This window comes from Heloderma suspectum, chromosome 6, assembly GCF_057233095.1.
Source record: "Heloderma suspectum isolate Gila_16-S chromosome 6, 16-S_ref, whole genome shotgun sequence".
Lineage (NCBI taxonomy): Eukaryota > Metazoa > Chordata > Lepidosauria > Squamata > Helodermatidae > Heloderma > Heloderma suspectum.
The window spans coordinates 90,905,532-91,049,710 of record NC_139463.1 but is presented as its reverse complement, the minus strand read 5'-3'; the positions used below and the strand labels follow the sequence as shown (position 1 = coordinate 91,049,710).

At 44.7% G+C, this 144,179-nt stretch overlaps 3 protein-coding genes across 3 annotated transcripts; 1 reads left to right on the top strand and 2 right to left on the bottom strand.

Annotated features, from left to right (window-relative positions):
* Nucleotides 1–29,694: 29,694 nt before the first annotated feature.
* Nucleotides 29,695–37,289, bottom strand: LOC146341802 (vomeronasal type-2 receptor 26-like). Its single transcript, XM_084807693.1, has 4 exons — nucleotides 37,005–37,289; nucleotides 32,717–32,944; nucleotides 31,757–31,883; nucleotides 29,695–30,596 (listed from the first exon to the last, which is right to left on the bottom strand). Exons 1-4 carry the CDS (start codon nucleotides 37,287–37,289, stop codon nucleotides 29,695–29,697), a joined length of 1,542 nt encoding a protein of 513 aa, XP_084663819.1.
* Nucleotides 37,290–39,384: 2,095 nt separating this feature from the next.
* Nucleotides 39,385–116,922, bottom strand: LOC146341801 (vomeronasal type-2 receptor 26-like). Its single transcript, XM_084807692.1, has 13 exons — nucleotides 116,840–116,922; nucleotides 116,171–116,462; nucleotides 110,625–110,769; nucleotides 109,094–109,351; nucleotides 108,666–108,842; nucleotides 108,043–108,106; nucleotides 88,923–89,211; nucleotides 88,107–88,266; nucleotides 86,322–86,394; nucleotides 83,940–84,123; nucleotides 80,497–80,623; nucleotides 75,083–75,966; nucleotides 39,385–39,555 (listed from the first exon to the last, which is right to left on the bottom strand). Exons 1-13 carry the CDS (start codon nucleotides 116,920–116,922, stop codon nucleotides 39,385–39,387), a joined length of 2,907 nt encoding a protein of 968 aa, XP_084663818.1.
* Nucleotides 116,923–142,016: 25,094 nt separating this feature from the next.
* Nucleotides 142,017–142,916, top strand: LOC146341800 (vomeronasal type-2 receptor 26-like). The gene has a single exon (XM_084807691.1). It carries the CDS (start codon nucleotides 142,017–142,019, stop codon nucleotides 142,914–142,916), a length of 900 nt encoding a protein of 299 aa, XP_084663817.1.
* Nucleotides 142,917–144,179: the final 1,263 nt, after the last annotated feature.

The window sequence follows — 144,179 nt, the reverse complement described above, 5'->3', positions numbered from 1 at the left end:
ACGTCTTCAGTCTTTGACTGGCTTATGGCACAATCCTATGCATGTTTAGACAGGGAAAAAAATGTCCTACAAATATCAGCATTCCCCAGCCAGCATTCTTAGGATTGTGCCCTTATTTGATCAAGGTCTATGTGTATAGGAAGGGGCCAATTCGGTATTGGTTAATAAGGTTGAAGATTAATGGTGTATGGATTTCATTATTTCAGTTATTTCAGTTTAACTATTCCAAGAAGGGTGTCCATGCTAGTCTGTTAAACACAAAGGAATAAAAATGGAAAGAGTCTGTTGCACCATAAAGACTGACACAGATAGTATGGTAGTAGCTTTTAGCTACACCATCATGGCTTTGTAATGCTAAGAGGGAATTTACTTTTAAAACACCAAATATTTTCAAGATACCCATTCCTTCATTCAGTAATTAAAAGCTTTTGCTAACTAAGTTGCAAGATGTTCACATTCCCTTCCTATCTGAAAAAATGACAGCTGCAATGCAGTTTGAACAATGTATTCCTTAATCAGTTGGGATCTCTAGGGTAGTATCCAACTGCCTGCTGGCCCTGGTCCACACATGGCCCCAACCGCTTCTGGATGTGATGTAGCACTTCCTGGGACAACCCCAGAAACTAGCAGTAATGCATGTTTCTGGATGGGGCAGGCCCCAATTGGATACTGTCCACAGGGGCAACATTATGGCAGGGAAATTGTTTAAGCAGAAAACTGAACAGGATGTGACAATGGTGAATTGAGGATCTTCATAAGAAAATCACATTGAGTACATCCTAGAAGTATTCCTGAAAGAAAACAGCATGTGTTTCATTGAGCATTCCCATTTCTGTTTCAATGTGGGAAAAGGTACTTGTTGTTGCTGTTGTTATTCAGCGCTGTCATCCCTATGTTTAAATTTCATTATTCATTTTTTGGAGGTAACATATATTAGGAATCAATACTGTATATCCCAGAACAGGTAAAAGAAGGATCCCCTGCACTTACATTTATTACACAGTTGCATTTTTTAAAAAATCCTCAGTATAAAGGATCATAGACCAGTAGTTCCTTCAGAAGCAGAAGTAAATGGAATGAAATTATGTAAGCATGATCTCATTTACACTCCAGCTGGAAATCACCAGTTCTGGGCAGATGTATCGGAGATATCAAGGGAACGTTTTGTGCAAAGGCGGGCATGATAAAGGAAAAAGAAGGCAGGGACATAACAGAAGCAGAGGAGATTAAGAAGAGGTAGACAGAATACACAGAAGAACTATACAGGAAAGATCTGAATGTCCCTGATAGCCATGATAGTGCCGTCACTGAACTTGAGCTGGACATCCTAGAGAGTGAAGTCAAGTGGGCCTTAGGAAGCATAACAACAAAGCTAGCAGAGATGACAGTATTCCAGCTGAGCTATTTAAAATCCTAAAAGATGATGCTGTTAAACTGCTGCACTCAATATGCCAACAAATTTGGAACACTCAACAGTGGCCACAAGACTAGAAAAGGTCAGTTTACATTCCAGTCCCAAAGAAGGGCAATGCCAAAGAGTGTTCAAGCTACTGTACAATTGTGCTCATTTCACGTGCCAGCAAGGTGATGCTCAAAATCCTACAAGCTAGGTTTCAGCAGTATGTGAACCGAGAACTACTGGAAGTACAAGCTGGGTTTCGAAGAGGCAGAGGAAATAGAGATCAAATTGCCAACATTTGCTGGATCATGGAGAAAGCAAGAGAATTCCAGAAAAACGTCTATTTCTGCTTCATTGACTCTGCTAAACCTTGATTGTGTGGATCACAACAAACTGTGGCAAATACTTAAAGAGATGGGAGTACCAGACCACCTTACCTGTCTCCTGAGAAACCTGTACGAGGGTCAAGAAGCAACAGGAAGAACCAGACATGGAACAACTGCTTGGTTCCAAATTGGGAAAGGAGTATGACAAGGCTGCAAATTGTCACCCTGCTTATTTAACTTATATGCAGAGTACATCATGAGAAACACCAGGTTGGATGAATCACAGGTCAGAATTAAGATTGCTGGGAGAATTATCAACAACCTCAGATATGCAGACGATACCACCCTAATGGCAGAAAGTGAAGAGGATCTAAAAAGCCTCTTGTTGAGGGTGTAAGTGGAGAGTGCAAAAGCTGGTTTGAAACTCAACATTAAAAAAAACGAAGCTCATGGCATCTGGCCCCATCACTTCCTGGCATATAGAAGGGGAAGAAATGGAAGCAGTGACAGATTTTATTTTCTTGGGCTCCAAGATCACCGCAGATGGTGACTGTAGCCATGAAACTGAAAGACGCTTGTTCCTTGGGAGGAAAGCTATGGCAAACCTAGACAGCATAGTAAGAAGCAGAGACATCACCTTTGCGACAAAGGTCCGTATAATCAAAGCTATGGTTTTCCCAGTGGTAATGTATGGCTGTGAGAACTGGACTATAAGGAAGGCTGAGCGCCGAAGAATTGATGCTTTTGAACTGTGGTGCTGGAAAAGACTCTTACGAGTCCCCTGGACTGCAAGGAGGTCAAATCATTCAATCCTAAAGGAAATCAACCCTGAGTGCTCATTGGAAGGACAGATACTGAAGCTGAAGCTCAAATATTTTGACCACCTAATGCGAAGAGAAAACTCCCTGGAAAAGACCCCGATGCTGGGAAAGACTGAAGGCAAAAGGAGAAGGGGATGGCAGAGGATGAGATGGCTAGATAGCATCACCGATGCAATGAATATGAAACTGAGCACACTCCGGGAGAGAGCGGAGGACAGGAAGGCCTGGCGTGCTATGGTCCATGGGGTCATGAAGAGTCGGACATGACTTAACGACTGAACAACAACAACATGGAAAGAAAAGTCTCTAGCAAAGGAGATCACTCAAGCAAAGGAAATAGCTCCAGCAAAGGAGATTGTTACCTTGTCATTAGTGCTGGAGCTTGAGCACCTCAATGACACCATGAGCTAAACCATGAAGGGATACCCAAGATGGGAAGGTCATGGCAGAGAGGTCAGACTAAATATGATCCCTGGGGAAGGTAACGGCAACCCACCCCATTATTCTTGCTATGAAAACTAAATGGATCAGTACAACCAGAGATATGTTGGTATACCATCGGAAGATGGGACTCCCAGGTTGGAAGATGGTCAAAATGCTACTGGGGAGGGACAGAGGATAAGTTCAACTAGCCGCAGATGTGATGATTCAGCTAGCTCAAAGCCAAAAGGATGGCTAGCGGCCGACGGTGCTGATGGTGAATGACGAATCTGATGTTCTAAAGATCAACACACCATAGGAACCTGGAATGTAAGATCTATGAGCCAGGGCAAATTGGATGTGGTTATTGAGGAGATGTGAAGATTAAATATAGACATTGTGGGTGTCAGTGAAGTGAAATGGACTGGAATGGGCCACTTCACATCAGATGACCACCAGATCTACTATTGTGGACAAGAGGACCACAGAAGACATGGAGTAGCCTTCATAATTAATAATCAACTGGCTAAAGCAGTGCTTGGATACAATCCAAAAAATGATAGAATGATCTCAATTCGAATTCAGGATAAGCCATTTAACATCACAGTGATCCAAATATACGCCCCAACCACAGATGCTGAAGAAGCAGAAGTAGATCAGTTCTATGAGGATCTGCAGCATCTACTGGATAATAGTCCAAAAAGAGATGTTATTGCCATTACAGGAGACTGGAATGCTAAGGTGGGTAGTCAAACGACACCCGGAATTACAGGCAAGCATGGTCTGGGAGAACAAAATGAAGTGGGACATAGGCTGATAGAATTTTGTCAAGACAACTCACTGTGCATAACAAACTCTCTTCCAACAACCTAAGAGACGACTTTATACATGGACTTCACCAGATGGTTGACATCGAAATCAGATTGACTACATCCTTTGTAGCCAAAGGTGGCGGACATCTATACAGTCAGTAAAAACAAGACCTGGAGCTGACTGTAGTTCAGATCACAAACTTCTTATTGTATTATTTAGAATCAGACTAAAGAGAATAGGGAAGACCCACAGAGCAGTTAGATATGAGCTCACTAATATTCCTCATGAATATGCAGTGAAAGTGGAGAATAGATTTAAGAGACTAGATTTAGTAGATAGGGTCCCAGAAGAACTATGGACAGAAGTTTGCAACATTGTTCAGGAGGCGGCAACAAAAAACGTCCCAAAGAAAAAGAAAACCAAGAAGGCAAGATGGCTTTCTGCTGAGACACTGGAAGTAGCTCAAGAAAGAAGGAAAGCAAAAGGCAACCGTGAAAGGGGGAGAGATGCCCAATTAAATGCAAAATTCCAGAGGTTAGCCAGAAGAGATAAGGAATTATTTTTAAACAAGCAATGCACAGAAGTGGAAGAAGATAATAGAATAGGAAGGACAAGAGACCTCTTCCAGAAAATTAGAAACATTGGAGGTACATTCCAGGCAAAAATGGGTATGATCAAAAACAAAGATGGCAAGGACCTCACAGAAGCAGAAGAGATCAAGAAAAGGTGGCAAGAATATACAGAAGATCTGTATAGGAAGGGTAATAATATCAGGGATAGATCTGGCAGTGTGGTCAGTGAGCTAGAGCCAGACATCCTGAAGAGTGAGGTTGAATGGGCCTTAAGAAGCATTGCTAATAACAAGGCAGCAGGAGATGACAGTATCCCAGCTGAACTGTTTAAAATCTTGCAAGATGATGCTGTCAAGGTGATGCATGCCATATACCAGCAAATTTGGAAAACACAAGAATGGCCACCTGTTTGGAAAAAATCAACTTATATCCCCATACCAAAAGAGAGAAACACTAAAGAATGTTCAAACTATCGAACAGTGGCACTTCTTTCACATGCCAGTAAGGTAATGCTCAAGATCTTGAAAGGTAGACTCCAGCAATTCATGGAACGAGAATTGCCAGATATACAAGCTGGGTTTAGAAAAGGCAAAGGAACTAGAGACCAAATTGCCAATATCCGCTGGATAATGAAGAAAGCCAGGGAGTTTCAGAAAAACATCTATTTCTGTTTTATTGACTATTCTAAAGCCTTTGACTCTGTGGGTCATAACAAATTGTGGCAAGTTCTTGGTGGTCTGGGGATACCAAGTCATCTTGTCTGCCTCCTGAGGAATCTGTATAATTACCAAGTAGCAGCGGTAAGAACAGACCACGGAACAACGGACTGGTTTAAGGTTGGGAAAGGAGTACAGCAGGGTTGTATACTCTCACCCTACCTATTCAACCTGTACGCAGAACACATCATGCAATGTGCTGGGCTTGATGAAGCCAAGGCTGGAGTTAAAATCGCTGGAAGAAACATTAACTATCTCCGATATGCAGATGATACCACTTTGATGGCTGAAAGTGAGGAGGAGCTGAGGAACGTTATGACAAAGGTGAAAGAAGAAAGTGCAAAAGCTGGGTTGCAGTTAAACCTCAAAAAAAACCAAGATTATGGCAGCCAGCTTGGTTGATAACTGGCAAATAGAGTGAGAAAACATGGAGGCAGTGACCGACTTTGTATTTCTAGGAACAAAGATTACTGCAGACGCTGACTGCAGCCAGGAAATCAGAAGACATTTACTTCTTGGGAGGAGAGCAGTGACAAATCTTGATAAAATAGTTAAGAGCAGAGACATCACACTGACAACAAAGGTCTGCATAGTTATAGCAATGGTATTCCCCGTAGTAACCTATGGCTGCGAGAGCTGGACCATAAGGAAGGCTGAGCGAAGGAAGATAGATGCTTTTGAACTGTGGTGTTGCAGGAAAATTCTGAGAGTGCCTTGGACTGCAAGAAGATCAAACCAGTCCATACTTTAGGAAAGGAAGCCAGACTGCTCACTTGAGGGAATGATATTAAAGGCAAAACTGAAGTACTTTGGTCACATCATGAGAAGACAGGATACCCTGGAGAAGATGCTGATGCTAGGGAAAGTGGAAGGCCAAAGGAAGAGGGGCCAACCAAGGGCAAGATGGATGGATGATATTCTGGAGGTGACAGACTTGACCTTAGGGGAGCTGGGGGTGGCGACGGCCAACAGGAAGCTCTGGAGTGGGCTAGTCCATGAAGTTACAAAGACTCTGAAGTGACTAAACAAACAACAACAATGGAAAGAAAAGACATAGATAATTTCTTACAGTGGTTCTCCAGTCATTGAATGATGGGGGTCCTCATAAAAGCTGTCTGGTTCTCTAGGCATAAATGCAAGAGAAGTTATGGCTCCAATGATGAGGTCACCTGGTTGGAAGTATCTGTGAAGAATAGGGAGAGGATCACCAACAGTGCATTTTAATAGTTGAGGTTTGCATGCAATGGGAGGCAGCATCAGCAGTACAAGCATTAATACCACCATTCTGAACGTAAATTCATAGTTAAAGCTGTTTGCCTGCTTCCAAGAACGAGTGTTTCCAGTCATTGTGGGGCTTCCTTTAGGAAGTGCTAAATCTCCCTTGCATAACCAATGGGTTCCACTTGCTTAACAAAATTGGCAGGACCCACCGCTTGTGAAAGGGAATTGCTGGGGCAGAAGGAAATTGGTGGGGGTGTAAGCACCCTGTTGGATTCTGCCCAAAGTATCAGAGATCACTCTGGTAGAGGCTTCCCTGTCCCTTGTCTCTGGCTTCAGTTTTGAACGGTACAGGGCATGTTTGTACTATTCATCAGTTCTCAGTCCTTAGCTTTGCTAGTGGGAAATGGGTCTCAACTCTCCAGATGGGTTTTAATAAGCAGAATTAATTGCAGCCATTTTGATAATTACAGAGGGGAAGAAATCTTAATGTTCAAAGTCTGATTTCTCTGCGGCATTGTGAAAAAATATATTTCTCATCACTACTAGTCTTTTCCAACCTATTAACAGAATGGCAAGAGAGATGCCAATGACCCACAGTGTATGAGCTAAATGAGGAAATGCATCCAATGAAAATAGGGACATACGAAAGTCCCTTACCTGACCCCGAAAGTTGATTCGTGGTGGGGGGGAGGCGCTCCATCCCTCCCCCCAAAATTCTGGTGGGGGGAGGCGCCCCGTCCCTCCCCCAAAAAAATTCTGGCCTGGGGGAGGTACCCCATCCCTCCCGCCACGAATCCTGTCCTGCCGGGACGCAAATGGCGGCGGCCATAGCCGCAGCCGTTTGCGTCCCTGCAGTCAGCCGTGAAAGGCTACAGAAATGTTTACATAGCCTATCTGCTCGTGTACCATCCACCCCGCTGCACGACTGACTCCTTGGCCGAGGTGCTTGAGGTGGTCTCTGATGTGCATGTACAGTCTCCTAACTTATTGGTGTTGGGGGACTTCAACGTACATTCAGAGGCCATCCTCACAGGAGCACCTCAGGACTTCATGGAGACCATGGCCTCCTGGGAGCTGCACCATATTCTAACTGGGCCCACCCATGTAGCCGGTCATGCACTAGACCTTGTGTTTGCTTCTGGAGAAGCGGGGAGTGATCTGGAAGTCGCGGGTATATCCACCACCCCCTTGTCATGGTCAGATCACTATTTGGTGACGTTGGACTTCTTGGTTCCACAACCCCTCCACAGGGGTGGAGGACCCATTAAAATGGTCTGCCCCAGTTGTCTTATGGATCCAAATGGATTCCTGAACGCGCTTGGGGATTCTCTGGGGCATGCAAACGGCCACTCGGTCGAGACCCTGGTGGGTGGCTGGAATGCCGCAATCACTGGGGCATTAGATCAGGTGGCTCCGAAATGCCCTCTCCCCCTGAACAGGGCTCGGACTGCTCCATGTTCAATCCGTGGTTACGAGCTCTGAAACAGGAGGTGAGACGGCTAGAGCGCCAGTGGCGGAAGACTCGCTCCAAAGACGATCAGACATGGGCTAGAGCTATATCTTCAGCCTATCACGTGGTGGTGAAGGCAGCAAAAAAGGAATATTATGCTGCCTCCATCGCGTCTGCAGAGTGCTGTCCCAGGAGGCTGTTCCAAGTGGTCCGGAGCCTGGTCGGTCCTGTGGCTCCGGAACCACTGGAGCATTCTAAGGCCTCCTGTGAGGCCTTGGCAAGGCACTTTGTAGGTAAAATTGATCAGATTAGGTGTGTTACTCTGCACACTGTGGATACAGTTAGTGAGCAAGAGGCGGCCTGTGGCAAACCAGTTTTGTGGGATCGGTTCCAGCTTCTTCCTCCTGATGAAGTGGACAAGGTGCTTTCATCTGTACGGCTGACCACCTGCTTACTTGATCCTTGCCCATTTTGGCTCATTATGGGCTGCAGAGAGAGACTGGGTGAGGGGATCAAGGCGGTGGTGAACGCCTCCCTTGAGGAGGGAGTGATGCCATCAGCCCTCAAGGAGGCAGTGATAAGACCGCTCTTAAAGAAGCCCTCCTTGGATCCTCAAGTTCTGAACAACTTTCGCCCAGTCTCAAATCTGCCATTTTTGGGCAAGGTGATTGAGCAGGTGGTGGCGGTGCAGTTGAAGGCACACTTGGAAGAAACTGATTATCTAGACCCATTTCAGTCGGGCTTCAGGCTTGGGCATGGGACAGAAACGGCCTTGGTCGCCTTGGTAGATGATATGAGGAGGGCTCTGGATAGGGGTGAATGCTCCTTCCTTGTTCTCCTTGACCTCTCAGGGGCTTTTGATACCGTTGACCATGGTATCCTCCTGGCCGCCTGGAGGGGTTGGGCATTGGGGACACCGTATTGCGGTGGTTCCGGTCCTTCCTCTCCGGCAGGTACCAGAGGGTAGCACTGGGAGAGGAGGTTTCGGACCCATGGCCACTTACTTGTGGGGTGCCACAGGGTTCCATCCTCTCCCCGATGCTATTTAACAACTATGTGAAGCCGCTGGGGGCTATCATCAGGAGGTTTGGGGTGCAGTGTCATCAATATGCGGATGACACGCAGCTCTACCTCTCATTCAAATCTTCACCAAGGTTGGCCGTAGAATCCCTGTCCAAATGTCTGGAGATGGTGAGTGGCTGGATGGGGAGGAATAAGCTGAAGCTGAACCCTGACAAGACCGAGGTACTTTTGGTGGGAGACAAGAGGAGGCTGGGGGATGTTGACCTGGTGTTGAATGGGGTATGGCTACCCTTGAATGATCAGGTCCGCAGCCTGGGGGTCATTTTGGACTCCCAGCTGTCCATGGAGGCTCAGGTGTCATCTGTGAGCCGGACAGCGCTGTATCAACTCCATCTGATACGGCGGCTGCGCCCCTTCCTTCCCGACCATCTGCTCCCAGTGGTAGTACATGCCCTGGTCTCCTCTCGTTTAGACTACTGTAATGCGCGCTACGTGGGGTTACCCTTGAAGACGGTTCGGAAACTGCAGCTGGTACAGAACGCGGCGGCTCGCCTGATTAAAGGCAGCCGCCGGCGAGATCACATCACTCCAGTGCTGAAGGAGTTGCACTGGTTACCAGTTGTTTTCCGGGCCAAATCCAAGGTGTTGGTTTTGACCTTTAAAACCCTATATGGTTCCGGCCCAGCCTATCTTAAGGAGTGCCTCCAGCAGCACCAGACAGGCCGCTTAACAAGATCAGCCTCAGATGGCCTTCTGTCTGTCCCATCAGCCAGGACAGCTAGACTGGTGGGGGCGAAGGAAAGGGCCTTTTCTGTGGTGGCCCCCACTCTGTGGAACTCCCTCCCTAGGGAACTCCATCATGCCCCCTCTTTAATGAGCTTCCATCATGCATTAAAAATGTGGTTGTTCAGGCAGGCATTTGGGGTGGGTTAGGGTATTTTAGGAAATGTTTTTATTGTAGAATTTTATTGTTTTAAACTGTTTTATTGTGTGTTGTACATCGCCCAGAGTGGCTGGGTGACCAGCCAGATGGACAATTAATAAATTTAATAATAAATAAATATAAATAAATCAGGGCTGAGTGAAAACAAAAACAAAACCGTGGATATGCAAATGGCGGCGCCCATGGGCACCGCCATTTGAGTTCCTTATTTTGGCACGTGTAGTCTACGTAAACATTTACGTAGACTATGGAGAAAATAAGGGGAACGCTATTTGCGGTCCCCTTATTTTTGCTGTAGTCTACGTAAATGTTTACGTAGACTACACGTGCCAAAATAAGGAATGCAAATGGCGGCGCCTATGGGCGCCGCCATTTGCGTATGCGCGGTTGTTGTTTTTTTCCACTTAGCCGTGATAGGATACGTAAACGTTTACATAGACTATCACGGTGTTTTTTAAAAAATCTAGCCGTGATAGGCTACGTAAATCTTTACGTAGCCTATCACGTTTTTTTTTTTTTTTAACTTGGAAATGGTGGCAGTGGCGGCAGCCAGTCGGAAGACTGACCGCCGCCGCTGCACCGCTGCCGCACCGCCGCCGCCACCACTGCCGCCTCTGCCAGGGACATTCGCACAAGGTAAGTCCCATCCCGGGGGGCGTTGTGGGGGCAGACCGTTTCTCCACCAATTTCGGGGGCCGAATGCGCTGGCATTCGGCCTCCCCGAGATTCGTGGAGAAATTCTCTGATATCCCTAAATGAAAAGGAAAGTTTCAGTAGGTGAAGGGAAAGGAGAACAGGGAAATGTTGTTCTACAGGCAGATACAATTTGCAGAGATATGTACACTTTGCTTGTTTGTCTGTTTAGTTATTCATTTATTAATAATTATTTAACTGATATCCCGCCTTTCTGCCTAAAAATGGTGCTCAAGGCAGCTAACAATGAAATACAGATTACAAACAGAATTTTAAGAAAACAATTTAAAAATGAAGATAAATAACACACAATAAGACAAATAAACAGCACCCAACCAGTTAAAACTCCTTTCAGCGATAGACCACCTTACGTGCAAAATACCTGCCTGAATATGAATATATATATATACACACACACACACACACACACACACCCTTCATGGATCACTGCCTTGTTGTGGTGAAGGGGCTTGCGTAACTCAGTGAAGCCATAAGCTATGCCGTGCAGGGTCACCCAAGACGGACAGGTCATGGTGGAGAGTTCTGACAAAATGTGGTCCACTGGAGAAGGAAATGGCAACCCACTCCAGTATTCTTGCCAAGAAAACCCTATGGAACGTATCACAAGGCTAAAAGATATGATGCCGGAAGATGAGCCCCTCAGGTCGGAAGGTGTCCAATATACTACTGGGGAAGAGCAGAGGGAATTTCCAAGTAGTGCCAGAAAAAGTGAAGCGGCTGGGCCAAAGCTGAAAGGACACTTAGCTGTGGATGTGTCTGGTGGTGAAAAAAAAGTCCGATGCTGTCAAGAACAATATTGTTTAGGAACCTGGAATGTAAGATCCATGAATCAAGGGAAGCTGGAGGTGGTCAAACATGAGATGGCAAGATTGAACATCGACATCTTGGGAATCAGCTAATTGAAATGGACAGGCATGGGTGGGATGTACGAAAGTCACTTACCTTTTCGAAGGGTGACATTCGCGGTGGGGGGGAGGTGCTCCATCCCTCCCCCCGAAATTCTGGCCATGGGGAAGCGCTCCGTCACTCCACCCCAAATCCTGGCCAGCCAGCTCCACTCCACAGGGATTCTGCAGAGCTGCCGACCGGCTCCGCCAGCGGCCAGACATCCAGACGCTGGCTAGCAGGGACGCAAATGGCGGCGGCCGTAGCTGCCACCATTTGCATCCCTGCAGTCAGCCGTGATAGGCTATGTAAATGTTTGCGTAGCCTATCATGGCTGATTTTAAAAGAACAACAACGCGCGTATGCAAATGGCGGCGTCCATGGGCACCGCCATTTGCATTCCTTATTTTGGCACGTCCTAGTCTACGTAAACATTTACGTAGACTAAGATGGCAAAAATAAGGGGAACGCAAATAAAATGCTACGCTATTTGCGTTCCCCTTATTTTCTCCGTCTTAGTCTACGTAAATGTTTATTTAGACTAAGACGTGCCAAAATAAGGAACGCAAATGGCGGCGCCCATGGGCCATTTGTGTACGCGCGTTTTTTTTTTTTTTAATCTAGCCATGATAGGCTACGTAAATCTTTACATAGCCTATCACATTTTGTTTTTGTTTGTTTTTTTAACTGGAAATGGCAGTGGCGGCAGCCGGTTGGAAGACCGGCCACCGCAGCTGCCGCCGCCGAACCACCACCGAACCACCACCGGAGCCACCGCCAGAGCCGCCGCCGCCACCAAGAAGATCCGCCCAAGGTAAGTCCCGTCCCTGGGGGCGGGGCGGAGGGGCAGACCGTTCCGCCACTGATTTCGGGGGGCGAATGCGCTGGCATTCGACCTCCCCAAGATCTGTGGTGGAATTCTCTGACATCCCTAGGCATGGGTGAATTTAATTCAGGAGACCATTATATATACTACTATGGGAAAGAATCCCTTAGAATCCAAGGCAAACCATTCAGTCCATAGCCACCGCCATTTGCGTACGCCATTTTTTTAATTATTATTGGCTTGCCGTGATAGGCTACGTAAAGACTTACGTAGCCTATCACGGAAAAGACCAGAATGCAAATGGCGGCCATGTCATCCGGTCGAAAGACCAGCCATCACCAAAGCCAGCACTGGAGCCACCGCCATCCGGAACATCCGCCCCAGGTAAGTCTCATCCCAGGGGGACTCCACAGGTGGGGGGGGGTGCGGCAGGCTGTTCCGCCATGTATTTCGCGGGTCTGAATGTGAGTGCATTCAGCTTCACTGAAATCCATGGCGGAATTTTCCACCATCCCTAGGTGGAGCTCTTTTCAACAGTCACTGACAGCCTCCATCTTCTCTGTATAGAATACCAGAGATATGGTGTAGTTCCAGATTATTCTGGGTGGGGAAATGGCTGCCAACACACACACTCTGTGACTGCCCCTAGACACTGGCTTTCCTATGCCCCCCCCAAAAAAAATTATCACAGATTTTTGCCATCACCTGAAAAATTGCCAGTATTAATCCTCCCACCCCATTTGCCACTTTGAAATGGGACAGTGAACTGTGTATTCAGGGGGAGGGAAGGGGGAGCAGAATTTTTGTTCAACTCTAATATATTCCTCAGTTATGAAATGTAAATTTCCTACCCAGAATTGGATTACAATGGAGTGGGTAAGTCAGTCTCTTTTGTGGTCTGAATATTGGCAAATCAGTTCTTATGTCACAAGAGCACAGGCCTGTATACAGATACTGTAAGGCAGTATAGCAGAGGCTAGAAAATCCATGCTTGATTCCAGAGCCAGATGAAGACAAGATGGTTCTCCTCCCACTCCATGTACAGAAGCCAACAACCACACTGACAGTTGCATTTTAATTTCAATGATCCCAACATGACAATGTCCACCACATTTGAGGTTCATAGCTGATGTAGGCAGTGTCAGAGAAGCCTGGGTGACATACTCATTCTTGTCCTTCAACACCTTGCTGTAATTCCCCACATAATAGTAGGGCTGGCTTTGCTGGATTCTGATGTCTCCATCTGGCCCCACCATGTGCAATAGAAGCTGTGTAGCATCTGGCACATTAGTACCCTGTATGCTGCATGGAACCGGGACTTCATTGGCCTAATTTGTCAATTACAGTCAGGGCCAGAAATATTGGAACAAGGATAACTGTTTTGGTAGTTGGCCTCTGTACACCACCACATTGAAGTTGAAAGGAAACACACCCAGATGGGAGTGAAGTCAGGACTTTCAACTGTAATTCAAGGGGTTTGACAAAAGTGGGGCACTAACCATTCAGGAATGGCAGCCAGTGGCATACACATGCCCTCATTGTTGGTGGCTCATAAGTAATGGAATGAATGGCTGACAAGCAGCTGCATGGCCAGGTATGGCCTGTTTCCTGGGTACCCCATGACCAATCAAGCAGATAAAAGGCCCGGAGGTGGTTCTGAGAGTTACATTTGCATTTGGTAGCTGTTCATTGGAACTCCCAACATGAGGTCCAAAGAGGTGTCCATGTGAGTGAAGGAGGCCATCATTAGGCTGAGGAAACAACATAAACCAATCAGAGAGATAGCAAAAACAGTGGGAGTGGCCAAGACAACAGTTTGGAACATCCTGAAAAAGAAGGAATTAACTGGCAAACTCTGCAACAGCAAAAGGCCTGGAAGACCATGGAAGGCAACTAAAGTGTCTTCCTGGTGGTTTTCAGTACCAGCAACCATGGTATCCTTCTGAGACATCTCTCTAGGATGGGACTTGAGGGCACTGTCCTATGGTGCTTCAGTCACTTTTGGAGGGGTGATTTCAGAAGGTGGTTACTGGGGGATTCCTGTTTGATACCATGGCCATTGGTCTGCGGTGTCCTTCAGAGTTCCATCTTATCCTCCATGCTATTTAACACCCCCCTGGTCCAGGTTCTCTGGGTGCCTTCCAAGCCCCTACCACCGCTTGCATGACCCCAGACCCATGCCTGCCCCCCCCCCCACTTGCCGAGCAGCCCGTACTCACCCTGGACTCATCTGGTGATCACTGTGGCTGCCATTTTGCCAAAAACAACAACAACAAAACGGCAGGCATAGATATGTGCACATTTTCTCTTACACCAAATGTCACTGTGAATGGCCAGTATACACAAGGTTACAGCTGTAAATGGTCCATTTACACCTGTAACCTTGCATATATCGGCCATTCACAGCACCATTTTGTGGAAGAGCAAATGTGTGCATATCTGCACCCGCCGTTTTTGTGTGTTTTTTGCAAGATTGCAGCCACAGAGATTGCCAGACAGGCCTGGGGTAGTGCAGGTAGCTCGAGGGGGGGGGGGGTCATCCACCAGACTCCTGGATCCAATTGGGCACCTGCACCACCCCTAGATGAAACTACTGGGACAGGTTGTCCAGCATTTGAGGGTTTGATGCCAACAGTATGCTAATGATACCAATTCTATCTCGTCTTTAGTTTCTATCTAAATCCAAGGAAGCTGTTCTAGTTCTAAATGGATATCTGATGTCAGTAACAGACTGGATGAGGGTGAACAAACTGAAGCTTAATCCAGACAAGAAAGAGGTGCCACTTGAAAGGCAGATCAAGGAATAGGGACTCAATCCCTGGCTGGATGGGTGACCAGCCAGATCGGTGATTAATAAATAAAATAAATAAATAAATACCCTCCACCAAAGATGCACCGTTCAGGTGAATTCATGGATTTAAACTGAACCTAGATGCCTAAGTTTTACTGTGGCAAGGAGTGTGTTCACACAGCAGAGGATAAAGCCCCAAGAGCACCATTCCTAGAGATGTCTGATCTGGCCGTGGTCACACACGTGCTTTATTTACATCTTGTTAGGACTACTGTAATATGCTCTATGTGAGATTGTCTTTAACTGTTCAGCTGGTCCAGAATGCTGCAACCACATTGCTGACCAGGTGAGGGTAGCAAAGAGACACTTCTTTTCCACCAGCTTTGCATCTTCTCAGTGACGTCCAGTGGAGATTTTCCGAGTGGTTCTTAGGGTTGGCGGAGAATTTCTCCCCGAAGCTTCGGGGGGCCGAGCGCCAACGTGTTTGCCCCCCTGAACAAGTTTCGGGGAGAAATCCTCCGAACCCCCCCACCCCCCGCACCCCCCCCGGGACGGGACTTACCTTCGCCGAATGTCCCTCCCGGCGGCGGGTCTGGCCGGCGGTTCGGCGGGTGTTCGAGCGGGGCGGGAGCGGCAGACGGTCTTTCGACCGGCTGCCACCGCTGCCATTGCAATAAAAGAAAAAAGAAAAAAAACGCCCCCTGATAGGCTACGTGACGATTCACGTAGTCTATCACGGCTAGATTTGCAAAGTCAGCCGTGATAGGCTACATCAATCATCACGTAGCCTATCATGGGTGACTTTAAAAAAAAAAAAGTGTGTACGGATAATGGCGGCCCCCATAGGGAGCCGCCATTCCTGTTCCTTATTTGGATGCTGTAGTCTACGTAAAGATTTACGTAGACTACGGCGAAAATAAGGGCAACGCTATTTGCGTTGCCCTTATTTTCACCGTAGTCTACGTAAACATTTACGTAGACTACAGCGACTAAATAAGGAACGCGAATGGCGGCTCCCTATGGGGGCCGCCATTAGCGTACGCACTTTTTTTTTTTTTTAAAGTCACCCGTGATCTAGCTGTGATAGGCTACGTGAATCGTCACGTAGCCTATCAGGGGGCGTTTTTTTTTTTTTTTAACTTTCGCGTTCGCGCCCGGGCGAGGCGGGAAGCCTCCCCCCTGGCCTGAATTTCAGCCAGGCCGAGGCGGGAAGCCCCCCCCCAGCCTGAACTTCGCGGGGGGACCAGCGAAGCGCCTCCCCCCCACCGCGAACGTCCTTCAAGGACAGGTAAGGGACTTTCGTCCACCCCTAGTGGTTCTCAGCCTGTTACATTCTGTGCCAGGGAGAAAGACGGGGGAACCGTCGGTGGCATGCTGTTATAAGTTTGCAAGGCATATTGAAGATAAAGTCGCTCAGATTCGTCATGAATTGGATACTACGATTAATGCAGTTCCATTGGTAGAGGCATTCAGAGCACCGTCTGGTCCAGTTTTATTGGATGAGTTTCAGTTACTGAGGCCTAGGGGTGAACGAAAGTCACTTACCTTTTCTCGCAGCTTTTTCGCGGTGGGGGGGAGCGCTTCGCTGCTCCCCCCGCGAAGTTCAGGCCAGGGGGGGGAGGCTTCTCGCCTCGCCCGGCCGAAATTCAGGCCGGGGGGGGAGGCTTCCCGCCTCGCCCGGCCGAAATTCAGGCCGGGGAGGAGGCTTCCCGCCTCGCCCGGCCGCGAACACGAAAGTAAAAAAAAAAAGTCCCCTGATAGGCTACGTGACGATTCACGTAGCCTATCACGGCTAGATCTGGAAAGTCAGCCGTGATAGGCTACGTGAATCGTCACGTAGCCTATCACGGGTGACTTTGAAAAAAAAAAAGCGCGTACGCGAATGGCGGCCCCCAAAGGGAGCCGCCATTCGTGTTCCTTATTTAGTTGCTGTAGTCTACGTCAATGTTTACGTAGACTACGGCGAAAATAAGGGCAACGCAAATAGCGTTGCCCTTATTTTCGCCGTAGTCTATGTAAACATTGACGTAGACTACAGCGACCAAATAAGGAACGCGAATGGCGGCTCCCTATGGGGGCCGCCATTATCCGTACACACTTTTTTTTTTTTTTTTAAGTCACCCGTGATAGGCTACGTGACGATTCACGTAGCCTATCACGGCTGACTTTCCAGATCTAGCCGTGATAGGCTACGTGAATCGTCACGTAGCCTATCAGGGGACTTTTTTTTTTTTTTCTTTCATTGCAATGGCGGGGGCGGCAGCCGGTCGAAAGACCGGCTGCCGCTCCCGCCCCACTCGAACACCGGACGAACCGCCAGCCGGACCCGCCGCCGGGAGGGACATTCAGGGAAGGTAAGTCCCGTCCCAGGGGGGGCGGGGGGTGGGGGGGCGGAGGATTTCTCCCCGAAACTTGTTCGGGGGGCCGAACACGTTGGAGCTCGGCCCCCCGAAGTTTCGGGGAGAAATTCTCCGCCATCCCTACTGAGGCCTGAGGATGTAGACTAGGGATGTACAAAAGTCACTTACTGTTTCGCGGATCTGCTTCGCGGTGGGAGGAGAGGCGCTCCGTCCCTCCCCCCGGAATTCTTGACAGGGGAGGAGGTGCTCCGTCCCTCCCCCCGGAATCCTGCCCAGCCGGCTCTGCTCTGCAGGGATTCTGCGGAGCCTCCGGCCAGCTCCACCGTCAGCCGGACATCCACCCGCTGGGCAGCAGGGACGCAAATGGCGGCGGCCATAGCCACCGCCGTTTGCGTCCCTGTATTTAACCGTGATAGGCTACGTAAATATTTACATAGCCCATCACAGCAAAGTAAAAAAAAACGCGTACACAAATTGCGGCGGCTATGGCGGCCGCCACTTGCGTTCGCTATTTTTTGCCGTTCTAGCCTACGTAAATATTTACTTAGGCTAGAATGGCTAAAAATAGCGAACGCAAATGGCGTCCGCCGTAGCTGCTGCCATTTGTGTACGCTGCGCCCAGCCGTGGCCGGCCAGGAGACCAGCTTCCCCCACCCCCGCTGCCCCCGCTGCCCCCGCCACCCCCGCCGCTGCACCTGCCACCCAGCTGGATGACACCCAGCTCTACCTCTCTTTCTCATCGAAACCAGGTGAGGCCGTGGCTGTTCTGAATCAGTGCCTCGGCATGGTAATTGCCTGGATGAGGGCTAATAAACTGAAACTCAATCCAGACAAGACGGAGGTACTGTTAGTGGGTGGTTCGTCTGCCCAGCTAGTTGATATTCAACCCGGTCCAAAATAGGGCAGCAAGACTGTTAACAGGGACTGGCCTGCGAGCTCATATTATGCCAGTACTTCTTCAGCTGCGCTGGCTGCCAGTCCATTTCTGGGCCCGATTCAAAGTGCTGGTATTATCATTTAAAGCCCTTAATGGCTTGGGGCCATGTTATCTGAAGGATCGCCTCCTCCCATATGTGCCTGCCTGGACCTTAAGATCATCCTCAGCGGCCCTTCTCCATGAGCCCCTGCCAAAGGAAGTGAGGCAGGTGGTACTAGGAGGAGGGCTTTTTCTGCTGTGGCACCCCGGCTCTGGAATGAGCTCCCTAGTGAGGTCCGCCTGGCACCTTCATTGTATTCCTTTTGGAACCAGGTGAAGACCTTTTTTATTTTCCCAGGCATGTTAGCATTTTAGCTTTCTAGACTTTTAGCTTTGCTGTTTAAAATCTGTATTTTAAACTCCTGCACTGCTGCTAGGTTTTATTGTGGTTGTATTGTTATATTGTGGTTTTAATGTTCTATATATTTTAAATTGTTTTATTGTATGCTGTTTGGTTTTAATTTTTGTGAACTGCCCAGAGAGCTTCGGCTATTGGGTGGTATAGAAATGAAATGAATGAATAAATGAATAAATGAATGAATAAATAAATAAATAAATGTGGATGACCGCAGAACTCTGCTCATGGTGAACAGGAACCCTTTCACAACATCTAGCCAGGTCAAGAATGCTCTTGAGGAGGTAGGAATGTCATTGTCAACATCTACAGTCAAGACAGCTTTATGAATGTAAATACAGAGGCTTCACAACAAGTTGGAAACCACTGGTAATGCTCAAGAACAGACAGGCCAGATTAGCCTTTGCCAGCAAACACCTAAAAGCCTGCCCAGTTCTGGAATAAGATTCTTTGGACTGATGAAACCCAGATTAACTTGTACCAGAATGATGGGAAGAGGAAAGTATGGAGAAGGAAAGGAACAGCTCATGATCCAAAGCATACCACATCATCTGTCAAACATGGTGGAGGCAGTGTTATGGCATGGGCATGTATGGCTGCCAATGGAACTGGGTCACTGGTGCTTATTGATGACCTGACTGCTGATAAAAGCAGCAGGATGAATTCTGAAGTGTACAGCACTATACTTTCTGCTGAGTTTCAGCCGAATGCTGCCAAACTGATAGGACACCACTTCATATTACAGACGGATAATGACCCAAAACATACAGCAAAAGCTACCCAAGAGTTTCTCAAGGCAAAGAAGTGGGATGTTCTTCAATGGCCAAGTCAGTCACCTGAGCTCAACCCAATAGAGCATGCCTTTCACTTCCTGAAGACAAGACTGAAGGCAGAAAGACCCACAAACAAGCAGCAGCTGAAGGCAGTAAAGGCATGGGAAAGCATCTCGAGGGAGGAAACTCAGCATTTGGTCATGTTCATGGGTTCCAGACTTCAGGCAGTCATTGACTGCAAAGGATTTTCATCCAGGTATTAAAGGTGATCCTTAAGTTTGAAATGATGTTGGTTTGTTCCATTACTTACGAGCCACCAACTATGGGGGGGCGGGTATGCCACTGGCTGTCCTTCCTGAATGGTTAGTTCCCCACTTTTGTCAAGCCCCTTGAATTACAGCTGAAAGTCCTGACTTCGCTCCCATCTGGGTGTATTTCCTTTCAACTTCAGTGTGGTGGTGTACAGAGGCCAACTGCCAAAACAATTATCCTTGTTCCAATATTTCTGGCCCTGACTGTACATGACTTCTAACAGTTTAATATGTTCATGTTAATATGATCATGATTTCAAGGTTTTTCTTTTACAAGGAGTTATATTTTTTAGAAGTGCTGGAAATATCAGTGAGGGCCAAAATGTGAGAATGAGAAGTTTGGGCTATAAAACACTTGTCATATGATACATCGTGTGCTGGGTACCTTTTCTGGAAACATGCTTAAAGGAAACCAGATGAGAGTCTGTAGTGGAAGGTAGCAAACTCACAGGCCTAGGCATCATGCTTCTATACAGTATTGTTGTTGTTGTTGTTGTTGTTATTATTATTATTATTAAATTTATTAATCGCCCATCTGGCTGGTCACCCAGCCACTCTGGGTGATGGAGAATTCTGCCTCTGATGCAGTGATGAAACAGTTATTTTCACTCCCCTCCCCTCCCACAAGCAGTCATTAGAAGACGGATGAAAAGATATTGCACTCAAAACTTGTGGGAAGGGGTGGGAATTTTCTTTTTTTCTGGAATATATTTTTATTTATTTTATCTTTATAAACACTACCAGAAGTACCAACAACCTATTCAGTACTTCAATTCTCATCCATACAATATTTTAGTTAGAACACCATAATAACAGAAAGAGAAGAAAGGAAAAAGGAAAAAAAGAAAAATAAACTCCAACATCTCCCAACCTCCAATGGTATTCTATTCTAAAAAACTATATCTATTATACAATCTTACATTTTAGTAAAACGATCTTTTATATCAATGCAACAGTTCTACACTTCATTCCCCAAAGCCTGAATATTAATAATACTAATAATAATAAAAAGGAGATAGTATAGTATTGTATAATGATAAAACTTAAGATAAATTTTCAACAGTCAATAATATTTTTATACTAGATATTTTGTCTATTTTAAAATATAAAATAGAAGATACATAAACAGAAAGACAGAAAAATAAAAATAAAAAAGAATACATAAAGGTAAACAAATATATATAAAGTCATTTCTTCTGAGTTAGCCTAGATCATGAAAACTACACACAAGCAGTTAACAGTACTTGTTTAGAAATTCCATTTCATGGAATTGTGACAGCGTTCTCATGCATTTTAACATTCAACCAAGCCTCCACCATTTCATGATTCGTAAACTTCTTCATCTGGTCTTCAGACACAATACAAAGTGTAGCAAGATATTTTAAGTAATATTGTAAGTTCATTTGTTTTGCCAGATTCTTTGCTTTGATAAATTGTCTTCTTTTATTCGCCGCTTCTTTGATGTAATTTGGGAACAGCATAATTTTATCCTGTTTCCAGGAAAGACTTCCAGCTTGTTTTGCCAAATTCAGGATATAACACTTTGTGGAGACTTTTGCAAATTGAACTACAATTGTATAATCATTCCCTTTAGGATTTGGCACGCGAAATGCCTGCTCAATATCAAGAGAATAATCAGAGGATATAAAAAATATCTCATGCAAAAGTTTATCCACAAAAGTAGACAATTTCACATCATTAGACAAGCTTTTAATCCCCACTATATGTACGTTGGCTCTCTTCATATACGCCTCCAATTGAGAGATTCTGTCAGATATATTTTTACAAATAACTTGTGTCATAGTTTCATTTCTTGCGATTCAGTGTTCAAGCTTATAAATTTTGGACTCCATTTTTTTCTGTGATGCATTAATTAAATCCACAGCTCTCTGCATATCAGTGATGGAATTTTGAATTAAGTCCAGCCTTTGAACTAGTCCCAAAAATTGCAAAGATAGGGTTTTCATCATTGTAAATAATTCTGCTAAATCTTCTGTTTTCAGCACCTTTGACACAGGAGTTGTGGGATATGTTGAAGCAAGCCCTTTTTGCCTCCTCAGTTCAGCCATAGTTTTCTCCAATAAATCTTACAGATCCCCAGATGATCTCAAATATTGTTCAGAGTTCTTAAATCGTCTCTCATAGGTAGGGATGGCGGAGAATTTCTCCCCGAAACTTCGGGGGCCCGAGCGCCAATGTGTTCGGCCCCCCGAACAAGTTTCGGGGAGAAATTCTCTGCACCCCCCCACCCCCCGCACCGCCCCCCAGGATGGGACTTACCTTTGGCGAATGTCCCTCCCGGCGGCGGGTCCAGCCGGCGGTTCGTCGGGTCTTCGTCAGGGGCGGGGGCGGCAGCCGATCTTTCAACCGGCTGCCCGCCACCGCGATTGCAATAAAAGAAAAAAAAAACGCCCCCGTGATAGGCTACGTGACGATTAACGTAGCCTATCATGGCTAGATTTGCAAAGTCAGCCATGATAGGCTATGTAAATCGCCACGTAGCCTATCATGGGTGACTTAAAAAAAAAAAAAAAAGCACGTACGCTAATGGTGGCCCCCATAGGGAGCCGCCATTCGCGTTCCTTATTTGGTCGCTGTAGTCTACGTAAATGTTTACGTAGACTACGGCAAAAATAAGGGCAATGCTATTTGCATATTTATTTTTAAAAAATAATATTTGCATATTTATTTTTAAAAAATAAAAAGAAAAGCAAGAAAGAATAAAAGATGAAAGAGAGTAAACCAATATATATAAAATCATTTATCTTCTGAATTAGCCTGGATCATGTAGACTAAACACAAACAGTTAACAAAGCTTCTTTAAAGATTCCAGTTCATGGGGTTGTAACAGAATTCTCATGCAGTTTTACATTCAGCCATGCCTCCACCATTTCATGATTTAGAAACTTCTTCATCTGATCTTCAGGAACAATGCAAAATGTAGCAGGATATTTTAAATAATATTGTAAGTTCATATTTTGCCATATTCTTTGCTTTGATAAATTGCCTTCTTTTATTCTCCACCTCTTTGATGTAGTCTGGAAATAACATAACTTTATCTTGTTTCCAGGAAAGCTTCCAGCCTCCCTTTCCAAACGCAGGATATAATTCTTTGTGGAGGCTTTTGCAAATTGAGCTATGATCATGTAATCAGTCGCTTTAGCATTTGGCACACGAAATGCCTGCTCAATATCAAATAAATAATCAGATGGGATAGGAAGTATCTCATGCAAAAGTTTATCCACAAAACTAGGCAATTTTACATCATTAGGCAAATTTTTAATCCCAATAATACATACATTGGATCTTTCCGTGAAGACCTCCAGTTGAGAAATTCTATCAGAGATATTTTTAAAACAAATTTGTGCCATAGTTTCATTTTCTGCTACTTGGTCTTCCATCTTGTTAATTTTCATCTCCATTTTTTGCCGTGACGCATTAATTAAATCTACAGCTCCTTGCAGGGTGGTAGGGATGTCAGTGAATTTCATCACGAATCTTGGGGAGGCTGAATGCCAGCGCATTCGGCCCCCCAAAATCGGTGGCAAAACAGTCTGCCACCCCCCCACCCCCACCCCCGGGACGGTACTTACCTTTGGCTAATCTTCCTGGCGGCGGCGGTGGCTCCGGTGGCTGGTCTTCTGACCAGCTGCCGCTGCCGCCATTTCCAAGTTTAAAAAAAAAAACAAACAAAAAAAGTGATAGGCTACGTAAAGATTTACATAGCCTATCATGGCTAAATTTTAAAAAACACCGTGATAGGCTACATAAAGATTTACGTAGCCTATCATAGCTAAATTTTAAAAAACACCGTGATAGGCTACGTAAATGTTTATGTAGCCTATCATGGCTGAGTAAAAAAAAAACCAAAAAAGCGCGTACACAAATGGCGGTGCCCATGGGCGCCGCCATTTGTGTTCCTTATTTTGGCATGTCTTAGTCTACGTAAACATTTACATAGACTATGGCAAAAATAAGGGGAACTCAAATAGCGTAGACGCTATGCTATTTGCGTTCCCCTTATTTTCGCCGTAGTCTACGTAAATGTTTACGTAGACTAAGACATGCCAAAATAAGGAATGCAACTAGCGGTGCCCATGGGCACCACCATTTGCGTACGCACGTGTTTCTGGGTTTTTTTTTACTCAGCCGTGATAGGCTACATAAACATTTGCATAGCCTATCACAGCTGACTGCAGGGACGCAAACGGCATCTTTTTTGCGTCCCTGGTAGACAGCGGCCGGATGTCCGGCCGCTGGCGGAGCCAGCTGGTGGCTCCACAGAATACCTGCAGAGCGGAGCCGGCCGGCCAGGATTCAGGGGGTGGAGGGATGGAGCGCTTCCCCCCCTGGCCAGAATTTTGGGGGGAGGGACGGAGCGCCTCCCCCCCAGCATCAGCATAATCTGCGAAAAGGTAAGTGACTTTCCTACATCCTTAGTGGTGATGGAAGTTAGGATTAAATCTAACCTTTTGACTTGCTCTGTAAATTGCAAAGATAAAGCCTTTACCAGTGTAAATAATCCCCTATATCTTCTGTTCTCGACACTTTTGACACAGAGGATGCGGGGGGGAGTCGATGCCAGCTCCTTTCTTCTCCTCGGCACAGACATGTTTCTCTCAAACAGATCTTACAGGTCCTCAGGTGTTCTCAGATATTGTTAATATTTCTTAAATCATCCCTCAGAAGTTGTTGATATTTCTTAAAGCATATCTTGTTATGGGACACGTCAGCCCTGTTTTCTCCTATAAAATAGGAGTCTCAGTACACCTTTTTGCGTTGGTAAAGCTCTGGGGAGATAATCCTGGAATCCAGCCCCCCACACACTATCTTGTGGGGTTTACTTTTCTCCAAGATGTTATCCAGACCTGCTGCCTTGCCCCCCCCTTCAATTCCAGTGGGGGAGATTAAAAGGTTTTTCAACCTTTTAAACAGCTGTTTGAGAAAGCTCCCATGGAGCACCCATGGGAAGCTGCCAGAGTGACATCAGTCCCAGCCAGAAGTCTCCAATACATTAGTGATTGTTGTAAGGTTGATTTTAAGCTTTATTATTATATAGGGATGTCATAGAAATCTGCTGCGGATTCAAATGAGGAATCCACAGGGGATCGGGACCACTTACCTCTGCTCCAGGAGGACTGGAGGTGGAAAGGTACTCAGCTGCTTCTTCCAGCCAGAGCCGTTTGCCTCCTCCCTGTCCCTGCCAATCGTCTTTAAAAAAAAATGTCTTTTCTTTAAAAAAAAGGGCAATCAGGAGGATATGCCCATAGTCTTATATGCAAATAGAGTCATGAATCTTGCATATAAGTCTATGCGTCCATAGGCTTATACACAAGATTTACTGCTCTATTTTGTGTATAAGTCTATGGGCACATGCGATCAGCAGGATGTGCCCATAGACTTATATGCAAAATAGAGCGGTGAATCTTTCATATAAGCCTATGGACACATAGACTTATACACAAGATTCATGACTCTATTTGCATATAAGTCTATGGGCACATTCTCCCGATTGCGTTTTTTTAAAAAACTTTTTTTTAAAGGCAATTGGCAGGGACAGGGAGGAGGTGAACGGCTCGGGCTGGCAGGAGGGAAGGTAATCGCTCCCAAGCCAGTCCCCCCTCCAGAATCCGAGTGGAGCGGAGCCGCTCTGGAGGATTCCGGGGGGAAGGAATGGATTCCCCCCCCACACGAATTCCCCACCGGAACAGACGGTGGGGAATCCGTACACCCGTATTATAATATAACAATATAAAATTTATTAGTGATTTGTTATTATTATTTATCCTTTCTAATTTCCTTCCTTTTTATTATTATTACTATCATTATGAGACTTTGGTTAGTAATATTTTTGGCTGGTTAAATTGTTAAACTCTACTATTATATGTTAACTGAAGGGCAATATATGGTTACTGGAAATGAATGGTAGGCCTGCTTCCTTGCTATAAGACTGATGATATGATATTGAAATGTAAGGTTGATTATCTATGCTGTACTGAATTGTAATGTTGCCAATGTTATAGTTATAACTTTTAAGTAGAATGGTATTTGAAGTTTGTGTGTAATGGTGTTTAAATTTAATCCTTTTAAATAACTTTTCAATATTTTTATTTTCTTGCTTGCTTTCTTCTTCCTTCTCCTTCTATTTTCTTTATTCTTTTTTCTTCTTCTTCTATTTTTCGTTATGTGTCCTCCTAAGAATACTGTATTGTTGGGAAACTGTAGATACTGATCAGGTTGTTGGTACTGTTTATTTCATTTATAAAGATAAAAATAGAATAAAAGGTATTTAAAAAAATAAAAAATAAAAAGTGATGCATGCAGCAAGCCAGCTGAAGCTGACTAAAATAAGCGCTCCTAATTTCCACTGACTCTGAAGTATCCAAAGGATAAAGGAGAAACACCAACCAAGAAACCTGTATCTTTGTTTTTTATGTTAGTGTCATTCTTTTTTAAACTTTTCAGGGTCCATATATCATGTTCTATCATGTTGTTGCATTTTATAGTTTTAAGTCTTGTTTTGTGAAGCACCCAGAGAGCTTTAGCTATTTATTACAGAAATGTAATAAATAAACAAACAAATCATAAATGGAATAGTAATTCCAGCCACAGCAAGTTATTCACCTATTTGGGTCAATTGATTCCCAACCAAGAAATACTTCCATTGTATCTAGATTAAATTTTAGAATCACCTAGATTCTGGTCCCCAAAATTGGTTCACTGTTTCCACCAGATCCACAGGATGACAACATGAGATAGACCAGAGTATCATCAGCATATTGATGACTCTTAAACCCAAATCTCCAGATAATCTAACACAATACAATAGTTTGATCATGTAGATCAGAGGTGAGCAACTTTGGGCAGTCCAGAGGACAATTTCATACCCTGGACTCCCACTGCTACCCCCAGAATAAAATGGGGGGAAACAAGCTCAAATTATCCATTTCAAATTCCATTTGCTACTAAATTTTTGGCCATCATACTATGACCCCCTCCCTTTCCTATTTTTTTAAAAAAGCTGATGGTGGCAGGGGGGCAACATAGAGTGGGAGGCCACACTGAGAGTAGTGGGGGGCTGCATGTTGCCTCTGTGTTACCCTCCTAGCAGCATAACATCCCTTATGTAGATGCTGAAATGCATAGGAGAAAATATGGACCATTGTAGCTCCCTATAGGCCACTAACCATGGGGCCAAGCAGCAGTCCTCTAGCACCATCTTCTGGGTCCTGTCTCCTAGGAAAGACTGGAGCCACTTAAGGACATCCCCTGAGCTTCATCACTGAAAATTAGGGCAAAAGTTATGATGATGAGTGATATCCAAAACTACTGAGAGATCCTGGAGAATCAACTGTGTCACCCTGCTCCTGTCCATCTCCCAACATAGACCACCTAATCAGTAACCAAGATAGCTGTCCCAACAATGAGAAAAAAATCTAGACTGAAAAGAATCTAGGTAGGGATGGCAGAGAATTCCTCCACGGACCCCAGTGAGGCCAGATTCAAAAGAATCCGGCCTCGAGAGTCCATGGAGGAACGGAGTACTTACCTCTGCATCCCATCAAAGTCCTCGCTGGCCAGATTCTGCCTGCCAGCAGCTCCAGAGCACCAGCCATATCACTGGCTGATGCTGACTCCACTCTGGACACAAATGGCATCCAGTAGGCCATTTGCAGCTGTAAAGTTCTTAGATTAAGCTGAATGCAGCCATATCGCGTGAAAACCCACAGATGCAAATGGCATCGCAGATAGGGATGTACAAATCACTTACCTGGTTCCGGTCGGGGCATCCGCTGGGGGGGGGAGGTGCTCCGTCCCTCCCCCCGGAATCCTTGAAGGGGGGGAGGCGATCCGGTCCTCCCCCCCAGAATCCTGCCCAGCCGGCTCTGCTCCGCGGCGGCTCTGCTCTGCGGAGCAGCCAGCCAGGGCCGTCCACAGCCAGACTTCCAGCCACGGACGTGCTGCTGTGGACGCAGATGGCAGCCACAGTAGCGGCCGCCATTTGTGTCCTTCCAGGCTGCCGTGATAGGCTACATAAGTATTTACGTAGCTTATCACGGCATGCCCCCCCCAAAAAAACGGTGTACGCAAATGGCAGCAGCTATGGCGGCCACCATTTGTGTTCCCTATTTTTTGTCGTTCTAGCCTACGTAAATATTTACGTAGGAAATTACGGCAAAAAAAAGGGAACCACAAATAGCGTAGTGGGCGCTATTTGCGTTTCTTTCTTTTTTCGCTGTAAAAGCCTATGTAAATATTTACATAGGATAGAACGGCAGGAAAAAAAAAGAATGCAAATAGCACCCACTACGCTATTTGTGGTTCCCTTTATTTTTCGCTGTAATTACCTACGTAAATCTTTACGTAGGCTAGAATGGCGAAAAATAGGGAATGCAAATGGCGGCCGCCGTAGCCACCGCCATTTGTGTACGCTGTTTTTTGTGGGGGGGTTGGCTGTGATAGGCTACGTAAATACTTATGTAGCCTATCACAGCTTGAAGGACAGCAAAGGCGGCCGCAGCAGCCCGGCCATGGCCGGCCAGGAGACCAGCCCCCGCCACTGGAGCTGCTGCCACCGCCGCCACATCTGCCACATCCGCCTCAGGTAAGTTCCATCCCAGGGGATTCTGAGGGGGGGATGGGGGGCAGGAGGCCATTCTGCCACGGATTCTGGGGGCTGGATTCTAAAGAATCCAGCCTCACTGGAATCCATGGCGGAATTCTCTGCCATCCCTAATCGCAGATGCCATTTGCGGCTGTAAAGCCCTTAGTTTAAGCTAAATACAGCCATTTATGGCTGCGTTTAGCTTAATCTAAGACCTTTATGGCCTCAAATGGCATACTGGATGCCATTTGCATCCGGAGTGGAGTAAGCATCAGCCAGCGATATGGCAATGGCGGCCGTATTGCTAGCGCTCCGGAGCCAGCCGGCAGCTCCATGGAATCACCGCAGAGCGGAGCCAGCCAGCTAGGATTCCGGGGGGAGGGACGGATCGCTTCCCCCCCACGGACCCCCTCCCCGGAATGGCAGGTAACTGTTCCGTATATCCCTAAATCTAGGAAATCAATTCCATCCAAGAAAACATGGAGCTGAACTGCCATGAGATGTTCACACACCCAAGAAGGGGATATTGAATTAAAGAAGGGATTAAGTATCTTGTGAATAATACTTTCTTTTAAATTAACCAACTCTTAAATTTATATTGAACTAAGGTCCTTTGGATTATTCAAACATCATATACCATGTTGAAACATTGGCTGAGTTCACATGTAACAACAATTCCTAGGTTGTTTAACCCAGAAACTTTCAGGACTGAGTGGCAGCAAGCGTGTTTCCTTCAATGCACTCTTTGTTTCCACTTTAATCAACAACCTAGGAACACCCTGTTCCAGGGCTGTTTGTGTGACCTGGAACTCAGAACTCTGTGTGTTTAGAGGTTAAACTACCCAGAGTTAACCGAACCATCACCCATGGTTTGTTGTAGGTGTAACTCTAGGTTGTTCAGCCTCTAAACAAGCCAGAGTTCCATCTTTGATCATCACATTAACAACTCAGGAACAGGGCATCCCTGGGGTGTTGATTGAAATCAGAAGTGACAAGTGCACAAGAGGCAGCACATTCACTCAGTGCTGCTCAGCCATGACAATTCCTGGGTGAAACAAGCCAGGAATTGTCATTATGTGCAAATTGGGTTAATGACTTACACTTATCCTACTGTAAGTGTGTATGATGTTAGGGTTCTTGCAATGACTCTGCAAGACTCGTAATCAGTCAGAGATATAGCAGACTACTATTTTTATACGTTATGTGCTTTTATGGGGAAGTTCCCTGGGGTGGACATGGAAGAGAACGGGAAATCCCTACTTGCACCAATTCATGTGACAAGGCCCTATGGAGCCTTATGAAGAGGGTGTATGAGACAGAGGCTGAGAGAGAGGGGGTAGGGAGCCTGTGATAAGAATGCATATTGCTACATCCCTCTGAACCTCATTACATTTTCAATGCTTCCTTTTTACTAGCTGGTCCCTGTTGTTCAACTCGGGCTGCAACACAATAACATAACATTTTGGGAAAAATATGCAACCCAGTAATCCAGCACTAGAAGCCAAGATGGAGAAGATCTCTACAGCTACCATATATTTCCCTCTGGAGCTCAGGTAGGTGGGAACAAAGGACACCCAAACACTGCAAAAGACCAACATGCTGAAAGTGATAAGTTTGGCTTCATTAAAACTATCAGGTAACTTCCTGGCAAGAAAAGCCACACTGAAGCTGACAGCAGCCAGGAAGCCCATGTAGGCCAGGACACAATAAAACATAGTGACAGACCCCTCATTACATTCCAGTATAAGCTCTTCAGTCACTGAGTGCATGTCTGCATCTGGGAATGGAGGAGAGGTTGACAGCCACATAGTACAAATGCCTGCTTGGATAAGGGAGCAGCAAAGAACAACAGAACGGGCCAATTTTTTCCCCACCCATCTCCTCATCCTGGATCCTGGTCTCGTGGCCATGAAAGCCAAGACTACCATGATTGTTTTTGCCAGTACACAAGACACAGCAACTGAGAAGACTGTGCCAAAAGTAATTTGTCGGAGGAGACACATCACCTTCTCAGGTTGGCCAATGAATAGCAAAGCACAGAGGAAGCAGAGCAGGAGGGAGATGAGGAGAGTGTAGGTGAGGCTCCGGTTGTTGGCTTTGACGATGGCAGTGTTGTGGTGCTTCAAAAATATTGCTAGCACCAACAGTGTGAATGAAGAAAAAGAAAGGGCTGAAATAGCTAAACTGATCCCCAATGGTTCTTCATAGGACAAGAAACTTACTATCTTGGGAATGCAGGAATCCTGGTTCTTGTTTGGATATTGATCTTCTGGGCATTTAGAACAGTCATCGCTGTCTGAAAATGAAAAGACATAGTCTCAATTTTCCCAAACAGTCTACATTTGTTGTTTTTGAAGTATGTGGGGTTTTTTTAATTGAAGTATAAAACCATAACACTTTAGAAACAACTATTCAGTGATCACTCACACTGTCCCATATCTAATGATATGCATGGAATAGCATTGTTGGTGGCAGGACAGATTACTATTGATTATAGATTATCAGCAAAAAACACACACACACAGACCCCAGCATGTGGTCAAGTTATTCTTCATCTTGAACTGATTTGTAAACTCCATTGTCTTCTATGGAGCTAACCATAACAACCATATGGAACCATATGGAACCATATGGAACAACCATAACAACACATTTGGTTCTCTTAGAAATGTGTGTGCGTGTATACTCTCAGTAATGCTTACACATATCCTGTAAGGCTCATCATTATTATTATCCACCACATGTGGAAAGGGGCTGTCGTGTGTGTGTGGGGGGGTATTCACAGATATTCAGTTACCTAAAATTGCCAAGGACTCCAAGCCTCTTGTTTTCCTTCTAATGCTACAGCACTTCTCCATTATTTATTTGGTCCTTGTTTTTATCCCACCGAGAACTTCCATCAGAACTTTAAAGTGGCTTACCCAGAACACTAAAGCCCTATTTAAAAGTAACAACTGTAACCAAATTCAAAAAGCAACCTCTTTCCCCACATTCTTGCATGTTCTAGAAAAGGAATATATGATGTGCTGTGCAGATAGTGGTAAATTTATTTCCATTGGCTCTGTGGGGAAATGTAAATAGTCTACATTGTGAACCAGAGTTGATTTTGAGTTCACCATAGAGTTAAGAGTATCTGAGACCAAGGGGGGTAGGGGAAGGTTTTGTTCCCCATCACATTTGGTCCCATTTGCAGCCCACAGCAATTTTTCCTGTTCACTTCCCAGTCAGTTGTTCTCATGGTATAACTTCACTATTGCACCATGCAAGTGAATGATCTCCCCATCACTCATCTGGAAAAAGAGTAATGTACTGCACTGGGGAGATTCTTGTTGGGGAACAATGGACAAAATATGACTCCTGCACGTAAGCCTAGAACTTCTGTATATGGACTTAATATGCATGTTTCTTACTATGCATGTTCCTTATGAAAATCAGAAAACCCTGCATATGTTTTACCATTCTCATGTGAAAACTCCCCTCTTGGACATGGGATGCAATCAAAACAGCAAGATGCACTCTCCTCCTGCTTTCTCCTGAAACAACCAGGGTTGCAGCTGTTAGTACACACAGAGAGTGGCAATGCCTAGTCCACAAATTGAAAACAAAATAAAGTAGAATATTACAATTCAGGAATTATGCTTCAAAATCTCTTTTCATTGATAAATGTACAGTCAGTACAGAATAACACTATCCTCAAATTACTAGGGAAGATGGCATTCCATAAGCTTCTTGTGTTCTTCTATTTGGGGTAATAGTAAGATAATACAATAATAGCCTCTTGTACCAACAGAAAAATATTCATCCTAGAAATTACAGTACTCATCATAATGCAACTTAGTATGATCTTTTCATCACAATGACAATTTAATGCACACTCACATTCGGCTTGTCATGAACTATGAATTCCCACTGTAGTTATGTATTTATTTATCTAGGCAGAAATTTCTCATGCAGTATGTATTCCTTTAACTGCTGCTTTCCAAGATCGGGATATCTCTCCGATTATATTTCATTCTATTTATTTCTGCCCATTTTTTTCACATACTTTGGAATTCTTAGCTTCTTTTTCTAACTGTTTGTCATCCGTTCCAGTTTTAAACATAAACACATATACCAATGATTGGGCATATGTAAAGGCTAGGATCCGCCCAATGACATTTATTGACCCTGATGCTGGGAAAGATTGAAGGCAAAAGGAGAAGGGGACGGCAGAGGATGAGATGGCTAGATAGCATCACCGATGCAATGAATATGAACTTGAGCACGCTCTGGGAGAGAGCGCAGGACAGGAAGGCCTGGCGTGCTATGGTCCATGGGGTCACGAAGAGTCGGACACGACTGAACAACTGAACAACAACTATCAGGAATCCATTCAAAACTGGACTACTTCCCAAATTACCTGCAGTCAGACTGTACCTGATTAAAACTGCTGTGCCATGAGATGGCATCATCATGGATAGTGAGCATTTTGTCAGGGAGAGCCTGGGGGTCCAGCCTTCCAACTTTCTTTCTCTGAAAGGATTGGTTTGGGAAAGTGATCCAGTTAATAAGATCAAATTCGGCTACCAATTCTCCCTTCTGGCCAAAGCAAACTTTGTCTCCAGCAGTGTTGTTAAATGAGACTCTTTTCAGAAACTGATGAAGCTGGATTAAAAGAAGAAGAGGAGGAAAATAAATACAGGTCTATAAGATACAGGAATCTGCCTCTTTCTAAGCCCGACACATTACTTAGCTAGTCTACTTCCAGACAAGCTTACAACCCCATTTCCTGTCTTCACACTAAATATGCAAAGATCTCTAAGTGAGCCAGGTTCATGCAGATGTTGGGGACAGAGCTTGTGTATATGCCCACATGCCCTTGCGGGTTTAGTTGTACTCATGCTGCTGGCAAACACCTGCATACGCTTTTATGACTACAACAACAACCCAGCCTTTTTGTTCTCAACCTGTTGCTTTGCTTAATGTTCACCCTAATAAAGAGTTCTGGACAACTCAAATGTTTGCTCACTATTTTGTAATTTTTTTTATATATATATATATATATATATATATATAAAACAGTGTAGGTCTTTTTTTCTTTTTTGCATAGCTAGATCCTTATAAAATTTGATGTGACTGATAGCATTTATATTGTTTGTAGATAATGTTTCACTTAAATTATGTCAGTAAAATAAATACATATTTGTTTAGAAGGCTAATTGGATGTTGTAGTCAGGATGTCTGTATGGCCAGAGTCAAAAGATGATATGGAAGAGGAGGGTTTGTAGTCATTGAAATTTGGCTCTGCTAGGTGGTGTACAGTAGATAGTTTCAGGTTTCAATGTCCGTATGACCACTGGGAAGAAGAAAGTAGCAGACAATTGTAGATCCTCCAGTTTTGAAAACATAAAATCCAGTTATAGGAAATACTCACTTAAAGTTGTATATGTGGCATTTCTAGCACTCGGCAAGGTGCTTGAGCACTTGGTTGCAGGACAACTCCAGGCACTCTTGAATGAAATGGATTATCTAGATCCATTTCAGTCGGGCTTCAGGCCTGGTTTTACAACAGAAACTGCCTTGGTCACCCTGTGGGATGATGTTTGCTGGGAGAAGGACAGGGGGAGTGCAACCCTGTTGATTCTCCTGGACCTCTCAGTGGCTTTCAATAGCATTGACCATGGTATCCTTCTGGATAGGTTGTCTGGGTTGGGAGTTGCAGGCACTGCGTTGCAGTGGTTCTAATCCTACTTGGAAGGCTGAATCCAGAAGGTGGTGCTGGTGGATTATTGCTCTGTGCCTTGGCAATTATGCCATGGGGTTCCACAGGACTCTATTTTATCCCCTATACTGTTCAATGTCTACATGAAACAGCTGGTGGAGATTATCCGGAGGTGTGTGCTGAGGTGCTCTACTGCTCTTTTTCATCAAACCCAGGTGAGGCAGTGGCTGTTCTGAATCAGGGCCTGGGCATGGTAATGACCTGGATGAGGGCCAATAAACTGAAACTCAATCCAGTCAAGACAGAGGTGGGTGGGTAGTCTGTCCATCTGGCTGTTCAACCTGTTCAACCTGTACTGGAGGGGGTTGCACTCCCCATAAAGGGTCAGGCTCTTGGACCCAGAACTGTCACTTAAGGCACAGGTAAATGCAGTAGCACAGAGCACTTTTTATCAGCTTAGGCTGATAGGCCAACTATGCCCTTATCTGAACAGAGATAGCCTAGCTAATTTATCCATGCTCTGATAACCTCTCATCTGGATTATTGCAAGGTGTTTGGCTCAGATCAATGTGAGGCTCAGATCATGTGGGGCTGCCATTGAACTTTGAAGTCCACAAACTTCAGCTATTCCAAAATAGGGCAGTAAGATTGTTAGCATGGACTGGCCAACAAGATCACATTATGCCAGTACTTTTCCAGCTGCACTGGCTGCCAGTCCATTTCTGGGCCTGATTCAAATTGCTGATATTAACATTAAAAGCACTAAATGGCTTGGGGCCATGTTATCTGAAGGATCACCTCTTCCCATATGTGCCTGCCAGAACCCTAAGATCATCCTCAGGGTCCTTCTCCTGGAGTCCCCACCATGGGAAGTGAGGTGGGTGACTAGCAGGAAGAGGGCCTTTTCTGTTGTGGCACCATGGCTCTGGAATGAGCTCCCTACGGAGGTTTACCTATGTTGTGCCCCTTCCTTTCATCAGCTTCTTAATCTTTTGGCTCCAGTGTTTTAAATCTGTATTTTAAATCTCTGCATTGCTGCTAGGTTTTATTCTGGTTTCACTGTTAATTTGTGGTTTTAAGCTTTCATATTTTGTATGAATTTATGGTGCACTTTGTGGTTTTAGTTTTTGTGAACTGCCCAGAGAGCTCCAGCTATTGGTCAGTATAGAAATACATACATACATACATAGTTTGCTCACTTATATCTGTCTGCTCAGGCCATTACCTGCCATGACTGTTGATACAGAAGATTACAACTTGCTCCATTCACCATTCTTCTCTGTCTGAGTTGGCAGGATTGCATGGCATGCAAAGCATGTGCCACAGCATAGACACTATTGTAGATGCTGTAGCTGTGGCCAGTCATGCTCACTTCAAAAACACCTGTAGGAAGACTCTCCAGCTTCTCTTCCCCAGTGCACATGCTATCTGTTTCCTTGCTAATGGATGAGTTTGGAAGGTCACATTCAAATGCATGTGTCCAAAGGTCCCTGATAAACCCATCTTCTTTTGTCAGGAAATGGTTTCTGGTTTGAAGAAACTGTTGGAATCCTAATACTTCATTTGAATGAATTGTGAAGGACAGAGCACCATGGATGGTTTGCATATTCCAGCTCCTTTGAAACTGCAATGCCATCAGCTCCATCTGGGCTGTCATGATCCACACTTTACCTTTAGGCTCTATTACATCCAGTCCCGCTTCTGGTAGATATAGCAACATTCTCAAATATAGTATATGATCTTCATAGATGATCAATGCATTGGCACTGTTATTAAGGAATTCATATATGTTCAACAAAGATTTCAATACATCAAAAAGACCAAAGACATGAATTGTCTTGATTCTTTCTATGAAGGCAACACAGATGTCATATAGGGGAAACTGTGCAAGTAACATCCGCACAAAACTTACTCCATTCTCATTATCTTTGGCAATGACACCAACCCAAGTCCACCTGAAATGCAAAAGTAGCTGAAGTATCCCCTTACTTTGGTCAGCTTCATTTGGGACCATTTGGAAGAAGGGAAATGTCTCTGCATTATCATTCATAACTGGAGCAGAACCATAGATCAACTGTACAAAGAAAAGTTGGATGGGTTGGGGCAGGGGGATGGAAGAAAAAAAAAAAGATTTTCAAATGAAAGTATGTGTGCATACTGCTGGGTCCCCCCCACCCACACACCTCAAAAATAGATTGTTCCAAAGTACTAACTGAGTTTAAAATGTTGATGTGGATCTTCAAGGGGGGAAAAAACTTTACCAGGAGTATTTATGGATTACATATTGAAGAGTTCAACATTAAAAAACAAAACACATTTTCAATTAATTGGTGAGTTTAGTTTTGCACCAGATGTTATTTTGTATTAGTGATGGGAGCAAACTTGCAATTTGGGGAGTTCTAAATAAGACCTTGCCCAGTTTGAAAATTCTCATCCCAAATGTAATTATATGTCAGCAACATTTGTCTATATTTCACACATGAAGAAATCAGATATCCCACTTTCCTTTCTCGGCATGGTTTTCATTGGTACGAAATAAGACCAGTGTAACTAGCTTAGTCTTTGCATCTGTGCTACTGTACTTGGCTATGAAAATAAATATAATTAGTTTTACTCTAAATCCTCCAGAAAATAACAGTCTTGGAACAGCAATAGTAGTATACACCTCCTTGTAATCGTATACATGTGTTGTTAGACATCTGACTACTGTGGATCTTACTTCCAGGTAAGGAGGCATAGGATTGCAGTTTAAGGCTTACCTGGGAGTAAGACCCATTGAACTCATATTTAAGAGTAGACAAATATAAGATGTATACGATTGTGCTGTAACAGAGTGATTGCTTTATACGTTGTATGCCTTGTACATGCCCCTTTTTTCCTCACAGCACCAAGTCAGATCACCAAGTCAGATCACATAATTTTATTAATAACTTTTAAAAGACAAATAATGTATTAATAAGTTATTAAATTATTTATAAAATTCCCATGCTGCACCCATCATACCTGTGGGATTTTGTAGAGTCCCAAGATGTTTGCCATATGGAGGGAGGTTTCAGGGTAAAGCGCCCCAATGACTGAGATTAGGTTGGTCTGAATGCCACACTTGTAGTTGGGGATAAAACTGTCCTGTATGGAGAAGAGTTTCATTGTGGCATGATAAGTCCAACTTGCACCATATCTGTCATAGATGTTGAAGCCCAGTGTGACATTTGGTAAAATCTGATTGTTTTCATTGACCTCCTTCACAGCATATACTAAGGCCAAGACATGCTGGTAGTTCTTCATCATTACACTATAATAAAAATGATATGCTGTATTACAGAGACATTCTGTACCTAGCAAAATTATTGATTTTTTTTTCAACCAAGAGCACCTGTTTCAAAAGCCAAATCTGATTGCACCATCATATATGGTCGCTAGCTGATTAAAAATTTTTTTAGACAATTATGGTGCAATCCTATGTATGTTTAGATAGAAAAAAAGTCCTGCAATTCCTAGCATGCTCCAGCCAGCCAAGCTGGCTAGGGAATTCTGGGAGTTGTAGGACTTTTTTCGGTCTAAACATGCAAAGGATTGCACCCTTAATTTGTTTTTTTTTTTGTTTTTGTATGCATTTCCACATTAACAATTCTAGTTTTGTAGTGATTTTTTACATTTTATTTTTAGGAATATTGATTTGGAATGTTAAAAAGAAGAAAAGTATGTGTTCTACATTTGTGGAGTATTAGAATAGTAAGGCTCTCTGTGAAGGATGAGTTTTTTTAAAAAAAATAATCAAAGAAATAGTGCCTTTGTACATGGTAGGGATGGACAAAAGTCACTTACCTGATCCCGAAGCTTGCTTCGCGGTGGGGGGGAGGTGCTCCGTTTCTCCCCCTGAAATTCTGGTCGGGGGGGGAGGCGCCCCGTCCCTCCCCGCCAAAATTCTGGCTGGGGGGGAGCTCCCTGTCTCTCCGGCCACAAATCCTGTTGTCCTGCTGGGACGCAAATGGTGGCAGCCGTAGCCGCTGCCGTTTGCGACCCTGGCCTGCAGTCAGCCGTGATAGGCTACGTAAATGTTTACGTAGCCTATCACAGCTGACTTTGAAAAAAAAAAAAGCGCGAAAACGGGTAGTCTACGGCGAAAATAAGGGCAACGCTATTTGCGTTCCTTATTTTGGCACGGGTAGTCTATGTAAATATTTACGTATTTTCATCAGCAGCAGCCCTTCTCCGTGAGCCCCTGCCAAAGGAAGTGAGGCAGGTGGCTACTAGGAGGAGGGCTTTTTCTGTTGTGGCACCCCGGCTCTGGAATGAGCTCCCTAGTGAGGTTCACCTGGCGCCTACATTGTACTCCTTTCGGCGCCAGGTGAAGACCTTTTTATTTTCCCAGGCATTTTAGCTTTCTAAATTTTTTATCTTTGCTGTTTTAAATCTGTATTTTAAACTCCTGTACTGCTGCTAGGTTTTATTGTGGTTGTATTGTTATATTGTGGTTTTAATGTTCTATATATTTTAAATTGTTTTATTGTGTGTTGTTTGGTTTTAATTTTTGTGAACCGCCCAGAGAGCTTCGGCTATTGGGCGGTATAGAAATAAATAAATAAATAAATAAATAAATAAATAAATAAATAAAATAAAATAAGGAATGCAAATGGCGGCACCCATGGGCGCTGCCATTTGCGTACGCGCTTTTTTTTTTCAAAGTCAGCCATGATAGGCTAAGTAAATCTTTACGTAGCCTAACAAGTTTGTTGTTTGTTTGTTTGTTTGTTTTTTACTTGGAAATGGCGGCAGCAGCAGCCGGTCAGAAGACCAGCCTCCGCCACCGCCAAACCGCCGCCGAACCGCCTCCGGGAGCCGCCTCCGCAAGGGACATTCGCCAAAGGTAAGTCCCATCCCGGGGGGGGGGGGCGGGGGGGCAGACAGTTTCTCCACCAATTTCGGGGGGCCGAATGCGTTGACATTTGGCCTCCCGGAGATTCGTGGAGAAATTCTCTGACATCCCTAGTACATGGAGTTTTATAACTCCCCTCCCCCAATAAAGAATATCAAAAATGTCCAGGTTGTTATTCCTTCACAGCAACTAGATTTGCCATTGCTGCAATAGCATTTCTCTCTACCTGAGTATAGCACTATAGATGTAATGAAGTCTGCTAATGCTGCCAGCGGAAGGAAGCAGCAGCCTGGAACCTGACAGCTGTTCTCTGCACTTTTGCTGCAATCTTATGCACTTGTCTGGGAGTAAACTCTTGATCTCAATGGGACTTACCTCTGCATGAACTTGCATAAGATTAGGCTGTAAGAGTGGAAGGTTGAGACCAATGCAGAAGTACGCTAGAATGTAGAAGCTTCCTGAGTTACAATGACACGCCATCCACAAATAAATAACACAAGTACTCTGCTACTCATAAACATACATTCTTTCCCCAAGAGTCACACTCGCAACATTCACCCCACAACCAAGTGCCATGATAATTGTTGTTGAGTGCTCTACAGCCAGTGGAGAAGGAGGAGGTACCTGGATCTTTGCTCTGATCCGTCTTTGATATCCTGGCTTGTACCAAACAGTTTCCTAAGTTCAGACAAACTGGGGAAGTGTGGTTTAGAACAAACTTGCAACATAACTTTAAATTTGTTCTCCTTGCTCACAAGGAGGGGAGAGCATGCAAGAACAAGGCTCTTCCCAGCTCATGCTCCTAACAACCAAACATCAAGTTAGGTTTCCAGTCTCCAGAGCGCATAGAACTAACACTAGATCTAAGGGACTTGTCTTGGACTAATTTCTTGATATCAGTGTGACCAGTTTTTGCAAAAACTTGCATAGGATTGGGGTCTAAGTGTGGAAGGTAGAGAACAGTGCAAAAGTCAGGTAGAATATTGCAGCTTCCCATGTTAGAACTTTTCAGTGGCACAGACAGAGAAGGTGACACCACCCTCACCCCCGATACAGAATATAAGAACTCGGCTACTCATAAAAAATACATCCTGTTCCCAAGAGTCGGAATCCTCACCACACAACCAAAAGCCATGAGAATTGCTGTTGAATGCCCAAGAAATGACATAGAGTGATTTGGTAGACTTATGTCAAATGAGAAAGTAGGGATGTCAGAGAATTTCGCCATGAATCTCGGGGAGACCGAATGCCATCGCATTCGGCCTCCTGAAATCAGTGGCGAAATGGTCTGCCCTCCCGCCCCCCCGGGACGGGACTTACCTTGTGCGAATGTCCTTGGCGGTGGTGGCAGCTCCGGTGGCAGTGCGGCGGTGGTGCGGCGGCAGCAGCTGTGGCAGCCGGTCTTCTGACCAGCTGCCGCTGCTGCCATTTCCAGTTAAAAAAAAAACAAAAAACGTGATAGGCTACGTAAACATTTACGTAGCCTATCACGGCTAGATTTTTTTAAAAATACCATGATAGGCTACGTAAATGTTTACGTAGCCAATCACGGCTGAGTAAAAAACCAACAACAATAACCGCGCATATGCAAATGGCAGCGCCCTTATTTTCACCGTAGTCTACGTAAATGTTTATGTAGACTACACGTGCCAAAATAAGAAACACAAATGGCGGCGCCCATGGGCACCACCATTTGCGTATGCACGGGGGGGGGTTTCACTCAGCCGTGATAGGCTATGTAAACATTTACGTAGCCTATCACGGCTGACTGCAGGGATGCAAATGGCAGCGGCTATGGCCGCCGCCATTTGCAGTCCCGGCAGGACAGGATTCATGGCGGGAGGGACGGGGTGCCTTCCCCCCGGCCAGAATTTCGGGTGGGAGGGATGGGGCGCCTCCCCCCCGGCCAGAATTTCAGGGGGAGGGATGGAGCACCTCCCCCCCACCACGAATCAAATTTCATCAAAGGTAAGGGACTTTCGTACATCCCTATGAGAAAGAGACTGAAGAGGCTTCTTTGATGAGGGTGAGATGTTTATTTCAATATCCATCCACTTGAATAGTACAGCAGGCATTAATATATTGAGGTGTTGTTGCTGTTTTCCAGATAAACGTGGAAGCCCCTCATGAAATAATAAAGTGGGGCTACTCTGGAAGTCAGGCTACTCTGAGTAAAGGGAGGCTACTCTGAAAGGCCCTGAGGGGCTAATGTATATGAGTTTGGGGGAGCCTAAGAGGCACTTTTATAGCCAGTGAAGTAGAAGAAGGTAGCTGGATCTTTGATCTGATCCATGTTTGATATCCTGGCTTGTACAAGCCACACTTTCCTGAATCCAGACAAAATGCAAAGTGGTTTAGAACAAACTTGGAACAGAACTTTAGATTTGTTCTCCTTGCTCACAAAGAGGAGAGGAGAGCATGCAAGCACAAAGCTCATCCCAGGTCATTCTCCTAACAACCAACCATCATGTTAGGTCTCTGATCTCCAGAGCACATAGACCAACTAACATTAGATCTCAGGGACAGGGAACAGTGTCTACGAGGCATTTCTCATTCATGGATAATTAATATACATACATTCCATATACATAAATAAAAACCAGGCAACCAGAAATGTAAGGACAAACAAAGGGAACCAGAAGCTGCTGAAGGACAGCAATAAATCCTCCAATCTTTCATAACAGATAAGGGCTTCTGACTGTGCAGGTTGACATTCCAAGTTTGTACCACACATAGTAACATTATCATTATGCACATCCCAGTTCCTTAGCTGTGGGGCTTAAAGGGTTCCAGCACTCACTCTGGGTTTGGTTTCCTTCAAATAAGTGACAGTTGTTACAGTTCCATTGTGATAAGAATTTAATATTCACAAAGTTCTCCATATTTGAGGCTGAGACTGAAAGAAGTCAAATGTGGGTGAAACTGAAACTGACAGATTCATCCATTCAGGCCCAGGACTTTGGGTTGTTGGCTCTTAAAAGCTTGGGTTTGAATCCCTGTGTATTATTCAAGCATGTTAGTGCTCAAGCAGGCTCGCCATCTGTCCCCCCCCCCCACACACACACACAGGTTCATCTTTAACAGCTGTATGGCAGGCAGGGATATCATGGTCCTCTCCATACTAGGAATAGCTGTGTCTATTAAATTTGGTTTTTGCAGATGGATGACAATTTCATTTCATTTTCTTTTGGATCAGAACTCACCAAAATTTGCGAAGATCTTCCTATCCAAGAGAGAAAGAACTTGAGGTCGGAATTTGAATGCGGGAGAAAGCATTCTCCCTATGGCGGAAGTTTCACAGCTGCAGGCCAGACCAACAGACAACGCTCCTGCATCAAAGGAGGGGGAGGCATCTACTTCAGAAGCCCAAAGCAGTCCTCAGTGCTGCCCTTTCCTCAGATTGACTCAGCTGCAACTACCCAGATGCTTTATCTTCACAGACTGAATTATCACACCTCATAAGGGAGGGTGCTGGAGAAGACTCTTATGAGTCCCCTGGACTGCAAGGAGGTCAAATCAGTCAATCCTAAAGGAAATCAACCCTGAGTGCTCATTGGAAGTAGGGATGTACGAAAGGCACTTACCTTTCACGGATTATGTTGATGGTGGGGGGGGAAGGCACCCTGTCCCTCCACCCGGAATCCTGGACAGGGGGAAGGTGCTCCGTTCCTCCTCCCCTCCCAGAATCCTGGCCGGCCGGCTGTACTCCGCAGGGATTCTGCAGAGCCGCCAGCCGGCTCCGCCAGCAGCCGGACATCCGGCCGCTGGCTAGCAGGGATGCAAATGGTGGCGGCCATAGCCGCCGCCGTTTGCGTCCCTGCAGTGAGCCATGATAGGCTACATAAATGTTTATGTAGCCTACCATGGCTGACTTAAAAAACAACAACAACACACGTACGCAAATGGCGGCAACCACGGCCGCCGCCATTTGCGTACGTGCATTGTTGTTGTTGTTTTTATGTCAGCCATGATAGGCTACATAAACATTTACGTAGCCTATCACAGTTTTTTTTTTAAACCTAGCCATGATGGGCTACGTAAATGTTTATGTAGCCTATCACGTCTTTCTTTTTAAAAAAACAAACAAACTGGTAATGGCAGCGGTGGCAGCCGGTCGGAAGACTGGCCGCCGCAGCCGCCGCTGCTGAATCGCTGCCGCTGCTGCCGCCGCCGGAGCCACCGCCGCCAGAAAGATCCGCCCCAGGTAAGTCTCATCCCGGAGGGGGCGGGAGGGCAGACCGTTCCACCACCGATTTTGGGGGGCTGAATGCGCTGGCATCCCTAATTCTCTGACATCCCTAATTGGAAGGACAGATACTGAAACTGAAGCTCAAATATTTTGGCCCCCTAATGCGAAGAGAAAACTCTCTGGAAAAGACCCTGATGTTGGGAAAGACTGAAGGCAAAAGGAGAAGGGGACGGCAGAGGATGAGATGGCTAGATAGCATCACCAATGCAATGAATATGAACTTGAGCACACTCCGGGAGAGAGCGCAGGACAGGAAGGCCTGGCGTGCTATGGTCCATGGGGTCACGAAGAGTTGGACACAACTGAACGACTGAACAACAGCAACAACAACAACAACAACAACAACAACAGGTAGGGGAAGAGGAACCCTATTCAGGTATGAGCTTACCATTAAGACCCATTGGTTTAAGACAATGGGAATCTGCCAGGCTAAACTTGTCTAACATGTTTTGACCTCTTTGAGCAATAACCAGTCACACCGCACTTGGTAATTCTGAACCTTTTACAATCAGAGCCATTAGGCTGTGAAGTATTTCTTGAGAGGTCATCTTGTCTAACCTGCAAAACCCATAAGAATATGCCTTAGTACCTGGAAACTGCTGTACTGGGCTACCTGACAATATGATCTGGAAAGATAGTATGGAGACAGGGGGTAGGGGGGAAGAAGAAGAACCATTCCTTACAGGGGCTCACCAGTTTCATTATGAAGTTGATCTGTGAAGTTCTTTAAAACAACAGGAAAGAAGACAAGAGATGTAATGCCACCGATGATGAGGTCACCTTGTTGGAAATATCTGTGAATAATATGCTGGGGATTTCTGATGCTGCATTTAACTGCATGAGTATTGCATACCACGTGAGGCAGTAGCATCAGAAGCACAAGCACTAATACCATCATTCTAAAGGCAAATGTTCCCTGAAGACACTTATTTCCTTGTTTTCACATTATCGTTAAAGTTTCCACGAGCACATCAGCTACTCTGCAGGCTGGGATATAACTGTAAAGTATCAGACTAAGAGAACTTGCTTGCCCCCAGTATCAAGTGCCAGATCTAAATAGTACAGGGGATATTTATGCTATTCATTCTTTGTTTTGCTGGTGGGGCCACTTGGCCTCCACAAGGGGTTTAACTAGGAACAGAACTGATCACTGTCAGTTTAGTAATTGTGAGTTGGGGGGAGGGAAAAATCTCCTGTTCACATTAAGATTTCTCTGTGGCATTGCTGAAGAAAACATGTTTGTTACTCCCCCCCATGCGCACGCATGCACACACACACACACACACACACACGTTCTATTTAACTCACCTGTGGAAAAACAGCAGATAAGTGGACATGAAAAGAACCACAGCAAGAAAAGCCCACCAGAAAATGAGGAGGCCAATTCTGAGAGAGGAGGGGAGGAGAATTAGGAATTATTTAGCTATGGTTAACATTTGACTTGAATATATATGGAGAGAGAGCGAGAGTGTCATTGTTCAGGAAATGCCTAGCTGTAAGGAATTTATATGCAGATGAGAAATCTACTTCTACTGAAGGCTGAATATTTGCAAATAACATCTTATGCATGCAAAGCAAACAACAAAAGCAAAATGGATTTTGAGGGATGGAGGGAATGGATGTCGAGGGATGGAAGAGATATTATAATGCTCTGCCCCAGAGAAATAAATCCAAATGGTTTTCTGTGACTTCTGAAGTCTATTATGTCAAAAACCTGGTTAACCTCTGCAATGGGGAAATTCACTGGGCAGTTGAAACGATTGCCCCAAGCATCCCTAGTATTAGCAGACTGAAACTGGATTTTTGGTGAACTGAGGAGCCATGAGAAAGGAAGACACAGGGGTGATGATGACTAGAACAACAACAGATGTGGAAGACTCATAATGAATCAGGCTGGACATAGGGCAGAGCTCATATGAGAGGCTACTCTGTGGCAGTGATGTTGGCAAATATTTTTTTTTTTTCCCCATGACAATTGTGTCCATTCAGAGTTGTCCAGGGAAGCTGTTTTGATTAATCATGGGGCAATTACAGCTTGGCCCTCAACAGGGATAGGATGACAGCCCTGTGACCAGTTTACAAGCCCTTTTATGGATAAAGTTACTTAAACTATAGGCTTAGACCTATAGTTAAGGCAAAGCCAGTTAATGTACATCTGGAGCAAAAGGGTTAGACATGATCCTTGGAGGGGTGAGGACTATCACATGTGTACTCAAGCCTTTCCCTTCTTGGCTAATAAAAGAAACCAGCAGTGGATTGACTGAGTGGGTTGTAGGAGTTGTCAATGCCTCCTTGTGGGAAGGGTTAGTCCCAGCAAATGTAAGGGGGCTACAGAGATAATTTTATTGAAAAATACCTCCCTGAATCCCACTGTACTGGATAATTTCCGGCCAGCCTCAAACACAGTTTGAGACATCTTAGTTAAGATGCTTGAGCATGTGGTGGTCTCTTTACGGTCTTGTGGATGATATTGATTATCTATATCCATTTTAATCCAGAGTTAACTTGAGTTATGGTTATGGAATTGAAATGGTGTGGTGAATCACCTGTATTAGGATATATACAGGGGGTATGCATCTGTATTTGTTCTCCTGGACCTCTCAGTAGCTTTTGATACCATTGACCATGATGTATTTCTAGATTATGTGGCCAGGATGAGGCTTGGGGATACTATTTTATAATAGTTCTGGTCTTTCCTAGAGGTTCAGATCCATAAGTTCTGCTGGGAGACACCTGTTTGACTCCTTAGCCAAACAGGAGTTTATGTTTGGCCTATGCCAGGGGAGTAGAACCTTTTTTCAGGTCAAAGGCTGAATATTATTTCAGAGAAGCTCTCAAGTGCACATTCCAGTGGTGGTGGGGCAGAAGGAAAAAGGTGGTGGGGTAAAAGGCAAAATGGGTAGGTCCAATTCCAAAAATATCAAAAATACAAGCACATTTTACCTTAAATCTCTTACTGCCAGTAACTAAGTTTTAGCAGAGTCATTGCAACTATTTAGAATGGGGGAAAAAAACCTGCACAAACCCAGAAAACCACCAAACAATTGGTGGTGGGGAGAAGGAGTGGGGCCATGGGAACTCTGGAGGTTATCTGAGAAATCTTGGAGGACTGGATTGGGAATCCAGTGGACTGGATTTGGCCCCCATGCCTGCAGTTCTGCACCATTGATCTACACAGTACTTCAGGGCTCTATTTTGAATTTCATTGCCCCAGACTAGCCACACCCTCTTCTGTGAGTGGAATAGGAAACAGGCCAAATAGTGCGGTCCCGCTGCTTTTTGCTTCTTCCCATCTTGTGGCTTTTTCCTCTGCCACCAGGTGGAGGTCTTTAATTGTATAGCTGCCTCCACCACATTAGCCTTGAAACTCTCTAAATTTTAGGTATCTACTTTAAATAGTGTGGGTTAGGTATCAGAGAGGAAAAGAGACCCACAAAATGTCAAATAAAAAGTTTACATATTACTGAAGAAAAGTATCCATAGGAAAATGTTTTTGTTTTTTTTGTTAAATCTGATACATAAAAAAAACCATATGAGCAAAAGGGTAATAAAATAACCAGAGTTAAATTCCTCCAGCTAACCTGACTAGAAGGGGGGGGGGAGGAAAGGTTCCTCCCATGCAAGCACCGAGTCATTGCTGACTCCTAGAGGGACGCCGCTTTCGCTGACGTTTTCATGGCAGACCAGAGAGGAGTAGTTTGCCATTGCCTTCCCCAGTCATGACTACCTTTCCCTCAGCAAGCTGGGTTTTTACCGACCTCAGAAGGATGGAAGGCTGAGTTGACCTGAGCCAGCTACCTGGGACCCAGCTTCTGCTGGGATCGAACTCAGGTCGTGGGGAGAGTTTTTGGTTGCAATACTGCCTCCTACCACTCTGCGCCACAGGAGGCTCTAACCTGACTAGATTGTCCCTAATTTATTCATGTCCCTTGATACAAGTATTATTTTATTGTCTTTGGTCTAACTTTCTCAATCAGGTATCTAATTTCAGCTGCTCTGACTCTTTAAGTCCTCTAAGACTTTGGCCTTCTTCTCATTCTTGTCTCTCCCTGACTTCTGCCTCCCTCTGTCTGGCTCTTATCTTCTACAAAAAATCACTTGTTCTTTCCCACTTGAACAAACCAGGAGGCTAGCTTTAAAAAAAAAAAAAAATCCTTTCCATTCAGTTTCTATTTCCTGACATAAAACTTGTTGCCCTCTTGTTGAACTTTATAAAATCTTGCCTCCTTCGCTGCTTTTTTGTCTGTTGCTGGACTTTTTAATATCCTACATCAGGTACTAAGTTTCCTGGCCTCTACATCCTAACCTAATTTTTAAACTATTAACTTTTTGGTTGAAAATGAATAACACACACACACACACACACAGAAATGACCCCATTTTACATTTCATACACTTCTGGTAAATATTTACATTAAACTGCTGGGAGAGTTTTGACAGGAAATACGAAGTGTGCTTTCAAGTAGGGGTGGACTAAAGTCGCTTACCTGTCGTCAAAGGACGTTCGCGGTGGGGGGGAGGCGCTTCGCTGGTCCCCCCGCAAAGTTCCGGCCGGGGGGGAGGCTTCCCGCCTCGGCCCGGCCGAAATTCAGGCCGGGGAGGAGGCTTCCCGCCTCGCCCGGCCGCGAATGCGAAAGTTTTTTTTTTTTTTAAAAAGGCCCCTGATAGGCTACATGTAGGGGTGAACGAAAGTCACTTACCTTTTCTCGCAGCTTTTTCGTGGTGGGGGGGAGCGCTTCGCTGCTCCCCCCGCGAAGTTCAGGCCGGGGGGGGAGGCTTCCCGCCTCGCCCGGCCGAAATTCAGGCCAGGGGGGGAGGCTTCCCGCCTCACCCGGCCGAAATTCAGGCCGGGGAGGAGGCTTCCCGCCTCGCCCGGCCGCGAACACGAAAGTAAAAAAAAAAAAAAAAAAGTCCCCTGATAGGCTACGTGACGATTCACGTAGCCTATCACGGCTAGATCTGGAAAGTCAGCCGTGATAGGCTACGTGAATCATCACATAGCCTATCACGGGTGACTTAAAAAAAAAAAGCGCGTACGCGAATGGCGGCCCCCATAGGGAGCCGCCATTCGCGTTCCTTATTTAGTTGCTGTAGTCTACGTCAATGTTTACGTAGACTACGGCGAAAATAAGGGCAACGCAAATAGCGTTGCCCTTATTTTCGCCGTAGTCTATGTAAACATTGACGTAGACTACAGCGACCAAATAAGGAAGGGGAATGGCGGCTCCCTATGGGGGCCGCCATTATCCGTACACACTTTTTTCTTTTTTTTTTAAAGTCACCCATGATAGACTACGTGACGATTCACGTAGCCTATCACAGCTGACTTTGCAAATCTTGCCGTGATAGGCTACGTGAATCGTCACGTAGCCTATCAGGGGATGTTTTTTTTTTTCTTTCATTGCAATGGCGGGGGCGGCAGCCGGTCGAAAGACCGGCTGCCACTCCCGCCCCGCTCGAACACCGGACGAACCGCCAGCCGGACCCGCCGCCGGGAGGGACATTCAGGGAAGGTAAGTCCCGTCCCGGGGGGGGGGGCGGGGGGGCGGAGGATTTCTCCCCGAAACTTGTTCGCGGGGCTGAACACGTTGGCGCTCGGCCCCCCGAAGTTTCGGGGAGAAATTCTCCGCCATCCCTAGCTACATGACGATTCACGTAGCCTATCACGGCTAGATCTGCAAAGTCAGCCGTGATAGGCTACGTCAATCGTCACGTAGCCTATCACGGGTGACTTAAAAAAAAAAAAAAGGCGCGTACGGATAATGGCGGCCCCCATAGGGAGCCGCCATTCCCGTTCCTTATTTGGTCACTGTAGTCTACGTAAATGTTTACGTAGACTATGGCAAAAATAAGGGCAACGCTATTTGCGTTGCCCTTATTTTCGCCGTAGTCTACGTAAACATTTATGTAGACTACAGCGACTAAATAAGGAACGCGAATGGAGGCTCCCTATGGGGGCCGCCATTAGCGTACGCAATTTTTTTTTTTTTAAGTCACCCGTGATAGGCTACGTGACGATTGACGTAGCCTATCACGGCTGACTTTGCAGATCTAGCCATGATAGGCTACGTGAATCGTCACGTAGCCTATCAGGGGGCATTTTTTTTTTCTTTCATTGCAATGGCGGCGGCGGCAGCCAGTCAAAAGACCGGCTGCCGCTCCCGCCCTGCTCGAACACCCGCCGAACCGTCGGCCAGACCCGCCACCGGGAGGGACATTCGGTGAAGGTAAGTCCTGTCCCGGGGGGGGTGCGGGGGCGGGGGGGGGTTCAGAGGATTTCTCCCCAAAACTTGTTCGGGGGGCCGAACACGTTGGCGCTCGGCCCCCCGAAGTTTCGGGGAGAAATTCTCTGCCATCCCTACTTTCAAGAAGCATATGGATGACACTCAGGTCTATCTCATTCCACTCTACGTCTACTGAGATGAAGTGTTGTCTGAGTTCTGTAATGGATTGCATAAGGACAAACAAATCAACACTTAATTTAGGCAAGACAAATGTGCTTCTGGTGTTACAGGAGGTCAGACATGCTGGCTCTATGGTCAATTGTACTTGTTCCTGCAATTTGTCATTAGCATTACCCTTGACATCTTTGCACAAGGATCCATTTTGTTCTGGAAGCAGCAGGATGGAAAGCTGTTAGGAACAATTACTAGGACCTGAAAGGTCACTGAAGGTCAGACCAATTGTGTATGTGCTCCCTCCATTGATTAGATTAAGGGATGGTGTCTGTGTGTAATGATGGAAATATGCAAATGCCTGCCTGATTGCCAAATCACTAACATGAGGATACCTTTAAATTGCCCAGCTGGAAGTATTGCCCAATCCTGAAACATTCCCACCATGTGGACAGGTTTAAACATCATGTGGGCAACTAGCATAATATATTTTGTTTAAAATATTCTACAGTGCTTGCCACCAGACTGAGGTCAAACAAGTGGCCAGAAAACTTCCTGAGTTTTCTTTTCTTTCCCTACAGCCAAACTATTGTTCTGCTTCCTGGCTTCAGAGCCACTGAGTCTTCTGTACCCTTGGTTTTGATCCTTATCATTGAAGTTTGGGACAAGTTTTCTTTCTTTTTGGTTGGGCATCCCTTGTTTCCAGGGCCAGGGTCCCCATGCTTTCCTATTGAGCCACCTTGATCTCACAATGGTCTAGAGCATGGGTGGACTACCTCGGGGGCTCTAGGGGCCAATTAACCCTCCAAGAACTCTCTGGGGTTCCCACTACCCCCCCACACACACACACTTTCTCCCTCACCCACTTGGATCATGATTTCTGGGAGGAGGGTGAAGTTAAAGCCTCTTCCTCCTCCCAGCTATCATGATCTATCACTGGGATGGGCAGGAGGAGTTTAATCTTGTCCCACCCATCACAGCAACTTGGAACACAAGCAGAATCTGCTGGGAAACAGGCACTAAGGGAGTGGTATCCCCACATGCCCATTTCCCAACAGAAACAGCCAATTCTGCAACTTTTTTTTTTTTTTTTTTACTAAACTCTAGATTTGTCCATGATTTCACCAAAAGAAAGTGAAATAACAATTACGGCTGTGCACCGCTTTGGCTCCTGATCCGAATTCTGAGCCGAAATGGGCTGATTTGAACCGCTTCGGTCCAGATACAGAGCAGGTCAGGATTGGCCTGAAGCAGTCCAAAGTGGGCCATTCAGGCCTGTAATGTTGCATACATGATGGCCTTATGGCCACCATTTGTGTAAGATTTTATTTCCGGAAAAGATGAGTCACCATTTTAAAGGAAAATGGCAACTGCCTTGAAGAGGTGACAGCTGTGAACTTTCCCATGGGTCCAGGTAAGGAGCAGGGGGCTCACACAGCTGAGTGGGGAGGGCAGAGCTCCTGTGGCTGGGCAGGGGGCTCGCACAGCTGGGAGGTGTGGGGTTTGTGTGGCTGGGGGCAGGGCGATTCAGATGTCCGAAGCAGGTTGGACAGGGTCTGAATTGGGCCGAGGCAAGTTGGGGCTGATTTGGAAGCTCTGAATCAGCCTCTGAAGTGGGTTGGTGTGGTGGTGGTGTGTGTGTCCCTGTACAGCCCTAAATAACATTATTTATTCTGAAATATAACCACCCAATTGTAATCAGTACTTTGTTTAATATAACTTTCCCCCATTATGGTTTTATCATGTAATCTATGCAAGCAACTCTTAGAAAAAAACTGTCTTGACAGTAGACAATTCAAGGCTGCCATTGCAACTTCAAAAATTTTCTACTCAGAGAATGACCAATTCAGCATAGACTTCACTGTAAGGCTGTCAACCACCCCCAGCTAATCTGGCCAACAGAGGCCTAATTTGTGTGTTACAGATCTTTACAGAGTTTAATAATTCACTAACAATTTCAGAACCATGTATTTTCTCACATTATAGTTGAAGGCATTACAGTTTGCAAAAGATATGGCCAAAAGTGAAATTCATACCAAAGTTGGAAAGTCCTGCTCTGACAAAACAACTGCAATAATTTAAGGGGAAATTAATTGTGAGATTAACCATTATCAAGGGCAATTTGTACACACTTAAGTACTGTTTCATGCATTCCTTGGAGAAATATGGTTGCTCTCATGCCAATCCCAGTAATATCCTCATGTAGGTCAGTGACTTCCACCATGAACACATCTACTTTTCCTACTATACTATACAGCCTCATAATTTTGGAAGCATTTTTGTTTTCTTTTGAAGCTTACACCATTCTTTCTAAAACCACTATAAAGCAAATAATTAATCAATCTAGCAAACATGCTGTTCTTTCTTCTGAAATTTTGCTAGATTGCCACAGAGTGCCATCAAAGGAGTAGTTATACTCCTTATAATTTTCAGTTACATCCTCAGTAATTTTCCTTCTCATCAAGTTTCCCTAAGGATTTCCAGCCAGGAGATGACATATGGCAATACAATAACCAAAGCAAGAGTTAGCTTTTTAAAAAAAGCCACATTCATTCCATGTTGATTATTTATTCTATTTGCTATATATATCCAACATTTCTATTAAAATAATGGTCAAAGAAGCTTTCAATTAAAATATAACAAGAATAATAAAACAATGCATTATTAAATGAAAGCAGAAACCAGAAGACATAAGGGCTTTCACTTTAATTTTTCACGCATTAGAGCAGAATGTGTTGTGGTAGCAGATGGTGAAAATTATTGTAACAGCAGAGCCAGCTGCTATTAGGTTGGTTGGTACAGTTAGAACAATGCTAACAATATGCCTCAAGGCAGAAAATGTGGGGTCTTTGTCTCAAGAGGAAATACCGTATTCAAAAGACATTCACACTGTTGCTGGCATTGCTAAAAATGCCTCAGAATGAATTTCAGGTGTAAACTGCTAATTCTACTATGAACATTTCCTTCTGTATTCTTCATGAATATGATATCATGATAGGTGGGACCACCACTCAGACCATCCATCATCTTTTTGTTTTATTGTATTTTATTTTAATTATATATAGGGATGTCAGAGAATTCTGCCACGGATCTCAATGAGGCTGAATGCCAGTGCATTCAGCCCCCCGAAATCCTTGGCGGAACGAAGCCCCCACCCCCCAAACCCATGAAAGGCACACGAAACGGAGCACTTACCTGCTGCCATCCACGCTGACTTGCGCAGGGCAGCTGCCATTCGCTTCTTTATCATAGCCGTGATAGGCTACGTAAATACTTATGTAGCCTATCACGGCTAACGCAGGGATGCCTTTTACGTCCCTGCGGAGGCTGTGATAGGCTATGTAAGTATTTACGTAGCCAATCACGGCAAGCCCCCCCCCCCCCAAATCCAGCATAGGCAAATGGCGGCGGCTACAGCGGCCGCCATTTGCATTCCCTATTTTTAGCCTTTTTAGCCTACATAAATATTTCCGTAGGCTATTACGGAGAAAAACAAGGGGAACGCAAATAGCGTAGTGGGCACCATTTGCATTCCTCCCCCCCCCCCCCCCGTTTTAGCCTATGTAAATATTTACGTAGGCTATTACGGCGAAAACAAGGGGAATGCAAATAGCGTAGTGGGCGCTATTTGCGTTCCGGGTTTTTTGCCGTAATAGCCTACATAAATATTTACGTAGGCTAAAATGTGGGGGGGAGGAATGCAAATGGTGCCCACTACGCTATTTGCGTTCCTCTTGTTTTTCGCCGTAATAGCCTACGTAAATATTTACATAGGCTAAAATGGCTAAAAATAGGGAACGCAAATGGCAGTCGCCATAGCTGCCACCATTTGCGTATGCTGTTTTTTTTGGGGGGGGCTTGCCGTGATAGGCTACGTAAATACTTATGTAGCCTACCATGGCAGCTTTGCAGGACGCAAATGGCGGCCGCTACAGCAGCCGCCATTTGCGTCCTCAGCAGCCCATCTGTGGCCGGAACTCTGGCTGCAGATGGCCCTGGCTGGCGGCTCCACAGAGCCGCTGTGGAATGGAGCTGGCCCAGGGAGGATTCTGGGTGGAGGGACGAAGCGCATGCCCCCCACCGTGAATCCAAGCTCCACAAAGGTAAGTGACTTTTGTACATCCCTAATTATATACTGTACTCACAATTGTGATCTGGGAGCATTTACTTACATTTGACTAATCATGTCACTTTTAATTAATGCAGTATGATTAATTTGGTAATTTTTAATATATTTGAAAACAACAAAAACCTCAGTATAGTTTGCCTTTGGAGATGGTCTCTAGGGAGTGACCACAGCAGAGTAGTAGAGCCTTGTATGCAGAAGTTTCCAGATGCAATCACTTGAATTCACAACAATGTGGATCTGGTAGCAAATGAAAGGAAATACCTGTGTCTGAGACCTTAGAGAGCTGCTGCCAGTCAGATTAGACAAGTATGGGCTAGATCAGGGGGGTGGGCAACACACAGTCTGTGGGCCACATATGTCCTCTGCCACAGCCCCTACATCCCCCAAATTCATTTTAAAAAATGGCATCCATCATGGCTACAGAATGCCACTATTGACTACAAGCTAATTTTGACTCCTTGGGAGCTCTGTAGCCACTATGGATGGACGCTCGTGCACACCTGTGCACGCACACACACAGAGAGAGTTTTGGCACCCATAGGGGGCATGGAGAAGTCCAGGGGGCAAAAATGGCCCATGGACCTCTCAAAGTTGCCCACCCTTGGGCTAGATAAACAATTAGCCAGATGTGGTCTATGGTAGTTTCCTATGATATTGAAAGATGTGTGAGATTAACATTAGGAATGGATGAATCTTTCAGTTGTGCTTTCTCTCGCATTCTGTCTTGTTTATGAAGAAATTTTGAAATATTAGTTAAGTTTTTATAAAACAATGAACTGAACAAAATTCTCATCCATCTGATCTGGTCATATTCAATAGGTACAGCTATTCCTAGCAGGAGAGGGCCATACTGTACCTGCCTGTCATATACCTATTAAAGATGAGGATCCTGTCTAGGGATGTAAGAGAAATCTGTTGAGGGTGTGTGTGAGAGTTTTCCTAGACTCCCTCTGCACTCCAGGCTTCATTTCAGTTCCTACAGCAGAGCCTGACTCGATCTGCAACAAGTTGGGCCAATTTGCGGATTTTCCAGGAATGTTGTGCATTTTGGGGAGGGGGAAAAGTTCTACAATTTGCACAAATTTCTTAGTAATTTGTGCAAATTATAGCCTTCTTTTGGTAGAGGACTTTTGTCCCCACCTTTATTAAAGTCAAAGGAGCAATATTGCTCCATTAACTAATACTGGTGGAGGAAAGGGTCTCCTGCCAAAAAGAAGGAGCAAGATGTCTCACCACCAAGGACGCTGCTGTCCTAAGGGTCCTTGATGGGGGCTTTCCCTCTTCTCAAGACATTTTTCAGCAGGGCACCCCTTTCCCCACCTCTGTTGAAGTCAACAGAGCAATATCACTCCATTGACTATCTATTAAAGTTAATAGGAAAAAAAGGCCTTGCAGGACAGAGGGTGACTTGGCTAGGGCTGTCGGAGAATTTCTCCACGAATCTCCAGGAGGCCGAATGCCAAGGCATTTGGCCCCCCGAAATTGGTGGAGAAACGGTCCACCCCCCCTGCCACCCCCCGGGATGGGACTTACCTTTGTCGAATGTCACTGGTGGTGGCAGCTCCCGGTGGTGGTTTGGCGGCGGCAGCGGCGGCGGCCAATTTTCCGACCGGCTGCCACCGCCGCCATTTCCAAGTAAAACAACAACAACAAACATGATAGATTTACGTAGCCTATCATGGCTAGATTTTCAAAAAAACACCTTGATAGGCTACGTAAATGTTTACGTAGCCTATCACGGCTGACTTTGGGGGGGGGAAAGCACGTACGCAAATGGTGGCGCCCATGGGTGCCACCATTTGCATTCCTTATTTGGGCACGTGTAGTCACGTAAACATTTACGTAGACTACAGCAAAAATAAGGGCAATGCTATTTACGTAGGATTTATGTAGGATTTACCTAGCCTATCAAGGCTGACTGCAGGAATTTACGTATAAAAATAAGGGCAACGTATATTGGACTGCAGGGATTTATGTATAAAATAAGGGCAATGCTATTTACGTAGGATTTACATAGGGTTTACGTAGCCTATCACGGCTGACTGCAGGGATGCAAATGGCAGCGGCTACAGCCGCCGCCATTTGCGTCCCGGCAGGAGACGAGATTCGCGGCTGGAGGGATGGGGCGCCTCCCCCCCAGCCAGAATTTTGGCGGGGAGGGACGGAGTGCCTCCCCCATACCGCGAAGCAAGCTGCAGGACTAGGTAAGGGACTTTCGTCCATCCCTAGACTTGGCAGAAGCCAGTGTGCCTTCAAGTACCATGTTGCCAACCCCTGTAGTAGAGAGAGAATATATATATATATATATATATATATATATATATATTCTCTATATAGTTGTAAATGGACTATTGAGGCCTACATTAATCTGAGGTTGGATCTAGGATCTGCCTTCTGCAAGAGGAATGGCTCTGCTTGTAGAAGGTCCCTGAGCACAGATTTTGGGGAACCTCCCCCCCCCCACACACACACACACCACAGCTCAGCCCATTCAGCAAATTGTAGTTCTAACTGCCAGTCACTAAGCCTTAGTGGAGGCATTTCAACCATTTAGAACAGGATAAAAACTGCACAAGAGCTGGGAAACCGCAAAACAATTGGTGGTTGGAGGAAGGGGGGTGGAGTCAGGGGATGGGAGTCTGGTTCTCTGGGAAACCCCATACGGCCAGATCAGGACCCCAGGTGAGGCAGATTTGCTCCCCTCCAGCCTGAAGTTCTGCACCCCTGTTTTACAGGTTACAGTCCAAGCCCTAATACCAGCAAGAGGAGCGCTCTTCAGCAACCCAGAGGGAGAAGACCTCTATTGTGCTGAGGACTTCCATAACACTTTGTGCTCTTTTTGTTCTTATGGGGTTCATCCCCTTTATTTGTGTCTATTGTAGGGATGGCAGAGAATTCCACCACGGATCATGGTGAGGCCAAATGCCAGTGCATTCGGCCCCCCGAACTCCATGGTGGAATGGCCTGCCACCCCCCACCCCCCTGCGGATCCCCCCCAGGACAAGACTCACCTGGGGCGGATCTTCCGGGCGACAGCGGCTCCAGCGGCGGCTCCGGCGGCTCGTCTTCTGACCGGCTGCCAACACTGCCATTTCAACTCTGGTAAAAAAAAGAAAGAAAAAGAAAGAAAGAAAGAAAGAAAGAAAGAAAGACGTGATAGGCTACGTAAAGATTTATGTAGCCTATCATGACTAGGTATTAAAAAAAAACATGACGTTATAACCTATGTAAATCTTTACGTAGCCTATCATGGCTGGGTGGGTTAAAAAACAACAACAACCATGTACACAAATGGCGGTAGCTATGGCCACTGCCATTTGCGTTCCTGATTTTTGCCCTCTTAATCTACAAATTGAAGTACAGCTTTCTCTGTTTGAATAACAGTTCCTGAGGTTAAATCAAAACTTGCTTTGGGAAATGTGTCAAGTTCCAAAAGGATGTTGATTAACTTGGGTGGGTTGATGAGAATAATTTGCCTGCCACACATGCCACACCGTTTCCTGACCATCACCTTGATATGTGCATAGATTCATCATGTATGTTCCTTGTGAGCGTGAGATAACTCTGTACACTACATATCTTAACATTCTTGCTTGAAATCTTCCCTTCTGGACATGGGATGTAATCATAATGGCAAAACTGCTCCCCCTCCCATTTCCTCCTGTAAGAACCATGGTGGCAGCTTTTTGTACATACAGAAAGGGTCAAGGCCTGGTCCAGAAATGGGGGGAGAAATGTAGAGCATTAACAGTTGGAAAACATGTTTTGGAATGTTTGGGAATTTGGATATGTTTGGTCAACCCATTGTTGAGTAAATGGGCTGCAGTCATAGAAGTATGGTGTTCTGGAAGTTCTAAAGGGCACAGGGCATCCCACAAGCTGCTGGTGTTCTATATGTGATGTGGATCCTTACTGGATTTCTTTGCCTATGTGATAAAAGAGTGAGATCACTATGTTAGTAACTTGAGCATTTCACCGCTTTTGGAACCTTTCATTTTCCTCCAGAAACTGAAGCTGGAAGATTACCAAAACATCTCTAATTAAATAAGGGCTGTTCTGCATGACACAAGGGTGGTTAATAAGCCACAGCGGCCTGTTAAGCAACCTGTGTGGGCTGGTCCAATTAACATAATTACCCTCACCAGGCACAGCTTCTTTTGTCATCTGAACCGGATGAGGGTGGCTTGTTGAGGTGGTTACCAAACCACCCAGAGAACCCATTGCCCCAACAAGCCATCCTCACCAAATTTGGGTGACACTAGAAGCCATACCCATACTGTAACTTCTGTGCCCCGCCCCCTGCTCATCTTTTTCATATCATCATCTAGGCAGAAAATGTCCTTGTTTGAGGTCAGAACCCTGTGTTTGGTTAGGATCCAGATCAAGGGCATTGCTAGGTTCTTAAAAGATCTGGGGTACAGGCCCATAACACAAATTTGCACACGCACACACACACACACACACACACACACCTAAGCACACCTCTAATGTATATAAATGTGTGTGTGCACACATGCACATGCGTGCACACATGTGGTGTGCTTGCATGTATATATAGATTACATACATACATAAGAAGTGTGCCCTGACCCCGCACCCCACTTCAGCTCAGACTTTGATTCAGCATTTTGGAAAACGTCCCGCTTCTGCTCTGGACCACTTCAGCTGAGCACCAAACCTGAATCAAAATGAGTCTTTATGCTTCCTGTTGACTACCATGGGAAATTAGAAAAAAAAAAGTAACTTTTTTTCTCTTGGCCAGAATTGGATGATAATTATAATTTCAGGCATAGTAGCCCCCTAAAAGGGGATTACACCTGCCCAATGTCAGAAAAATATGCACAAGGTTTATATTTTGATTTTCTTTTAAAGGGAACTGCTAATAACATTTTTATTACTTGGAAGAATTGAATAAACATTTCAGGATTCATTTCCCCATCAGAGGAGGTAATGTCTGCCAAATTTCAGAATGATAGCCACAAGGGTTTTTGTGCAAGGGTGGCCTTAACATTTTGAGGTTTCCAAAAAGGACATACTTTTCCCTCTATTTTCCTTGTGGACCATTGTTCTGAAAATTACAGACAGTCTAGAGTTGTCCCTAAGTAAGAAACCAGCAAAGTTTCAGAAGGATAGGTGCAGCAGTTCATGTGGAAGGGGAGTTCTCCAATTTGAGGGAGGGAGTGATTTGCTTTCCCTTCCCTTCCCCCCTTCCCCAATAGTTTTGGGGTAAGTTTGGATGAAAATGCACAGGTCATTAGAGGTGTCCCCCAAGCTAGAAACCTGCAAAGTTCCTGAAGGATATTCATGCATGCAAATGTAGAATTACTGGAATTTATTTACAATTCACCAATGTTAGCAGCAGGGGAACATGGTGTGAAGGTGCTATTGCACTCATGTACTGCTTGTGGGTTTCCCATGGGCATCTGGTTGGCCACTGTGTGAATAGAATGCTGGACTAGAAGGACCTTGGTCTGATGCAGCATGGCTCTTCTTATGTTCTTAAATATAGAGTTCCTCTGAGCATATGCAGAATGCTTTTCTTTCACCACTGAGTGCTTCCATTCTCCCCCTACCAGTTCTACATTCTCCATGCAACCATCCTTCCTCATCCTACCATCCTCCAGCAACTCTTCATAAAAACAGATGTCTTGTTTTGTGCAATTCTATGTTTTCCTTGTTATGCACAAGCTCTCATTGTATCTTCCTCCCCATAACTTCATTTGTGCCAAAACTTCACCAGGATTCAGCCAATGAGTCTGTTTTCAAAACTAGGGCTAAGTTATGGAGAAACTCTGATCATGTACTAAGTGCCTTTCCCTCACCAATGAAGCTAGAGTTCATAAACATGCACAAACGCGCGCGCACACACACACACACACGACAAAACATGCATTGGACTGAGCTGAAAGGGTAGTCAATTATTCATTAGACAGAACTGGGTAGGCACTGTATTAAGCCTGCAGTACCACAACTCACAGCTCACAACTCAGGACCTATTTCCAAGTAAACATGCAGAACATCAGGGTGCAAACCTCCCTGCAAAAGTAACTTGTACTGGAATCGTATGAACACTTCCCTGAAGGTAAGCCTCGTTAAACATAATGAGACTTCTGAGTAGGCGTACATAGGCTTGTATAAATGAGTGGTATTTATCTCTCCCCCCCTTAAAAAACAAATCCCAAACTCCTATTTTTATTAAAGCTTTCTGTTCATAGGAGCATAGGAAGCTGCCTTATACTGAGTCAGACCCTGGGTCCATCTAGTGCAGAATTGTTGAAACTGACTGGCAGCAGTGGCTTTCCAGGTTTTCAGACCACTTTCTTTCCTAGCCCTACCTGGAGATGCTGGGGATTGAACCTGGGACCTCCTGTTAGGGATGTCGGAGAATTTCTCCACGAATCTCCAGGAGGCCAAATGCCAATGCATTCAGCCCCCTGAAATTGTTGGGGAAATTCTCCGCCAACCCCCGCCACCCCCCAGGATGGGACTCTGTGGAATGTCCCTCTCACAGGCAGGTCCCGGTGGCATTTCAGCGGCGTTTCGGTGGCAGCGGGGGCGGTGGCCGGTCTTCCGACCGGCTGCCGCCGCCGCCATTTCCCTGTAAAGTAAAAACAAACAAACAAACATGATAGGCTACGTAACAATTTCCGTAGCCTATCACAGCTAGATTTTCAAAGTTAGCTGTGATAGGCTACATAAAGATTTACGTAGCCTATCACGGCTGACTTTGAAAATCTAGCTGTGATAGGCTACGTAAATCGTTATGTAGCCTATCACATTTTTTTTTCAATTTACTTTTTTATTTCACGGCCGGGGAGACAGGGCGCTCCCCCCCGGCCTGAATTTCGGCCAGGAGGGGGGGCGCCTCCCCCCCTGGCCTGAATTTCGGCCGGGAGGGGTGGGGCGCCTCCCCCCTCCAAGAATTTCGGGGGGAGAAACAGAGCGCCTCCCCCCCACACCGAAAACAGCTGTGGGACCAGGTAAGGGACTTTCATCCATCCTTACCAAGGATGTGCTCTACCACTGAGCTACAGCCCTTTCTAGTGCTGGATAATGGAAAATGACAAACAAAAGAGCCCCAGATTTGTTTCTCTGCAACCACGCGAACCCACTTTTCTGAAAGACCTGAGTGAGAGGGAGAAAAAACAACCCTCTTGTCTGTTTGTATAAGGCCGAATACAGTTCAGAACTTCTCTTGCCCACCAAAGTAAATTCTCTTTAAGAATTCCCCAAGATATGCTCTGTGTGGAATACAGAAGAGAAAGAAGGAGCAGGATAGAGGAAGGAAGAAGAAAAGAATGGTGATTGGAAATGAGTGGGTCGGGGGGTAGAGTGAATTCCCTAAGCCAAGTGGCTCCTTTCAGAGAGGTAGGACTTACTTTAGAGGAATTTAGGGGGCTGTGGAGGGTTTGTAAGGACTGCACGTACTGAAATTGACTTTATGAGGTGAGGTGGCTGAGTGCCTTTTCTAGCTTTTTTTAAACTGTAGAACCTATTTAAAGCCTCAGCAGTTCCTTGGTCATGACTCCACAGAGTCCTCACCTTTCTTTTGGAATAATTTGAGTCCTACAGCTATTTAGGAGAAATTAAAATGGAGGGGTGAAAGAAGTTTGTGGAGGCTGATTGGATCCTTTTTTATACTGAAGCTACTAAACTTCTGCAGAAGCCAAAGTGACACCCCCGATTCAGGTTAGGTTAGTCACACTTTGGTCTCATTGAAATCAAAACTTGATTTTATCTTGACTAAAGTATTATGAACCTATTCTGCATCCACCCCTTTGTTGTTATATTTCATCCTAACCCTATTTATTCCTGCCGTTTTGACAGGTCTGTTAGCATTTGAAATGAATAACATGAGCCTAATCTTAAGGATGTCAGAGAATTCTGCCATGGATCTCAGTAAGGCCAAATGCCAGTGCATTCACCCCCCCGAAATCTGTGGCGGAACGCAGCCCCCCACCCCCCCACCCCACGAAAGGCGCGTGAAACGGAGCACTTACCTGCTGCCGTCCGTGCTGACTTGCGAATGGCAGCCACATCTACGGCCACCATTTGCTTCCTCATTATAGCTGTGATAGGCTATGTAAATACTTACGTAGCCTATCACGGCAGCCTGGCAGGATGCAAATGCCATTTGCATCCGCAGCAGCCAGCCGAGAGACCAGCTGCCGCCGCCGCCACCGGAGCCACGCAGCCGGAACATCCGCCCCAGGTAAGCTTTGTCCCAGGGGGGATTCCGTGGGGTGGGGGGGATTCCACAGGGTGGGGGGCTGAGAAGCCTTTCCGCCACAGGTTTCGAGGGGCCGAATGCTCTGGCACTCGGCCTCACTGAAATCCGTGGCGGAATTCTCCGCCATGCCTCTGTACAACACATAGGATTTGTCACAGAATCATCAAACACTAGTAGATTCTATGTCATAAAGGCAGATCCTCTCTCCCTGCCCCGGAATGCCCCCAGCCCCACCCCTTTTCAGCCACTCTGTGCTCCTGTTCTAAACGTGGAGGACGGGGTTTCTCTGCACTGCCTCTAAGGCAGCGCAGACATGGGGGGAGGTCAGTTTTCCAGGAACTGACCTTGGAGCATGGGATGTCGGGGATGCTCTGACTTGGATTCCTGCATTGAGCAGGGGGTTGGGCTTGATGGTCTTGTAGGCCCCTTCCAACCCAACTATTCCATGATTCAATGATTCCTGGAAAACAGCATATCCTGTGGCAGTCTAGCCATTGTCTAGCAGCCATAGGATCACTCCCTCCATCTCATTTTGTGGAACTAGGATCATTGGTATGCCTCTATGAGCATGGACTGGCACATGGCTGCAGATCTAGCATTTGGATACATTCAAGTCTACTTGAATCTGGTTCACTACTTTCAGGAAAGTGTTCTTCGCTTCCATGCAGCTGAAGATGTCAAGCAGGAGTAGGATGCAGTTTGGCCACATCATGAGAATGTGCCTCTGGTGGATGCTGAAAGGACATCCCTGCTTTTACATGTTAGGCTGCACAAATACACAAATATTTGTGTAGCCTATCACATTAATGACAACCACAGACGCAAATGGCGTCCAGGACACCATTTGCGGCCATAAAGGCTTTAGTTTAAGGCAAATGCATTTTTTTATTATTATTAAATTTATTAATCGCCCATCTGGCTGGTCACCCAGCCACTCTGGGCGATGTACAACATACCATAAAACAATTTAAAACAATAAAATTCTACCATAATTTTTTTTTAAAAAAATACCCTAACCCACCCCAAATGCCTGCCTGAACAACCACATTTTTAATGCACGACCGAAGCTCATTAAAGAGGGGGCATGACGGAGTTCCCTAGGAACTCCATCCATTTATGGCTGCATTTACCTTAAACTAAGACCTTTATGGCTGCAAATGGCATCCCAGATGCCATTTGCATCCGGAGACTCACCTTACCTACCCCAGCGATATGGCCATGGCAGCCATATTGCTGGGGCTTTGGAGCTGGTTGCAGGGAGGATCCACTGGTGAGGACTTTGCCCTTCAGCAGAAGATAGGGGATCCGATCCTCCATGGACTTCGGGGGGCCAGATTCAATAGAATCCGGCCTCATTGGGGTCCGTGGTAGGGATGGATGAAAGGGACTTACCTTGTCCTGCAGCTTGCTTCGCGGTGGGGGGGAGGTGCTTCGGTCCTCCCCCCGAAGTTCAGGCAAGGGGGGGAGGCACCCCGCCTCACCCAGACAAAATTCAGTCCGGGGGGGGAGGCGCCCCATCCCTCGCTGGCGGAATTCAGGCCAGGGAGGAGCGGCCCGTTTCCCCGGCCGCGAAAAAAAAGTAAAAAAAAAACCACACACACACACACACACCCATGATAGGCTACGTAACGATTTGCGTAGCCTATCACGGCTAGATTTCCAAAGTCAGCCCTGATAGGCTACGTAAATCGTCACGTAGGCTATCAGAGGTGACTTTGGGGGGAAAAAAGCGCGTACGCAAATGGGGGCGCCCCATGGGAGCCACCATTTGCATTCCTTATTTTGGCATGTCTAGTCTACGTAAAGATTTACGTACACTACGGCGAAAATAAGGGCAACGCAAATAGGGTTCCCTTATTTTCGCCGTAGTCTACGTAAATCTTTACGTAGACTACCCCTGTCCAAATAAGGAACGGAAATGGCGGCGCCCATGGGGCGCCACCATTTGCGTACAGGCTTTTTTTCCCCCTAAAGTCACCCGTGATAGGCTACGTGATGATTTACGTGGCCTATCATGGCTGACTTTGGAAATCTAGTCATCATAGGCTATGTAAATCGTCACATAGCCTATCACGGGTGTTTTTTTTTTACTGTACTTTTTATTTTGTAATGGCGGCAGTAGGGATGGCGGAGAATTTCTCCCCGAAACTTCGGGGGGCCGAGCGCCAACGTGTTTGGCCCCCCGAACAAGTTTCGGGGAGAAATCCTCCGCACCCCCCCCGCCCCCCCCCGGGATGGGACTTACCTTCCCTGAATGTCCCTCCCGGCAGCGGGTCCGGCTGGCGGTTTGTCCGGTGTTCGAGCGGGGCAGGAGCGGCAGCCGGTCTTTCGACCGGCTGCTGCCGCCGCCATTGCAATCAAAGAAAAAAACAAAAAAACATCCCCTGATAGGCTACGTGACGATTCACGTAGCCTATCATGGCTAGATTTGCAAAGTCAGCCATGATAGGCTACATGAATCGTCACGTAGCCTATCACGGGTGACTTAAAAAAAAATAAAATAAAAGTGTGTACGGATAATGGCGGCCCCCATAGGGAGCCACCATTCCCATTCCTTATTCGGTCGCTGTTGTCTACGTAAATGTTTACGTAGACTACGGCGAAAATAAGGGCAACGCTATTTGCGTTGCCCTTATTTTCACCGTAGTCTACGTAAACATTTACGTAGACTACAGCAACTAAATAAGGAACGCGAATGGCGGCTCCCTATGGGGGCCGCCATTCGCGTACGTGCTTTTTTTTTTTAAAGTCACCCGTGATAGGCTACGTGATGATTGACGTAGCCTATCATGGCTGACTTTCCAGATCTAGCCACGATAGGCTACGTGAATCGTCATGTAGCCTATCAGGGGACTTTTTTTTTTTTTTTTACTTTCGTGTTCGCGGCCGGGCGAGGCGGGAAGCCTCCTCCCCGGCCTGAATTTCGGCTGGGCGAGGCGGGAAGCCTCCCCCCCGGCCTGAATTTCGGCTGGGCGAGGCGGGAAGCCTCCCCCCCAGCCTGAACTTCGCGGGGGGAGCAGCGAAGCGCTCCCCCCCACCGCGAACAAGCTGCGAGAAAAGGTAAGTGACTTTCGTCCACCCCTAGGCGGCAGCAGCAGCCGGTCAGGAGACCGGCCGCAGCCCCCGCCCCCACCGAAATGCCGCCGAAACGCCGCCGGGACCCGCCGCCGAGAGGGACATTTGCCGAAGGTAAGTCCCATCCCGGGGGGGGGGGGGCTGGGAGCCGGCAGATAATTTACCCAACACTTTCAGGGGGATGAATGCGTCAGCACTCGGCCTCCCAAAGATTCGTGGAGAAATTCTCCACCATCCCTAGTCCGTGGAGGATTTCTCCAACATCCCTACATCCAGCATTGTCTGGTTCTTGGTATGTCATCTCCAGGGGGCAACACTTTCTTTCAGTGGGATTCAAGGAACCAGGTAGGTTTGTCTTTACAGCCCTACGGTGGTGTGGGTGGTCAACAGCACCTGATGGGATCCTTTCCCATGATGCCCAAGGGAAGGCTTCTTCTGATAGACTTTGATGTGGACTCAATCTCTAGGCTACAGGTTGTGACACTGTACCATAGGAATGTCTGGATGCACCTTTTTAACCTGTGAAGTTAAAGCCTTCACACACTTCATTAACGCTTGGCAATAGTTCAACACAGTCTCATCACTTAAGTGAAAGTTAGTAAGATGTTCTTTAATAGGTGCTGAAGATTAGGGATGTACGAAATTGCCCTTACCTGGCTCCACCGGGTTCCACTGGGGGGGGAGGCACTCCGTCCCTCCCCCCGGAATCCTTGCGGGAATTCTGCGGAGCCACCGGCTGGCTCCGCCAGCAGCTGGACATCCGGCCCCTGGCTAGCAGGGACACAAATGGCAGAGGCTGAAGCTGCCGCTGTTTGCGTCCCTGCAGTCAGCCGTGATAGGCTACGTAAATCTTTACGTAGCCTATCACGTCTGACTTTAAAAGAACAAAACAAAATGAGCGTACACAAATGGCGGCAGCTACAGCTGCTGCCATTTGCGTTCGTTATTTGGGGCTGTCTTAGTCTACGTAAATATTTATGTAGACTAAGACGGCCCAAAATAAGGAACGCAAATGGCGGTGGCCGTAGCCGCCGCCATTTGCGTATGCGCGTTGTTGTTGTTGTTGTTGTTGTTTTTAAGTCAGACGTGATAGGCTACGTAAAGATTTACGTAGCCTATCATGTTGTTGTTGTTGTTGTTGTTGTTTTTAAACCTAGCCATGATAGGCTATGTAAATCTTTACGTAGCCTATCACGTCTTTTTTTTTTTCCAACACTGCAAATGGCGGCAGCCAGTTGGAAGATCAGCCGCCGCTGCCCGGAAGATCCGCACCAGGTAAGTCTCGTCCGGGGGGGGATCCGCGGGGGGGTGGGGGGTGGCAGGCCATTCCGCCACGGAGTTCAGGGGGCTGAATGCACTGGCATTTGGCCTCACCGAGATCCGTGGCGGAATTCTCTGCCATCCCTACTGAAGATGGGAGTCCCAGGGTCTTCCTGTCAGGATCTCATGGAGACTGAGTCCAGTTTGTCACTGCAAAATGGCACATGTGCTCAGCAGGGCCAAGTTAGAGCATCACAGATACTAGAGCAGGTTCACTACCAGCTGTTCCAGTGGGGAATCCACCCTTGGGGGGAGGCAGTCTGTCCCTCCCTCCGGAATCCTCGCCAGCCGGCTCTGCTCTGTGGTGATTCTGCGGAGCCACTGGCTGGCTCCGGAGCACCAGCGATATGGCCGCCACTGCTGTACCGTATCACTGGCCGAGGCTGACTCGGGACGCAAATGGCATCCACTAGGCCATTTGTGGCCGTAAAGCTCTTAGATTAAGCTAAATGCAGCTGTGAATGGCTAGCCTATCACATTAAAAACCACAGACACAAACGACGTAGCAAATGCCATTTGCAGCAGTAAAGCCCTTAGTTTAAGCTAAAGGCAGCCATTTACAGCTACATTTAGCTTGATCTAAGAGCTTTATGGCCACAAATGGTGTAGTGGATGCCATTTGAGTCCAAGGTCATCCTCAGTCAGGGATATGGCACAGCAATGGCAGCCTTATCACTGGTGCTCCAGAGCTGCAGGCGGGGAGGATCCAGCCAGGGAGGATTCCGCAGGGAGGCGGAGGTAAGTGATCCTTTCTGCCATGGACTCCAGAGACTAGATCCTTTTGAATACAGCCTCATTGGGGTCCGTGGCAGAATTCTCTGACATCCCTAATCACACCATTTAAGTCCATTTTTAGCACAGATTTTGGCTAATTTGGTCTTTAAGACTCCATTCCACCTTTTTTTCCCCACCAGCTCTGCTGGCTGAGGATGGTAGGGGCACTGGAAATGCTGTTGAATTTGCAAAGCTTTGTTCATACAACTACGAATACATATTTAAAAGAACAACATTACTTCATCTGCATGAAATCTATTTGTATGTTAAAAGAAAGCTTACATCTCTCTTAACTTTTTTCAGGGCTGGGTATCTGAGCAGATGGTGCACTTTCTTTCTCTCAGACAGAACATATAACATGCTAATTCACTCAGGATTTTATAGAGCAAGTCTCACTAAGTTAGAAAACTGTCAGAAACTACACGCACTGCTGGCCCCCCTTCACCAATAGGGATGTATGAAAGTCCCTTACCTGAACCCAAAGCTTGATTCGCGGTGGGGGGGAGGTGCCCCATCCCTCCCCCCTGAAATTCTGGCTGGGGGGGAGGCGCCCCATCCCTCCGGCCACGAATCCTGCTGTCCTGCCGGGACGCAAATGGCGGTGGCCGTAGCCTCCGCCGTTTGCGTCCCTGCAGTCAGCTGTGATAGGCTATGTAAATGTTTACGTAGCCTAGCACGGCTGAGGGGAAAAAAAAAACTGCACGTACGCAAATGGTGGCGCCCATGGGCACCACCATTTGCGTTCCTTAATTTGGCATGTGTAGTCTACGTAAACATTTACGTAGACTACGGCGAAAATAAGGGGAACGCTATTTGCATTCCCCTTACTTTCGCCGTAGTCTACGTAAATGATTATGTAGACTACACGTGCCAAAATAAGGAATGCAAATGGTGGAGCCCATAGGCGCCGCCATTTGCATACACGCGGTTGTTGTTGTTTTTTTCACTCAGCCGTGTTAGGCTACGTAAATATTTATGTCATAAACATTTACGTAGCCTATCATGGTGTTTTTAAAAATCTAGCCATGATAGGCTACGTAAATCTTTACGTAGCCTATCATGTTTTTTTGTTTGTTTGGTTTTTTTAACTTGGAAATGGCGGCGGCAGCCAGTCAGAAGACCGGCCGCCGCAGCCACCACCGCCGGACCGCCACGAAACCGCCACCAGAGCCGCCGCCGCCAGGGACATTCGCACAAGGTAAGTCCCGTCCTGGGGGGGATGGGGGGTGCAGACCGTTTCTCCACCAATTTTGGGGGGCCGAATGCGCTGGCATTCGGCCTCCCTGAGATTCGAGGAGAAATTCTCTGACATCCCTATCAAGGCTTTTCTCTTTGGGCAGCAAAATAAGTTTTCTCACAGTATAGAAAGAAGCATTCCTTATCAGTCAGAAGGTATACAATGTGAAGAGTGAGTACAGTGCATTATTTTAGCTTCTGTGAGTAGGGAAAAATGTGGCTTTCACTCTATGTGAATACAGCTATGAGAACCAACTCTAAAATCATGAAAATTGCTAACTTTCTAGCAAATCAGCATACTTGTGCTATTGATTACTGCATTATTACTGCATATAATTCTGGGCAAATTCACACCTGACTGCTTGCCAGTCTTCTAAAACTAAATCTAATACACTCTCTCCTTGAATTTTCACAGATTCTATATGCAGCTGTTTATTAAACAATTAAAACAAATCATATTTTTGTTAAGCTTATTTATTGTTAAGCATATTTAAGCTTGCTAGGCTCCAAACAAAGCAAAAAGACAAAGCAAGAAAATAACAATAACTAACACAACAATGGGACAATGCACAACACATAGGATTTCAAATCCACTGTTACCTCAGTATACAAATATATCTCACCACTGACTTTCAGTAAAAGTTAACACATACTTAGACCACTTTAAAATCTCATTCTCATTAGGGATGGCGGAGAATTTCTCCCTGAAACTTCGGGGGGCCGAGCGCCAACATGTTCGGCCCCCCGAACAAATTTCGGGGAGAAATTCTCCGCACCTCCGCCCCCCGCACCCCCCCGGGACGGGACTTACCTTGGACGAATGTCCCTCCCGGCGGCGGGTCCGGCGGTTCGGCGGGTGTTAGTCCAGGGTGGGAGCGGCAGTCAGTCTTTCGACCAGCTGCCGCCCCCGCCATTCCAATAAAATAAAAAAAAATGCCCCCGTGATAGGCTACATGACGATTAACGTAGCCTATCATGGCTGACTTTGCAGATCTAGCTGTGATAGGCTACGTTAATCGTCACGTAGCCTATCATGGGGGCGTTTTTAAAAAAAAAATAAAAAATTGGAGTTCGCAGCCGGGCGAGGCGAGGCGCCCCTCCCTGGCCTGAATTTCAGCCGGGCGAGGCGGGAAGCCTCCCCCCCGACCTGAATTTCGGCCGGGCGAGGCGGGAAGCCTCCCCCCCGGCCTGAACTTCGTGGGGGGAGCAGCGAAGCACCTCTCCCCCCACCGCGAACAAGCTTCGAGGACAGGTAAGTGACTTTCGTCCACCCCTAATTCACATCTAGGGGTGGCAGAGAATTTCTCCACAAATCTCCGGGAGGCCGAATGCCAACGCATTCTGCCCCCTGAAATTCTTGGGGAAAATCTCCGCCCCCTGCTCCCCCCGTGATGGTACTTACCTCTGTCGAATGTCCCTCTCAGCAGCGGGTCCTGGCGGCGTTTCAGTGGTGTTTCGGCGGTGGCTGGGGCGGCGGCCGGTCTTCCGACCGGCTGCCGCCGCCACCATTTCCCCGTAAAGTAAAACAAAACAAAACAAAATGTGATAGGCTACGTAGCGATTTACATAGCATATCACGGCTAAATTTTCAAAGTCAGCCATGATAGGCTACGTAAATCTTTACGTAGCCTATCACGGCTGACTTTGGGGGGAAAAAAGCGCGTATGCAAATGGCGGCGCCCATGGGCGACGCCATTTGCGTACATGCTTTTTTTTTTTCAAAGTCAGCCATGATAGGCTACATAAAGATTTACGTAGCCTATCATGGCTGACTTTCAAAATCTAGCAGTGATAGGCTACGTAAATCGTTACGTAGCCTATCACATTTTTTTCCCCCAATTTACTTTTTTATTTCGCAGCTGGGGAGACGGGGCGCTCCCCCCCAGCCTAAATTTTGGTGGCGAGGGATGGGGCGCTTCCCCCCCGGCCTGAATTTCGGCCGGGAGGGGTGGGGCGCCTCCCCCCTGCCATGAATTTTGGGGGGAGAAATGGAGCACCTCCCCCCCACACCAAAAACAGCTGTGGGACCAGGTAAGGGACTTTCGTCCATCCTTACTAGGGATGGCAGAGAATTCCACCATGGAACTCGGTGAGGCTGAATGCCAGTGCATTCGGCCCCCGAACTCCATGGCGGAAAGGCCTGCCACCCCCCGCCACCCTGTGGATCCCCCCCCCGGGACGAGACTTACCTGGGGTGGATCTTCCGGGTGGCAGCGGCTGCGGCGGTGGATGGTCTTCCGGCCAGCTGCCGCCGCCGCCATTTGCAGTCTTGTTAAAAAAAGAAAAAGACGTGATAGGCTACGTAAATCTTTATGTAGCCTATCATGGCTGGGTAGTTTTTTTTAAAAAAAAAAAAACACGTATGCAAATGGCCGCGGCTACGGCCATTTTAGCCTACGTAAATATTTACATAGGCTAAAATGGTGAATCAAAAAGGGACACAAATAGTGCCCGCTAGGCTATTTGCGTTCCCCTTTATTTTCACCGTCATAGTCTACGTAAATATTTATGTAGATTCAGACAGTCAAAAATAAGGAATGCAAATGGCAGCAGCCATAGCCGCTGCCATTTTGCATATATGTTTTGTTTTTGTTTTTTCCCCAGAGCCCTCTGCGGCCGGAAATCCAGCTGCGGATGGCTCTGGGCTGGGCTGGGCCTGGCTGGCTGCTCTGCAGAGCTGCCGCGGAGCACATCCGGCCATCGAGGATTCCAGGGGGGAGGAACGGATCGCCTCCCCCCCGTCGAGGGTTCTGGGGGGAGGGACAGAACGCCTCCCCCCCATCAACATAATCCGCGAAAGGTAAGTCACTTTCCTACATCCCTAGTTGTACCTTCAGGTAGCAAAGAAGCAGGATTTAGAGTATAGCGTACTATGACTGCTAGAGAGAAGCAACATTTCATACCTGGAGAGGCATGATTGAGATAGGTGTGGTCTTTGTTTTATGTAGAAATGCTGCTACTGAGTGAGGTACACAAAGACTTAAAGGAGAACTTAACACTATCTTTTCAGGGACTTGAACAAGGTGGGCAGCAGCTGAAGAATCAAGGAAAGTACTGTAATATGTTACTGGTCAGTTTTTATTTCCATGCTTTCAGGCAAGCACACTAAGAGCAATATATATATATATATATATATATATATATATATATATATATATTCATAACAGGAGAGAGTGAACGGAATAATTGGGAAGCCCAAGTTTTTTTAGAACAGTGTTTGTTTAGGAGCAGTGGAAGCAGATTCAGCTTCGGAAGAATAGGAAAGTGGCTCAGGAAGATCTGAATATATTCTGTCAGGGAGCAAAGATAGTATGACTAAGTTTACACAAAAGGTCTCTGGTCAATAGAAAGAAAAAGTTACAAACCTCTCAGCTGTCTTAGAAATTTTGAGAAGGAAAGGGAGGAGGGGGGAGCTGCTCGGAGGTGTGAAGTGTTTCCATCAGCTGGCCAGGCTGGTGGAGACACTAATTTTTCTAATGCTCAACTTGGCTACAGAAAAGTGGCAGCCATGCTGGAACATTTTCTTCCAAAAACATCTTTAGATAATCCATGTAATCTGCTGTTGTCTCGCTTTTGTTTTGCTTAATTGATAATCTTTTTTTTTTTAGCCTAATCTGTTTTCTGCAGCTTCTGATGTGCACTTGATCTAAAGTATTAAGGTCAGCTGGTTCTTGATTTGGCCAATTTGCTTGTTCTTTTAATCTAGTGCACACTTCTTGGGGCAAAATAATTCTCATGAGTTGGTTCATGCTAGCACAATTAGGATTTTAACAAGTGATCGCTGCTTGCAATTCTTCTCTAAACGTCTTTGACTTTTCTCTGATGTTTCAAAATTTGGCCTAGTCTTTCAGTTTTTCTTGGGAGTCCTTAAGATTCCACTCCCCAGGACATAGGTGATGGAGGGGAGGGGCACCTCAACATACCAATCAAAGAATGCATTCTCATGGACCCTGTGCCATCTTGGACCTCAAGATTCCAAGGCTCCCTTTAAATGCACACTTTTGTCCAAATCAAAGGTCCCAACCAAAGGAAATTGTTTGGATGGGTCAAGTTCAATTTCCATTTCTCCAAAACTTGCGTGTCTTAGGTCCATAATTCCTGTAGATGTACATTGAAGGTGTCCTTTTTTGGACTGTGGAATTTATTTGGAAGAATCCCACCCCATCCTCAGTTCATACAGGAGCACACAGGAAAATAATCAGGAGGTCTCCACAGGTTGCGAGAAATGAAAGGCCCTGCCAAATTCCAAGGTACAGAGACTGACTCCCACTGAATTAGAGGCACCATCAGTCAAGGGAGTTCATACCATGGCAGGGAGTGAAGGAAAGGTCGGGTCACTCACTTCAATTTCTGTTCATTCAGGAATGATTTATTCAGGAGGTCCGTGCCTTGTCAGCCGGTTCATACCATGGAGAGAAAAAGGAAAACTCACTCACACAAGGTTCCAGAGACTATAATTGGCCCTGCTCCTTTTTTACCTCAATTCATACCAGGCAATTCTTGTTTTATTGTTTTCCTCAATTCAAACAAGGCAACTCCCATTCACCTGATGCTATATCCCATAGACCACTGTACCCCCCCCAAAACCCTAAACAAAACAAACACTTACTAAGTGCTTAAATTACTGACTGTCTCTTTAAAGGCAGTATCCCATCAGCCAAGGTAGAATTGTCCCATGGGCAGCCTCACACTGAGCCCCAGACTTAGAGATTTCAAAAGGTCTCTTACTTAGCGCTTGCTTCTGGGATGTTCAGTGAACGGCGGCCCAAATTGGTTCAATTCTCCTCAGCATTTGGGATCCAAGTCATGGCACCAAATTGTTAAGGAAATATCCAAGGCAGGTTAGGCTGAACAGTCAGGAATTTATTAAAGCACATAATGGCCATGGGAGAGACAGATGAAACTGTGTCTCCCCCAAATAAAAGGAACAGGATCCATTTATACAGACTGAAAGTTGGAGAACAAAGAAAACACACTACACATGTTCAGAAACCAATTAGTACTCAGTAACAGTCTTATCAGCACAGCGGCCTTCTTATCTTTAGGGATGAGTAACTTTAGTGGATAGGAATTTCTTGCATATGAGCAAGTTACAATTACCTTCTCATGGTCAGACACACACACACACACACACACACACACTGCCATCAGGCACCTCGCCTGAACTAAACTACTTACAATGCCTAGTCAGGCCTACTTTCACACTGGGATCTGTTAATCTAGAATGGGAAGAACTCTGGTACTGCCACACTCCTGTTTTTCTCCATCTCAAGGGGTATAACATAGCACACCCATTTTTGCAAGTAATGAGTATCTTGACCTATGTATTGGGGGACAGGGAACAGTTTCAGTCTTGTGGCTTCAGTGACATTTCTTTGGATCTTACACTGTCTGCCTGTTGTCTGCTCTCTCACAACCAACCAAAAATGAATATTATGTAAAGGACAGTCATCTCTGTTGAGAAGATTAAATTGACAAGTATACAAATGACAAGTACAGCAAGAAACACTGCTATAGTTGGCATCAAACTGATGAAAAAGAACATGTCTGGTGTTTTGTCCTCCAAAAGAAACTGATCCTGCAAACTCCCCACCCCCACCCCTTTTCACAGTGAAGTGGGAGATGCAAGACAAAAATAGCATTTCAAGTAATTCTATGGCATTAAATCTAACAAGAAGAAATAGTGATCTCTAATGGGACGGCAGAGGATGAGATGGCTAGATAGCATCACCGATGCAATGAATATGTGAACTTGAGCACACTCCGGGAGAGAGCAGAGGACAGGAAGGCCTGGCGTGCTATGGTCCATGGGGTCACCAAGAGTCGGACATGACTTAAAGACTGAACAACAACAATGGAATATTGGGAGTCAGCCTTGTGAAATCTTAAGTGGATTTGATCAAGCATAATTACACTACACTGAAAATACAAGAGGTTAAGTACTTGTCCAGATGTAAACACCAGAATTGTCCAGAGTTTCCTTCTCCGTGGATTCCTATTCATCATGGGATCAAGCATGTGACAAAATGTTATGGAGTCTGGTTCTGGCATCAGTAAGGTGATGGTGACATTGAACAGAGGCAGGAGCCACAAACAGGCTGGAGGAATGATACCTGAATGGAGAGGTAGAATGGGATGTGGAAAGGCTGAGCAAATACCAGCCACAAGGAAGTGTGCATAGTTACTCAATGAGGCAAGTTGCTCATGTAGACCAGCTTTGAAAGGAGGGCTTTATAGGACCTGTTGAATCTCCTTGAGGGTCAGCTGAACATCTTGAGGTTGTATAGGGTCATTTGACAGTACTCAGACCAGCACTGGACGCTAGAGGGTGACCTAGCATTATAAAACCAGCTCTAAGCTAGCTGATCAAAGGCTGGACTCTTGAGCGTGGAGTCAAGATGCCCTCATGGAGCCTGACTTTTTTCTTTTCTTTTCTCACAAATCCCCCAATATTAATGATAATTTATTCCAGTGTTTGAACATTTCATAATTTCATTTGAAATTCCAGTAATGAACATTTCACAAACTCCCTGCTAGCCCAAGACATTGTATTGCTTGAAGTGGAGTAAAATAACACTCTAAACTACTGAAAGAGAAACTGAAAGGGGGAAAGCTTATGAATATCACTGGCAGTTTTATTCAAGCATGCTTCAATTCAAAATATTAGTTCTAAATTGTCATTCTATGCAGAGGTAGTTGGCAGTTGATGGATGAGAGATGGGAGGTGGGAAGGGGATTCCATTGCACACTCACAAATCTTTCTGAATTGCATTACATTTTTAATGTTTTCTCCTTACGAGCTCTTCCTTATTGTTTAGTTCGGGCTTCAAAATAATGATGAAACATTTCGGGAAAAAGATGGAACCCAGCAATCCAGCACTGGAGGTAAAGATAGAAAAGATCTCCACAGCTACTGTGTATTTTCCCTTGGTGCTCAGGTAGGTTGGGACAAAGGAAAGCCAAACACTGCAAAAGACCAACATGCTGAAGGTGATGAACTTGGCTTCATTGAAACTGTTGGGTAACTTCCTAGCAAGGAAAGCCACAAGGAAGCTGACAATGGCCAGGAAGCCCATATAGCCCAGGACACAATAAAACATAGTAACAGATCCCTCATTACATTTGAGTATACTTTCTTCAGTCACTGAGTGCAGGTCAGCATTTGGGAATGGCGGAGAGGTTGCCAGCCACACGGTGCAAATACCTGCTTGGATAAAGGAGCAGCAAAGGACAATGGAGCTGGTCAGTCTTTTCCGCAACCATTTTCTGATGTTGCTTCCTGGCTTGATGGCCATGAAAGCCAGAACTACTGTGACAGTTTTTGCTAACACACAAGACACAGCCACTGTGAAGACCATACCAAAACTAATTTGTTGGAGGAAACACATCACTTTTTGGGGTGGGCCAATGAAAAGCAATGCACAAAGGAAACAGAGCAGGAGAGAAATGAGGAGAGTGTAGGTGAGGTTCTGGTTGTTTGCTTTGACGATGGGGGTATCATGGTGCTTCAAAAATATTCCAAGCACCAAAGCTGTGAACAGAGAAAAGGAAAGTACCAAGACAGTTAAGATGATCCCCAAAGGCTCTTCATAAGACAAGAAAGTTACTATCTTGAGATTGCATGAGGCTCGGTCCTTGTTTGGGTATTGATCAGCTGGGCATTCAAGGCAGTCATCCATGTCTGAAAACAGAAGTATTCATTTTCATTTTTTTCTAACTTTTTATATGTTTGTTTTTCCCCATGCAGGGATTATAGCAGAAATGGTGCCAGGAGAGGTGACCACTGATGCATGCATTTATTACCTTTCTATGCCTTCCAAAAGACAAAGCTCTCTGGGTGTTTTATAAAAATCAATACTCTAAAAATACAATACAACAATGTAATATAAAAACATTAACATATATGCATAGAAAAATAATTTTAAACAGACAACAATAAAAATCCCAGGACCTATTAAAAACACTTATTATATGCTATCAAATGCCTGGAAATAGAGGAATGTAACCTCCTGCTGGAGTACAGCTATTGCCTTTACAAAGGAAGTTATGAATGAAATAAAGAATAGCTAGGGATGTCAGAGAATTCCACCATGGATCTCGGTGAGGCCGATTGCCAGTGCATTTGGCCCCCCGAAATCCGTGGCAGAATGAAGCCCCCACCCCCACCACCCCATGAAAGGCACGCAAAATGGAGCACTTACCTGCTGCCATCCGCGCTGACTTGTGAATGGCAGCCGCACTGCGGCCACCATTTGCTTCCTCATCATAGCTGTGATAGGCTACGTAAATAATTACGTAGCCTATCACGGCTAACGCAGGGACGCCATTTGCATCCCTGTGGAGGCTGTGATAGGCTACGTAAGTATTTACATAGACTATCATGGCAAGCTAAAAAAAAAAAAAAAACAGCATACACAAATGGCAGCAGCTATGGCGGCCGCCATTTGCGTTCCCTTTTTTTCATTGTTATAGCCTACGTAAATATTTATGTAAGCTATTACAGCAAAAAAAAAGGGGGAATGCAAATAGCGTAGTGGGCACTATTTGCGTTCCATTTTTTTTCGCCGTAATAGTTTACATAAATATTTACATAGGCTAAAACAGTGCAAAAAAAAGGAACACAAGTAGCGCCCACTACGCTATTTGTGTTCCCCTTTTTTTCACCGTAATAGCTTACGTAAATATTTATGTAGGCTAAAACAGTGAAAAAAAGGGAACAAAAATGGTGGGAAATGGCTCTGCGGAACCTCCACGGAGCAGAGCCAGCCAGATTAGGATTTCGGAGCGCCTTCCCCCCACCGTGAATCACCCCGTTGAAAAGGTAAGTGACTTTTGTACATCCCTAAGAATAGCTACAGCTGTTACACTCCAGAGAAATAGGTCTAGTCTAGTTATGTGCTTGAATGCACCAACCTTGATTTTTAGATTTTGTTGTTGTTAATTAGAATAAGGACCTTCTCATGCTGTATCACAAAGTCTCATGCTGTATCACAAATTAATTACACTTCTATGCCACCCAGTAGCTGAAGCTCTTAAAAACTCAGTTAAGATCTATGGCATCTTGACTGTTAACCACAATAACAAGTTTGTAATAATGATAAACATTCCAGATACACATTGGCTAACAAATAGCCCCTGGAAAGTTGTTCACTATTGTTTCCCTTCTAATGTGGAAATGGGCTGCCATTTCTAAGGGAGAGGGATCCTTTCTGGACAACACATTCCCAGGCTGTTTTCTGTATCTAGATTCATAGTAATATATATATTATAAAAAGGATGAGAATTAGTAATCTTTCTTATTTTGTTGATGTAGGGCACCCACCTATCAATATTATATTGGACATCTTATTGAAGCTTAAAGAAAACAAGAAACAAACACACAAATATTTGAAGAAGTTAATAAAAATTACCAATCCTTGAACCTGTTTCACCCTATGTATAGCTGAACATTGTTACTTTGAAGCTTTTGAACTTCAGAGAAATCTTTAATGGGTGTGCAATCCTGAGTCTGTCTACTCAGAAATAAAATAAACCCCATTTAAAAGCCCATATGTCTGAGTAAACATGCATAGAATTTCAGTTAGTCATCTTTCCAAAATGTGGCTTCAATGTGAGACAAAGTTGACATCGGAGTGTCTGGGTTTTATTCCCTAACTCCTGTAGTCCAAATTGCAGGCCACCTTTTTTTCTTCCTATGTAAGGCTCATTGCTATTACATGCCTGGCAGTACTGCACATGTAGTTTTCTCCATACAATGGCTTCCATATCTCTCTCATGGGAATAAATAATATATGTGCTGTACCTATAGATATCAGTTTTGGAAGGAGGCTATCAAAGCCTACCCCCTGTACTTCTCTGTTGCCAGTGCTTAGGGATGTCAGAGAATTCCGCCATGGATCTCAGTGAGGCCAAATGCCAGTGCATCTGGCCTCCCGAAATCCGTGGTGGAACAAAGCCCCCCACCCCCCATCCCACAAAATGGGCCTGGAACAGGGCACCTACCTGCTGCCGTCTGCACTGTATTGCAAATGGTGGCCACATCTACGGCCACCATTCGCTTCTTCCATATAGCCATGATAGGCTATGTAAATACTTATGTAGCCTATCATGGCTAACACAGCAATGCCATTTGCGTCCCTGCAGAAGCCGTGATAGGCTACGTATTTATGTAGCCTATCATGGCAAAACTAAAGGAATGCAAATGGCAGCTACGGTGGCCGCCATTTGCATTCCCTTTTTTTTTTTGCTGTGATAGCTTACATAAATATTTACATAGGCTATTACGGCAAAAAAAAAAAAAAAAGGAACACAAATGGCGTAGTGGCTGCCATTTGCGTTCCCTTTTTTTTTTGCCGTAATAGGCTAAGTAAATATTTATGTAGCCTATCATGGCAAAATACAGGGATGCAAATGGTGGCTACGGCAGCTGCCATTTGCATCCCTGCAGGCTGCCCAGCGGCCGGATGTCTGGCTGTGGGCGGCACTGGCTGGTGGCTCTGCGGAATATCTCCGTGGCTGGAGAGAATTTCAGGGGAAGGGACGGAGCGCCTTCCCCCCACCGCGAATGTCACCCTTCAAAAAGGTAAGTGACTTTCCTACATCCCTACCAGTGCTCCCCTCGGATCTACACATGGATCAGCTGTGCATGTTTCACAGGAACATAACATAGTCCTTTCTCCTGATCATGTCTATAGCCATGATGAAGCAAATGTTGAATACATTTAGCATGATGTTAAATGTATTCAACAGTGCAATGCTACACATATCTACTCAGATGCAAGCTGTATTATGTTCCATGTGACTTTCTCCCAAGTAAGTATGTCATGGTCTGCAGTGCCTACGGCCACATCCAGATATATCCTTTCAGTGACATGTTTTAAGCTGAAGTGTGAGTGTATCCATTTGAATAGCTTCTCCTGGGGTTACATCACAATTGCTTTGGAAATTTTTAGGGATGTCAGAGAATTCCGCCACAGATCTTGGTGAGGCCGAATGCCAGTGCATTCGGCCCCCCGAAAGCCGTGGCATAATGAAGCCCCGTTGCCCCCCCACCACGGGGGTGGCAGAACAAAGCCCCATTGCCACCACGTGTCCATGGCCGCCATTCACTTCTTCATTATAGCCGTGATAGGCTACGTAAATACTTACATAGCCTATCACGGCTAACACAGGGACGCCATTTGCGTCCCTGCGGAAGCCGTGATAGGCTGCGTAAGTATTTACATAGGCTATCACGGAAAAAAATAAAGTATTTTTTAGGTATTTACGTAGCCTATCATGGAAAAAAAAGGGAATGCAAATGGCGGCGGCTACAGTGGCCACCATTTGTGTTCCTTGTTTTTTGGCCGTGATAGCCTATGTAAATACATAGAATGTGAAGAGAAAACTCACTGGAAAAGACCCTGAAGGCAAAAGGAGAAGGGGACGGCAGAGGATGAGATGGCTAGATAGCATCACTGATGCAATGAATATGAACTTCAGCATGCTCCGGGAGAGAGCGGAGGACAGGAAGGTCTGGCGTGCTATGGTCCATGGGGTCACCAAGAGTCGGACATGACTTAACGACTGAACAAACAAGCCTACATAAATATTTACATAGGCTATTACGGCAAAAGAGAGGGGCGCAAATGGCATAGTGGCCACCATTTGCGCCCATCTCTTTTGCCGTAATAGGCTACGTAAATATTTCCGTAGCTTATCATGGCCAAAAAATAAAGGGAACGCAAATGGCGGCTGCTGTAGCCGCTGCCATTTGCGTTCGCTGTTTGTTTGGTTGGTTTTTTGCCATGATAGGCTATGTAAATATTTACGTAGCCTATCATGACAAAATACAGGGACGCAAATGGCGGCGGCTATGGCTGCCACCATTTGCTTCCCTGCCGGCTTCCCAGTGGCCGGATGTCCGGCTGCGGATGCCCCTGGCCGGCGGCTCCGCGGAATTGCCATGGAGTGGAGCCGGCCAAAGAGAATTTCGGAGGGAGGGACAGAGCCCCTCCCCCTCACTGCGAATGTCGCCCTTTGAAAAGGTAAGTGACTTTCGTACATCCCCAGAAAATTTACCAAATACCAAGAGAGTGTGGATTAACTCGTTTGGGTTTGGGAGTGTAATCGACTTGCTGTGTATGCTGCTCTAACCACCATGATGCATATTTGGATTTATCCTGTATGTTTCTGGGGATCATAAGATAATTCCATATGCTACATTTCTTACCATTCTGGTTGGAAATCTTCCCTTCTGGACACGGGATGCATGCGTAACAGCAAAAAGGCTTCCCATCCTGCTTTCTCCTGTAATGACCAGGGTGGCAACTGTCAGTGCATACAGAAAGAGGCAATACCTAGTCCATAAATAAACAAATGAAGTCGAGTATTACCAATTAGAAAGTATGTTTCAGAATGTTTGGGAAGTTGTATCTGGTCAATCAATGGTTAGGTAAATTGGCTGTTGGCACAGACCAGTGGTATCATCCTGAAAGTGCTCAATAACAGATGGCACCAAATAGGCTGCTACTGCTGTCCTACACATGACATGGCTTATTATTGCACTGAGATAATGATGTTTAATGACCTCAGTCTTCTGCCCTGTTTTCACATAACTCCAGAATCTTAACTTGGAAGTTTACCACAACATCCCTAATTACATAATATATATAGTCATGCAACCTAGCATGGTATATTTTATTCTTTGAAATGGCACAATGATGCTCACACATATCCAAGATTACAAACTCTGAGCCTCCACTCACATTTTTCATGTTGTTATCATCTAGGCCCAAATTTCCCAAGTCACAATTTAAATTTGCTGGAATCAAATAACATGACTTATTTAACTGCTATTTGTTTCAACTGGACTAACTAAACTGAACTCTAGCATATCCTATGCAATGGCTAGTTCCAGCTTCACCACTGCCTTGGAGTTAAATTGTTGTCAGTGGCAGCATGGTGGACCCAAGTCCCAGATATGTCTGTTCATTGGAATAGATGCATGGAGTTTATGCTGTTATCATTAGGGCAGAAATTTGTCTGAAATCAGGACCTTGAGGTGGATCCAGATTAAATGAGCCAAAATTTAGTCACATTGAGCAAGGGAGCAAAAATGAAGAAAATGTTGGATTTCCCATTTTTGCAAATCTAAAATCCAGCTGTTTTCAGAAGTGTTTTCCATCCTTGGGCAAAGTATGCGGGCTCTTTTCGCCAGCCATGGGAGCAGCTGCAGATCTTACCAGTAATCACCACATGACCTGCAGAACCTAATTTTATATATCTGTATAAACCTTCTCCACTCTGTCTTGGGATTCTGGTGATGCAGGCACTGACTTCATCATCTATTAGAGAATTTTCCCCTCCCCTATCCCCCCAGTGAAAAATTGTTTTTTCATAACAATTTGTATGATGAACAGATCTGGAGCTCTCAAAAGCTTGCACATTTTTGTGTTCTTTTGGTTGGCCTATGAAAGGTTTTGGAAGTTTGCTTGCGGTCAACATGCAGTCAAGCAATCTTTGCTTTTTAATAAATGGATGTAACTTTTAATTTAAGTTTGTTCCTCTCTTCATCCCATAGAATAAACCCAGCTGAACACGCACACATAAACAAAAACACACACTGGTCACATTCAGACATCATGATAACCCATGATGGGTTAATAAGCTATGCACAGTAGCTTATTTAAAAAAACCAAAGAACAGTCCACGATCACCTACCACACAAACAGGCTAATCAGCTACTGTGAGTAGTTTATTAATCTATTGTGTGTAATTTGACTCATTCCCCCCACCCCCTGTCCTGCTGCAATCCTCCTGCCTTAGCAGTGGTGCTGTTTCACCTCTAAAGTGCTGGACGTTTGCAGTTGGGAGGCATCTGATCCAACATCTGAAACCTACGTGTCTACTCACTAAGGAGCAAAAATCCCAAGTGCACCAAAAAGGGGGTATAAAAAGAGGCTATAAAACCTTGAGGGTTCTCAGGATTGGTAGGGATGTACCAAAGTCACTTACCTTTTACGAAATTTGATTTGCGGTGGGGGGAGGCGCTCCATCCCTCCCCCCGAAATTCTGGCTGGGGGGGAGGCGTCCCATCCATTCCCCCTGAAATTCTGGCCGTGGGGGAGGCGCCCTGTCCCTCTCCCCCGAAATTCTGGCCGGGATGGAGGCGCCCCGTCCCTCCCGCTGCAAATCCTGGCCGGCCAGGTCTGCAAATGGTTTGCATCCCTGCAGTCAGCTGTGATAGGCTACGTAAATGTTTACGTAGCCCATCACGGCTGAGTTAAAAAAAAAAAACCATGTGTACACAAATGGCGGTGCCCATGGGCACCACCATTTGTGTTCCTTATTTTGGCATGTCTAGTCTACATAAACATTTACGTAGACTACGGCGAAAATAAGGGGAACGCAAATAGCGTTGCCCTTATTTTCACTGTAGTCTATGTAAATGTTTACGTAGAGTAGACGTGCCAAAATAAGGAACACAAATGGTGGCGCCCATGGGTGCCACCATTTGCGTACATGTGGTTTTTGTTTTTTTTAAAACTCAGCTGTGATAGGCTATGTAAACATTTACGTAGCCTATCACGGTATTTTTTAAAAATCTAGCCATAATAGGCTACGTAAATCTTTACGTAGCCTATCACTTTTTTTTGTTTTTTGTTTTTTAAACTTGGAAATGGCGGCGGTGGCAGCCGGTCAGAAGACCGGCTGCCGCTGCTGCCACCGAACTGCTGCCGAACCACCGCCGGAGCTGCCGCCACCAGGGAGATTCGCCCAAGGTAAGTCCCGTCCCGGGGGGGCGGGGGGGGCAGACCGTTTTGCCACCGATTTCGGGGGAACGAATGTGCTGGCATTCGGCCTCCCCGAGATCCGTGGCAAAATTCTCTGACATCCCTAGGATTGGGACCAAATGTCATACACAGCCTCCCCTAATCAGGTGGCACCCGATGCACCATCAAAACCCAGCATGCTTACTGTGAAAAGAGCAAAAATCCTGGGTGCACAAAATAGACATCGCTATCTTAGTTTCTTTAACTTGTTCCCAATAGGGAAATGGCTCATCTCCCCTCCCCCCGACACTGTGGGCTTTGTCATTTTAATTGACTCCTAACACCAGTATAGCATTATACTGCTATATCACTTTTTCACAAAAGCAGAAATGTGCATTTCCCACTTTGCTGCTGCTGGCTTAGTTTCAACTTGTTCCAATAAGGAAATTGCACATCCCCCCCACCCGACACTGTGGGCTTGGTCGCTTTAAAGAGCTAAAGCTGACAAGGGGCAGAGTGGTGGCGGTTTTGACCTCTCTTGCTGTACAAGTCCACAGAACACTGAAATAATAACCCTGGTGACTGCCAGATGACACAATAACCCACAATAGTTTAAACAAAACCTACTGCAGCCTGTGGGTTATCTGCATGGGTTATTTTGGCCAAATAAGCCACTGTGCATTAAACAATCTCCAACAGATGACACGATAACCCATGATGGGTTAAATAAGCCATCATGGCTTATTTAACCCATTGTGGGTTATTGTGACATCTGAGCCCAGTCACTGAGAATCAATCATCAAACATCTTACAGCAAGCAAGCAACAAAATTCATTTTATATACCTCAGGAATTCATTCAGAGTGGGAACACTTCCCAAATGACTTGCAATCTACCCCTACCTCATTAAAACTGCTGTGCCATGTGATGGCATCCTCATGAATGCTGAAGAACACTTTTGCCTGTGGATCTTCCCTTCCAACTTTCACTCTATGGAAGGTTTGATTTGGAAAAGTGACCCAGTTTATAATATCAAATCCAGCAACCAATTCCCCACACCAGTGAAAAGAAACTTCATCTCCAGCACTGTTGTTAAATGAGACACTTTTCAGAAAATGATGGAGCTAGATTACAAAGAAAATCAAAGCAAAACAAAACACAAGATGTCTATAGTTAGTTAGTGATGCTACCGAAACAAATAATTTACAACATCAATCCAACAATATTGTTGTGACTCAAACTAAGTTTTGTAATGACTTGAGTTGACTCATATTTTCAGTGCCTACACATCCTGCATGGTTGGCATGACTAAGCAGACAAACTCTACCATTTTTGTGCTGGCTCAGTTCTTTGCTTCTGTGATCTTTTCATTTTTGAAGGAAATGAACTACTCCCATTTGCAAATTGAATTGCAACAGACTCCCCTCCTCCTTCTACTTGTTCTGTGGGTGCTTCTGAAACTGCTGCCTCCATCTCTGGATTCATGTTTATCTACTATTGCAAATGAAGCACATGTGGCAACAGCTAATCAGAGAAGGATGCATCATGATGCATGATGTTGTGACAGTGGGTGGAAAAGAACACCATATTACATGAGCCATATTGCAAAGATGCATTTTATTAAACCACATGCACAAACATACTTCAAAATCCCTTAATAACAGATAACTTTCATCTGAATTTATAGCATTGAATTTGTAACTTGACAAGCAAATTATGGATTCTAATGGGATCATTTCACCTATCAGTATACATAATACAGCCGTACACTGATTAAGACATTGGTTTATGATCTCATCCAAGTGAGCCTCATGTGATGTGGCACAGAGTGCTAGGTGGCAGTACTGCAACCGAAACTCTCCCCACGACCTGAGTTCAATCCCAGCGGAAACCGGGTTTCGGGTAGCCAGCTCAGGTTGACTCAGCCCTCCATCCTTCCGAGGTCGGTAAAATGAGTACCCAGCTTGCTGGGGGAAAGGTAGTCATGAATGGGGAAGGCACTGGCAAACCACCCCGCTATAGTCTGCCATGAAAACGCTAGTGCAAGCGGCGTCCCTCTAGGGGTCAGTAATGACCTGGTGCTTGCACAGGAGGAACCTTTCCTTCCTTATCTCATCCAGCTCAGTACTACTGTGTATACCCACTCAAAGGAGGTCTCAAATTACTTATGACTGTCACTCTGCATATCAGCAATGCTGTCTACCACTTCACTACACACTATTGTATCATCTTGGATTTTAGATAAAAAGGATTAATTAAATGTTCTATTTATAACTGCTGTGCATGTTTACATTTGTTTTTGCTAGAGTGCTACTGGCTGGAGCATCAGAGAGGTACAAATAACCCAACAGTATCCACTATGTCACAGAAGGAATAGGCTTGTGCAAACACAGAGCTTCTCTACACCAGCAATTTATTGCATGCTTGTGATTGGCCATTCACAGAGGTTTGTGGGTCCATTACACAATGTTTTTAGCATCCAGGGCCCCTCCCAACCTTTTTCAGGTTTATCCTGTTGTAAAAAACACTGGACTAAATCAGTTGTATGTGTTTTTTTAATGCCCAGAATCAGTAGCATGTAATGCCGCCATAGTGCTATATTTCAGGCACAAGATGGAGTTGTCTAAAAGAAAACATAGGAAAAGTGCTGAAACATCAGCTTTCAATTCAAACAATATGGTTGCCCATGTCTGCCTGTGTAATGGAGCTCATCCTAATCCCTTAAAGAATCCAGAAGCAGAAAGCAGTGGGATTTTCCATTCATGTGGAGAAGTCCATGGACTTAAGAGGACCCAGATCTTGTCTCTTCTCTTTTCTCCCTGTCTTTGTTATCTCTCCTATAATATATATTATGTTTTCGCCCCTAGGGAAGTTTGAACACCTCCCCCAAGATATTAATTAATGGAACACTCTTTGCTTTCCACAACATTCCAAAGATGTATCTTCCAAGGAAGAACCTCCATTTGCTTTGAATTTTGTAAATAAAATCTGATTGGCAACCCTTTTTGTTAAGAGGATGTGGTTAACTACCTGCTTGAGGAACAGGAGCACATGCAGCTATGAACACTGAGGAATCTGCAATGGACAAACCCAGGAAGAAATGGATTACAATCTGGATAGGTCCTATGACCTCTGTTTAGGTTGTGAGAAACCATCTTTCCTGCCAAGGAAAGGCCCCCTTTTCTCCTCCTTTGGTGAAGGGAGGTAGGTGTGTGTGTGCCTTCTGACAGTCTGAAATTCAGGAAGACAGCCCCTATAAAATTCTGGGCAGATTGGCCTGTCACCTGTTCTCTTCCGAGAGGGGGAAGGTGCATGGCTTGCTCAGATACATGGCCCCCAGGATGGTTGCTGTTGCTTCTAGGGAACCAGAGCAGCTACAGCTTTGAGCTGAGGGGCATGTACAGTATAAGCTTTTCTTTGCTTTTATTGTCTGCATCCATTTTCCATCAATAAACTATATCATTCTTTCACACAGGTGGTCTCGGGTCATATAAGTACCTCCAAGTCTGTGTAGTGTGAGTCCTGGCTAGATCAGGCTCCAGATTTAAGTCAGGCTGCTCTGTGTGTGTGTGTGTGTGTGTGTGTATCTATATCTATATCTATATATTTATAAAAGGTGAAAAAAGGTAAAGGTGTCCCCAACCAGTCGTGTCCGACTCTAGGGTGCGGTGCTCATCCCCGTTTCTAAGCCGAAGACCCAGCATTGTCCAAAGACGCTTCCGTGGTCATGTGGCTGGAATGACTGAACACTGAGGTGCACAGAACGCTGTTACCTTTCCCGCCGAGGCAGTACCTATTTATCTACTTGCAATTGCTTGCTTTCGAACTGCTAGGTTGGCAGAAGCTGGGACTGAAGACGGGAGCTCACTCCGTCACACAGCACTCGGGTCTCGAACTGCTGACCTGTCGACCTTCCAGTCTGCAGTTCAGCGTCTTAACCACTAAGCCACCACGGCCCCAATCTATCTCTATCTCTCTCTATCTCTCTATCTCTCTATCTACACACACACACACTGTATTTAAGAGTGTCTCCATGGGTTTCATAAAGATATGTTTTCCTTATCATAGAAATAAGAGGGGTATGTACAGGGGATATGATGAATGCTATACCACTTCATGGCAAACAGATGACAGGAAGGAACACTACAACATTTTTCAACCATGCATACGCTGCCTGTAATATATATTTTAAATTGCAAAGAAAAAGCAGTAGAGAATACACAATGGAATATATTCATATAGAATTCTTAGCTACTGGAGGAAAAAAAGAAATAGTTCATGAAAAAGGGGATGAAGGGACACTTTGTACACATAGGAGGGCATGTCATTGCACTGACAGAAATGTTGTTTCCCATATTTGCATGCGTAGGTTATTACCTGCCATGGCTTTTGATCCTGACGATTCAGTCTCCCTCCATTCATCATTGTTCTTTGTTCAGGCTGATATGATTTCATGGCATGTAAAGCATGTGCCACAGCATAGACAGCATTGTAGATGTTGTAGCTGTGGCCAATCATGCTCATTTCAAAGAAGGCACCAGGAAGGTCCTCCAGCTTCTCCTTCCCAGTGCAGGTTTTATCAGCTTCCTTGCTAGCATGTGGATTTGGAAATTCACAGTTGAATGACTGCTCCCAGAAGTCCCTAATAAAACCATCTTCTTTTGACAAGAAGTGATTTCTGGTTTGAAGAAACTTTTGGAATCCTAATACATCATTTGAGTGAATGGTGAAGGAAAGGGCACCATGGATGGTTTGTATGTCCCAGTTCCTTTCATAAGGCATTGCTGTGAGTTCCATCTGGGCTGTCATAATCCACACTTTACCTTCAGGAGCCATTGTCACCACTTCTAATTCAGGTAGGTATAGCAACCATCTTAATGACAGAATAGTATTTTCATAGACAATGACTACATTGGCATTGCTTTTTACTGAAACATGATGTATAGCCAGCATCTCATTCAATATAAGATCAAAGTCACGGATAGAAAATAGCATGATCCTTTCCGAGAAGGCAACACAAATGTCTCTCAGGGGAAACTCTGCAAGCATGTTCTGCACAAACCTTTCACCATTGTCATCATCTTTAGCAATGATCCCAACCCACGTCCACCTGAAATGTAAAAGTAGCTCGAGAATCCCCTTATACTGATAGGTGTCATTTGGGACCATCTGGTAGAAGGAAAGGCTTTCACTTTTATGATTCATCACTGGAGCAGAGCCATATACAAACTATAGAAAGAAAAAATGGATGGGCATTTGGGGAAAAGAGAGGGAAGAGGGCATTTTCAAAATGAAATATTTATGCACTGGTGATCTTCATTGTTCAGAGGATGCCTATAACCTAAGGACCAAACTATACTTTTCACTAATGATATAGTGCATAGCTGAGGCTTGTCTTATTTTTTAACTCTCATGTAACCATATTCACTCCTGACTGATTCAGACTGAGATCACCACACTCTGGGAGGGGAGGGCTAAACTTTCCCCCATGCCATTTTCCCCCAAATCGCCACCAGTTATTTTTAAAACTTCCCTCTGTAGCCAGTGGACACTTTTTTCCTTCTCCCGCCCCCCTCGCCCGCCATAAATTTACGGGGATTTAGGAAAACATAATGGGTGGGGGAGGTATAACCCTCCCCTCCTGGAGCATGGTGGTCCTGATCTGAATTGGGTCCACACACACACGAGCATTAAGAGAGAGAGAGAGAGAGAGAGAGAGAGAGAGCCTCTGCTACATGATCAGCACAATGTGTAGTTTGTCCCTGAGTGTAAAATCTGTAAGTGTGTCTTTATGCAGAAATACGTACATTGAAAGCTTCTGTATTGAAATGTATACTTCCATTCCATTCAGTACGTGTAACCCATGCCTCACTCACACACTCTACCTGTGGAACCTTGTAGTTGGTCAAAATGTTTGCCATGTGGAGGGAGGTTTCAGAGTAAAGACTCCCGATGACTGATATAAGGTTGCTGTGGATGCCACACCTGTAGCTGGGGATAACTCTGGTCTGTGTGGAGAAAAGTTCCATTGTAGCTTGATAGGTCCACCTTGGACCATAGCTGTCATAGATGTGGAAGCCCAAGGTTTCATTTGGTAAGATGTGGTGGTTTTGGTTGATCTCTTCCACAGCAAATATCAGTGCCAAGATATGCTGGTAGTTCTTAGTATGGACACTACAATAAGAATTGCATGATGTATCACAGGAGCATTCCGCAGTTATAGTCATTGTCAATGAGTTACACTTCCCCAAGAACTTCTGCTTCAGCAGACAACACTCACTACACCATGCCATTTAAATATGTATTTGGGTTATCACTGTACCAAAAATGTGCTTTATGTTTCTTTTTGGACTTCCAGTAAGCTTGTTGCCAGCCTATGTTCTCCCAACTTCCATACTGTCTCTTTCTGCCCAGATGGTAACAGCTATCAATCCAAGACAAGAATGTTGAATAGGCCTAGCCTTCCTTCTCCATCAATGTGGAAAGGAGAGTGTTTTAACCCCTTTAGTGCTCAGGACTATGGAAATCATGGACATGCTAAGTGAATTTACCCTGTCGTTTAATGAAATCAAGGCAGCAGGCTGCCAATAATTAATTGGGAATGACTAAAACCCTATATGGATTTGAGTCCATCTACCTAACATCAAAACATCAATCAAGTCCCTTTTCAGAAGACAGTTGTAGTAGCATCTCCTACTGTTTTTGTTCATACAGAGCCCACCTTTATAAATAGATAAACTTTGTATGTGTTTTTGTTCGTTCATTTCTTTTAATACTACAACTGCTTTGGGACCCAGACTCTTGGATTAAATGTGCTTTGGGGAGGTAGCTTTTGGGTGATTGATCTAGTTGGCATATATGCTAGCCCTAGCACTCTCTCTCTCTCTCTCTCTCTCTCCCTCTTTCTCAGCTCCCTTTCAGATACCTATCTTGCATCTTATGGGATCTCATGTATTTCTGTTCATTGGAATTCTTTTCCAGCTTTGATTCTAATCTACGCCAGTATAGAACTTTGGGGCTTGTAAAGCTATTTTCTTCAGTTCACCATGAAGACAGAGAGGTACAGAAACAACAGATTGATTTTATATTAGTTTTCTTGATTTAGCCTGAAATCACTTATCTGGGAGTAAATCCCATTGAACTCAGTGAAGTAGATATGCATAGGACTGCACTGTTAATTTCCGTGTGTGTGTGTCTGTGTGTGTGTTCAGTTTTTATTTATGGAGCTGATGGTTAGGGTCAGACACCTTACACTCTTTAGGCTATTTTGGTTTGGCCATGGTACTCTAAAATGGAATAGAATATATTGCCGAATGGTAAAATAGCCACACTTCCTTCATGTATCAGAACAGGCAGCTATACTGATTAATATGCACATTTATTTTAAAATATGCAATTCATCAGTAAATCAGATAAAATAATTCAGCTAAGGGTACAACCCTAGCAGATTGCTGCCCATTAGAAGGCAGCCTCTGATCTCAGAGGTTTACAAAAGCCCATTGTCCTACTGGACTTCTGCCAGCAGGGCATGAGGAGAAATGGAGGTGATTTTCTCCTCTCTGCCCTCCCTCCCCCTGCCTCTAAATGTCCTCCGGATCATGAAGTCCTCCTTGCGAAGTCACAGCAGTTACTATGACCTTGGGAGATGGAATCCGGAATATCTATCTATCTATCTATCATCTATCTATCTATCATCTATCTATCTATCATCTCTCTCTCTCTCTCTCCCTCATCTCTGGGTCGTTCTCCAGGGAACATAGGATTATGCCGTAACAATTCTTTAATCTCAGAGGACTGAATGTCTTTTCTGCCATTATATATTTTAAATACTTTTTAACTTTTATTTTAAGGTTTCTTGGTTTGTTTGTTCTCTTTTGAATGTGGCCCTGGATATATTTGTACTGAAGGGTGGGTGTAGTTGCTGGGGAACATGGATGGGAGGGTGCTGTTGCACTCATGTCCTGCTTGTGGGTTTCCCATGAGCAGCTGGGTGGCCACTGTGTGAACAGAATGCTGGACTTAGCTTGATCCAGCATGGCTCTTCTTGTATTCTTCTGAGTACACAATTATTAAACAAACAAACAAACAAGCAAACAAACAGGGTTATATCCCATGTAATGCTAATTTTAAAAGTTCGAGAGCATTGTTTCACTAGTACAAGAATGGGGAACCTTTTCCAGCCCGAGGGTCAAATTCAATTTTAGAGAAGCTTTGGGGGCTGCATTCCAGTGATAGGTGGGGGCCAAAGGGGCAGGGCCAAAATGACAAAAATAAGAATAACAGCATATTTTAGCTTAAACCCATTACTGCTTGTAACATAGCCTTAGGAGAGACATTTCAGCCCTTTAGAACTGGGGGAAAACATGCAAAAGCTGCAAGCCTATGAAATAATTGATGGTTGAGCAAAAGCAGATGGGTCCAGGGAACTGAGAAACCCCAGAGGGGCAGATTGTGACCCCAGAATGAGTGGATTGTGACCCCTGACCAGATGTTCCTCACTCCTGCATTAGCAGTTGTATAAATACAAGCAGAACAACTAGCACAAATAAAATTGTAATGAGTTGTGAAAGTGAATGTGCTATAACTTGCACAAACACTTGTTCCACCAGAATCAAAGTCTTGGATTTGAAACTTGTGCAAGGATGGAAACAGGGTTTTTGTAAGCAGTAGAACCTCCTTGGATCTCATGATTCTGCTTATTGATACTACTATCAAGAAAAATCAAGAGTTATAAGTATGTATAGAAAAGGAACAAGGACACCTGAGTAATAAGGGGCATGCCTTTTCCATTGACTCCAAGTTGGCTAGTTTGGATATTTTCAGGATGATTTAAAGTATATACATTAAAAAGTGTCTACAGGGCAAAGAAGATTACACCAACAATAGAGCGTATTCCTGGTTATAAAGAGACCAAAGGGTTAGATTCAATTGTTCAGTCAATGATTCTATGCAGGATTCTGCAGATTGGGTCACCTCATTCAACACAAAGAATAATTGTTAATCTGGTACTAAAAGGGTTAAATGACATTGTTAACAAAGAGTGAAGATGCTAATTTTAATTGGAATGGTTGGATGACCTGGGTGAGGGTTTTGGGGAGACCTACAAGAAGAGCCCTTAAAAGACCCCAGACTCATATTTAAGAATCAGTTTTATATTCCAGACTCTTGGTCCCTTGGGAGAGAAGACCTTGAAGTTTGATTCTATGCTGATTGATGTAATTTCACTAAGTGAGAACCTAACTAAGATTTTGCAGGACTGTCTTCGAAGAAAGGGAAAAATCAATGCAGCTACCTTTACAAGCGGCTTCACAGAGCTTGTTAAAGGCCACAATATGCTGGCAGAGTGTATAAGTGAGATGAACAGAAGAAATGAACATGCTCAGATGCCTACTAAGAGGAGGAAAACTACTGTTTTGACATCTCGCGGTGTACACCTGCTGATAAGAGAATGTCCTTACTTGACACTAGTTGGGCAGGGGAAGCTGTAGCCCTGAGCACGAGTGACAACTAGGAGGAGGTGTTTGGGCGGATATGACCAAAAATGGCCAAAGATGATGATGAGTTCAAAGAAGATGTACCAGGGAGAAATGCAGCAATCAAGAGAACATGCCCAGATGGCAGACTTTGGGCCACATTTTGGGACATTTCAAAGTAACCCATTTGTAATGGTGCCAGGTATGTTCCCCAAACACATGAAATTATGGGAGATAGATGAGACACCTTACTTCTGATTGGTGAGCAAGTGGTCTAACCACATGCACCCCATTTTGACTGGAAGATGGTTGTCTTCCAATCTTGTGGCCTTGTGGCCCCCATCTTTGACCAGAGCAAATGTCAAAACTTGTTCCTGTTGATGCTGTTCTTGCGGCTGCTGCTACTTCACTTTCTGCCTCACCACCAGATCCAAGGATCTGGGTAACTATGGACCTCTTTAGACTCTTAGACTTTGGATCTGAGAATATTTTATGAAAGGTAGAACTTAAGAGTATTTTCTGAAAGTAGAACTTTGAATTATTTCTGAGTTTGAGACTGAGAGTTATTTCAGAGCTTGAGACTTGAGAGTTATTTCTGAAGATGGGATTTGTAATTATTTCCAAGTCTTTGGTTTTTCCTTTCACTCTAACGTCTACCTCTATTCTTCACATCCTTGGAGGAACTTAGTAATGCTTAGCGTAGATGTAATATATTCAAGTAAGGTGCAGGAGGATGTAACAGAAGAGTTAACATTCAGGTATTAGTTAAGTTTAGTTTGTTTTAGTTTAGCTTTGAACTGCAAGTAGTAAACAGGACAAAGCTAGAAGGAGGAGTCATAACAATGTTAGAAGCTCAAGCCATTATCCTATTAGCCAGATTAATAATATCAGCTTTGGCAATTGCAATTATTTTGATTAATCTTCTATTTTTGTTGCATTTTCTTTCCCTGTAATTGTAGAGAAAGTTTCTAATGTTCATATAACCACCATGCCACTTTCTTTATATTTTTTGTATTTTTCTGAAATAAAGCCATAATAGATTTCAATTTACAATTTTGTCTGTAGTGATGTTTGTCTCTTGGGATTAGATTGGTTACCCACCAGGGTGCTTCGGACCCATTAGGTGCAGGTTCTGAAGTTAAACAGGACCAAATGTACAATAATGAATCTTTATGACTACACTTGTTGTTGTTGTTCAGTCGTGTCTGACTCTTTGTGACCCCATGGACCATAGCACGCCAGGCCTTCCTGTCCTGCGCTCTCTCCCGGAGCGTGCTCAAGTTCATATTCATTGCATCGGTGATGCTATCTAGCCATCTCATCCTCTGCTGACCCCTTCTCCTTTTCCCTTCAGTCTTTCCCAGCATCAGGGTCTTTTCCAGAGAGTTTTCACTTCGCATTAGGTGGCCAAAATATTTGAGCTTCAGCTTCAGTATCTGTCCTTCCAATGAGCACTCAGGGTTGATTTCCTTGAGGATTGACTGATTTGACTTCCTTGCAGTCCAAGGGACTCATAAGAGTTTTCTCCAGCACCACAGTTTAAAAGCAACAATTCTTCGTCGCTCAGCCTTCCTTATAGTCCAGCTCTCACAGCCATACATTACTACTGGGAAAACCATAGCTTTGATTAGACGGACCTTTGTCGGCAAGGTGTTGTCTCTGCTTCTTACTATGCTGTCTAGGTTTGCCAAAGCTTTCCTCCCAAGGAGCAAGCGTCCTTTAATTTCATGACTACAGTCACCGTGTGTGGTGATCTTGGAGCCCAAGAAAATAAAATCTGTCACAGCTTCCATTTCTTCTCCTTCTATATGCCAGGAAGTGATGGGGCCAGATGCCATGATCTTAGTTTTTTTAATGTTGAGTTTCAAACCAGCTTTTGCACTCTCCTCTTTCACCCTCAACAGGAGGCTCTTTAGATACTCTTTGCTTTCTGCCATTAGGATGGTATCGTCTGAGTATCTGAGGTTGTTGATAATTCTCCCAGCAATCTTAATTCCGACCTGTGATTCATCCAACCCAGCGTTTATCATGATGTACTCTGCATATCAGTTAAATAAGCAGGGCAACAATATATAGCCTTGTCGTGCTCCTTTCCCAATTTTGAACCACTCGGTTGTTCCATGTCTGGTTCTTACTGTTGCTTCTTGACCCTCGTACAGGTTTCTCAGGAGACAGGTAAGGTGGTCTGGTACTCCCATCGCTTTAAGAATTTGCCAGAGTTTGTTGTGATCCACACAATCCAAGGCTTTAGTGTAGTCAATGAAGCAGAAATACATGTTTTTCTGGAACTCTCTTGCTTTCTCCATGAGCCAGTAAAAGTTGGCGATTTGATCTCTCATTCCTCTGCCTCTTCAAAACCCAGCTTGTACTTCCGGTAGTTCTCAGTTCACATGCTGCTGAAGCCTAGTTTGTAGGATTTTGAGCATAACCTTGCTGGCATGTGAAATGAGAGCAATTGTACAGTAGTTTGAACACTCTTTGGCGTTGCCCTTCTTTGGAATTGGAATGTAAACTGACCTTTTCCAGTCTTGTGGCCATGTTCCAAATGTGTTGGCATATTGAGTGCAGCACTTTAACAGCATGATCTTTTAGGATTTTAAACAGCTCAGCTGGAAGACTGTCATCTCTGCTAGCTTTGTTGTTATTAATGCTTCCTAAGTCCCACTTAGGAATGGTTATCATGGCTATCAGGGACATTCAGACCTTTCCTGTATAGTTCTTCTGTGTATTCTTTCCACCTCTTCTTAATCTTGACTGCTTCTGTTAGGTCCCTGCCTTCTTTGTCCTTTATCATGCCCGTCTTTGCACAAAACGTTCCCTTGAGATCTCCGATTTTCTTGAAGAGATTTCTCGTCTTTCCCATTCTGTTGTTTTCCTCGATTTCTTTGCATTGTTCATTTAAGAAGGCCTTCTTGTCTCTCCTTGCTATTCTCTGGAACTCTGCATTCAGTTGGCTATATCTTCCCCTTTCTCCTGTGCTTTTCGCTTCCCTTCTTTCCTCAGCTACTTGTAAAGCCTCCTCAGACAGCCACTTGGCTTTCTTGCATTTTGTTTTCTTTGGGATGGATTGAGTTGCTGCCTCCTGAACAATGTTACTGACCTCTGTCCATAGTTCCTCAGGCACTCTGTCTATCAGGTCTAATCCCTTAAATCTGTTCCTCACCTCCACTGTATATTTATAAGGGAGATGATTTCGGTCATACCTGAATGGTTTCGTGGTTTTCCCTACGTTCTTCAATTTAAGCCATAATTTTGCAATAAGAAGCTCATGATCTGAGCTACAGTCAGCTCCAGGTCTTGTTTTTACTGACTGTATAGAGCTTCTCCGTCTTTGGCTGCAAAAGTACATAATCAATCTGATTTCGATATTGACCATCATGTGTAGAATCGCCTCTTGTGCTGTTGGAAAAGAGTGTTTGCTATGATCAGCATGTTCTCTTGGCAAAACTCTATTAGCCTTTGTCCTGCTTCATTTTGTACAACAAGGCCATGCTTGCCTGTTATCCCGGGGTTTCTTGACTTCCTATTTTAGCATTCTAATCCCCTATGATGAAAAGGACATCTTTTTTTGGTGTTAGTTCTAGAAGGTGTTGTAGGTCTTCATAGAACCGATCAACCTCAGCTTCTTCAGCTTCTTCAGCCTCAGTGGTTGGGGCATAGACTTGAATTACTGTGATGTTGAATGGTTTCCCTTGGATTCATACTGAGATCATTCTATCATTTTTGAGATGATACCCCGTATTGCTTTTCCCACCCTTTTGTTGTCTATGAGTGCTACTCCATTTCTTCTAAGGGATTCTTGCCCACAGTAGTAGATATAATGGTCACCTGAATTAAATTCGCCCATGCTTGTCCATTTTAGTTCACTGATTCCCAAGATGTCATTGTTCATTCTTGCCATCTCATGTTTGACCACCTCCAGCTTGCCTTGATTCATTGATCTTACATTCCAGGTTTCTAAACAATATTGTTCTTTACAGAATCGGATTTTCTTTTCACCACCAGACACATCCCCAGCTGAGTGTCCTTTTGGCTTTGGCCCAGCCGCTTCACTCTTTTTTGGTGCTACTTGGAAATTCCCTCTGGTCTTTTCCCCCAGTAGTATATTGGACACCTTCTGAACTGAGGGTCTCATCTTCCGGCGTCATCTCTTTTAGCGTTGTGATACATTCCATGGGGTTTTCTTGGCAAGAATACTGGAGTGGATTGCCATTTCCTTCTCCAGTGGACCACATTTTGTCAGAACTCTCCACCATGACCTGTTCATCTTGGGTGGCCCTGCATGGCATAGCTTATGGCTTCACTGAGTTATGGAAGCCAAGAAACATCCCTCAAAACATTTAATCCTTAGGATGCCTTCCCTTGTTCTGTTGTCAAACATGTTTCCTGTTCCTTGAACACTGCAGTTCCTACACCCATACCCAGTAAACTATTTTCAGAAATCAGTTGTTAACATTCTGGTTCTACCCCAAGGAAGTGTTGTCTGTGCAAGCAGCCAGCCCATTACTTTGGCAGTTGTGTATCCATTTTGGCAGTCGAGAATATAAAGCCCAGCAGTTCCCCCAGATCCCATTCAGAAAAGCAATAAAGAAAGTGCATCAGGATAGGTACAGAGATGTACACTCTAACTTCGACGGTGGGTAGGGGGTAATGCATGCATCGCTGACCTAGCTAAGAGTATAATCTGTCAGAAATAAGCATTATGAACACATATAAAAACCTAACGTCTTACATGAGGTCACCAATCAACGGCTGATGGGGATTGTCGCTGAAGGTATTTAGTTCAGCAGGCATGAAGATTAGAGAAGTAATGCCACCGATAATCAGGTCACCTGGCTGAAAATACTTGTGATGAATAGGGAGGGGATCACTGATGGTGCATTTTGCAGTATGACTCTTACATGTCATATGAGGCAGCAGAAGCATCTTGACTAATACCAACATCCTAAATGATAGTATTTTCTCATAACACACATTTCCTTGGTTTGAGATTATCCTTGCAGTCTGCTCCATCCTGCTGTTGACTCTACTCATATATTGCTCAGAACCTGGTGGTTAAATCCTATCATATCAGAAATCAAACTGATGGAACCTTGTCTGTACATGGAAGTCCCTAGCCTTAAATCATAATGGTACACAGAATATGTAGCATGTCTTTGCAGTTTTTCTAGTTATAAAGGGCCTTCTAATTCTAAAGAGACTTCAAAAATGGCAGAATTAATCACAGTCATTTTGATAACTATGAGTGGTGGGGGAGTTTTCAAGCTATCATTTATGAAGCGAAGATGTTGGTGATCTTCAAACTCAAATCTACTCTGGAACCTTCACTCAGTGTAAAAGATGCCCATGCCTAATGGGACTTGTTGCATGTTTACTAAGGCAGCACTATTGTCCAGATGAATTATTCTACAAGACAAGACAGCAAATAAAACCTGAAATATACACAATTGGATTCAAGATCTCATGACCTTAGCAACCCATGAAAATGTACATGGTATCAAATTAGTAAAAGAAAATAATTGCCAAGTAATATGGGGATTTTTTTTATTATATGCAGATGTGATCCACCACAAAATGAATGCAGACTCACAAAAAGATGTGCGTTCTACTAGACCTTCCTTCTTTTTCCTTTTTCTACTTTCTATGTAACTATTTCTTTATACAATTTTATTTAATAACTTTACTTGTATACATGAAGCATTTACTCTTTAAATTAAGGACAATATGATAAACTGAGGATGAAATATAAAGGGGAGAGAGTGGGGACAGGGGATGGGAAGTGTTTACTGTTTGTATTATATTGAAAAATGGAAAAAAAAACCACACCCAATAAACTGTTAACAAGAAAAATGGGCTAAAAATCAAATTAAAAATACTACTACTAAAAAGTTATGTTTCAGCTAGGGCATTGCACTTACTAGACCTTTCCCATGACCTCACACAACAAATGGTTTCCCAAAAGATGTACAAATACAGAAATTAGTTCATCAAATTTAATCACAGCAAAGAAAACAAATGATACCTGGAAAACTACTAGAGATCACTCATCAAATTTTGAGCACCTATACATACGCCATTTCTTGCCCTATCTACCTCAAAATTGTCACAGACTATCCTCAGACAAAACTCTCCTGCACTGCCATATAGGAGTGACAAACCTCTTGCAGCCCTAGGGGCCAAATTCAATTTTGGAAAAGCTCTTGAGGACCACATTCCAATGGTGTGTGGAAGGATACAGGTAAAAAGGGATAGTTCAAAGGGGTGGGGTCAGAAATACAAAAAAACTGAAAACAAACCCAAGTATATCAAACCAGCTTAAACATATCACTGCACAAAAGCTGACAAACTACCAAATGATCTGTGGTTGGGGGGGGAAGGGATGGGGATGATTAGCATATGTGGTGTGATACAACAACAACAACAACAACAACATGTTTCCTTATTCAAACCACAGGAAATCAAGCCATTTGCACTCGCTGTTTTTGTTTTTGCCATGATAGGCTACGTAAATACTTACGTAAATGCCGTCCCTGCACTAGCCATGATAGGCTACGTAATTATTTACGTAGCCTATCACGGCTATAATGAGGAAGCGAATGGCGGCCACAGATGGGGCTGCCATTTGCAAGTCAGTGCAGACGGCAGCAGGTAAGTTCTCCGTTTCTCGCGCCTTTCGTGGGGGGGGCAGTGGGCTTCATTCTGCCATGGATTTCAGGGGGCACTGGCATTCGGCCTCACCGAGATCCATGGCGGAATTCTCTGACATCCCTATTCTGAACATTGCCATTCCTGATGTCAGATTTTTCTCCATTTATTCTTTTGTGTAGAGACTGACCTGTTTGTCCTATGTAGATATGCAGTAGGGCACTGATGGCAAATGATGGCATATATCACATTGGAAGATGAGAAGGAATATGAATCCCTAAAGTTATGGATGACATTATTAGGCTCTGTAATAATGTTGTGAGAGTAGATAGGGGGACAGAATTGGCATCTGGGTCTGCCATACTGCCTGGTTCCTATGTCTCTGGCTTATGTTCACATGTAATGAGAAGCCACCATGAGTGAATTTCCCAGAGGCAGTGGCCACAATTTTTAATATTTGGAGCATAGTGGGGGCATGCTGTAATTTCTCATTATGCATGAAACCAGCAAGAGTGGGTTGTTGGAGTGGTTGACAAGCCACCCAGAACCCAAAAACAGCCCATGAATCCTGAGTGACTTGTCAATCATCTCCCATATTTTTTGTTCACCTGAACTCAAGTCAAATAATTAGTTGATGTCCTTCCTGAGTGAAGGATATCCTTCCTGAGTGAGGTCTTGATATATTTTAAAAGAGAGAGAGGAAGTTCCCATGCCAGCCTCTTCCATTAGTCAAGCCATGGCCACTCTCCATGCCCCAGGCACCGCTCCCCGATTTAGTGACTGACATATCTTCCTCTAAATCTTCTGTGTTGATGTTGAGGCCTTGTGGGGTGTCCTGGAGCAGTGAGACATATTAGGGCTGATGGGTTACAGTGGGGAAGTCCTAACGCGATTAAATTTTTTTCTGAGGAAGTGGGAAAACTTCCTCAAATGGTGTCCACAACTTGGCCACATGGCCATGTCAACTCTGCGTAGCAAGCCCATTCATTGCTCCCTGTCACCATACAGCTCAGCTGCTGGAGCTAGCTGGCTTGCTTCTTCTCCACATCCTCCTCTAACCATCTTTGGTCTTTCTGGGCTGAGAAGACAATGCCCTCAGTCCATGGTGGGCTAGGGATGTCAGAGAATTCCGCCATGGACATCAGTGAGGCCAGATTCTTTAGAATCCAGCCCCCCAGAATCCATGGCGGAACGACCCCCCCCACGGAATCACCCCAGGACGGAGCTTACCTGGTGGCAGATGTGGTGGTGGTGGTGGCAGATCCGGCGGCTGATGCAGCGGCGGCGGCTCCGGCTGGTCTCCCGGCTGCTGCTGGGCTGCTGAGGCCACAAATGGCAGGTGTCGTAGCGGCCACCATTTGCATCCCTGCTCTATGCTGTGATAGGCTATGTAAATACTTATGTAGCTTATCATAGCTGATAAGGAAGCAAATGGAGGCCGCTACGACAGCCGCCATTTGCGGCTATAGCAGCCCAGCCGCGGCCAGAACTCCGGCTGTGGCCAGCCCCGGCCGGCAACTCCACAAAGCCACCTCAGAGCAGAGCAGGCCAGAGAGGATTCCGGGGGGAGGGACGGAGCACCTCCCTCCCACCACGGATGCCCCAGAGTGGAGCCAGGTAAGACTTTCGTACATCCTTATGGTGGGCTCACCAGTTCTTTATTGCTCCATGAAAATTCTTGCATTTCATTAGTTCATTAGTAATAATGAATGGATACCAATTGCAAATATAATATTATACAAGCTTAGCAGTTTCAGAGTTGTGTTTTCCAGGTGATTATCCCTAGCAAGAATGTGAGATCGTATTATATGCCCCATATATATATATATATATATATATATATATATATATATATATTCCGTGTGAAATGAAACTAATATGCAGTGACAATGAATGTGAAGGTGCCTCAACAACTTCACTAAAGGAGAGTTGAACTCTATTAAAACAGATGAGTGGTTGTCAGCATATCATGCAAGTTCTTTGGGTTGTTAAAATGTATTAGTGTGTGTCAATAGTTTTCACTACCTTTCTGTGTGTCATCTTAAATTTAAATAATGTAAGGGAATCGTATGCTATTGTCTTTCAATGTTAACAAGAATTCCAATAAAAAAAGTCTACATAATATAATATTTAAATCCCATTCAGCATGTTTTAAAAATGTTTCCTAAAATATTCAGGTCAAATGTGTGTAGAGTACTAGGATGAAAACATTAAGATGCGGCATGTAATTTTAGCTTTGTTGCTTACAAAATACAACTGAAATAAACATGTTAGCTGAGATCACATTCTTGGGCATGAGAAAATGTTTGGATTCAAGCTGAAAAATTTCTGACGCAAATTAGTCTACACACATTAGCCTAATTTGCCTAGGAAAATTCAATTCACAGTTTCCAACCCCCCCCCCCACAATCATTGGGGCTCATCCCTCAAATGCTTAATGAATGGACTAGAAGGAAAAAGTTCTTCCTTTTGTCAGAGCAGATCAAATTCCCCCTCCTCACAGTTGCTTCTCGATTGGCTGGAGTGGGAGTGGAGAGACCAGCCCATGCTACTCAAAGATGCCACTTGCTGCAATGGCCGCGCATGTTTCACCCAAGTGTGGGCTCAAAGAGGAACTTCTGGTGCAAGTGGAATACCAGGTTTTCAGTTCATCTTAGTCTATAAGGTTTTATCTGCTACTTGTGTCATTGTTCCTTATGCATTATTGCATCAATTTTATGTTGCACACACCCAATGAAATTCAACAGAATTAAGGGTGATATATACAGTAAGTGTTTTAATAAATCAGCCATTTAACTGTGCTTCCTTGAATGTGTAATCTGTGAACAGCCATAGTTGCAAAGCTGAAAATTCCTCTTTATCCGGGTTAGCATAGGTTATCCATTCAACCAGAAGCAGTTGTTAAATTTAAGCCAGATTGCCCACAATATTCACAATGATAAAACTTCTAATGACAGAAAACAATGAAATTCTTCCAGGCAAATACACTGGAAAACATGATGACATGTTTAATATAAAATTGAAATCACTACCACCACCATCATCCCCATAGCCCAGGATTTTCCAATATATACACCACTGTTCAATATGAACATACAGAGAAACATTATGTATCACAAACTTTATGTACAAGGATAAAATACTGTGATAAATCAAGATTGGCTATGACTGCCAACAACAACATGAACAGGGACCTCATAAGTACTTAAGAAACACTGTAGAAGTGGGAACAAATAATCAATTTGGTGGATGAAATGTAAACCTCAGGCATTATGCCTGAATTGGATACATGAAGACAGTAAAGCAGGAAAGGGCCATGCATACTGGTTCTTCCTCCAATAAGAACATAAGAAGAGCCATGCTGGATCAGATCAAGGGTCCATCTAGTCCAGCACTGTTCACACAGTGGCCCACCAGCTGTTGACTGGGAAACCACAAGCTGGACACAAGTGCATCAGCACCCTCCCACCCATGTTCCCCAGCAACTGGTGCACACATGTTTACTGCCTGTGATACTGGAAGTAGAGTATAGCCATCAGAACTGGTAGCCATTGTTAGTCTTCTCCTCCGGGCATTTGTCTAACCTTCTTTTAAAGCCTACCCAATTGGTAATCCTCACTACATCTTGTGGTACCAAATTCCATAGTTTAATAATGTGCTGTGTGAAGAACTACTGTTTTTAATCTGTCCTGAATCTCCCATCATAGGATGACCCAGGTTCTAGTATTATGAGAGAGGAAGAAAAATGTCTCCCTATCCACATTTTCCAAACCATGCATAATTTTGTACACCTCTATCATGTCTCCCTTACTCACCCTTTTTCCAAGCTAAACAATCCCAAATATTGTAACCTTCCCTCATAGGGAAGTTGCTCCAGCCCCTTCAGCATTTTAGTTGCCCTCCTCTGCACTTTTTCTAGCTCCAAGATATATATATATATGTGTGTGTGTGTGTGTGTGTGTGTGTGTGTTTGTGTGTGGTGACCAGAACTGCACACAGTATTCTAAGTGTGGTTGCACCATAGATTTGTATAAACAAAGTATGATATTGGCAGTTTTATTCTCAAATCCCAGCCTACTAGGGAGTTTGCCTTTTTTTACAGCTGTTCACCAAAATCCGAGATCTCATTCTTGGTTGGTCACTGCTATCTCAGATCCCATCAGGTTATACTTGAAGATGGGATTTTTTGCCCCAACGTCCATGTCACTTTACAGTTGCCTGCACAGAACCACATTTGCCAGTTGGATGCCCATTCTTCCACTTTGGAGAGATCCTTTCGGAGCTCCTCACAATCCCTTTTGGTATTGACCACTCTAAATAATTTGGTGCCATTGACAAACCTGGCCACTTCACTGCTCCCTCCTAATTCCAGATCATTTATGAATAAATTGAAAAGCATTGGTCCTAATATAAATCCTGGAGCGGCATGGCCATTTTTAAAGGTTTTTTCTTTCTTTAAAACAGCTTTGCTTTAAACAAATAGTTTATCGCTCAGGCCCACCTAAGACAGCCTTCTTTTGGGAAGCCCCTAGGAAGAGGAAGTGTTTTGGCTGAAAGTAAATGGAGACGGAGGATTTCAATTTAAAAAAGAACACCCACAAACAAGGCGGTGAGCACAATTCATTTTTTTAAAAAAACGTATGTATTTATTATCGGAATATACGACACTGCCTTTTTATTTACGAAAATTTCGCGACTCTGTGCAGATGACGAAAAAAATGCCGCATGACTGCTGGCTCCGCAGGACCTTGTGGTGCCGTTCCACAAAGGATTCCGTGGCATGGACTGAAGGGAATTCGATCCCATTTCAGTCTGTGGTGGTATTCCCTGACATCCCTAGCCAGGAGCTCATGACACCAAGCATACACCCACCAAGCACAGACCCAATTATGGGACTCTCATAATGATGTGCAACCACAGATGGTGAATCTGCCACATGCTGCCTCACAGCTGATTAGAACTTTGGGGGGGGCATGGGGGGCACAACTGCCAAGTTGAATAGAGACAGAGAAAAGGAACAGACGTTTTTCCACCTCACCCTGCCGGGCCTGTGACTTCCCTCAGGTTGACCTGGGCAGGGGGCCTCCAATGCCATGGTCACCCCCTTTGCCCCAGTAGCAGGCGCTTTATTTCAAAGCTCGTAGGCCTCATAGAGATCACCCCTTCTTTGCTGCTTATGGTGCCTTCTACTTTCTGCACCCGTATGGCCCTTCCCATTTCTTGTCTTCCCCCTTTTCTCCTTACTCATCTGCACCTCCCACCTATTCCACTTCCCCCGTCTATGCCATCCACCTCCTCCCCTTACTCATCTGTGCTGCAGAGCTGTAGCCAGGGTTGGGCTCAGGGGGGCTGCCCCCCCTACATTTTCTCTGCTCCCATAAATTTCTTTACATACTAATAATTTAAACACAGTTTACAACTTTGTCTTCAGAAGTTCTGCAGCACAGATGAACTGCCCCACCCTACTTTTTTTGGTGCACCCAAAAAACTTTTAGACTGGCTATGGGTCTGCTATCCCCCCACCCCTTCAACACATCTGCAACCCCCACCCCTTCCCCTGTCTGTACCCCCCACACACACCCTCCTTCCCCTGCCTCATCAGCACACACCCCATCTAAGTACAGTGGTGAGAAAAAGTTTGTGAACCCTAATGATAAGTACGGAAATTCTATAGTTTTATCATTATAGCCTTCATGAATCAAAACCAGTCCTTTCCTAAATGTCCAATAGGGTTTCTATTAACCAGTTCCATGTCTTGTGAAATAAAACAATGTAAAAATTAGGCAAAATGAGTACTTAAGCTTCTGGGGATGTGCACACGTAAGTGAATCACTGGTTGAATCAGCTCAATTAAAGGGGACAATTAGAATCAGGTATTTAAGTATTTAGGCAGATGTTCAGGGGTGAGTTTGGGATGCCCCACCCTAGAAAAGGATCAGAAACTGTGTGAGTGTGGTCTTCACCATATAGTTGTGTGGAAACGCATCATGCCTTGATCAAAAGACATCTCTGAGAACCTCAGAAAATCAGTTATTGCTGCTCAACAGTCTCAAAAGGGTTACAAAACAATTTCTAAGAATTTGGGGCTCCACCAATCCACTGTCAGACAGATAGACTAGAAATGGAGAAGATTCAAGACCACAGTCACTCTATGCAGGAGCAGTCATCCTACCAAAATCTCTCCAAGAACTAATGGTACATCACCCAGGAAGTAAAAAAGAACCCTAGAGTAACATCCAAGGATCTGCAGGCCACTCTCGCCTTGGCTAATCTGAGTGTTCATGACTCAGTGATCAGAAAAAGATTGAACAAGAATGGTGTTCATGGAAGGATAGCTAGGAGAAGGGATGTTGCAGGGAGACTCTGACCCACTAGGCCCCCTGGACCACCATTTGAGGACCGCAGGGCACTCACCAGCCTAGTCATGCCTCTAATGTTGTGTAGATCATCCCTTTATGGCCACAATGTGTGCAACATTGCTGTTCCAGAAAGACCTGAGCTACCATTTCTCTCAAAACTGGCAGCTCAGGGAAGGCGCAGGCAACCCCACTGTGCTTGCCAGTCACTTGTGGGGGCTTGTGCAGTGTGGCAAGCTGGTGTGGGTGGCAGCAGCAACTTGGAATGGGTGGCAGCTTGGTGAGTGACTGACAACCCTGGATGGAGGTGAGTCTGTCCATCCCTAGCCAGGAGGAAACCACTGCTCTCTGGAAAGAACATTGCTGTCTGTCTGACATTTGCTAAAGATCACATAGATGATCCTCAAGACTTCTTCAGCAATATTCTCTGGACAGAATAGTCAAAGGTAGAACTTTTAGGCCTTAATGAAAAAAACATTTGAACAGAAGAACCTCATCCCAACTGTCAAGCATGGTGGTGGAAATGTGATGGTTTGGGCCTGTCTTGCTGCCTCAGGACCTGAACGGCTTGCCATCATGGACACAGCCACGACTTCTGCAGTGTATCAGAAGATTCTAGAGGAGAACGTCAGGCCATCTGTCTGTGAGCTGAAGCTGAACCCAAAGTGGGTCATGCAACAAGACCATGATCCTAAACATACAAGCAGATCTACCAAAGAATGGCTGTGGAAGAATAAATTCCATGTTTTAGAAATGGTTCAGTCAAAGTCTGGACCTAAATCCCATTGAAATGTTGTGCCAAGACCTGAAGTGAGCTGTTCATGCAAGGAAGCCCTCCAGTGTCACTGAGTTGAAGCAGTTCTGGAAGTAGGATTGGACCAAAATTCTTCAAAACCGATGTGAGAGACTGACCAACACAGTTACAGGAAATGCTTACTTGAAGTTGTTGATGCTCAAAGGGGTTCCACGAGGTACTGAATCTAAAGGTTCACATATGTTTTCACACATGGATATTGAATGCTGAATCAGTTGTGGATAAATGTTGAAAAGGCATCATGTTTGTGTGTCATTTGTTTACTCATGTTATCTATTGTTCTTCATCTAGGATCATGGGGCTAGACTAAGATCTAATAACATTTTAGGTTGGAAATATGTGACAATCTGAAGGGGTTCATGAATGTTTTCTTGCCACTGTAGTTCTGCTTAGGATTGCAGCTTTGCAGCGCTGTCCTATGCATCTTTATTTAGAAATATGTCCCACCTATCTATCTATGCATTAGGTTAAGAATCCTGTCATTTCCTCCTTGCTCCTTGTTAGCAATCCTGTAATCTCTTTAATTCAATTAATGTACTTTTAATAGAACACTGCCTCTTCTCCTCTAAATGGTACTCACAGGGATGTACATAGGATATGAAGTTGGACAATTGGCCTCACAAACATGAACCCACACACCTTTTCAGATAAGAGGTGATGTTGGGAGGATGCAGTTTGAAGAAAACAGGTAGTGTACTTCTGTAAGACCGTACTTAACCCTTCTACTTATCACTTCTTTTTAACTACAACTTCATACCACCAAAACTGTTTTATCCTCACCTGGCAACCCAAGATCCAGAGCAAACACAGATAGGTCTTATGGTGTGAGTGCTGGTGGAAATCTAATGTGATAGAAAATGTTGTTGTTGTTTTTCCTTTCGGGCTCCCAAACTGTTCTACTGCAACAAAGCATCTCATATTCTAAAGCAATCAGAAATATCTTGCAGCATACCTGCCTGGAGGAAATCTCAGAATTGTGCCAATTTTTGTTGTTGTTGTCTCATTTATCATGATGCGATTCGAAATCTAGAATAAAAAAATGAATATAATAAACCCCTGAATAATTCAGTCTTACTTCATAGTCACACACACACACACAAATCTAAAAAAATGTAAGAGTGGTGAGGGGTGCTAGAAGAAGGCTCCATCTTACTGTTCAACTCAGCAAGTAAAGGCATGGGTCAATTCCTAGAATAAAGGCATTAATCAACCATAGCAGGATTCTTCCAGCAGTACAATAAGTCTCAGATGCTTCATAGAACAATAAAGGACCAGGACAACATGAGGCATCTTTGGTGGTCCTGTTCACTCTGTCCTCCCCATTTGGATTTGGGGGAGGTATTGCATAGCAGTGTGACACTGCACAATACCATCACTGATCATGAGACATGTCAGATGAGTTATCAGCCTTAGCTTCCAATTTTCTGAGTTTTTTGAGTTTGGACTCCCATGAGACATATTTTAAACTGCCAGGTTTTTAACATTATCATGGGAAAAAAAGATAGCAAACCTCATTTTGACAGTTACAGAATCTATAGAAAATGACTACAGTTCAGCTCTGACCCATGTTGCCTGGATCAGAAAATGGGTGATAATATTTATGTGCTATTGATGGAGGGGGCGATATTGGAAGCTAAAGCAGATGCCTTAACTGACATGCCCTGTGATCAGTGATGATGATGTGCAATGTCACAGATTGTGCTTGATTACAACTTACCCTCCATACACCCACACTTTGCCTTGGTTTTTCAGGCCCAAATCCAGACAGGAAGTATGAGGCACTTGGGACCAGCAAAGATGTCCCACATTGTCTTGCTCCTGTATTGCCTTATGAAGCATCTGAGACTTATTGTATAGCTGGAGGAATCATCCTATGAGTTGACTAATGCCCTTATTCTGTGAGTATTTTGTTGTTGTTGTTGTTGTTGTTTTGTTTTGTTTTTAGTTTGACCAGTATAAGAACATAAGAAGAGCCATGCTGAAGCAGACCAAGGGTCCATCTAGTCCAGCATTCTGTTCACACAATGGACAACCAGCTGTCCACAGGAAACACAAGCAGGACATGAGTGCAACAGCAATATAAGAAAGCCTTAACTGTGGTATTTTAAACCACTGAGTTCTTTGATAATTGAATTACATTTTTCTTCTTATTAACTGTTCTCTGTTGTTCAGCTGAGGCGTCAACAAAATCAAGAAGCATTTGGGGAACAAAAATGCAACTCAGCAACCCAGTGCTAGAGGTTATGATTGAGAATATCTCCACAGCCACCATGTATTTTCCCTTGGTGCTCAGGTAAGCTGGAATAAAGGATAACCAAACACTACAAAACACCAACATACTGAACATGATTAACTTGGCTTCATTAAAACTATCTGGTAACTTCCTGGCAAGGAAAGCCACAGTGAAGCTGACAATGGCCAGAAATCCCATGTTGCTCAAGACATAGTAAAACATAAGCAAGGAGCCTTCATTACATTCTAGAACTATCTCTTCAGCCATTGAGTGCATGTCAACATCTGGGAATGGGGGAGAGGTTGACAACCATACTATACAAATGCCTGCTTGGATAAGGGAGCAGCAAAGAACAACAGACCTGGCCAGTCTTTTCCCCACCCCTTTCCTCATGCTGCTTCCTGGCTTAGTGGCCATGAAAGCCACAACCACTGTGATGGTTTTTGCCAACATGCAAGATATGGCCACTGAGAATATCAGTCCGAAGCCCATTTGTCACTTGTTCAGGCTGTCCAATAAACAGCAAAAAACACACACAGGAAGCAGAGCAGGAGGGAGATGAGAAGTGTGTAGGTGAGGTCCCGGTTGTTGGCTTTGACAATGGGAGTGTTGTGGTGCTTCATGAAGGTTCCAAGCACCAAAGCTGTGATTACAGCAAAAATAATAGCAGACAGAGCTAAACTCATTCCCAAAGGCTCTTTGTAAGATAGGAAAGTGCTAACTTTGGGAAGGCATGAATTCTGGTCTTTGTTTGGATATTCGTCTTCTAGGCATTTAAAACAATCATCCATGTCTGAAAAGGAAGAGATGCACTTTCAGTTTTTCAAACATAATATAGCAGTGCCTTTCTGGATTATTGATAGAACATTATCTTTCCAAATTTTCAAACTTATCTAGCAATCAGTTTGTCTTCAGTCCTTTCTCCCCCAGACATTGCTCTGACCCAGCAAGATATTTCTTATACTTCAGAATGTATTTGTTTAAGAACTCAGCTTTACTTTGGAGGAGTGATTTTTAAAAGCATTTTTCTCAGCCACTTAGAACTTCAGAAGTAAACATCAGTACCTTGTTTTGTTTTGTCTTGTTTTATTTTCATTTTCTATAAGACCCACTGTTTTGTTTTGTTTTGCATTATTCTGGAACACCCACTGGGCACTGAGTTGCATCCAGACTTAGTCACACTTAGAATACACCCTTTGTAGTCACTGGAACTTAATTTAGTCATGAGTAAATTCAGATTAATTCATTGCATTAAGTTTACTCTAAGCATCACTAAGTCTGCATCCAACCCATTGTGGACACCTGTTTTTTTTTTTGGGGGGGGGGGTTAAGAAGAAAGGAATTGACAATGCACTTAAAAGTGTGTTTACATGAATTTGTATTCCAAAGTAACTCCCATATCTCTATAATGATGTGCAAACCCATTTTTGAATGTTAAAAAAATGGTTAAATATAGGTCTGTTGTGATCCTTTCCAAAACTGCCCATTGTGATCCTTTCCAAAACTGTCTCAGGAAGGCTCTCAAGATTTTCTTCTCCAGTGCATTTGATTTCCCTTTTCCTCATATTCACATCGGAATCTTGAAATGTACAGCTGAATGCGTGTTCCCAAAAATCCCTGATAAAACTATCTCCATTTGTGCTGGAAGGGTTTCTGCTCTGAAAAAAATGTTGGAATCCTGGAAGCTCATATGAGCTAACTGTGAAGGACAGGGCACCATGAATGATTTGTATATCCCAAGTCCTTTGATAATTTAATGATGCAAGATCCATCTGGGCTGTCATAATCCATACCTTACTTTTAGGCTGTATCCTCATTAATCCCTGTTCTAATAGAAATTGTGACCATCTCCAGTATATCATAGACCGAGTTTCTCCATAGAAGACCAGTGTATTGGCTTTGCTCTCCATCACAGTGCTAAAGAAGTCCACCATCTTTAGCAGCTGAGAATAATACTCATCGAGGAAAAGAAAACTGATTCTTTCAATGAAAGCAAAACAGATGCCATTCAGGGCAAACCCTGAAAGTGTTCTCTGCACAAACCTGTCTCCATTGTCATCACTTACAGCCAGGATCCCAACCCATATCCATCTGAAATGCAGAAGTAAACTCGAGAATACTCGCATACTGCAGAACTTCATTTGGGACCATCCGACAGACGGAAAGAGATTTGGATTCAGTGTTTATCACTGCAGTAGAGACAGAGGTGAACTGCATAAAGATGAAATGAGTGGAGTACAGGAAAAGGAGAAAGTTTCAAAATAGATTTGGAAGGTGTGCATGTACATAACGCATTTCACTTTTAAGGAATTTTTCCCTTGGCAGCCACTGAGGTTAAATCCACATCTCTCCTTCCTTCCTCTGCATGGTGCTCAAGTAGGTGGCCACTGATCAGATCCAGACACTTTGGATAAAAAGGTCAACCTGTGTACTGGCCTGTGCTGGGAAGGCGATAGGAGGAGTGTAGTCGTGTTTATTCTCCTGAACCTCTTAGTGGTTTCGATACCATTAGCCATGATATCCTTCTGGAGAGAATGTTGTGCTGTTTTCAGCGCCTCCTGAAGACATTGCTATTTCAAGAGACCTTCCCTGAGTGACCAGCTGTGGTTCATTAAGTCTAGAATCTGTACTTTACAAATGTTTTAACTGTTTTAATTATGGGGTTTTATTCTTTTATCTTGTTCACCACTCTGAAATCTTTGATGTGGAGCAGTGTATAAATATTGTGCATGCACACACACAGAGATAGATAATTATTATTATCTGAGCTGGGTGTAGGGGCTACAGCTTTACAGTGATACAGTGATTTACTTGGATGGCATTTCCAGAAGGGGAATTTCTGCTTGGGCTCATGGCATTTATGTTTTGTGATACCACAGAGCTCCATCCTATCCTCCATGCTGTTTGGCACCTCCAGTGAGATGACTATCTGGAGATTTACAAGTCCAGTGCTATCTGTATCAGTATTAGTGTGTATCAAACTGAGATACCGTAGGTAGGGATGTCAGAGAATTCTTCCACGGATCTCAGTGAGGTCGAATGCCAATGCATTCCCCCCCCCCCGGAATCCATGGCGGAACGAAGCCCCCCACCCCCCCACCCCGCGAAAGGCGCGCGAAACAGAGCACTTACCTGGTGCCGTTCGCACTGCTTTGTGAATGGCGGCCATGTCTGCGCCATTCACTTCCCCATTTTTGCTGTGATAGGCTACGTAAATACTTACATACCTATCATGGCAAAAATGGAGAAGCGAATGGCGGCTGCTATGCCATTTTCACCCCTTTTTTTTGCCGTGATAGGCTATGTAAATATTTACATAGCCTATCACAACTAAAAAACAGGAACACAAATGGCAGCTGCCGTAGCTGCCACCATTTGCGTCCACAGGCTCTGCATGCCTGTGAATGCACCCAGCCGGCGGCTCGGTGGAGTTGCTGCAGAGCCAGCCGTGTTAGGATTTTGGAGGGAGGTGCGGAGAGCCTCCCCCCCTCATGAATCACCCTCTTCAAAAAGGTAAGTGACTTTCGCACATCCCTAACCGTAGGGACTTTCTCCTTTCATACAAGTCTCTTCACTCCTTACCATCTGGAGTAGAGGCCCTATTCTGTATCCCAACAGTGGTGGGGATGAGATTGGTTGGGACTGGGCAAGGGGTTTTCTTGGTGGCCACAGATACATTATGGAATATCTACCCAGTGAGGTTCTTTTGGGTCCCTCCTTTCCATCAGTTGGTGAAAATATTTATGTTCTGGCACATTTTTGCCCTGCTTAGGGGTTTTGTATATGCTGTGCCTATTTTTATACATTCCTGGCCCCACCTGCATGGCACTGCTTTCACCCTTCACTCTGTCACAACTGTGCAGCATTTCAGCTTTGAATGAGCTTCTGCTGGGATACACTCGCCATTTACTGTGCGCTTCCCTAACAGACGTGCCCTCTTTTTTTGCAATTATACTTTACTGCGCAGCTGGGCAGACCCATGAGCATGGGTGTGCGACACTTTAGTGGCTGTTTTGTATATTAGGTGTTCTCTTGTGTCTTTCCATCCCTTGTTAGGTAAAAAGTGGTTGTTCTGTACTCCTTCATTTCCACGCCATCTGTTTGTCAGTTCCACAGCCTGAGACTCTCGCAATGGTTCACTCTCATAGGCATGAGCGGCACATACCTCCAATCACCCCGAAATGGTAGCTGGAGCAAAGTTGGTCCTCCCCCAAGACCCTCCAGCCCTTGGGCACTGAGTCCAAAAGCAACCATTGCAAAGATGCAAAGCTGCAAAAATGTGCAAAAGTGTGATTAAATAAATGAAAATGCCTCTCTGTGCCTCTGTAACTGTGCAGCTGTGAAGGGACAGGGGGAGTAAAGGGGTGTCACTGAGTGATGCAAGCACTATGCATGCCTACAACATGCCCACTGCAAAATGCAATGTTGGTTTGGGAAGTGACAGATGGCTTGCCATCGTGGGGAAACTTGTAGCAAACGAAAAACATCACAGCAAAATGCGTCCTTGGAAATCCACATTTTCCAGGAGAAAACCATGGATGGCTGCAAAGTGGGGACTGTGTCATCTGTCCTGAGGGACCTTGACTTGCAGCCACCCTGGAGTAAAAGGCTCATGTAGATGGGCCCCTGTTATCTACACTATATTGTTGCTTTATGGTGGATTGTGGCATTTTGATTGTTGTAAGCCACTGGCTGGGTTCGCACGACGCAACAACCCATCGTGGGTGGCAAGCCCCAATGGGTTATCATGTTGTGTGAACCTAGATCAATTCCTGCAGGGTGGCTTGTTCTCGGGTTGTTTTACCCATGATGTGTTGGTGCGACGTCTGAACCTAGCACTGCCAACCCTACATGGGTAGAGGGTATTGGTCAGGGATGCTGAGCACATCTCCCCACCTATAAAGTGCTCAACATTACACCTTTAGCAAGGGGATACCCAGGATTAAAGGGTTGCCCTGACCGTTGTGGGTGCCCTCCTTGTATTCCACCCCACCCAGAGTCAGCAGCAACTGTTTTTCATAGAAAAGTGCATGCCACCTCCTTTTTCACTCCCAACTACAGCTGTCAAATCACATGTGGTTACTGCATTAGGGAACAAAAAATGGGGTGGTGTGTTGATCACCCTGAAAAACCCTGAAAAAATGGGGTGGTGTGTTGATCACCCTGTTGGTAGGAACTTGGGCATTTGAAGAAGGGCACCTCCATGGTTCAGGACAACTCTTTGAACCCTGTGGATAACCTTCCTAAGAGCTGATTTTCATCCTATTTCCTCACCTATCAACTGTCAAAAGCTGTAAAACCAGCCTATACTCAGTCTAGGGATGGGCAGATTACTTACCCTGTTCCAGGTGGGGATTCCGCTGGGAGGGAAGGTGATCCGTCCCTCCCCCTGGAATCCTCCCCAGCTGGCTCTGCTCTGCAGCGAGTCTGCAGAGCCGCCGCCCCGCCCCGCCCACAGCCAGACTTCTGTCCGCTGCTGGGCTGCGGCCGCAAATGGCATCCAGCGTAGCGGTCGCCATTTGCATCCCTGCGTTAGCTGTGATAGGCTACGTAAATACTTTGAATGAGTTCAAATCTCCAGGGCCAGATGAACTGCACTCCAGAGTAATAAAGGAACTGGCAGAAGAACTCTCAGCACCGCTGTCTATTCTCTTTGAGAAATCATGGAGGATGGGTGAAGTGCCAGATGACTGGAGGAGGGCTAATGTTGTCCCTCTCTTCAAAAAGGGTAAAAAGGAGGGACCTGGGAACTACAGACCAGTCAGTCTGACATCAATCCCAGGGAAAATTCTGGAGCAGATGATAAAGGAATCCATCTGTAAGCATCTTGAAAACAATGCAGTGATTACTCGAAACCAACATGGGTTTGTCAAGAACAAATCCTGCCAGATGAATCTGTTCTCATGTTTTGATCAAGTAACCTCCCTTGTGGACTGTGGGAATGCTGCAGACATAATATACCTCAACTTCAGCAAAGCTTTCAACAAAGTGCCCCATGATATCCTGATGAGCAAACTAGCTCAAAGTGGGCTAGATGAAACAACGATCCAGTGGATCTATCTACAGTTGGATACAGAATCAGACTCAAAGTGTGCTTATCAGTGGGATCTTCTCAAACTGGGGAGAGGTAACGAGCAGGGCTCAGCCCTGGGCCCTGTGATCTTCAACATTTTTATTAATGACTTGGAGGAGGAGGTGCAGGGGATGCTGATCAAATTTGCAAATGACACAAAATTGTGTGGAATAGTTAATACTTTGGAAGACAGAAACAAAATTCAAAGTGATCTTCACAGACTAGAGCGCTGAGCAGAAAACAACAGAATGACATTTAATAGGGATAAATGCCAAGTTCTGCACCTAAGAAAAAGAAACCAAAGGCACAGTTACAAGATGGGGGATATGTGGCTCAATAACTCTACAACTGAGAAGGATCTTGGACTTGTTGTCGATCACAAGCTGAATATGAGCCAACAATGTAATGTGGCTGCCAAAAAGACAAATGCTCTTTTGGGCTGTATGAATAGAAGCATAGCTTCCAAATCCCGGGAAATACTAGTTCCCCTCTACTCAGCACTGGTTAGTCCTCATCTGGAGTACTGTGTCCAGTTCTGGGCACCACTCTTTAATAAGGATGCAGACAAGCTGGAGAGGGTTCAGAGGAGGGCAACAAAGATGATCTGTGGACTAGAAACAAAGCCCTGTGAAGAGAGACTGAAAGAACTGGTCCTGTTTAGCCTTGAGAAGAGAAGACTGAGGGGAGATAGGATAGCACTCTTCAAGTACTTGAAAGGTTGTCACAGGGTGGAAGGCCAGGAGCTCTTCTCGATCATCCCAGAATGCAGGATACGGAAGAATGGGCTCAAGTTACAGGAAGCCAGATTCTGGCTGAACAGCAGGAAAAACTTCCTGACTGTTAGAACAATACAGCAATGGAACCAATTCCCTAGGGAGGTAGTGGGCTCTCCCACACTGGAGGCATTCAAGATGAGGCTGGACAGCCATCTGTCAGGGATGCTCTGACTTGGATTCCTGCATTGAGCAGGGGGTTGGACTCGATGGTCTTGTAGGCCCCTTCCAACCCTACTATTCTATGATAGCTTATTCTGCAGTGTGAGTTGTCGTGTCATGTGAACTCACTCATTGGAAGTTATATGAATGCACTATGAGGGCAGAATAAATGTTCAAATAAATAAATAAATAAATAAATAAATAAATGTATTTATTTTCCAGATTTTCTGTCTGATTCTTTACCTGGACTACCAGAGAATGTTATGTTTTGTTATCAGGGACACAAGTCAGATAGTTAGATTCAGATCACAGTGGCTTTGTGCTCATAACTCAGGTTCTCTAGTCAACATATTACAGGAGTTACATAGGATTAAGAAGTTGCAGTATATTTGTAAAACTGAAATAACTGTTTAAGTGAACATCATTTTAAACACTGTAGAGTTGCTTCTTAAAGCAGGGTATCTTCATGTTTCTGCATCTACAGCCACGAATACCCCATGACAAATTATGAATGAACTCCAAGATAATTATTTTCTCACTTATCTCAAACACATCTTTTTGCCTCTACCACAAAGAGACTTTAACAAATATGTGTGTACCCTACCTGTGGAGTCTTGTAGGTGTTCAAGATGGTTGCAATAGGTAGTGACATATCAATATCAAGTCTGTCAATGATGGCTACCAGATTGTTCTGGATGTCACACTTGTAGTTAGGGATAAATCTTTTCTGTGTGGAGAGGAGTTCCATTTTAGCTTGACAGGTCCACTTTGCATCAAAGTAGCTGTCATAGAAGTTGAAGCCCAGTGTGAGATTTGGTAAGATCTGGTGGTTCTCATTTATCTCCTTTACCACAAACACCAACGCCAGAGTATGCTGGTAGTTTTTGGTCAGAACACTACAAAGGGAATGATATGCCAAGTTGTCACATACCAATTTTGATCTCTTTCTCTCTGTCTTTCTCTAAACAAGATCTTTTTCTTTAAGCTTCTAGCATTCTCAATGCTTAGTGTTGAAAGCCTACGATGTTATTGTAACCTTATAACTTGTGTAGATGACTAGAAAAAGGATTTTATTGTATTAGAAAGATGAATACCCATTTGTAACCTTTTAGTCTTGTTTCTAAATGGTAATCCAGAATCCCTTGAATGTAACCAAAGATACTTGGTGAACATGCAGTGATCCCTGAAAAAGTTGTCTGAGAACTTTTGCAATGTTAAACAAGCATCCTATTGAAATTCTTTCCTCTCTTTGTCATAGAGGGTCATTTTCAACCAGATCGACTCATTTCCCCACTCCCCACCCCCCACACTTTCCACTAGCTGAGCTGGTAGAAAGGGGCTGTCAAAATCCCGCATGGCTAATAGAACAAGTGCGAAAACGGGGGAATGTACTTTTCAAAGAAAATGGAGTCCTGCCAACTCAGGTGGCGGGGGGAATAGAAGGGGGCACCCCCATTGGTAGGGACAAGGCTTTAAATGGGGGGGCACTCAGCTAACCAGAGGATCTTGACTTGAGCACTTTCCCCACCTGCCAAAGTGCTAAGATCAAACGATTAGCCAAGGACCACCCCGACCCCTGCAGATCTCCTGGGTGCCACCCCATTTCCTTACACCAGAGGGAGTAACTGCTTCTATTTTGACAGCTCTCAAAACAGAAGTGGTTATGTAGGGATGTACGAAAGGTACTTACCTTTTGCGAATTATGTTTATGGTTGGGGGGGAGGCGTTCCGTCCCTCACCTCGGAATCCTCGCCAGGGGGGGGAGGCACTCCATGCCTTCCCCCCCGGAATCCTGGCCGGCTGGCTGTGCTCCGCAGCAATTCTGCGGAGCCGCCAGCCGGCTCCACCAGCAGCCCGACATCCGGCCACTAGCTAGCAGGGACGCAAATGGTGGCAGCCATAGCCGCCGCCGTTTGCGTCCCTGCAGTCAGCCGTGACAGGCTACGTAAATGTTTACGTAGCCTATCATGGCTGACTTAAAAAAACACACACACATGTACGCAAATGGCGGCGGCCACGGCCGCCACCATTTGCATTCCTTATTTTGGCACGTCTTAGTCTACGTAAACATTTACGTAGAGTAAGATGGCGAAAATAAGGGGAACGCAAATAGCGTAGCGTCTACACTATTTGCGTTCCCCTTATTTTCACCATCTTAGTCTACGTAAATGTTTACGTAGACTAAGACATGTCAAAATAAGGAACACAAATGGCGACGAGGATCCATCCCCCTATCGAGGATTCTGGGGGGAGGGACGGAGTGCCTCCCCACCCACTGTGAAAGATTCTGCGAAAAGGTACGTGAGTTTCATACATCCCTAGCTGGATTCCAAGGACTTACGGATCACTTTTTTTTTTCTTTGCAAAGGGATTTGCACTAGTGTGCATTTGCACTAATGTGCACTTGTGCAAGTGCACATTTGTGCAAGTGCAAACATGAATGAAATTCAAGTACATCTCTAAAAAAAATCTGATTCCATCAGTGAGAGGATGATGGAATGAAAAAAGCCTGACATCCGTGGAACACAGATGGAACAGATTTAACAAAATCCATACATTCCTACTCCCAACTCTTGCTTTTCCTTCTCAAGAGTGTAAGGGATCCCAGTTTACCTAATCCCCTCTTTCTAAATGCTCACCCTGGTAAGCCCTTCCCACAGCAAGCGGAAGAGTCAGTGCATTTCAACTGCCTAGTTTAAGCTGCATAGCCAGCTTCCACAAGAACACACCTAATCTTCCCACAGTCCAGTTTTTTTTTTTGTTGCAGCGTTTTGTTGCAACATGTAACAGTTATAGTATATGTAATTATATGTAATTATATGCAATTACTCTACCACATTTGCTTTCCACAAAGTAATATCTGAATATTTTGATTAGTGCTCTGATAATAAATATCCCCCATTGTTTGAAGAAGCTTGTGTGCGTGTGTATTATTTTGAGTTCCCCTCTTTGCCTAAGACACACTATTGCCAATGTCAAAAAGCTCAATTTACTAAATATGTGCCTTGCAGAATGTGCACAAGTTTGTATATGCATTGTGCAAGTTTGTAGGCTGTATCTAAGAGGAGCACATTTGGTAACAAGTAGAAAATGGGAAAGACACAGAAGCATGTTATTTTTATGCTTCTACCCTTTTAACTGATATTCCATGTAGAGAACCAAGTTAACATGTGAGAATATTGATTGAAGTTCTGCTCATGGCAAACTTTGCCATAAGCAGAATTTGCAATTGGCTTCATATTTAGAACCTTCATTGGGTGGCCATTACCAAGTGTGAATTTCCCACATTCTGCATGGATCCACACAGTGATCTGGTTATCTGTATCCCCTGCAAAATAAGAAGGCTTCTACCAGTCTTATGTTTCCAATGATATCAGAAGCAAAACTACCATTTATCATGTACAAAAATTTAGGTCATCTTCGCAAATCATGGAAAAATGCTCTGTTCGCAACCCCAAGCAAAAATGTGTTCTCGGGAAAATTTCACAACTCTCTGAGCTTGTATTCACATTAAAATGTGCATTTCCCCCCTCAATCTGCATTTTCACACTTTAGCTTATGGGAGAAATGTGCACAGTTTGGGTGAACACTTTTAAAAATGTGGATTTTCCCAATCAAAAATGCACATTTATCAAATTGGGGCAGGGGGACATGCTCATGTTTGGAACAAATTCAGAAATCTTAACTTGTACAAGTGTGCATTACCCCTCATCTAGATTTTCATACTTTTGCTTGTGGGGAGAAAGTGCTCATTTGGGGAGGAAAATGTGGATTTCCTTATCAAAAGTACACATTTCCCCACTTGTCAGGGGGAGAGACATGTGTTTTAGAATGTGAAACTTTCTATGTGATGGGGAAAGCCATGCAAGGATCATATCTCACACTGTGGATATATTCATATGTTACACTGAATGTTCTTTTACACTCTGTGTATGCTCACTAAGATGCGAGAATCTATCCTTCCTTATTCATTCATTCTTATTGAAGCTATATACATGAGGAAGAAAACAGGGATGAGTTTGCTAGCTACACCTCCTCCCGACATTCCTATTGCTTTCTCCGTGTGAAGGGTAACTGTCTGAGAGGACAGTCTCCTCTATCCATGGAAGTACTCCCTGAGACTTTTGCATCCTTCTTCTTGAAATGAAATCATGATGAGCATCAGTTAAGTATGCATAATCCCATTTATCATTTAGATAAACTTGCAAGAAAGCAGAATCAAATACTTTGGGGAGAGGGAAGGATCGCCCTCAGTGAAATAGTACATTTCCTTTTCAGAAACAAGTGAAATGCAATGAAAAAACAACAACCCTGCCAGTTTAAGACCAGAGTTCAGGCTATCTCATGTTGGTTCAAGCTCCATAAAGCCAGGAAATCTTCTCTCTCTGTCTCTGTCTCTGTCTCTGTCTCTGTCTCTGTCTCTGTCTCTGTCTCTGTCTCTGTCTGTCTGTCTGTCTGTCTGTCTCTCTCTGTCTCTGTCTCTGTCTCTCTGTCTCTGTCTCTCTGTCTCTGTCTCTGTCTCTGTCTCTCTCTGTCTCTCTCTCTCTCTCTCTATATATATATATATATATATATATAATCCAAAGTAGGGAGTTAGTTGGTCATCCCTTTTTGACTGCCTTCCTGTTGACTGATTCTCATGAAACACACTTCATTGGAAAGCTCTTGACATACAGATTCCACAAACAACAGGCGTTTTCACTATAATTCAAGGTTGGGAGGGAGTTTATTTATGTCCATAAGGATTTTTTTTTTTTAAAGAATTAGGCTGTCTTCTATAAAATGTACTATAAAGTTTTATTTTTAATATCAAAAAGGTCGAGTATAATTTGACAAACGTAATTAATTGCAAATTGGAGCAAAATGAAATATGGAAAGAAAAAAGGTCTCTGTACACCTTTATAAACACAGATGCTGGTCAAAGTACAATGATATGTCAGTATCATACAGCCTTTAAACAAATCATGAAGGGATTAAGAGACACCTACAGGTAAAAGTGACCTAGTCAAAGTTTACTTATTACTCAGAAAGAACGTCTCTAGTTTTAAATTCAACAAACCAACATTTATACATTCCACACACTACTAACATGCCTAGATGTCAAACGCTTGCTGGTAACAGTAACCAGCAGGCAAACCATGAGTCTAAGCATGCCTCATTCTGCTGCAGTAATTCTACCCCTCCAGCCCCTAGAGAAGAAGCTTTGTGCCCTGCCTGGATGCTGCCATGCCCACCTTAGCAAGCCTGCATATACAGGTGACCCTTCGGCCTTTTGACTACAGCGAAGCTCTGGTTGGCCTTGCATGGGTCAGTATCTCAAACCAGCCCAGGCGTAGGAGGCAGACTGTGCCTGTCAGCATGCATCCTGCAACCAATATCACCAGGCTGGAAATCAGCAACCATGTCCAGGTTTGAAACACTTTGCTGCCTTGCTTTTCCATGGCGAATTGTCAACTCTTTGCTGCCATGGCAGAACATTTTCACTACCCCCGCTCACAGTTCCAGATTTCATCCGCAACACTGTCATCAATCTCTATGCTCTTGACAAGCGATTCCTGAAGGGCATTCAGAAGTACAACAGTGCCCTAGGCTTTGCTTCCTTCTATTCACCACTCAAGTTTACAACTGCCTTCTTTCCATTTGCCAAAGCAAGAAGCATGTGCCTGTCACCTGGCCTGGCCTGGCCTGAATGCATGCTTCTGAAGGGTGGCTCTGTACAGTTCACAGTCGAGTCAAGCTTCCATTCAAACTGGATGAAATTTCAGTCTCATTGATCAAGCCTGACAGAGCTCTTGGACCTCTTCTTAGATCTACTGGCATTGTCATCTGGGATGAAGTGTCAGTAGCTACCTGCTTTGCTACTGATCGTGTAGACAGGCTGCTGATGGAGCTCATGAGTAATGATACTCCATTCGGTGGCAAGACTATTGTGTTTGGCAGTGACTTTAGGTGGAACTTGCCCATTGTCTCACATGGTGCCTGGGCAGCCATCAATGGCTAGTTGGTCAAGAAATCTAATGCCTGGAACAGTGTCACCAGATTCCAGCTTACTCACAACATGCACAGAGTGAATCTGAATTTGCTGCCTACTGTCTAACTGTTGGTAGTGGTGCCCAGGAAGAGTTCCCAGCTGTTGGAGAAGACATGATCAAGATCCAAGACTCATGCATTGTTAATGAGGGCATTGTCACCGCTGTCTCTGGGACTGACTTTAGCCATATATGCTAATGCAGGCTGTGATCCAGGAATGAGCACTGTGACTACATTAACCATATGGTATTGGACAAAATGGAAGGTGAGGGAAGGACCTACTTGAGCACAGACGAAGTCACTGGTGGTGATTAGGGATGTCAGAGAATTCTGCGACGGATCTCGGTGAGGCCGAATGCCCCGAAATCCGTCGCGGAACAAAGCCCCCACCCCATGAAAGGCATGTGGGACAAAGTCCCCACTGCCCCCACCCCATGAAAGGTGCATGAAACAGAGTACTTACCTGCTACAAATGGCTACGATAGCCGCTATTTGCGTCCCTGCAGGGCTGCCCAGTGGCTGGATGTCTGTCTGCGGGTGGCCGGAGCTGGCTGGTGGCTCTGCAGCTTGGCCGCGGAGCGAAGCCGGCCGGGCAGGATTCCGGGTGGAGGGATGGAGCGCCTCCCCCCCACTGCAGATGCCCCTGCGCAGAGCCAGGTAGGTGTTTCGTACATCCCTAGTGGTGATGCCAGGCATGATTTGTAATACCCTTCAGAGGCCCTAAACACGCTCAACCCAAGTGGTTTGACAGCAAGAAAGGTGACTCTGAAAAAAGGGTACTGTGGTTATCCTGCTAAGGAAACTGTACATGACACAGGGTCTTATCAATGGCACAAGGTTCATCGTGCTTGCCATGCACAACAACGGTCTCCACCAGGAAGCCCTCACTGGACAGACTAATGGCAAGCAGATCTTCCTGCCAAGGATCAGCCTTGCACCTTCCAACACATCCCTCCCATTTCAATTCAAGTGTCACCAGTTCCCCATTCATCTGGCCTTTGCCATTAGCATCAACAAGAACCAGGGACAGACTGTGGACCAAGTTGGCATCTATCTGCTAATACCTGTCTTCTGCCATGGACAACTCTACACTAGGGATGTAAGAACACATCCCACTTTGTGTTCTCCGGGTGCCCCTGAGCTTTTCCCCTGCTCGCTGGCCCTCTGGGCTGCAGTCGAGTGCCCCCTCCATGCTCGATGAGCAGCCCGCAACTTACCCTGGCCTGTTCATCTCTGTGCCAATCGCCATGTTTTAATGCTATGTGCCCACATAGACTTACATGCAAAAAGCGCTGTGAATCGCCCATAGACTCTAGTTCACAGACCTCTTTTGTGTATAGCTCTATGGACAAGTGCTTTTTTTTAAGACATGACGATTGGCACAGAGACGAATAGGCCCAGGTAAGCTGCGGGTAGCTCATTGAGCACAGAGGGGGGTGCTCAACCACAGCCCAGAGGGCCAGCAAGCAGGGGGGAGTTCAGCAGGCACAGTTTGGCAGGTGCGGGCACCAGCGGTCCATCACATTTGCGGACCAAAATGGGCACCCGCAACATCCCTACTCTACACTGCCATGAGTCGTGTGAACTCATTGGAACAACCTCAAGATTCAAGCTGTTGATGGACCAAAACAAGGGTGTTACAGTGGTCACCTTGGAGTTTGCAGCAAGAAGATTGTAATTATGGAATTTTTGTAAAGATAAAAGATGTAACACTTTGAATATCTCAATAAACACAGTTTCTAAGTTAAAACTTTCGTTAGATTTTATTTTTCAACCCAACTGGTTGGAAGCTAAGGCTAATGCCCGAACTGATGTGTCTTGTGATCAGTGAAGATGTTCTGCAGTCTGAGAAACTGTGCTTGCTTACCCTCTATGCACTGGCACATTTCGTTGGTGAGCAAATGGGATCTCTTGTCCTGCTCATGTATTGCCTTATGAAGCTTCTAATCTTACTTCTAGTAGAGAGCTTGTTCTCACTGTTTCAACCATCTTGCCAGCTCCTTCTGTAAGCCACAAACAGGTGTGGGTCAACTCACAGGAGAATCCCTCTAGCAAAACTGCAAGCCTCAATAGTATTCATTCATAATTAGGGATGTTGTGAGTGTCAGTTTGGGGGCTCGAGCTCGGCGGGTTTCTGCCAGTTCGGACCCCTGGATGCTGGTCTGTGACTTCCTGCTTTTGCCCGAATCAGCATGTGTCGAGTCAGGCAAGCACAGCGGCCCCTGCTCCTTGCCCAAGTGGCGACGGCAGGAGGCGCAGTTGCTGTGTGTGGTGGTGGCAGCAAGAGAGCCCTCTCCCGTCGCTGCTACCACCCAGAGCAACCACACCCCTCTCTGCCAGTGCACAGCAGAGAGGGGCACAGTTGCTCGGGGCAACGGGAGAAGGAAGCACTACTTCCCTCTCCCATCACTGCGCTGCCACTGCCAAGAGCAACCGCACCCCTCTCTGCCAGTGCTCAGCAGAGAGGGGCACAGTTGCTCTGGGCAGCAGCGGAGATGGCTGGATGGGAAGCAAGAGGGAAGCAGTGTCTCCCTGTCGCTTCCCTTCAGATCTTGGTGAGGCCGAATGCCAGTGCATTTGGCTAGGGATGTATGAAAGTCTCTTACCTTTTTGAAGGGTGACATTTGCAGTGGGGGGGAGGCGCTCCGTCCCTCCCCCCAAAATTCTCTCCGGCCGGCTCCTCTCCACGGAGATTCCACCAGCCAGGGCCACCTGCAGCAGGACATCCGGCCGCTGGGCAGCCTGCAGGGATGCAAATGGCGGCAGCCGTAGCCGCCGCCATTTGCGTCCCTGTATTTTGCCATGATAGGCTACGTAAATATTTACGTAGCCTATCACGGCAAAAAACACACACAAAAACAGTGGACGCAAATGGCGGCGGCTACGGCGGCCACCATTTGCGTTCCCTTTTTTTGCCGTTTTAGACTATGTAAATATTTACATAGGCTATTACAGCGAAAAAGAGGGAACGCAAATGGCGGCCTCTACGCCATTTGCGTTCCCTTTTTTCCCCCTCTGTAATAGCCTACGTAAATATTTATGTAGGCTAAAATGGCAAAAAAAAAAAAGGTAACGCAAATGGTGGCCACCGTAGCCACCACCATTTGCGGTAGCTGTTTTTTGTGGGGGTTTTTTGCTGTGATAGGCTACGTAAATACTTACGTAGCCTAACACAGCCTCTGCAGGGACGCAAATGGCATCCCTGCATTAGCCCCTACGTAAATATTTACGTAGCCTATCATGGCAAAAAAAAGGGATGCAAATGGCGGCACCTACAGCGCCTTCTGCCATGGACAACTCTACACTAGGGATGTAAGAACACATCCCACTTTGTGTTCTCCGGGTGCCCCTGAGCTTTCCCCCTGCTCGCTGGCCCTCCGGGTAGGGATGTCAGAGAATTTCACCACGAATCTCGGGGAGGCCGAATGCCAGCGCATTCGGCCCCCTGAAATCAGTGGCGAAACGGTCTGCCCCCCCGCCCCCCCAGGACGGGTCTTACCTTGGGCGAATCTCCCTGGTGGCCGTGGCTCCGGCAGCGGTCCCTGCGCAGCCCAGCAGCGGCCGGATGTTGCTGTGGGCTTCCCCAGCCGGCAGCTCAGCAGAGTTGCCGCAAAGCGGAGCCGGCCGTCAAGGATTTCGGGGAGAGGGACGGAGTGCCTCCCCTCCCACCGCGGATGTACGAAACGAAACAGGTAAGTCATTTCATACATCCCTACATGAGTTGCTCTGTCTAATTGGGAAAGTGATATAATGCCCGTGCCTGGTGGGAAGATGCAACCTCCTTGGGAGGGTGGGATAGGGTGACCTGAGACTGATTTTGGATTGGGTGCTCCAAATCTTCCTGGAGTTGCTAGGGCTAGACAATAAAAGGGGAGTGAAGGAAAGGGCAGGTTCTGGCCCTGACGGTACTAGGGTGTGCTGCTGGTCGATGGCTATCCTGAGAGGCCCATACTTTGGTATGTATAGGATAGACTAGCTAGCTTTATTGTTTTACTCTTGGGAGTGTGTGCCGTGAGGTTTGGCATTGTTGGTTTCATTTAGAGTTTTGTACTTGTTTGACTTTGCTTGTAATTTCCTGTGCAACCTACCACCTCTCCCCTATACCTTTCCCTTTGCCCTTTCCCTTTTTAATACACTTTTATCCAACCTTCAGTTGGTGTGGTCTATCTGAATAACTTCAGTGCTAAATACAGTGCCTTTTGGCCTGGGTGAGAGCCAAGGGGTTACCTTGGGGAAATTTGTGGCTGAGTTTGGCCTATCCTACCTTGCAGGGTTGTTGGGGTGAAACCAACAAAACTTCATAATATTATTTAGTGCTTATTTTCTCTTGTCTCTGAACTGAATGCAATGTTAAGATGAAATGGACCATAGACCAAGTAAACCAGCAGCCACTCCTGTGATCATGGATGCCCTACTGGCATACTTGTGTATCTGTGTACACTGTACACAATGAATTTGTGTACTCTGTACAACATCATATAGGGGAATTAAATGATGTCATCATAGGTGTTCCTGAAATAAGAACAGGAGTAGTCTATGAAGAGGTCAGGTGCAGCCTAGCTATCTTCTTTCTCTGTGATTCCATGCCAGGACCTTGCTCATCATGTACTTTTTCAACACACTTAGGAACACAGAAAAGTTATGTCCAATCTGGACAGCATGTTTTTTGGTCACTACTAAATGTGCTAGAAATAATGTTACTTGGGATCAGTGCCTTGGGAAAGGCTAATTACACATGCTACAATTTTCACCAAGGACCCTGTAGATGCCCTGATTGATATATCTTGTAATTATTCTCTTGAACAAGCTCTCATGTGGATTACCAGAAGCTGGAACATAACAACACTTGAAGCTAGGGCAGATACGTTTAAAGAATCCTGATCGATGTTCAGAACTGGAGCTAAATAGGGAAGGCTCCATCACTCCAATTCTCAATCATCTCCCTACTTTTGTAGGAAGTGGGGATAATGGTAAGAGCATCAAAGATTGCATCAGAAGGGCCCACTGACTTCCAAGACAGGTTGTATAAATCAGAACAATACTACTGATATGGCTATAGGAGGAAAACCTGGAATGTGCCTGGGACCTGGGACCAACCGTAATCAGGATGGTGCTGTTGGAATTGATGCTGTTGTTGCTGCAGATATCTCATAGTGAGCTCTGGGACCATACTGCTAAATGTGCCATCCGCAACCCTGTCTATACTCCTCATACATATTCTAAGACAGGTGACCTCATGATTGGTGGGACTTCCTCTCAAGTGATTGTATTTTTGGATCAATTTTCCTTCTTGGAATATCCAACTTCTCATACTGACTTTCCCATGTAAGAATTTATACTTTTTTCTGTAACATGCATTTACCCTAGACGTGTATTCTAATCGTAGTCTTTTACACTCCAATTCTTTGCATGCCAACTCGGAAGTAAGTCCCATTGAGTTCAGTGAGACTTATTTCCAGATAAGTGTGCATAGACTTCCAGCTGTAGTTGATTAACAATTACGATGGAACTCTCAAATGCATTTTACATTAACTAACACATAATCCCTTATTTTTCTCACCTGCTTTCCTTTTAATTTCCAGTTTAATTTCCAGTTTTTCCAACTCGCCACTTTTCTTTGTGACTTTAATCATTCCTGTTCATTTCATTCCAGGCATTCTTTTCTTATTCTTTTCATGCACCTATGTTTTTAAAACTTTTTTTCCTAGTATTATCATGACATTGACTTTCAATAATTTTAAGTTACAGTATTATCAACTACTGCATTATACCAAGATATTGTCCTTTATGATATTATTACTCTTGTTTAGTTTCAAACACTGATTTTTTCATGATGTAAGATTCCAGAATATACACTGTTTAGCTCTATATTCTGTGAGTCCATGTCTGCCCAAACTTCATCGTAATACATATCCTTCTTTTCAATCATTAATATAGTCTCTGGTGAAAGATTAAGTCTCAAGATTAATCTCCTGATTAAAGGTGAGAATGGTTAGCATTTCTACTTGCTAAAGTTGTTGGCAATAGCTGTCATTGCTGGGACATATTTCCCATTGTTACAGCAGTTCCTCACCGAGTGTCACTAGCGAAAGCAATTTTGTGCATGAACATTTTGTTAACAGACACTATTTCTATAGTCAATATACTGCTCCATCTGGGAACTGTTCTCCAATTTTCATTCAAGCCACTAGAAGCCAAACCTTGGTGCCCTAAAAATTAGGCTGAAAACATGCCTTTACAGGCCGAAGAGTAACCCAGAAAGGACTTTTTTTAAAAGCACCTTTTAATTAGTGACCTACATTAAAATAATCCAAGATGATGCATGAACAACAATATTCTTGATAAAGGAATCCTTTGAAATAGTCACATCTTTTCCAGAAAAAAGCTGGAACATTACCAATTTTCATCAGTCTTATTGATTGGGCATATCATCATTCCTTGGTGAACTTGAATAGCACATGTCAGTTTATTCAGAACTGTAAAATCCCACAAATGCATATACCATATAACACCTCCCCCAAATAGTGCCCCTTCACGCAGTGCTAGCAGGGAGAGAAATCCCCACTGTTACCTTCAATCATGGATCCAAGTAAATGGAATGGATTCCACCTTACTATGCCACTCATCCTCTGAACTGGGAGGGAAAATGGTGTGCTACCTGCTTCACCCACCCTGCATTCTCCCAAAGGGGAAGGCGGCCCAGGGCAGATGAAGCAGTCCTGACTATGTTGTGGGGTGGAGGAGTCCTCCTCTACCCAGTGCCTCGGTCAAGGTGGGCTCAGGGTGTGTTTCAGCTGGGAACCAAAAGATATCATGGGCATGCACACCCCCCATGATGCCATGCAGCACACAGAGAGCCCAGGGCGACGATGATGGCAGTGGAGGCCACCTCCACCACTGCCTCCCCCCAACCGCCCTCTCCTCCTGAGCCCTGGACACACGTTGGCTCTTTTTTTGGCAAGGGGCAGCATTTTTAAAATGGCAACTCCCTGGAACAAGAGCTGGGCTGGGGCACATCCAGGCCTCAGGAGCTGGTGGCGGTGGGTGGCGGTGGGTGGCGGTGGTGGAGGCAAAGGCAGCAACAGTGGTGGTGGAGGAGGGGGAGGCCACGGCAGCAGAGGCAACAGCCCAGGTAAGGAGCTGGGGGTTTGTGCGGGGGTGTCGGGGGGACCTGAAGCGAGATTCAGATGGCCGAATCCTGCTTCGGGTTCTCAGCCGAGTTGGGTCGGGGCCCTCCCGAATCAGCCCGAGCCAAATTGGGCTCGCGTCTGAAGCCACAAGGCTGCTTCTGAGTTGGATCGGAGGGGCTGCACAGCCCTAGCCATAGCGACAGTTCACACTTTCGTCTTGCCATTTCATCTCATTATTTATATAGTTTTCCCTTTGCAGCATCTGCTTAGAGTTTGTAAAATGTTTAAACAGCCTTCATTGCCTTAGTTTTGCTTTGTTTAAATTCAAATATGTCTGACAGTATTTTGGAGGAAGACTGTGCAGTTTCTGTTATGGTAGAACATGATAATGTAAGTGATCTCTTTTTTTTACGTATGTGCTGTCTCATGTGGTTCTGAGAATTTGTACACCTTTTAGCATTCTATCAAAACTCACGTGCATCAATTTAGAAAATATTGAAGGGGCAGGACAGCAAAGAATTTCAATAAGTCTGGCACTTCTGTGTGATGCGTCATTTAACTTCTGTTGCAGGGTTGTGACAAAGAATTATCAACATGTCCTGGCTTTGGCATTTGCTGTATATGAGGTAAATGAAAATCCCCACATCTTGCCCAATATTTCCTTGGGATTCCACATTTCTGAGAGCTACTTTAGTTCAAAAAGAATCTATCACATTGGTATGGAATTTTTCTCCACACACCATAGAGTTATCCCCAACTATAAGTGTGGCATTCAGAATAATCTGATAGCAGTCATAGGTGGACTGGGTTCTGAAACCTCCTGCCATTTCGCCACCATTTTGGATATCTACAAGGTGCCACAGGTAAATTGCATTCATGGATTCTGGAGTTTTCAGAACTGTAACATAGTATTTTCCTTTCACTTGCCTTTTCTGGGAATGCCATTCCAGGTTTTTATGACTTCAACAACATTGATATTACCTAGTGATGCAGGATAACTTATCCCACTGATTGAAATGGGTGTACTATTAATATGACTAACCCATACGCTACATGCCCATATCTTCTTCTCCTTCTCCTTCTCCTTCTCCTTCTTCTTCTTCTTCTTCTTCTTCTTCTTCTTCTTCTTCTTCTTCCAAATGTAGAGCAATTCCTCCTCTTTCTTCTATAATAATTGTTACTATTTAATATATGCCCCTCATGTCTGTATAAAATAAACCCAATTGACATTACTGATACATAGTTTAGAAAAAGACAGAACAGGGTGATATAAACTCTAAGGGGGCATAGACAGGAATTCACAGCAATTTAGCTTGATTAAAAAAAAATAAGTTCTGTAACAAAAGCCATTGGAAACCAATGAACGTCCAAGAAAATTGTTGTTTTACCAGTCTTAAACTCTTATCTAATGATGAGTTAGGTATAAAAGAGCTCGATTGCACATGCACATTCTGATCTCCTCTGCAAAGCCATTGATGAACTCAGCTGAAACTAAAGATGCACATGTTCAAGAATAACAATCAAAACAAGACCTTCTTGATAATCAAACTTAATGTAAGAATCTGAAGTGATAGCAAATAGGTCACTTTCAAGCTAATTCCTTTTTGGTAATTTAAAATGAGCATTTTGCTTCCAGTTAAGAACTTGTTAATATCAAAAAAGGTTGTTCACTAATTAGCAAGGTTAATAAGGTGGAAATGTCCCTCATAAGCTGACAACTCCAATTTTGAAAATGTGATAAGTGGACGTTCATCATCCCATTGAAAACTGTGTATACTAGGGTTGGGGGTAGGCCTTTTTCCATTCTGAAATTCCTTTGTTAGTTGTCATAATCTAAGTATCCAAATAATTCTACCCAACAACAACAACCATCACTTGAAACTTGGTTAAAAAAAACAATAACCACACACACATACAAAACTAGACATTGAATAGGTTGCGCAATCCTATACTCAAATTATTATGGGGGTGGGGAGTTAAGCTACCACTGACCTGGTTTGCACAAGACAACTGACCATGGGTTGTCATCCTTGTTTGTTTCAGAGTGGCTTGTAGTGCTGTCCGAACCTGGCAGGATGGCTCAAGCATGGGTTCTTGACAAGCCACCTTGAGAACCTATGGCTTGTTGAAGGGTTGTTCAGGGTGGTTTGTGTTCAGGATGCTTTGTCGTGATGTGCGTTGGTTCTGCGTGACTTGTTTGAAAGGGCTACAGAGATGCTTGGCAAAAGTGGCCAAAAACCCAACTGCTCCTTACAGAGCCTTCCACTCCTCCTCCTCCAGCTTGGCCCTTCATTTGACAGTGACCAGCTTTATCCCCTTGTGAGTTGAGTGAGCGCAGCTATGTATGAATTCATGATTGACTTACCTCTGGGTAAGCATGCGTGGCCCCAATTCAGGACCATGGTGATTTGGGAGGCATGGATTTACGCTTACTCCTCCTCTCCTGTTCCCTTAGTGGGGTGGGGATTTTGGCATGAAAACAGAAGAGGGAAAGCTTAAATCCTCCCTCCCAAATCACCATGGTCCCAGATTGGAGCTGCACATGCTTACCCAGAGGTAAGTCACTCATACATGCCTAGCTGTGCCAAGAAGAGGAATGTTGGTCATCCCCAGCTGCGGGGAGCAGCCAGGGATTTATTTTAAAGTGTTAAAGATAGAAAATGAATAAAACCTTCAGCCATCTCCCCCTAAAAAGTATGGTAGCCCCTCACATACACACACACACACACACACACACACACACTGAAGATATGGCATATATGTGCCAATGCAGGCGCTTCACAAGGCCAGAAAAGTGGTGGAGGAAAATCTCATCACAGCAGGATGAGTTGTGCCTGGGATATCTGCTAGGACTAGGAGCAGGTAGGGATGGCGGAGAATTTCTCCATGAATCTTCGGGAGGCTGAGCACCGAGGCATTCGGCCCCCCGAAAGTGTTGGGGAAATTCTCCGCCGGCCCCCCGCCCCCCCCCCGGGATGGGACTTACCTTCAGCAAATGTCCCTCTCGGCAGCGGGTCCCGGCGGCAGTTCGGCAGCGATTCGTCGGTGGCGGGGGCGGCGGCCAGTCTCCCGACAGGCTGCCACCGCCGTCATTACAAAATAAAAAAGTAAAAACACACACACACCTGTGATAGGCTACGTGATGATTTACGTAGCCTATCACGGCTAGATTTCCAAAGTCACCCGTGATAGGCTACGTAAATTGTCACGTAGCCTATCACGGGTGACTTTGAAAAAAAAAAACGCGTACGCAAATGGCGGCGGCCCATGGGTGCCGCCATTTGTGTTCCTTATTTTGGCACGTCTAGTCTACGTAAAGATTTACGTAGACTATGGTGAAAACAAGGGCAACGCAAATAGCGTTCCCTTATTTTCGCCGTAGTCTACATAAATCTTTACGTAGACTAGACGTGCCAAAATAAGGTATGGAAATCGCGGCACCCATGGGCCGCCGCCATTTGCATACATGCTTTTTTTTTTTTTTCCAAAGTCACCCGTGATAGGCTACGTGACGATTAACGTACCCTATCACAGCTGACTTTGGAAATCTAGCCGTGATAGGCTACGTCAATCGTTATGTAGCCTATCACAGGGTTTTTTGTTTTTTGCTTTACTTTTTCTTTCGCGGCCGGGGAGACGGGGCGCTTCTTCCCAGCCTGAATTTCGGCCAGGCAAGGCGGGACACCTCCCCCCCCTTGCCTGAACTTTGGGGGGAGAAGCAAAGCGCCTCCCCGCCACCGCGAAAAAAGCTGCGGCACAAGGTAAGTCCCTTTCGTACATCCCTAGGAGCAGTAGGGGTGGACGAAAGTCACTTACCTGTCCTCGAAGATTTCCCGCGGTGGGGGGGAGGCGCTTCGTTGCTCCCCCCGCGAAGTTTAGGCCGGGGGGGGAGGCTTCCCGCCTCACCTGGAAAAAATTCAGGCTGGGGGGGAGGCTTCCCGCCTCACCCGGCCGAAATTCAGGCCGGGGAGGAGGCGCCTCGCCTCACCCGGCCGCGAACTAAACAGTTAAAAAAAAAAATGCCCCCGTGATAGGCTACGTGACGATTAACGTAGCCTATCACGGCTAGATCTGCAAAGTCAGCCATGATAGGCTACGTAAATCATCACGTAGCCTATCACGGGTGACTTAAAAAAAAAAAAAAAGCGCGTACGCAAATGGCGGCCCCCATAGGGAGCCGCCATTCGCGTTCCTTATTTGGTCGCTGTAGTCTACGTAAATGTTTACACTGTAGTCTACGTAATGGGGGCTGCCATTATCCGTACGCGCTTTTTTTTTTTTTTTAAAGTCACCCGTGATAGGCTAAGTGACGATTTACGTAGCCTATCACGGCTGACTATGCAAATCTAGCCGTGATAGGCTACATTAATCGTCACGTAGCCTATCACGGGGGCGTTATTGTTTTTTTTTCTTTTATTCCAATCGCGGCGGCGGCAGCCGGTCGAAAGATCGGCTGCCGTCCCCGCCCCTGACGAAGACCCGCCGAACCGCCGGCCGGACCCGCCGCCGGGAGGGACATTCAGCAAAGGTAAGTCCCATCCCGGATAATTTGTCTGTATATGTTCAGGTCCCCCCACTTCTGCTAGGAGAGATGCAGTAGCATTATGCACCAGCCAAATATTCTGAGATATCTTCAGTAGCAGCCCCACATAGAACTTTTTACAGCAGTCAAACCAGGAGTTTATGAATGCATAAACCAGTGTTCCAAGATTTCGTTAGGATAACTGTCCTAGTTATATGAAGCATAAATTCTAGTAGAATATTCAGTTTGATAGGAAGAAAGAGAATTTAAAACGAAATGTACAGTATCTATACAATAACTAGATATGTACTGTACCTGTAGGTTTCAGGTTCAATACTAAAATACCTGCCTGTCTTTTTCCCCCCTTTTAGTTCAGCTATAGTGATGTTGACCCCATGCTGAAGGATCAATCTCATTTCCTTCCTTTTTATCAGATGGTTCCAAATAAAATCCATCAATACAAGGGGATTGTTCAGCTGCTTCTGCATTTCAGATGGATGTGGGTGGGTCTAATGACCAGAGACGATGACAGTGGAGAACTTTTTGTGAAGAACATACCACGAATACTTTATCAGAATGGCATCTGTCCTGCTTTCACAGAGAAAATGCCCGGAATTACCTTTTTTGATTTCTTAACTGTTCAAGCAAGCCTTAACAGAACATTTGGAGAAGTTATGGAAAGTAATGCCAATGTTATCATTGCCCATGGAGATACCACCACTATGCTGCTTTTGAGAATGTTGCTACATCAAGGAGAAATTGACTATGAGAAAACATTTTATAAAGTTTGGATTTTGGCAGCCCAGTTGGATTTTGTAACACTGACCATGCATAGGGACTGGGGTATAGAAAACTTTAATGGTGCCTTAGCCTTCACAACCCACACACATGAGGTGCCAAGATTCCACAATTTCCTTCAGAACTTAAGACCTCATTTGGTCAAGGGAGATGGCTTCATCCAAACATTCTGGGAGCAAGCATTTGACTGTTCACTTGCAAATTCCAGTTTTAATGAGGATGATGCAAAAATCTGCACTGAGGAAGAGAAGCTGGAGAGCCTTCCTAAGCCTTTCTTTGAAATGGGTATGACTGGCGATAGCTACAGCATCTACAATGCTGTCTATGCTTTGGCAAATGCTGTACATGCCATGTGCTCCTCCAGATCCAGAGTAATGGTAGGCAGAGGAAGACCTGAGAATAAGAATATACAGCCATGGCAGGTAATGGCTCTTAATGGATTCTGCTCAATTGACAGAAATAAGAGCACAAGATCCTAATGTATATAGAACATGTCCCTCGCATTCAAAATCCGAGTAGCACATTGAACCTTCCAAATCACCCCTCGTTACCGTAACATTTCATTGTGTAGATTCAATTTGGAATGGGTACTTGGTAAACCATTCCAATTCCTCTCAATAAAACTTAAGCAGTTAGCAGGCTTGCCTATAATTGGAATCTAAATGGTCAAAGTATACTGTTCAACATTTTCTCTCCCTACTTCTATATGTAAAACTGAAAAGGTGGTTGTTGTTATTGCTGTTGTTGTTTTCTTCATTATGTTATTCTGAAATAACTTAATTTACAGGTCAGATATTTTTTCAACAGCAAAGCAGTCTCAGCCCATCAAGGACAGCTCTTTTCAAATTCACCTAACAGTGCCACTGTGAAACTATTTCTTTATTTATTCCTTCCTTCCTTCCTTCCTTCCTTCTGCCTAGCTCCATCCTTTTCTGAAGAACTTCTCATTTAACAACAGTGCTGGAGAAACAGTCCTTTTGAATGAGAATGGGGAATTTACCATGGGGTTTGACATTACCAATGTGATTACTTTCCCCAATAACTCCTTTGTCAGAGTGAAAGTTGGAAGGATGAATCCTTGGGCTCTTCCAGGCAAAGAATTCAGCATTGATGACACTGCCATTATATGGCCAAGAAGATTTAACCAGGTAAGATAATTGGGGAAAATACATTCAATGTGTGTAGGGATGTGAGAACTCATCCACGTCTGGGTTCTCCAGATGCTCACCCAGCCCCTTCCCCTGCTTGCCAGTCCCCAGACCGCACTTGAGCTCTTCCATGCTCAACAAGAAGCCCACACTCACCCCAGGAGTCTCATCAAGCTCCGTGGTCGTCATTTTTTTTAATGAAAAGGCGATTGTGAAAATGCACATGTCTTTGTATGCGTGGCAATGCACATTTTGTGAATGTGCATATTCCCATGTGTGAAATGTGCATTTTTGCGAAGGTGTATATTTGTGCATGTGCAAAATGTGCATTATGTGTGCACAAAGATGCACATTTTTGTGATTGCCATTTTATTTCTCAAAAAATGGCAACCGCAAAGCTCGATGAGGCCGCCAGGGTGAGTGCAGGCCATTCGCCGAGCGCGGGCAAGGGGCTCGGTGAGTGGGGCTCTGCGAGCAGGGATTGAGGGTGTGGGCAGGGGCAGTTCCACCAGATTCCTGGACTGAATCGGGCACCCTCTCCATCCCTAATTGTGTGTTCCTTTATATTATGACTCTACAGTTTTTTCACCAGTGTATTAATCTCGGCCCATTTACAGTACAATCCTATGCAGGTTTACTTAGAAGTAATTCTCATTGTGGTCAATGGAGCTCACTCATAGATGCCTCTACACTGATTTGTAGTCTCAAACATTTCATTGCAAGCAGTCTAGAAACTGAATATGAGTCTATTTAGACATTGTGGGCATGCATCAGTCTGGATTCAATGCTGATGTGTATACACCATCAAAAACTTCAATGAACTTAAGATGGAAAGCAAAGCTGGTTTTATTCTGGTTGTATTGTTTACTATGGTTTTAATGTTTTATATGTTTTGTATTGTTTTATTGTGTGCTCTTTGGTTTTAATTTTTGTGAACCACCCAGAGAGCTCCGGCTATTGGGCAGTATAGAAATAAATAAATAAATAAATATAAACAAAGCAATGGAGCACAAGATCCTCTAATGTCCAATAGTTTTTGCTGAAGATCACAACATTCCTTTATAGCAGGGGTCACCAAGCTTTTTGGACTCATGGGCCCATTTGGGAATTTAAGACCATGCTTTAGGCACCACCACAAAATGCATAATCACAACTTTGGCATCTGCCTGTCTCATCTATGGATCTTAGGCTGTGTCTTATTCAGCAAAAACTTTTGTTTTGTGTCTATTGGACACCACAATGTCTCTTTAATAAGGGTTTGTCTACTTCAGCTAATTGCTGGTGGTGCAATACAGCCATTGCATCTTTGAAACATACATTTTGGCAATGCCAAGTAGTTGCCCTTTTTGGGAGGAGGTTATTGCACACAGATGCATTTTGTACTGGAACAGTCTTTAACATTCACGGACGTACACGCTCTTTCAAATTATTTACCTGCTTCATGGAAATTAACAAAAGGTCAGTGTAAATGGATTCTCTACACCTTTTTGACAGCTAAAAAATGATATTACAACATTGGAAGGATAAACATTCACCTCCTATAATGCAATGGATTGAGGACCTTATAATACTTTCATGAGTTGCATATAGACACCACCTTCAAATGAAAACTTATTTGGATATCTGTTAGGGATGTACGAAATTACCCTTACCTGGCTCCGCCAGGCTCTGCTGGGGAGGGGGAGGCCCTCCATCCCTCCCCCCGGAATCCTGGCCGGCCGGATTCCGCCACCGCCATTTGCCTACGCGCGTGTTTGTTTGTTTTTAAAGTCAGACATGATAGGCTATGTAAAGATTTATGTAGCCTATCACGTCATTTTTTTTAAAAAAAAAAACTAGCCATGATAGGCTAAGTAAATCTTTACGTAGACTATCACGTCTTCCCCCCCCCCAACACTGGAAATGGTGGGGGCAGCAGCCGGTTGGAAGTCCAGCCGCCACAGCCGCCGCCGCCACCGCCGCTGCCGCCGGAGCTGCCGCCGCCTGGAAGATCTGCCCCAGGTAAGTCTCGTCCTGGGGGGGATCCATGGGGGGGCGGGGGGGGGCAGGCCATTCCACCACAGAGTTCAGGGGGCCAAATGCATTGGTATTCGGCCTCACCGAGATCCGTGGCGGAATTCTCTGACATCCCTAATATCTGTCCACTTTTTGTTGTAACCTGTGGATACTTGCTAGAAAGTTTTATGCTTTCCATTCATATCCATGCATGACTATTTAAAAAATTGAAAAAATAAAACAAATCAAACAAATCAAAAAATTAAAAAATTGGATGCCCCCAGGGCCATTTATAGGCACCATTGGAGGTGCCTGTAGGCATCATGGCACCCGTGGCTGCCATGCTGGGGACCCCTGCTTTATAGACTTGCTTTACAGAGAGAGATTAAAAAAATACAGACACATTATCTGAATTCTTCAGAGAGAGTGCTCAAATCTAGGCCTTTTTTTCAGGGACGTATAGCACACATTGAATATTATGGGACCACTGTGTGTTGTTGTTGTTCAGTCATTAAGTCATGTCCGACTCTTCGTGACCCCATGAACCATAGCGCGCCAGGCCTTCCTGTCCTCTGCTCTCTCCCGGATTGTGCTCAAATTCATATCCATTGCATCGGTGATGCTATCTAGACATCTCATCCTCTGCCGTCCCCTTCTCCTTTTGCCTTCAATCTTTCTCAGCATCAGGGTCTTTTCCAGGGAGTTTTCTCTTCGCATTAGGTGGCCAAAATATTTGAGCTTCAGCTTCACTATCTGTCCTTCCAATGAGCACTCAGGGTTGATTTCCTTTAGGATGGACTGATTTGACCTCCTTGCAGTCCAGGGGACTCGTAAGAGTCTTCTCCAGCACCACAGTTTGAAAGCAACAATTCTTCGTCGCTCAGCCTTCCTTATAGTCCAGCTCTCACAGCCATACATTACTACTGGGAAAACCATAGCTTTGATTAGACAGACCTTTGTTGGCAAGGTGATGTCTCTGCTTCTTACTATGCTGTCTAGGTTTGCCATAGCTTTCCTCCCAAGGAGCAAGCGTCTTTTAATTTCATGGCTACAGTCACCATCTGCAGTGATCTTGGGACCAATGTAGTGACCCTATATTAAGAGTTAATTAGCTGAATCACATTCTGCAACTATAACCAGAAATCAGAGGACAGGCAATTTTATGGCTTATACTCAGAAAACAGCTCAACAAACTAATATGAAACTTCTTTAATCTTTTCATCCAAGGATTGTATCCAAGGATTGTGCTTCAATCCTCTCTCACAGTAGTCTATGGGTTGTGCTTATCCTGCTTATCCTCATCTTGAAAGTATTGACAGCCTGTTGAATACAAAGACATTGCTGTAAGAATACAGATATTGTCATGCTGTGGCAATAGACATTTAGTTTCAATGAAACCAAAGATCATTAACATCTATTTCCCCATGGTTGAGTCTTGATATTCTTTGAAAAGGTGGTGCCTGTTTCTCTCTGTAATGACAACTGCCATCCTGGTGATCAGAAGAAAAAGAAGGAAGGGAAGCCATTTTGCTGCTATGATTGTGCTCCATGTGCATCAGGGAAGGTTTCTCATCAGACAGGTAGAGTACACAGTGCCCTGAATAATCAAACATACTGAACATTAGAGTATGTACAATCAAGATTAAGGTGAGAATGGTTAGAAGTTCCTACTTGCTAAAGTTGTTGGCAATAGCTGTCATTGCTGGGGCATATTCCCCATTGTTACAGCAGTTCCTCACCGAGTGGCACTAGTGAAAGCAATCTTGTGTGTGAACAGTTTGTTTACAATAGTAATAACAGACACTATTTCTATAGTCAATATGCTGCTCCATCTAGGAACTGTTCTCCAATTTTCATTCAAGCCACTAGAAGCCAACCTTGGTGCCCTAAAAATTAGGCTGAAAACATGCCTTGACAAGGCCTAACGGTAACCTATTAAGGACTTTTTTTTAAGCACCTTTTAATTAGTGACCTACATTAAAATAATCCAAGATGATGCATGAACAACACTATTCTTAAAAAAGGAATCATTTGAAATAGTCACATCTTTTCAAGAAAAAAAGTTGAAACATTACCAAACTTCTTCAGACTCTGAGCATATCATTCCTTGGTGAACTTGAATAGCACTGGTCAATTTATTCAGAACTGTAAAATCCCACAGCTTCCACCTCCCCCAAATACTGCCCCTTCAGTGCTAGCAGGGAGAAGAATCCCCACTGTTACCTTCAGTCATGGATCCAAGTAAATGGAATGGATTCCACCTTACTATGCCACTCATCCTCTGAACTGGGAGGGAAAATGGTGTGCTACCTGCTTCACCCACCCTGCATTCTCCCAAAGGGGAAGGCAGCCCAGGGCAGATGAAGCAGTCCTGACTATGTTGTGGGGTGGAGGAGTCCTCCTCTACCCAGTGCCTCGGTCAGGGTGGGCTCAGGGTGTGTTTCAGCTGGGAACCAAAAGGTATCATGGGCATGCACACACCCCATGATGCCAGGCAGCACACAGAGAGCCAGTTGAGGGCATCATCCTGCCCCCACCCCATTCTAGTCCCCCACCCATGCTTTTAACTTATTCTTTGTAATATATCCTGGGGTGAGAGAATCCTTACACCTCTTCTTAATTTGACATCAGAGGGTAAGCCTTTTTATACTTGATCTAAGTTTGTCCGCAATACCTCAATAACTGTTCCTACCCCCCCCCCAATATCCCAGTGAATTAGTAACTGCTGCCACCTTCTGAATTAATAGAGCAGTAGAAATTCTCACCACCTTGGGGGAGCAGGAGGAGAGTTGACTGGAGTACTGAATCACCATTTTGCCAGCTCTCAATCTCTGCCAACTGAATTCCCTAGAGCAGAGGTGTTGAACCTTAGACCTACGGGCCATATCCAGCCCACCTCAGGTTCCAATCCAGCCCTCTAGGGTTTCTCAGATGGTCACGCACACACCCCCGCTTGCTCCTGACCATCTATTATTTGGTGGCTTCCTGGCTTTTGCAGAATTCCCCTCCCCATTCTGAAAAGTTGAAATGTCACTCCTAAACTAAGATGTGCTGGAATTTGTTTACCCCACCATTGAAATGTGACCCCTGAGACCTTCTCAAGAAATGAATTCAGCCTTTGGGCTGAAAAAGGTTCAACACCTCTGCTCTAGAGTATAAACATGCTTGTGAAATAACTTCACTGATAAGCCCAAGGCAATGATCTGGTTTGAGAGTCTGAGGTTTTCTACATGATGCTCCACTGTATCTACTTCCAGTTTCATTGCAGACTTGAGATCCGAGAATTACATGAAGAGCATTTCCTCTAGGCGGCATGGGGGTATAGTGCAATAGTGCAATTATATAAGAGCAAAAGGTGTTCTCTTTATCTTCCTTTAAATAACACCACATATTGCCTGCTCGAAAACAAACAAACACTTGCCAAAAGTGCTGTTTAAAAACAGAAGTGAAACTGGAGGGTCACAAAAACATCTAAAGAGTCCATAAACAACCATGAGTAGGGAATGACAAGCACACAATGAATGCTTTCTGTAGGAAAGGTCACAATGGGTTGGACAGAGACATCCACCTATGGAATGTGGTGGGTAAAGGTGACTTCCATACCCCGTTTTCCTAGCAGCCCCCTGAAAAAAGATCCCCCGAGGGTCAGGGATGATACTGAATGGAATGGGACACCTTACAGAGGGCTGTGGGGGCAAGGTGTGGTAGCAGAAAATTGGGTTCAGGTACCTTGATATGTCATTTTAATTGTTTCTTTCTATGCTGCCTTTCACCCAGAAATGCCCCAAGCTGGTTTACAAATGTTAATGCAAATACAAAATTGAAATATTAAAATAAAAATACAACTTACTAATTAAAAGCCGCAATATTTCAATAACATGTTTAATACTAAAACCCAAACATGTTCCTCCTCGTGCCTAAAACAAACAAACAAACAAACAAAACAATCCCTCAGCATGCCAGAAGGGAGCTGGAAACTTCTTATGAAGTTTCTCAGACACGGGATTGGGGCAGATCAGATCGAAAAGCTCACCTTTGATATTAACAACAGTCTCTCCTTCCCAGCAGTCTGTGGCTGTAGTTGGATCATCCAACTCAACTGTTTTGACTCAACTCAGATCAGAACTCACCAAATTACTTTAACCAAATAATCACCTTTATTAATGTGGCCACATAGAATATAAAAATTGCTGTCTGTTGAAACCACACTGTAGGCTATAGAGTTGTTAGGGCTAGCTGTGGTCTTTCCCATGAACTAACTAACTTCCAGTAACTTGCAGATAAGCCAAGGCTGCTATTTCCAACAATGTGGAGTTATTCTTGTCCCAGACCATTTAAGACCTTAAAGATCAAACCTAGAGGAGGAGTAACTGTGGGTGGGTCACTTCTCTTTGGGAAAGGGCAGAATTGGTGACCAACTGATGCTACAGACTGTTCACCAGTCCAAGGCACTGAAGCGAAGCAGCAGAATCCAGCTAGAGAGATTAGGTCCAACCCTATTCATTTATGCTTCAGTTTGTTCATTTCGCTCAGCCCATAGCTGATCTCAGACACAGTAATGCTCTATTCTTTGTTTATCCTATGACTGAGAGAACTCAAGCACTCCAAAACATCTTCCAAAGGTACTTGGGTATAGCAGTGATAGTGATCCTTGAGTTAACATTAATTCTTAAACCAAAGCCTACTCACAATGAAATGCCATTGTTTGAGAATCACAGGCCTATGCCCCCACCCATGTAATTGTTTGTAGAAATAGGGGACATGTCTGCAACTGCAAACTGCAGCATTTGAATCAGCCATGAAAATGCATACCTTTTTTCCTCAGACATGGATTTCTGCACCACCTGCAAAGATGGCCACTATCCAAACAAGGAACAAAATCAGTGCATTTCCAAGAGAGTAACGTTCTTGACTTATAAGGAACCTTTGGGAATGAGTTCAGCAATTGCAGCACTTTTATTTTGTTTGGTCACTGCTTTGGTGTTAGGAACATTTATGAAGCACCACAACACTCCCATTGTCAGAGCCAACAACCGGGATCTCACCTACACTCTCCTCATCTCTCTCCAGCTCTGCTTTCTTTGTGTATTTCTATTCATTGGCCATCCTCAGAAGGTGACATGCTTCCTTCGACAAAGTGCTTTCAGCATCATCTTCTCAGTGGCTGTTTCCTGTGTGCTGGCAAAAACCATCACAGTGGTTCTGGCTTTCATGGCCACTAGGCCAGGAAGCAGTATGAGGAAATGGGTGGGGAAAAGACTGACTAACCCCATCATCTTTCTCTGCCCCCATATTCAAGCAGGCATTTGTGCTGTGTGGTTTGCTACCTCACCCCCTTTCCCAGATGCAGACATGACCTCAGTGGCTGAAGAAATTGTACTAGAATGTAATGAGGGATCTGTAACTATGTTTTACTGTGTTCTTGGCTACATGGGCTTCCTGGCCTTCGTGAGCTTCACTGTGGCTTTCTTTGCCAGGAAACTTCCAGACAGTTTCAATGAAGCCAAGTTCATCACTTTCAGCATGCTGGTGTTTTGCACTGTCTGGTTGTCCTTTGTTCCAACATACCAGAGCACCAAGGGAAAATACATGGTAGGTGTGGAGATCTTTTCCATCTTAGCCTCCAGCGCTGGGCTTTTGGGTTGCATCTTCTTCCCCAAATGCTACATTATTATTCTGAGGCCAGAAATGAATAAAAGAGAGAACCTAATAAAGAGAAAAACATAAAAAATGCAGTTCTTCTTTCCCAATGTTCAGCAGTGTGATAACTCTGTAACACTAAACCTGGACTCATGTTCCATAGTAGCCTTCCATCATGGCTTTGTTTCACATTCTTTTATAAGGGGCAAGCCTTGTGAGTTGGGGAGAAGGGAACTTCCCCCCAAAGTTTCTATTCCTTGGCAGAATTGGATGAAAATTGCAGGGATTATTTACCCTTTCAGTGTGGCTCATGCCTGCCAGTGATAGTCAAAGTGGGTTGGTTCAAGAGAAGTCTGGATATTCTGAGGGGGATGCTCTTATCCTTCTAAGTTCCTTGCTCTGAAACTTACAGGCAATCTAGAGATGTTCCTAAGTTTCAGAAGGATAGGTGCCACAGATAGTGTGGAAGGGGGGATTGATTTGTTGCCTGTTCCCTCTCCCCTGTGCTGTTTTTTAGGGGAGTGTCAATTTGTATGGCAATGTCACACATCCTAGAGGTATTCACAAGATATAATCCTGCCAAATTTCAGAAGAATAAGTGTTGGGGCTAAGGAAATGTGACACTTGAAATCCATTTTAAGGCTTTTTCATAGTGAAGCCTGGTGATGGCATTGGAAGAATGGTTGACCTCTTGGTCCCATCCTTCCTCTTCCCCATCTCAGCTATATTTGCCAACTGCCACACCCTCCCTACTGCACATAGCAATGCCAAACTTGCAAGGGCAGAATTCACAAGTTTCACTCCTGGGTTGGACACATAAATCCACAAAGTACTTTGATCATTTACTGTGTTTGAGCCAGGAGCCATGCAAAAGGCAACACACTTTGAAGGTTGACTACTTTACTCAAGCCTGGAGCCAGCCAGCCAAAGGCAAGGTGTGGTAGCATAGCACACCAATGCGAAGAACCCACAGCTCTACTATGCCTACTCCCTAGGTGGTGGTCAGTTGAGAGGCTGCAGTAAAAGACATAAGCTGGTGGATACAGGAAGCTATGCAGAACTAAGGATATGCAGATCAACAAAACCCAACTTGCAGAAGTTCTTTGAATTCCATCTCAAAGCTTGTTCTGACTCAAGCCCGTATCAGGCTGCGAGCTTTTTTTTTTCTTCCTTTTGCATGAAATTCCGTGCATATTTTCCTGAAATGTATGCATCAATTGTATGCAGTTTTGAAATGTACTCATTTTGAGATGTACTCATTTTTGAAATATATGTATTTTTGAAATGTACACATTTTGAAATGTATGCATTTTGAAATAGGGATGGACGAGCCCATCTCTGTCCGGGATT

Excerpts from the sequence above, each read along its gene's own strand:
- LOC146341802 (XM_084807693.1), bottom strand. The coding sequence starts at position 37,289 with ATGATGAAGAACTACCAGCATGTCTTGGCCTTAGTATATGCTGTGAAG. Across the intron at positions 32,945-37,004 it reads GACTCTACAAAATCCCACAG|CTTCATCAGTTTCTGAAAAG; the intron begins GTATGATGGGTG and ends CTTTTAATCCAG. Across the intron at positions 30,597-31,756 it reads GGAGTTTTCACATGAGAATG|ACAGCGATGACTGTTCTAAA; the intron begins GTAAAACATATG and ends TTTCATTTTCAG.
- LOC146341801 (XM_084807692.1), bottom strand. The coding sequence starts at position 116,922 with ATGCGGGATTTTGACAGCCCCTTTCTACCAGCTCAGCTAGTGGAAAGT. Across the intron at positions 116,463-116,839 it reads TGGGGAAATGAGTCGATCTG|TGTTCTGACCAAAAACTACC; the intron begins GTTGAAAATGAC and ends TTCCCTTTGTAG. Across the intron at positions 109,352-110,624 it reads TATGGGTTGGGATCCTGGCT|ACATGGATGATTGTTTTAAA; the intron begins GTAAGTGATGAC and ends CTTCCTTTTCAG.
- LOC146341800 (XM_084807691.1), top strand. The coding sequence starts at position 142,017 with ATGGATTTCTGCACCACCTGCAAAGATGGCCACTATCCAAACAAGGAA.